This window comes from Oncorhynchus nerka, linkage group LG23 (genome assembly GCF_034236695.1).
Source record: "Oncorhynchus nerka isolate Pitt River linkage group LG23, Oner_Uvic_2.0, whole genome shotgun sequence".
NCBI lineage: Eukaryota > Metazoa > Chordata > Actinopteri > Salmoniformes > Salmonidae > Oncorhynchus > Oncorhynchus nerka.
Window position 1 is genome coordinate 27,764,047 of NC_088418.1, and position 143,317 is coordinate 27,907,363.

The following is a 143,317-nucleotide window of genomic DNA, read 5'->3' on the forward strand; positions in this document are numbered from 1 at the left end:
TTCATGGAGGACTTGAATTGTGAGAGTGTTTTATTTTTACCCAAAGATGCAAAGGAAATGTTGCAATCTATTTAACTGACACAAGAGACCAGCAAAATTGATACGGTAGTGAGGGCGGTATAGCAGGAACGGCAGCATCTAGTGGTCAAAACATGGTACTTTCACACTACTTTACAGTAAACAATGCAATTACTTCAATTCGTTTCTCTGAATAGGAGAAAAGACTATCACCAGATTCACAGGGAATACATTACATAACATGGAGAAGCAATACTCCAAACCACATCTTCATACTATTTGTCAAACATAGAGGTCTGATACTGGTTGTTGGGGTGGGATTGGCGTGGGGTGTGCTGGGTCCGGAGGTGTTTTTTGACAATTTCTTTGGATTCGTCATGCCTTACTTACTGGTAGGAAGAAGTTTAGTCCAAATTGGATGTCGGGTACTATATTTATTGAATATTATCGGAATCCTATCAATTAAAATGGCCAATTTGAGATGCAATCAATTAGCTTAAATTCTCAGAGATCAAATTATATTTAAATCCAAATTATGTTTCAGGAATGCTAATTGTATCTGTTACTAACTACAGAAACGTTCAGAACAATCTGAGATGGTGGGTGTCGAAATCCTGCCCCCTGTTCTTTTCGAGGTGGAACGACCCTCAGCCAATGTCACGTTCTGTCATCCCCCAGTGTAGAAGCTTTGCCTGCAGGCCCCAGAGCTGCAGTCAATGCCACTGTGTGCCTGGAGCTTCGATAAACCACTCTGTCCTCAATCCCTCTAGTGCAGCCACAGCTCTTGGCACCACTCTACACCACAACCTCAGTCACTGGAGGCCAAGGAGGAGGAGGACTCCTTTGCCCGTCAGCCATCATGCTGCCATACATAGCCCAGCTCAAAGCATGTTTACTAGAAGACTGAATGCATTAACTTATGACAGTAGCTAAATGAGTCAGAAGAAGTATGCGGTTCTTGGTTACTTTGAAAGTGAGCTAGGGATTAATTATGGATTTGATGTCCGTTCTTAAAAGTGCACTGCAATATTGACTGTTACGCCATCTAATTTCTTCCCACCGACCCCTCCTTTTTGTAGCAAACCATGTGGCGAGGCTGCGGTTTACTAAAAAGAAAAACAAAGAAATGAGGGACGTATGCCGTTAAACGAGAGGTCACAGTGAGAAGTGAGAGAGACAGAATGAGCGTGGCTGGGTTGACAGCCCGGTGATTGCATTTAGCGAGAAAACAGAAGGGTTTTCTTGGTCATCTTTAGTCGTGTGATCATTTCTATGAATAGCGCTGTCATCCTTCCATAGTACATCACAGCTCTTCTCTGTTGACGGTGTGAAAATAACTGGTGCGAAAATAACTGGTGCACACGACCACACACTCGTCAAGCTAATTCCCGCGGAGAGGACGCAAGAGGCACCGTCGGGAGTCATTTGCCAGTTAAGCTTTATGGCGCATAGTCGGCTAGAGAAGCAAGGGGAGGGAGGGTGGGGTGGGGTGGGTGGATGGAAAGGAGGTTGTGGGGAGGATAGAGGTATTTTCAGCTTCTGAGCACCATAAGGATATTATACTCAGTGAGCTACAGGCAAATACAGGCTTCCGGTTTTCCAGTTCCACACAGGGGCTGACGCTGCTTACTGCATTTGAGGCGACAGTTTTAAGCTTGATTGTACAGCTCTTCTAAGCGTTCTTGAGCTCAAAAGACCTCTAGCAAAAAAAAAACATTTTAAAACCACACCAGTTGTGTGTGTTTTTTTTTAAACACCAGCCTGCACTCTCACCCGAGGTATAAAAATTGAGAGACAGCAATCTGTACACCGGATGGCTCCACACAGAGATGGGACCAAGTCACAATTGATCAAGTCCTAGGCAAGTCTCAACTCTTAACCTTCAAATCTTGAGTCAAGTCCCAGGTCAAGTCCCACGTTCCAGAGCTCAAGTTAAGTCGCAAGTCCCTAATTTGGGGTTTTGAGTGATCAAGTCAATGGTGTTTTATACCACTTTCAATGTAATTCTTTAATTCAGGTTGTATTTGATGTTTTTCTTACACTAGGCCTACTAGTACAGTACATCTGTGAAGTACATAAGAAACTTCACAGATCATGAAATACATGGTTTTTGAATCATTACTAATGGAAAGGCAATCCAAATTATGATCTATAGCAAGTGTTGATAGTACAGCTACAGTTTGACTGACAAAATCTCCAGCAGGAATCAGGTGGTTGACTGAGAATAAACTTTCACGGGAACTCTTGCTCAGAGCGCATATTTTCAAGCATTGGAAAAATATAGGACAGTGCTCTATTTTCCCCTTGCCTTTCTGCACTTGCCGGCACAGTGGCGCTAGGCAGAACAGAATATATTCCCCCTTATATTCCCCCTTATAACCCAATGCAATTCTCCACTTTGAGCAACAAAACTGCTACAAATGTATGTTCACGATGTAATAACAGAATTTAACAGGAGAGGAAGGTGGTGCTGCTCTTTTGGGAGGGAGAAATCCATGTCGCCCGAGTCTCTTGAGTGTTAACTTGGACTTGGGCTTGGAAGTCACAAGTCACAGATGCTCAAGTTGAAGTCACGTGCCTCAAGTCCACATCTCTGGCACTACACTCAGGGGTGAAATTTCCCCTAGGTACAGATCTAGGATCAGCCCCCCCCAATCCTAACTTTAACCATTAGTGGAAAAATGCTAAACTAACCCAAGATCAGCGTCAAGGAGCAAAGTCATCTTACACTTTGGTAGTACAGCTACACTCTCAAGCGGCATAAAGGTGAAGTGTGACAAAGCACGAAATGGCGTGTATGACCCGAACACTCAAATGTCCCAGACACTGTGAACCCATTTTTTTCAGGTTGGGATTAGGGTTCAATTTAGGGTTAGTGCTAAGCCTAAAGACAGTAAAACACTTACCATCCAGCCATCATTGTGCCTTTGTGGGCATGACAGTACCTGCCAGGGATGTGAGAGGGCCTGCCCTAGAAATAGAATGACAAATTCTACTAATTCTATTTCTATAGGCCCTGCTATGCTGCAGCTATTATAGTCTGTGGGTGACTAATACGCTTGACATCAGGATTCATGAGGAAGATATTATCCTCAGATCTTTTTGATGTCAAGGTCATGGATACATTTGACCCTCAACTGTGTGTCTACTCACACACACTCACACACTCACACTCACACACACTCACACACTCACACTCACACACACACACTCACACACACACACACACACACACACACACACACACATTCTTTATTTCTCTCTCTCTCCCTCTGCCACTCTGTCTCTGTCTGTCTCCCACACTCTCCCTCTCTGCAGGGAGGGCTTCGGATCGATCGGCCTTTGATTAAGGAGATTGGCGATTAATAAAAGGGTTTTTCGAGTGGCGACTGACATTTCATCTCCAAAGGGACAGAGGGTGAGCAGTCCCCAGAGGATAACTTAGGCAAAAACACAAGACTGGAATGTAAATGGAATGGGTGTCCTTAAGTTCCCTTTTTAACATTCTGTCTCCTCTACAGGAATTCTGAGATCTCCCCTCTCTTTTCTTGCTCATTCCCTCTCCCTCTCCCTTTCTCTCTCCCTCTCTCTCTCTCTCTCTCTCTCTCTCTCTCTCTCTCTCTCTCTCTCTCTCTCTCTCTCTCTCTCTTTCTCTCTTTTTACAGTATGTATGCCTAACCTTTTAAATAAATGAAGAGAATCAAATGTCAAAGACAATTGACATCCTCCCCTCCCTCATCTTCTCTTTCCTCGCTTTTACGCACCCCTCCTCCTTTCACCCTCCCAAGCTGGTCTGACAGCGTTTTACAGACAGAAGTATTAGGAGTAAGGCATGTTACGCAGACGCAGAGAGGACGTATCACTGGTCGTTTTCTCTAGCAAAACATTTGTACATGGCTTGCCTTAATGAACATGACCCCTATACAGTCCACGAAATTTGAAGTAGTCGCAAACAGCTAGTACGGGTCCAATTACCTACCAATCCTGGTGCTGTGATGGCAGATGTCATGCCCTCTTCACTGCAGAGTCCAGGACACGGTAGCATTACAGCCTCACTTCCAAGCACTGAACTGCTAGGTTATTCAATCAAATATCAAAAACCCACCCAAACCTAGCGTCGAAGAAGAGAATGGCAGTGAGGTTTGTGTGTGTGTGTGTGTGTGTGTGTGTGTGTGTGTGTGTGTGTGTGCGCAAGCTATATTTAGACCCTAAGGGTGACGCTGCAGGGGGGGAGCTGAAAAATTTATATCTTCAGATCTGCAAATGCGGCATGACATGAGTTTGGCTGAGGGAGCTAAAATAACCTGTCTCCTGGATTTAAGATCCCTTTCTCTCTGCGACTTAATGGATTTGAACTCCATTAACTTTTATGGCCATTGTTGAATTTGCAGGCTTTTAGGGGAGAAAGAGAGGGAGGTTGTGTGTTTTCCTCAACATTCTACATCTTGACTCTACAGTGCCTAGTGGGAGTCTACATACCCCTTGCACAATCGTCACATTTTGCTCCCCTAGAATGTTATTTTTTTTCTCTTACAGATACTTGTTGGAAGTGCCTTTAGCAGCCATTACAGCTGTGAATCGTTGTGAATAAGATTCTACCAAATTTGCACAACTCTTAGGGCAACGTACACAGAGAATACCAAACATTAGGAACTTTCTAATATTGAATTGCACCCCCCCCCCCCCCCCCAAAAGGTGTCAAAAGTGTTCCACAGGGATGCTGGCCAATGCTGGCCAACCCCAGCAGTGTTGCAGTTCTTGATACAAACCGGTGCGCCTGGCACCTATTACCATACCCCATTCCCTAAGGCACTTAAATATTTTGTCTTGCCCATTCACCATCTGAATGGCACACATACGCAATCGATGTCTCAATTGTCCCAAGGCTTAAAAATTCTTCTTTAACCTGTCTCCTCTAGCTCAGTAAATTTGGCAAAGGAATCATTGATGGATAGCTATATTCAAACCTTGTCACTTGACTCCTCTTGGAAAGCCGTTCTTGTGTCTTTGGAATCAACATTTTGGTAATGGTCCTGCTGAAAAATGAAACTATCCCAGAGTTTTAGAAGAATGAAGCCAGTTTTTCTCAAACCTTTTACTGTGGCTTTGCTCCTTTCATATTTATTTTGATCCTGACAAATTCCGCAGTGCCGGTGACAAGCATACCCATAACATGATGCTGCCACCACAGTAAAACACACAGTATTACTTATTGGCGTAGTTGAAAACAGAATTGATCATTTGGAGTGAATTTTTTAACACAGGCTTACTTCTTTTCACTTTGTCACACAGGCCAGTAATGTGGAGTGAATGCAATGTTGTTGATCCTCTATATTTTCAAGTATTGCGGTGTCCGCATCATGTTATGTGTATACCTGTAACTGGCAGGGACTGGGGAGTTGGGGACTGGGGAGTTTGTCAGGATCAAAAGAAATATCAAAAGATCAAAGACCAGGTAAAAAGTTCAAGATAAACTCGCCGCAGTCTTCTGAAAATGTAACCACCCCCTTGGGCACACACTGGTTGAATCAACGTTGTTTCCATGTAAATTTCAATTAAATTACGTTGAACCAACGTGGAATAGACGTTGAATTGACATTTGTGCCCAGTAGGAAAATTACACAAAGGCACACCAGAATGGCTACCCAAAAGGTGTTGAGTGTTCCTAAATGGTCCAGAGACAAGGTTTGAATATTGCTGTCCATCAATGATTCCCAACCAAATGTACTGAGCTTGAGCAATTTGGACAAAAAACAATGTATATATGTCGCCATAACAGTTGTGCAAAGTTAGTAGAATCTAATTCACAAGGATTCACAGCTGTAATGGCTGCCCAAGCTGCTTCAGCCAAATATTAACTCTTGGGTGTGAAGACATACGTCATCAATGCATCTTCCTTCTTTTTCTCATTGTATTCATTTGGAACCTTTTCTATCCTTTTTCTTTCACGTTGAAAATGTGGAGTAGGTTGTGAAGAGCGGTACGAAGGAAATCCAATGTAATCCCTTTTCAAATTCAATTTTTAAGACAGCAAAATGTGAAGATTGTGCAAGGGGTGTGTAGACTTTCACTACCGCCCTAATTCTCTATAACGTGTGTTTATTTTGGCAGGCTAGGGAATAGGGTGCCAGAGCCTCATAAAGCCATGGCTGAAAGTAGTGCACTATAAAGGGAATAGGGTGCCGGAGTCTCATAAAGCCATAGCTGAAAGTAGTGCACTATAAATGGAATAGAGTGCCAGAGCCTTATAGAGCCCTAGCCAAATCATGTGACAAATTCCATTTTAATTTGTCACATGCTCCGAATACAACAGGTGTACTTACTTACAAGCCCTTAACCAACAATGCAGTTTTAAGTAAAACATTTACCAAATAAACAAACGTTTAAAAAAATTAACACAATAAAATAACAATAACAAGGCTATATACAGGGGTATATACAGGGGGTACCGGTACCGGGTGTCATTACTGCGGAGCGGGCCTTGCCAAAAGTCGTGCACTATCTAAGGAATAGGGTGACATTGCTGATGCAGGAGTGTCATTAATGCAGAGCAGTACAACTAACGGAGCAGATTCATTTCCAGGGACCGGAGCCTGGGGTAATTAAACAAGCATGACCGCCAGCTACTGCTAATTAGGCTGCTACCACCAGGGAGTGGTACTGTTTTGTATGTGTCTGTCTGTGTGTGTGTGTGTGTGTGTGTGTGTGTGTGTGTGTGCGCTCGGCATTTGTAATGCAGGGGGTGCGCTTGCCTTATCCAAATTTACAGCATTCCTCACCCCAGCTCAAATGTGTGCCAGGATGACCTTGATCCCTGATCTTCTGACTCCCTCTCGCTTGAACTCTTTGGTACATTCCAAGCAGTCAAGAGGCTAATTATGGTATCAGAGTTACATTATGGGCCAGGTTAAGATTTGATATGGGGGTAATTGGAAGAAAAGAGGAATTGAAAGTTGAATGACAGTGACCTTCATCCTCTCTGAATATTAAATGTTAATAATGTAGCCAAATCGAATGGGCAAGGAATGCATAAGTGGTTTTAGAATGGGTGGAGGTCACTACGTTCCACTGCAGTCAATGATGTATGTACAGTGGGGTCTGAAATTATTGACACCCTTGAAAAAGATGAGCAAAAATGACTGTATAAAATAAATAATTCAAATATGGAGCTATATTGTATGCTTAAACAATTGGGGAATTATATTATTTTAATACAGTCATTTTTTCTAATCTTTATCAAGTGTCAATAATTTCAGACCCCACTGTGCATACATCATTGACTGCAGTGATTTATCAAATAAATAATTCAAATACTGAGCTATATTGTATGCTAAAACAATTGGGGAATTCTATTATTTTCTACTCATACAATTGTTCAGAGAAAGAGATTTTGTTTAACAAGTAATACTTTTTTTCCTTAAAACGTTAGGGGTCGTTTATTACTGACAGCCCTATTTTCAATACCTTTCAATAACACCTTGCGAGGATAACTGCACTGAGCCTTTTTCTAGAAGGTTTTATGAGTTGCCATTGCAAAACGTTGTATTTGTGGCCAAAGCCACCACTGAGCTATATTTTCATGTCCTCCGACAAATGTAAACATCTGGATGTTGCTAAACGACATTGGCACTTGGATTGGAACTGGCTCTTTGGTCAGATGACATGAAGACATATAACACATGGGTAATACAGACAAGCACATCATACGAGGTACAGTTGCGGGTAAATATATTGGCAACCTGGCACTTTAGAGTGGAGTGCAAATGGAGCAGAATGTTCTCTTTTCGAAACTTGCTAAATGGCTCTTTTTTTTATTTATTTACCCAGTAGACACCTGCAACTTATCACAGGTGAGATAAATTATACAGTAAACGAGAATCACTTGCCTCAAACCAAATTAATGGCAATTTTGAATAATTTAGTCAAGGACAAAAATTGCAATTTCAGTTGTTTTTTTTTGGAGGGGGGCGGGGTCCTGTACAGTTGTAAATCAGACAAATACACATGTGAACACTAAAGAAGAAATAGTGGGTGCAAGGGTGCCAATATATTTGACCACAACTGTCGATACACTGTAACAGAAAACAGTCATTTGTATGGTAATTTTGGGGTAATATTATCAACAGTAAAATACTCTGAAACGTTGTACTGCTGCATACTGTAAATTATGGTGCATTATGGAAAAATGTTGTGGGTGGGGAAATAATTGCTCTATTTTTTAATGGTACTGTAACTCCACCCCACAGAATACAGTACCTACCATTTCTTAGGAGCGCAAAAAACCTTTTGACCACTAGTGAGTGCATGGTATTGTTGTTTTTGCCTCATTAACATATTTGGAGTCGTGAGCTGTGAGAGGCTATCTTTTGTTTAGAATGTTGTACCAATTAAACTCCTATTTGGTTATAGTGCCCCGTCAATTTAAAACGTATGGAGGACATATTGGAGTGGCATCAAGTCCTACACCTAAACATTTGACCATGTCCTTTTGGTCAGTTTTGCCCTGTAGTCGCTACCAGTTTGGAAACCTTTGTTCAGGCCTCTAGAAGTCCAAGAGATATAAAACACACAATATGAATTCATATGCTATAATGTGCAAACACTTTACCTAGCAGCCAACCTGCTTGCACCAATCCCTTGTAATTACAGTAAAATACTGTGAAATTCAAGCCCCTCTCCTCAATGAATTTCATTCATTCATTCATCCATTCATTCAATTCATTCCAATTACGGTAGCGTCGATTTTTTTTACAGTATTGTACTGTGTGTCATTACACACAGTTACCCCGGTACTTGGGAAAAATTGCCCCTTTTTTAAAACATTTGATGAAGTAGCAGAAAAAGTGTAAACTGTAGCCATTTAATTCTCTTCATGGTTTGTTTACATAAGCATGACCATCATCCACATACATCTTCTTCTTTTTTTACCCAACTTTGCTTTTTTTGCGTCAGCAATTGGACATTGGTCTTAGGGAGGCTAGTTACCCCACGTTACCCTAGTGATATCATATCATATAATAGCACTCACAGCTTCCAAGAAAAGAAACATTTTAATATTTATGGTCTGTTTACATACTGTATGCAGCCTCAATTCGTCGGGGCATGCAATCTACAAGGTGTCGAAAGCGTTCTACAGGGATGCTGGCCCATGTTGACTCCAATGTTTTCCACAGTTGTGTCAAGTTGGCTGGATATCCTTTGGGTGGTGGACCATTCTTGATACACACCGGAAACTGTTGTACGTGAAAAACCCAGCAGCGGTGCCGTTTTTGACACATTCAAACCGGTGTTCCTGAAACCTACTGCCATACCCCGTTCAAAGGCACTTAAATCTTATGTCTTGTCCATTCACCCTCGGAATGGCACACGTACACAATCCACGTCTCATGACTTAAAAATCCTTACTTAACCTGTCTCCTCCCCTTCATCTACACTGATTGAAGTGGATTTAACAAGTGACATCAATGGGATCATAGCTTTCACCTGGATGTACCTGGTCAGTCTATGTCCTGGAATGAGCAGATGTTCCTAATGTTTGTACACTCAGTTTATTATAGAGGCTATTTATACAGAAAATCGGTATAAAACCCGTATGAACTGTATTTATAATTATATGGCCATATTTTAAGTTGACAATGATTATATGACCAATTTCTGATATATCACCAGCCTTACTTGTATTTTCCTGCATAAGTAATCAGGATTATGCCTCCACTGCCTTTCATTCCAATTAGACTGGTTCAGATTTCTCCCTGACTAAAATGGCTGCCCTTTTCATCCCATTCTGGAACTTTGAGGGTTTCATCACATAGCCCCTCTAGTAATTGAACAGGATATCTACGGCTCCATCTGCATGCACTTTCTCTATGACCCAGTCACCACCTAATGGTGACACAACTTCTGCAAGGCCTGCATCAACAAATGTAACGGATGTGAAACCGCTAGCTTAGTTAGCGGTGCGCGCTAAATAGCGTTTCAATCGGTGACGTCACTTGCTCTGAGACCTTGAAGTAGTAGTTCCCCTTGCTCTGCAAGGGCCGTGGCTTTTGTGGAGCGATGGGTAACGATGCTTCGTGGGTGACTGTTGTTGATGTGTGCAGAGGGTCCCTGGTTCGCGCCCGGGTATGGGCGAGGGGACGGTCTAAAGTTATACTGTTACACAAACACTGGTAATAGTACTGACCAGTATCAGTGTCCACTCTGTCAGGAGAGATTTCACGGAAGACCCAAGCTATACATGTCAACACAGCATTCAAAGATGTTGTTGGTCAATTTAAAGCAAGACACCCAGCCCCTTTGTCTGTGTCTGACAGTGTCTGGTGGAGGACGGCCCTGATGATCTGCTTGGCCTTTGTGGTGTATATGATGTATCTGCAGACATGGGAGAGAAGATTCGGAGGGAACTGAATGGAGAAATTCAGCAGATGATCCAGGAGCGACTGGAGAAAGTCGGGTAGGTCAAACACACAGTGGAGCTCAGCGAGAGAGACGCAGCCAGACAGACAGCGAGGCATCAGTTTTAAAGTCAATCATTGAAGTGAAGCTAATGACTGAGAGAAGCCAGGCTGAGCTCATAGAGATATGGAGTTGAATCAGAGAGCAGCAGAGAGACTCACTGAAGTGCCCATTAGAGAGCTGGAGTAGGAAATAGCTGAGCTGCAGAGGAGAAACTCTGAGCCGGAGCTGCTACACACTGAGGACCACCTCCACCTCCTACAGAGTGAGTCTGCCATCCAAGGACTGCTCTGAGATCAGTGATCGGTTTGTGGGTGAGAGGAGTTCTGTCCGAGCTGATGGAGAAACTCAGTTCATTGACTGATGTTGAACTGAGGGGGATGCAGCAGTATGCAGTGGATGTGACTCTAGACCCTGATACTGCACATCCCTCTCTCGCCCCGTCTGAAGATAGGAAAGAAGTGAGATTTGGAGACACAAGACAGAATCTCCCTGATAACTCAGTTAGGTTTGATCCTGTGGTCTGTGTACTCAGGGAGATTCTACTATGAGATGTAGGTGTTGGGAAGACCAGAGTGGGAGTGGCCAGAGAGTCAATCAACAGGAAGGGACAGATTGACTTTGGGCTATAAGAATGGATACTGGATTATGCAGTTGAGGAATGATAATGAGTATAAAGCTTATGATGATCTCCTTTCCTCCTCTCTCTGAGTCAGAAGCCTCAGAAGGTGGGGGTGTTTGTGGATTATGAGGGGGCCAGGTCTCCTCCTGTGATGTGGAGGCCACGTCTCATATCTTCTCTTTCACTGACTGCAACTTCTCTGAGAACCTCTATCCGTACTTCAGTCCGTGCCTTTATGAGAATGGTAAAAACTCAGCCCCGTTGGTTATCACTCCTGTAAATCAAACAGACTGAGTTTTCACTTTTGTTGGCAAATGAAAGGGGCCATTCTATTTATATTTCCCATCCTCCTACTGTAAAGCAGACGACAAAAAGCCTACTACTTATTAAAACGACATACTATGTACTAAACATACTACTTAGAACAGGCTGTTTAGTAAAAATGTATGCCGTAAGCAACAAATATCAACATGCTGTACTAGCCTCACCCAGACTGAGAATGCGTCATCGATCGAATGCGCAATTACGTTGTTTCCAGCCATTTGTTAATTTTGGTACAGTGTGTCCCCTGATCTGCTTATCAGCCGACCCGGCTCTCAAATGAAATTTGTGCCCCCTCAGTTGTAGTTTTATGTCTCTATATAAAAATAGCCCCCCCCCCCCCAAACCTGCTAGGCTCACCCATACTGAGAATGCCTCCTCTAATGCACAATTCTTTCTTCATTTTGGTACAGCTCGTCCGCTTCCATTGTTCTCAATAACCTAACTGGTAAAAAACAAGGGTTATGAAAATGAAACAAACGTTGGTTCATTCCAGGTGGCACAGGTCACTTCCGAAGAGCAAGTTTGTATTTTGAATACCTTTGAGATTCGCTGCATCCCTTCCTTTTCCGCAGTGCAGAGACGACCCGTTGGTCATTCAAGGTGTCACAATGCAAAAAGGTCCCCCAGGGCTCAGCATGGAAAAGACTGGCTGTGTGTTGCGGTGAAATGTGTCATTTACGCCTTCCTGTGCCCCCTAATGCTAATATTTGTCTTTGATCAGGAACAGCACAAGAGTGGGGATAGAGGTGGGGGAGAGCAGCGTGGTATAACAAGATATTAGACCCAGAATTTGGGAGGAGATTAAATACAACATTTGGTGGATATTTTGACACTTTATTTAGACAAGGAGGAAATCAGAGGGGGTACAGGCAGATGGGAGAAATAGATTGAAGCCCAGTCTCTGGTGGGAAAAGAAGCATACATGTGCCTGGCAGCGTTACTGCTATCTAGACCACAGGATTTTGTTTTTCTTACTTCTAGTTATTTAAGCGGTAAATCCAACACAACACAGTGGTGTGTTGTGCTGTATTTGCCCCCAAACATATCACTTTATATTCAGGGCATAAAGTTCATTTCTTGGCCACATTTTTTGCCTTTGTTGCAAACAGGATACATGTTTTTGGCATATTTGTTTTCTCTATGGCTTCCTTCTTTTCACTCTGTCATTTTGGTTAGTATTGTGGAGTAACTACAATGTCGTTGATCCATCCTCGGTTTCCGCCTATCACAGCCATTAAACTCTGCAACTGCTCTAAAGTTTCCATTGGCTTCATGGCGAATTCCCTGAGCTCTTTCTTTCCTCTCCAGCAACTGAGTTAGGAAGGACGCCTGTATCTTTGTAATGACTGGGTGTATTGATACACCATCCAAACTGGAATGAATAACTTCACCATGCTCAAAGCCAAAGGGATATTCAATGTCTGCTTCTTTTTTATATACCCATCTACCAATAGGAGCCCTTCTTTGCGAGGCATTAGAAAACCTTCCTGGTCTTTGTGGTTGAATCCGTGTTTGAAATTCACTGCTCGGCTGAGGGACCTTAAAGATAATTGTATGTGTGGGGTACAGAGACGAGGTAGTCATTCAAAATCATATTAAAACACATTCAACTTACTATGTGACTATTTTTTTGACTCCTGAACATATTTAGGCTTGCATAGCAAAGGGGCTGAATATGTACTGACTCAAGACATTTCAGTTGTATTTTTAATCCATTTATTAAAATGTCTAAAAACATAATTACATTTTGACATTATTGGGTATTGTGTGTAGGTCAGTGACTCAAAACCTCAATCTAATTCATTTAAAATTCTGTCTGCAACACAACAAGATGTGGAAAAAGTCAAGGGGTGTGAATAGTGTCTGAATGTATTTGTCTTTCTCCGTAATCAAGAGCTATTTTATTTTCATCACTGATATTAATTTGTACTTGGCCAGTATTGTAATGAAGACGTTACTATTTAAAGTGTCTTATTGATTCAGCTTCCTCGTTTTGAAATGTAGATGATGTAAATTAAATCCTTTCTTCCTCGCAACATTGAGAGAGAGAGAGAGAGAGAGAGAGAGAGAGAGAGAGAGAGAGAGAGAGAGAGAGAGAGAGAAGAGAATGAGCCAGAAAATAATTCCTGTAGAGGAGACAGAATGTTAAAAAGGGGACTTTAAGGACACCCATTTCTCAATTTGGAGTCACAATTGACACTTACATCCCAGTCTTGTGTGTTTGCAATATATATTGGAGAGCAATATAAAGCCGCAGAGAGGTAAGTGCAGTACATCTAATAATATTGTAGCGACCCTGTAGGTCTATCGCATGGGGGGCTCATGGGGAAAGTTTTGGGGTAAGAGTTACCTTTCAGGTAGCTCTTATAGGCCACTAGTTTTGGGGGTTGAGGGGTAGCAGATGGAGAGCGAGTCAGACCGAGACTGAATGGGCAACGATAACCTCTCCTCTGAGTTCCAGCAAATTATTTGAGTGAGCCAGATGCTTTTATTGTTTTGGGCAGCCCTCCTAACCCTCAGTTAGCCTGTACTTCAAGGGCAATATAAACCCAGTTCGTATGTTTAACTTGAGCTACCATCTCCTAGTTGTTTTCGGTAGCTAGCTAACTAAGAAGTGGACCCGCTAATGTCACAATATGTTAAGGCCGCAAGGTCTCTTGGTTTGTTTTGTTTGACATTTGAACAACTGACTTTATCCTGACCCTGACATTTAGTGAGGACACCATCCGCTGACCCTTTCAGAAAGATGCTAGGAGAGCGTGGACTTGCTCATTCAAGACGTGCAGCAAAATGTATTTTTTATTTATCCCTTATTTTACCAGGTAAGTTGACTGAGAACACGTTCTCATTTACAGCGACAACCTGGGGAATAGTTACAGGGGAGACGAATAAGCCAATTGGAAGCAGGGGATGATTAGGTGGCCATGATGGTATGAGGGCCAGATTGGGAATTTAGCCAGGACACCTGGGTTAACACCCCTACTCTTACAATAAGTGCCATGGAAGCTTTAGTGACCACAGAGAGTCAGGACCCCAACGTTCAACGTCCCATCCGAAAGGCAGCACCATGTACAGGGCAATGTCCCCAATCAATGCCCTGGGGCATTTGGATATTTTTTAGACCAGAGCAAGGATTGCCTCCTCCTGACCCTCCAACACCACTTCCAGCGGCATCTGGTCTTCCATCCAGGACCAACCCTGCTTAGCTTCAGAGGCAAGCCAGCAGGGGGATGCGGGGTCGTAATGCTGCTGGCTCGATAAAAAGCTGTATTTGTCACCCATTTAATTTTCTCTGGTGGTGTTCCAGTTTAATTGCAGGTGTGTGTGTGTTTGTGTGTGTGTGTGTGTGTGTGTGTGTGTGTGTGTGTGTGTGTGTGTGTGTGTGTGTGTGTGTGTGCATGCGTGCGTGCAAATGTGTGTATATAATTATCAGCAGTTCATTACATCTAAGGTTTTCTGGTTGCACATTCTCTGGGACACATCCATAGCCAGTTAGTTCAAACACGTTCATAACATCAGAGCCTCCTCCTACCTTCGCTCTGCCTGTTAACAGTCAGTTTCTCCAGCACACTTTCATGTTGAGCGAATGAAAATTATCTGACACTGGAGAGTGATGCCACCTCAGAACAAAGAGACAATCTCTCGCTCATTTACACTACACTGGGAACGGAGAGAGAGAGAAATAGGAGATACTGACAGAGAGAGAGAGAGAGATGAATGAAGAGTGACAGGATATTTGACATAATATGATTAGTTCTCTTTCAGTTGTTCACTTCGGAAAGAATTCAGACCCCTTGAATTCTTCCACAAAAGGCCTGATTGGTGGAGTGCTGCAGAGATGGTTGTCCTTCTGGAAGGTTTTCCCATCTCCACAGAGGAACTCTGGAGCTCTGAGTGACCACCGGGTTCTTGGTCCACTCCCTGAGCAAGGCCCTTTCCCCCGATATCTCAGTTTGGCTGGGCGGCCAGCTTTAGGAAGAGTCTTGGTGGTTCCAAACTTCTTCCATTTAAGAATGATAGAGGTCACTGTGTTCTTGGGGACCTTCAAAGCTGTATAAATGTTTTGGTACCCTTCCCAGATCTGTGTCTCGACACAATTCTGTCTCAGAGCTTTAAAGACATTTTTGCTCTGACATGAAATGTCAACTGTGGGACCTTTTATTTTAGACAGGTGTGTGCCTTTCCAAATCATGTCCAATCAATTGAACTTACCACAGGTGGACTCCAATCAAGTTGTAGAAACATCTCAAGGATGATCAATGGAAACAGGATACACCTGAGCTCAATTTTGAGTCTCAGAGCAAAGGGTCTGAATTCTTATGTAAATAAAGTAATTCCGTTTTTTTCAAAATGTAACAACCTGTCATTATGGGGTATTGTGACTAAAATGTTTTATTTATTCAATTTTAGAATAAGGCTGTAACAAAATGGGGAAAAAGTCAAAGGGTCGTTATACTTTCCGAATGCAATGTACTGTAACGAGTCAACGGTCAATCGTATTCAACTGAAGAAAACTGAAATCACGGCCAATGGGTAAATGGATGCCGAGCCCTTCCCTGGGAAGCCCACTATTCCTAGCTATAATACCGGGGCTCGCATCCATTTCCTAAATTATTCGCTCTTCAGCTCGCCTGAAGGAAGAACCTGTCACTCAGTTTACAAAATGTTCAAGCACACGAATAGCATGAGATTCGGCTCCGACTTACAGTGCCTTCAGAAAGTATTCACACCCCTCAACTTTATCCAGATTTTGTTGTGTTACAGCCTGATTTTAAATTAGATTATATCTAAATTGTGTGCCACTCACAATACCACATAATGTCAAAGTGGAATTATGTTTTTAGAAATTTGTACCAATATTTTTGAGTCAATAGGTATTCAACCCCTTTGTTATGGAAAGCCTAAATAAGTTCAGGAGTAAAAGGTTGCTTATCAAGTCACTCTGTGTGCAATAATAGTGTTAAACATGATTATTTTCACATTACACCACCTGAGGGTGGTGGCACCTTAATTTGGGAGTATGGACTCGTGATAATGGTTGGAATGGAATAAGTGGAATGTTATCAAATACATCAAACACATGATTTCTGTCATGCCTGCTCCACACCAGGCTGCCCTTCATTACGCACACCTGTCACCATCATTACACCCAGCTGAGCAATATTGGACTTACCTGGACTCCATTACTTTGTTGATTTCCTCCTTTATTTCTGTCTGCTCCTCAGTTTGTTCCCTGTGTCAGCACTGATGTCGGTATTTGTCCCCTGTCCAGATGCTGTTCCTGTTCTGTTTCATGTCCGTGTTTCATTAAATGTTCCCTATGATCCCTACAGGTTTCTATGTATTTAATGCCATTCCATTCGCTCCGTTCCAGCCATTATTATGAGTCGCCCTCCCCTCAGCAGCCTTCACTGCTGTACAAGACACATGCAATTATCCGTAAGGTCCCTCAGTTGAGCAGTAAATTGCAAACATAGATTCAAACACAAAGACCAGGGAGGTTTTCCAATGCTTTGCAAATCAGGGCACCTATTGGTAGATAGGTAAAAATAAAAGAATCAGACATTGAATATCCCTTTGAGCATGGTGAAGTTATTAATTACACTTTGCATGGTGTATCAGTACACCTAATCACTACAAAGATACAGGCGTCCTTCCTAACTCAGTTGCCAATGGCAACTTTAAAACAGTTGTAGAGTTCCATGGCTGTGATAGGAGAAAACTGAGGATGGATCAACAATATTGTAGTTACTCCACAATACGAACGTAAATGACAGAGTGAATGAAAGGAAGCCTGTACCGAGTAAAATATTCCAAAACATGCATGCTATTTGTAAAAGGCAATACAGTAAAACTGTAAGAAAATGTGGCAAAGAAATTAACTTTATGTCCTGAATGCAAAGTGTTATGTTTGGGGCAAATCCAACACAACACAACACACCACTGATTACCATTCATGTTTTCAAGCATTGTAGTGGCTGCATCATGTTATGGGTATACTTGTCATCGGCAAGGACAAGGGAGTTTTTGGGGGAGATAAGATAAGAAAGAATAGAGCTAAGCACAGGCAAAATCCTGGTGGAAAACATGGTTAAGTCTGCTTTCTAACAGATGCTGGGAAACAAATTCACCTTTCAGAAGGACAGAAGCCAAATATACACTGGAGTTCCTTACCAAGACAACATTGAATGCTCATGAGTGGTGTAGTTAGATCTTCAATCCGATTTAAGTCAAAACTCTATGGCAAGACTTGAAAATGGCAGTCTAGCAATGATCAACAACACACTTGACAACTCTTGAAGAATAAAAATAATAATGATTTGCAAATATTGTACAATTGTACACCCCCAGGTGGTGAGGGTAGGTAACAACATCTCCACCCCGCTGATCCTCAACACTGGGGCCCCACAACGGTGCGTTCTGAGCCCTCTCCTGTACTCCCTGTTCACCCACAACTGCGTGGCCATGCACGCCTCCAACTCAATCATCAAGTTTGCGGACGACACTACAGTGGTAGGCTTGATTACCAACAACGACTAGACGGCCTACAGGGAGGAGGTGAGGGCCCATGGAGTGTGGTGTCAGGAAAATAACCTCACACTCAACGTCAACAAAACTAAGGAGATGATTTTGGACTTCAGGAAACAGCAGAGGGAGCACCCCCCTATCCACATCGATGGGACAGTAGTGGAGAGGGTAGTAAGTTTTAAGTTCCTCGGCATACACATCACAGACAAACTGAATTGGTCCACCCACACAGACAGCATCATGAAGAAGGCACAGCAGCGCCTCTTCAACCTCAGGAGGCTGAAGAAATGTGGCTTGTCACGAAAAGCACTCACAAACTTCTACAGATGCACAATCGAGAGCATCCTGTCGGGCTGTATCATCGCCTGGTACGGCAACTGCTCCGCCCACAACCGTAAGGCTCTCCAGAGGGTAGTGAGGTCTGCACATAGCATCACCTGGGGCAAACTACCTGCCCTCCAGGACACCTACACCACCCGATGTCACAGGAAGGCCATAAAGATCTTCAAGGACAACAACCACCGAGCCACTGCCTGTTCACCCCGCTATCATCCAGAAGGCGAGGTCAGTAGAGGTGCATCAAAGCAGGGACCGAGAGACTGAAAAACAGCTTCTATCTCAAGGCCATCAGACTGTTAAACAGCCACCACTAACATTGATTGGCTGCTGCCAACACACTGACTCAACTCCAGCCGGTTTAATAATGGGAATTGATGGAAAATGATGGAAAATATATCACTAGCCACTTTAAACAATGCTACTTAATATAATGTTTACATACCCTACATTATTAATCTCATATGTATATGTATATACTGTACTCTATATCAGCTACTGCATCTTTATGTAATACATGTATCACTAGCCACTTTAAACTATGCCACTTTGTTTACATACCCTACATTACTCATCTCATATGTATATACTGCACTCAATAGCATCTACTGCATCTTGCCTATGCCGTTCTGTACCATCACTCATTCATATATCTTTATGTACATATTATTTATCCCTTTACACTTGTGTGTATAAGGTAGTAGTTTTGGAATTGTTAGATTACTCGTTGGTTATTACTGCATTGTCGGAACTAGAAGCAACAAGCATTTCGCTACACTCGCATTAACATCTGCTAACCATGTGTATGTGACAAATACATTTGATTTGATTTGATTGATTTGATGTGCAAAGCTCTTAAAGACTTACCCAGAAAGACTCTCAGCTGTAATCGCTGCCAAAGGTGATTCTTACACGTTTTTACTCAGGGGTTTGAATACTTATGTAAATGAGATATTCTGTATTTCATTTTCAATAAATTTGCTAAAATTTCTAAAAACACTTTGTCATAATGGGGCAGTGTGTGTAGAAGGGTGAGAAAAATATCAATTTAATCCATTTTGAATTCAGGCTGTAACACAACAAAATGTGGAATAAGTCAAGGGATATGAATACCTTCTGAAGAAACTGTAGGTGTCTTTTAGTGGGGAGAAAGTACTCGTCCCACTAGATGCTGCAAGTTTGTGGTCTTGGTAACGTTTTTTGTGTTTGCTAAAAGCAAACTACTTTTTTTCTGCTTGTGTAGCTAATGCTTCCTTGCTTGGGTAGGATTTGTGTTTGCTAAAACCCACTACTTCCTGCTTTGCTTGTGTATTCAGTGCTTCCTTGCTTGAGTAAGATGACTAGTGGTAAAAGTCCGTTCAAAAGACTAACCAGCCAAGTTTGAACCTCCAACTGTGCCCTAGGGCATGTGGTTTCACAATGAAAATTAAAGATACTCACGAGTGCTGTCCTGTTTACCTGGGGTGGAAACACGCTCAGGAGGCTTTGTCTCGCACCAGTTCATGTGACTGTTGTCTCCGGCTGGGCTCAACTTCCATTGGGCGTTGGGCTGACTTTTGTGAGAAAAATTGTGTCTGCTTGCGAAGGGTCTTCAGGTGAATTGACCCCAGGAATTTAGTTGTCTGAGGCCGGTAGAGAGCTGCAGCGGTGGTCGGAGATGATAGGGGTGTCACCCCAGCCGAGTGAGGTTCATTCCAGTTTCTCTGGCAGTGTTCAGAGTCCAGATTCCGGGGATGATATACTATCCCTGGTTAGCTTTGGAGGTTTTCATAGTTTGAATCGGATGACATCAGTCCGGAGGAGCCTAAAGCCCCGGCTTTGGATTCAACGGGGGAGAGTGAACCATTTGGGGTTAATGCGCCTTTGATGGAGCTATGTCGTAGGGCAACAGGTCACGTGGGAGTGGATTGGTCATCTTCAGGTTTGGGAGGTATCCCTGCAGCGATGATGCGTCGCTTAATCCCTGTTTAAAGATTTAACCAATGTGCTAAAGGCGGCCTGGTATTCCCCTCATTCAACCAGGCTGCTGCTACCAGGTTATGGCGAGTTCATGAATGTAGAGTGTATGGAGGAGGTGGGGCTTGTTTGCACACCTCCGATGGATGAAATGTTTGTGCGTTAATTAGCTCCAGAGGTTAACAAGGGGGCTAATCCTAGCACAGTGCTTCTGAATAAACAGTGCCGGTTCTCATGGATCAGCTCAACAAAGTATATCAGGCTGAGGCGGATGTATTTGGATGAGTCAGTTTTGCCAACAAGGTTGTTTGGCTCGTCTATGCAGCCCTTACAGATCCGTTTCGAGGAGAATCAAAAATGAGAGGCAACTCTATGGGAAATCCTTTGCGGGGCTGCTGGGCAGTTCCCGACGAGTGAAGGAAAGGATCCAGGTCAGAGGCGTGTTGCCCCGAACCAGAAGGCGGCTTCGAGATCCGTCTTTGACTGTGTTAGTGCTTCTGGGCAGCGGCGGACGTTCTGGCACAGATGCCCTGCTGGGTCGAAGGAGAGCGGGGTGAAAGCTTCTGCGGCGTGGGGGAATGAGCAGACCTCGCGACCCTAGCTGGAGGCTGGGGGAGGGGGATTGTACTGTACTCAGGGCCATCCTCCCCAACCATTTACAGTGGCAACAGAGCTCCCAAGTGGCTCAGGCAATGGGGGCAAGTTCCTGGTTGCCGATGTCCCCGATCCCGGTGTGGGCCGGGTATCAGAACAGCGGTACCAGAAAAGCACATAGTTTCTATCCAAGGTTCCTTGGTATTCAGGGGTATTGAGAGTGCGGTATCGTCCGGTGTGGGCATAATAAACACAGTTTCTTCCCCACATTCAGACACACGGTTGTCAAGAGTGGTAGATATGCCACCCCCCCCCCCATCAGGAGATAATGTTTGGGAGACTGGCAGCGTACTTTGTCCAGTGGCAGTCATGCACAGTTTCACCATGGGTGATGAGGATGGGGATGAGGTGGTACGGCCTGCAGTTCACTGTGCTTCCTTCTCCTTTTCGGGGAGTCATTATGCCAATGGTCCCCGAGGTCCTAGCGCTGTCCCGAGAGAGGATATTTTCTCTCTCATTCAAAAGCAGGCTATTCGGGTGGTTCCTGTATCAGAAGTACAGAGCGGTTGGTACGGCTAGTACTTCTTATTTCCCAAGAGCGATGAAACTTGTGTGTTTTAAATACCATAGAGCTGAAGGATGCATATTTTCACATGGCTATACATCCACCCCACAGAACGTTTCTGAGGTTTAATTTTGAGGGTGCGACCTAAGAGTTTCTGGTCCTGCCTTTTGGGCTCCCCACATCTTTTCTATAGCTTGGGCACCGGTGCGGTGCCAGGGAATCAGAGTATCGGCCTATCTGGATGATTGGCTTGTCATAGCAGACACAATGGGGAACAGCTTGTTTCACATATTCAGTCTCTAGGGATCATAGTGAATCATAAGAAAAGTTGTTTGACTCTGGCTCAGCGCATTCAGTTTCTGGATCTTGTTCTGGACTCGGTTCTGAACCATGCGTTTTTGTCCCAACAGAGGGTCACATTCTGGCTCTGTCTGGAATGGTTCCTGTATGATAGCTCTGGTGTCTCTGGGACTTGTTAACGCATTTGTTTCAGCGCTGGGTGATTGCTAGGCGTCTGGAAGCATCTTGCCACTAACATAGGTTGCTCAATGTATCAAATCAAATCAAATCAAATTTGATTAGTCACATGCGCCGAATACAACCTTACAGTGAAATGTTTACTTACAAGCCCCTAACCAACAATGCAGTTAAAAAAATACTTATTAGAATAAGAAATAAAAGTAACAAGTAATTGAAGAGCAGCAGTAAAATAACAATAACGAGACAATATAAAGAGGAGTACAGGTACAGAGTCAATGTGCGGGGGCACTGGTTAGTTGAGGTGATATGTACATGTACGTAGGTAGAGTTATTAAAGTGACTATGCATAGATGATAACAACAGAAAGTAACAGCGGCGTAAAGGGGGGGGGGCAATGCAAATAGTCTGGGTAGCCATTTGATTAGGTGTCTTATGGCTTGGGGGTCCTTGTGCCTTGCGGCTGGAGGCAGAGCAGTTGCCATACCAGGCAGTGGTGCAGTTGTAGAACCTTCTGAGGATCTGAGGACCCATGCCAAATCTTTTCAGTCTCCTGAGGGGGAATTGGTTTTGTCGTGCCGTCTTAGCGACTGTCTTGGTGTGCTTGGACCATGTTAGTTTGTTGGTGATGTGGACACCAAGGAACTTGAATCTCTCAACTTGCTCCACTGCAGCCCTGTCAATGAGAATGTGGGCATGCTCGGCCCTCCTTTTCCTGTAGTCCACAATCATCTCATCTGTCTTGATCACGTTGAGGGAGAGGTTGCTGTCCTGGCACAACACGGCCAGGTCTCTGACGTCCTTCCTATAGGCTGTATCGTTAAATGTCGGTGATCAGGCCTACCACCACCGTTGTGTCATCGGCAAACTTTAATTAATGATGGTGTTGGAGTCGTGCCTGGTCGTGCAGTCATGAGTGAACAGGGAGCACAGGAGGGGACTGAGCACGCACCCCTGAGGGGCCAATGTTGAGGATCAGCGTGGCGGATGTGTTGTTACCTACCCTTACAAGACACATCCTTACTTGGATGGGGACCGCTGTGTGTGGGCTACTCGGAAAAAGGGTGCTGCATATAAATTACCTAGAGCTACTGACTGTTTTGCTGGCACTGAGATGTTTTCTTCCGATGTTGGAGGGCCATTATCTGTTGGTAAGCTCCAACAACAGGATGGCGGTGATATACATCAACAGGCGGGGGAACACGCTCTCTCTCTCTCCTAAACCTGTCCTGTTATCTGCTCGTATGGAGCAGTGAGCATTTCCTGTCGATCAGGGTGAAGTATCTTTCGGATCTCTCAATGTGGGTGCGTATGTACTTTCCAGGGGGGTCTTATCTCTATGGATTCGAGACTGCACCCCTCTGTGGTTGCCCAGATATGAGACCAGTTCGGCAGGGCCGACGTAGATCTTTACGTATCGCAAGAAGACGCAAATTGTCATCTGTTCTTAATGAGGGATCTGGCCGCTCTGTTGGGAACGGATGCTTTGGCGTATCAGTGGACTTGGACCATGCTTTATGCATTTCCTCCAGTGGATCTGATTCAGGCCACCGTCGAGAGGGTCAGTTGTTGATTCTAATGGCTCCCAGTTGGATGGAGACCCGTGGAGGGTTCCATGTCGTCGGGATCTATTGCCCCAGGTGTACGTGACAGTTTGTTACCCATGACCGCAGAAATGGGATCTGTGGGTTTGGCCACTGAAAGGCTGAATTTTGACAATTAGGGGTTTACCCTCGAATGTGATTACGACTACACAGTTGGCGCGTGCACCCTCTACGAGAGGGTTGTATACATATAAGTGGCATGCGTTTGAGGGTTGGTGTCAGATTAAAAGTGTTTTTCCATTTCAGAGCTCTTTGGTGGACATTTTGATGTCCCTGCCTTTTTTTCACATTGAAGGTTTATGTGACAGCCATCTCGGCGTGTCATGTAGAGATTGACAGCTCTACTCCGGGGTTTCATCCTCATTGTAGAATAATAGTGAAGACATCAAAGCTATGAAATAACACATATGGAATCATGTCGTAACCAAAAAAGTGTTCAACAAATCAACATAGATTTTTATATTTTAGATTCTTTAAAGTAGCCACCCTTTGCCTTGATGAAAGCTTTGCAGTCTCTTCTTCTTATTGGTGTCCTTTAGTAGTGTTTTTGCCATACCAGTCAGTGGTGCAGTTTGCAGCAATTCGACCATGAAGGCCTGATTCACGCAGTCTCCTCTGAACAGTTGATGGATGTTGAGTTGTGTCTATGACATGAACTCTGTGAAGCATTTATTTGGGCTGCAATCTGAGGTGCAGTTAACTCTAATGAACTTATCCTCTGCAGCAGAGTTAACTCTGGGTCTTCCTTTCCTGTAGCGGTCCTCATGAGAGCCAGTTACATCATATCGCTTGGTAGTTTTTGCGACTGCACTTGAAGAAACGTTCAAAGTTGTTGAAATTTTCCGCATTGACTGACCTTCATTGACTGGACTGTCATTTCCCTTTGCTTATTATAATATGGACTTGGTCTTTTACCAAATAGAGCTATCTTCTGTATATCAGCCTTACCTTGTCACAACACAACTGATTGTCTCAAACGCATTAAGAAGGAAAGAAATTCCGCAAATTAACTTCTAACAAGGCACACCTGTTAATTTAAATGCATTCCAGGTGACTACATCAGGAAGCTGGTTGAGAGAAGGCCAAGAGTTTGCAAAGCTGTCATCAAGGCATAGGGTGGCTACTTTGAAGAATCTCAAATCTCAAATATATTCCATGTGTGTTATTTCATAGTTTTGATGTCTTCACTATTACTCTACAATGTAGAAAATATTTTTTTTAAATAAAGAAAACCCCTGGAATAGGTGTGTCAAAACCTTTGACTGGTACTGGACATGTAGGTAGGGGTAAAGTGACTATGCATACATAATAAACATCGAGTAGGAGCAGCGTAAAAAAAGGGGGGAGGGGAAGGGGTCAATGCAAATAGTTTATAGCCATTTGATTAGCTGGTCAGCTGTTCAGCAGTCTTATTGTTTGGGGGTAGAAGCTGTTAAGAAGCATTTTGGACCTAGAAGAAGAAGAAGTCTTTTCGGGTAAGTTTTGGGGGAAAATATGGATTTTGTAACCCCTTTTTGGAGCTGGTGGAACCTGTGTGCGCTGGGGCTGCTGTATACCTCCTAGTTTGTTACTCTCTGAGCCGGCTTGGCACACGACTATATGTCCCCATAGTATGCTATACTGAGTCACTGACTGAAAGGGAACGTACAGTTATGAATATAAATACTGTTCCCAGAAAGAGGGAGGAAGGTATAACATATTTTGGCACCGCGCCATCAGGGGATTTGAGCTCGCTGAAGAGCGATACTGAATTGAGGTAATGGATGCGAGCCCGGTAATTATAGCCAGGGAGGCGGGGCTTCCGAGAGCAGGCTCGGCATCCATTGGCCTGTTGGGCATGAGTTCAGTTTTCTTCGGGTGAGTATGATTGGTAGTTGACTAACCATAGTATGTTAAACCTCGTTCCCTCCTTCAGGGAACAGTAGTTATAGTCAGAATTGTACATTTGTGAGTGTCCATCAAAATGGAATTTTAATACTGCGTTTTTTAGAATTGTTGCCATTTTAGTCTACAACAACAATTTTGAAGAATGACACTAACACGAAATTGTTTTAATTTATTAAATAAAAATTCAAGGAAGAGTCACCTGTTTATAATTATATATTTTACAGCACTATGATCTCCCCTGGCTCACATGCTCCCTGTGACGACAATGAAGTGTCTGTCTAATGTATTAACCAACAAAACATTCTCAAAAGACCTGACATTCTCACTCACACACACACACACACACACACACACACACACACACACACACACACACACACACACACACACACACACACACACACACACACACACACACACACACACACACACACACACACAGATCACTCCACTCTGCCAGCTCACTGTCATGCCTGCCAGCAGCTCCCCTTCAAAGCCAATTAGTTTAATTAGAACTAATTGTGTTATTTGGGCTCATTAAGGCGGAGCAAACTTCCTGAGCTCTGCCATGTCACCGTAGCCCTTTCCTGACCTAATTGTCCTCTACTGGCCTCATGGGTGGAATATTATCCATATTTATTCAACATTTCATAATTAATAAACATTATATTATTTTTTACGCTGAAAATACGGTGTTTCTGTGTCAAACGTTTTTGGTATATTGATGTAAACTCAAAATGGAATACATTTCAACTGCTTCATATACAGTATCTGACATAGCACAGGTGCCTTCTTTTTTTTAAATCCGATAACTGTGTGTGAGGTTTATACTTTTGCTTCGAGTTAGATTTCACACTCTATGTGACCCCGATTTAGCCCACAGCAGTAAAAGGTTAATCCTTTTAAATGTAACTACATGTAATCGAAAATGTAATCTATGTAATCACCACAAGTAATTATTTATCATGAGATAAAACATGAACTAGTAATGCTGCATGCTCCAAGAAAGGTTAATATCTCACCTTTCTGGTAAAAAAAAGTTATATATTGCTGAGGTGTTGTCACTTTTGAGGACACAAGTTCAAGTACACAGTACAAATGTTTTAAAAAATGAAATATTTGATATGATGTATTTCCTATTCAACAAAACTATGAATAAGGCTAGAAATTACATATTTTCTTTTAAATATAAAATAATCAAGTTCTGAAAGGACTACCTATAAGATTTCACCTTCCTTATAACTGTAACTGCTCTTTCCATGACATGGACTGACCAAGTGAATACAGGTGAAAGCTAGGATTCTTTATTGATGTCACTTGATAAATCCACTTCAATCAGTGTAGATGAAGGGGAGGAGTCAGGTTAAAGAAGGATTTTTAAGCCTTGACACAATTGACACATGGATTGTGTACGGTATGTGTGCCATTCAGAGGGTGGATGGGCAAGACAAAACATTTAAGTGCCTTTGAATAGGGTGTGGTAGTAGGTGCCAGGCGCACCGGTTTGTGTCAAGAACTGCAACGCTGCTGGGTTTTTCATGCTCAACAGATTTCCGTGTGTATCAAGAATGGTCCACCACCTGAAGGACATCCAGCCAACTTGACGTCACTGTGGGAAGCATTGGAGTAAACATGGGCCAGCGTCCCCGTGGAACTCTTTCGACACCTTGTAGAGACACCAAATTGAGGCTGTTCTGAGGGCAAAAGGGGCAGTGCAACTCAATATTAGGAAGGTGTTCCTAATGTTTGGTATACTCAGTGTACATATGTGTATATTCAGTGTGCATATTTTCTGAAGGCCTCTCTTGACCATCGCTGTGAATGTCTCAAAAAGCTCTAGCTTGGCTTCCTGAACTTGTTCGGAACTCGCCTTTCATCTCATTAATGTTGTCCATCTTTTAGATTACTGGCTATAAATTGATCTCTGAATGTGCTACAGCCACGAAACTACTCTCTCCTGCTGCGTTAAAATGTAAGGATTCCTAGGCAGAAAATTATATTAGTGGCTATAACTTTCTGCCAGGAGTTGATGGACAGTCAGAAGAGTGAATAAAATGGTAGGAGGAACATCCCAGCTTCAAGTGGTGTCAGATTTCACATCCTGCTTCACACAAGAAAATTAGGCATATTAGAATCAGGGCTATCGCTCGATGCAAGCCATTTCAATCTACGGTGTCCACAGATAGATTTATAAGCTAAAATGTTGGTACCAGAACCACGCAGGTCCCCTAAACAGGGGACTTTACATCAAAATGGTTTGAAGCTAAAGAGTCCCAGAGGAGTGTCACTGTCATCACGCCATTCTGTGGCCAATGACTTACACAGCCAGCCATAGGGTTGTCATACAACCACACAGCTCCAAGACCAAATCACTTGGCTCTGTCATAACCTCACATGGTCTCTCCTATCATTGCTATGCAGACGACACACAATTAATCTTCTCCTTTCCCCCTTCTGATGACCAGGTGGCGAATCGCATCTCTGCATGTCTGGCAGACATATCAGTGTGGATGACGGATCACCACCTCAAGCTGAACCTCGGCAAGACGGAGCTGCTCTTCCTCCCGGGGAAGGACTGCCCGTTCCATGATCTCGCCATCACGGTTGACAACTCCATTGTGTCCTCCTCCCAGAGCGCTAAGAACCTTGGCGTGATCCTGGACAACACCCTGTCGTTCTCAACTAACATCAAGGCGGTGGCCCGTTCTTGTAGGTTCATGCTCTACAACATCCGCAGAGTACGACCCTGCCTCACACAGGAAGCAGCGCAGGTCCTAATCCAGGCACTTGTCATCTCCCGTCTGGATTACTGCAACTCGCTGTTGGCTGGGCTCCTGCCTGTGCCATTAAACCCTACAACTCATCCAGAACGCCGCAGCCCGTCTGGTGTTCAACCTTCCCAAGTTCTCTCACGTCACCCCGCTCCTCCGCTCTCTCCACTGGCTTCCAGTTGAAGCTCGCATCCGCTAAAGACCATGGTGCTTGCCTACGGAGCTGTGAGTCAGTACCTCCAGGCTCTGATCAGGCCCTACACCCAAACAAGGGCACTGCGTTCATCCACCTCTGGCCTGCTCGCCTCCCTACCACTGAGGAAGTACAGTTCCCGCGCAGCCCAGTCAAAACTGTTCGCTGCTCTGGCCCCCAATGGTGGAACAAACTCCCTCACGACGCCAGGACAGCGGAGTCAATCACCACCTTCCGGAGACACCTGAAACCCCACCTCTTTCAGGAATACCTAGGATAGGATAAAGTAATCCTTCTCACCCCCCTTAAAAGATTTAGATGCACTATTGTAAAGTGGCTGTTCCACTGGATGTCTTAAGGTGAACGCACCAATTTGTAAGTCGCTCTGGATAAGAGCGTCTGCTAAATGACTTAAATGTAAATGTAAATGTAAATCTAAAATGACACCCTTTTCCCCCATACAGTAAGTGATTGAAGTGAGCCAGTCCTGACCTGTATGGAGAACCCGGCACCATCATTTTCTTATCGAATACTGGCTCTAATACAAACCTTTGCACAGACATATTAGTAACAGCCCTTTTTTCATTCCATTTCAAGCACTGCAATATGACCAGTGTTATGTGCTGTATCAAAACATCCAGCTCTCGCCATAAGGAGTGCACTATAGCACAGTATGTACAGTATGTCATTTGAGGTGCAGCCTAAGTGAGCCTCTGTAAACCAGAGGCCTTCATCATCACAAGGTCATCATTTCAGTTTATCTAATCAAATATTGCTGTACTTCCTGACTGCCAACCAATTGGGTCTAAGCTGCAGCTAGAGCCAACAAAGGCAGCTGGGCAGGAGAGTGTGATGGTTTTCTATCTATGGGAGTAAAAATACAAAATAAAACAGCTGTTGATTGATTTGACGGAACTTTATTGACATGTGTACAGGTCACAGTCCAGGTGGCCATGCAGGAAGGGAGACTGTGTGTGCCAATGCCAGGTGGATGGGGAGGGAAATGACCTTGGAGTACTGGTCCAGAGCCAGGCTTGGTTAGTCAGTCTCAAATAAACTGATCCAAGACCAGCCCTTAAAGGCTACTATACCCGTTATGCATCTAAAACCTTTATTACGCAGCTATTCTTTTAAAGCTACATGCTGTACGATTTCAAGTCACTCCAGTGGACATTTTGACTAATAAAATACACCCCTTGATTAGGAGAATATATATACCATACACATTACTCCATTGTCTTTGCTTTTGTAGTTATATAGGACTTTGTAAACAAATTACTGTATGTATAGCTTTAAATCATGTATGAAAAAGTACTGTTGCTCTCATGAAATGTCGTCCCTGGATCACTATAGAAATATCATATAATTAAAGTGCTATATGCGTGTGTAACTGTACTGGAATGCATTGTGATGATCCAATGCTTGGTGGACTCACTCCTTGATGAAGAAATCCAAGAGTGTGGCTTAATTGCAATATACACCTTATAACTGTTAGTAAAGATTGAGACTATACTGAGGGGTAATCAGATGTACAGTGTGACTAGAACGGGTAGAGTGCAAAGTCCTGTGGTTGTGTTGTGCTTTTAAGTCTTGATGCTGATATATTAGGTAGGTAATAACCATTACTGAAAACAGTGAACTCTTTGATAGCCGTATACCACATGGTTAAGGCCATGATAGCTGAATACATACAACAGTTTCCCCATAGTTCTATTTAAATGCAGTACCAGTCAAAAGTTTGGACACACCCACTGATTCAAGGGTTTCTCTTTACTTTTGCTATTTTCTACATTGTAGAATAATAGTGAAGGCATCAAAACTATGATATAACACATATGGAATCATGTAGTAACCAAAAAAAGTGTTAAACAAATCCAAATATATTTTAGATTCTTCAAAGTAGGCACCCTTTGCCTCGATGACAGCTTTGCACACTATTGGCAATCTCTCAACCAGCTTCATGAGGTAGTCACCTGGAATGCATTTCAATTAACAGGTCTGCCTTCTTAAAAGTTCATTTGTGGAATTTCTTTCCTTCTTACTACATTTGAGCCAATCAGTTATGTTGTGAACAAGGTAGGGATGGTATACAGAATATAGCCCTATTTGGTAAAAGACCAAGTCCATATTATGGCAAGAACAGCTCAAATAAACAAAGAGAAATGACAGTCCATCATTACTTTAAGACATGAAGGTCAGTCAATCCAGAACAGTTTCTTTAAGTGCAGTCGCAAAAAACATCAAGCGCTATGATGAAACTGGCTCTCATGAGGACCTCCTGCTGCAGAGGATACGTTTATTAGATTTACCAGCATCAGAAATTGCAGCCCAAATAAATGCATCACAGAGTTCAAGTAACAGACATCTCAACATCATCACTTCAGGGAAGACTGTGTGACTCAGGCCTTCATGGTCTTTTGTTGCAATTGCTGCAAAGAAACCACTACTAAAAGACACTGATAACAAGAATAGACACCAGCAATGGACATTAGACTGGTGGAAAACTGTCCTTTGGTCTGATGATTCCAAATTTGAGATTTTTGGTTCCAACCACAGTGTCTTTGTGAGACACAGAGTAGGTGAACGGATGATCTTCACATGTGTGGTTCCCACCGTGAAGTATGGAGGAGGAGGTGTGATGGTGTGGGGTGCTTTGCTGGTGACACTGTCAGTGATTTTTTTAGAATTTAAGGCACACTTAACCAGCATGGCTACCACAGTATTCTGCAGCGATATGCCATCCCATCTGGTTTGTGCTTAGTGAGACTATCACTTGTCATTCAACAGGACAATGACCAAAAACATACCTCCAGGCTGTAAAAATGTTGTTTACATTTTTTTATTTGAATTAATTATTTAACTAGGCAAGTCAGTTAAAAACAAATCCTTATTTACAATGACTGCCTACACCATCATTGTAAAAGTTATTTGACTAAGGGCTATTTGACCAAGAAGGAGAGTGATGCATCAGATGCCATGGCTTCCATAATCACCCGACCTCAACCCAATTGAGATGGATTGGACCGCAGAGAGAAGGAAAAGCAGCCAACAAGTGCTCAGCATATGTGGGAACTCCTTCAAGAATGTTGGAAAATCATTCCTCATGAAGCTGGTTGAGAGAATGCCAAGAGTGTGCAAAGCTGTCAAGGCAAAGGGTAGCTAATTTGAATAATCAAAAACCTAAAATATATTTTGATTTGTTTAACACTTTTTTGGTTACTACATGATTCCATTTAGTTTAGATGTTTTCACTGTTATTCTACAATGTAGAAAATAGTAAAAATAAAGAAAAACCCTTGAATGAGTAGGTGTGTCCAAACTTTTGACTGGTACTAAGTGGTTATTGCCAAGAAAGCTTCTGACTGCTACGGAGTGAATCCTAGAGTGAATAATTCAGCAAAGGAAGTAATGACATCCACAGGACGTTGTATCCAGTGTTTCATAGACATTTCACTCTCAATTCAGCAGGATACACAAAAACATCCTAGGCATTTGAGAGTGTTAGAATGGTATGTTTCAACACAAGATACAGAAGAAAAAAAACACAACATGGCATTACCAAAAGGGCTGAGGACATTGCGCACGTGAAAATAATTCTGTCGGGTGGTTGCATCCTAACACATTCCATGAGAATAATGTATTACTAACTTACTATAAAATGCTATGAAAATGGCTGACATCCAGAGGCCTGCGGAGGAGCCCATATAGAGGGAGGAATCTGACTTTTAAGTTAAGCTTTGTGTCTGAGTGTCTTATCATGCTACACTGTCTCAGTGCTGTGACCGCTGTGACCTCTGCTGCAGTCACAGACCTCTAAGCCTTCAGTGATCACAGAGAGGGAGAGAGTGCTAGACAGAGAGCATGTGTGACAGACAGAGAGGTGGGGGAAATAAATGGGGGAAGAGGGACAGAGGTCCCAAATAATCACGCATCGTTGGGAAGGACACCACAGCAGGATTAACATGTGTGTCTGTCTCCCCTCGCTCTCCTGGCTAAACCCTTCTTAATAGTAAAGATCATTGACGATAATGGATTTTATATTATTTAGCGCTTTTCCTGATGCTCGGAGCACTTTAAACCTCATCCAACACCTATAGGTATGTGTAGCACCCACCTGGATGATGCCACGGAAGCCATTTTGCACCAAAAAAACTGTTAGCCATTTAGCTAAACAAATTGTCAAATGGGATTGAGCAATGTAAAGAAAGAAGGGGGTTAGCAAAGATTAAATGCTAGGACCTGAACCTCCCAATGGTCAGGGAGTGAGTGAAGCATGCATCAATAAATTTGACTCAACAGTACACTTTCAATTACATTGTCCAAGCTACAATCCTCAAGTCAAGCATAGGGCCCTTGAGGCTCCCTTCTACCCCCACCACCTACCCACTTTGGTTTGCCCCAATGTGCTAAATATTCTGCGCCACAGGGAATGCGGCTATACCATATCTGGCTGGGAGGACAACCTCAAAGGAAAAGAGCTTTGTCGCAACAAGCTGCTACAATAAAATGCTACAGAACTTGGACTCACAAAAACGTCCAAATTTCACTTTCACATGAAATCCAAAAGGTCACACGACCACACGGCGAATAATTGCCAGTCTTCTCCACCTTGGCTCAAGCAGAAGCTGTGCTTGTGTAGATTGTGAGGTATCCATACATCTTTCAGACAACCACTGCCTGCTACAGTCACGCCACCCAAGCTCCAGGGCCATTGTTAGCATCAGTGTCTTTGTGCAGTGTGTGTGTGTGTGTGTGTGTGTGTGTGTGTGTGTGTGTGTGTGTGTGTGTGTGTGTGTGTGTGTGTGTGTGTGTGTGCGCGTGAACAGGTAAAAGAGTGTGAGGGTACACCACAGGTAAAGCAGCTAGCTCAACAGAAGCCCTCCCCCCTCCTTTCTCTCAAAATTATTCCACCACTCCAAGCAAAGCAGTGAAACCAATTCGATCCTGGCCAGTGTCCACCATATTTTCCCTCCCTCTCTATGTTTTCTGGTGTTGCTGGGAGGGTCCATTTCCACATCCAGGGGGTTGGCAATCAGTGAGGTGTTAGGGAAGCGCTCCTGATAGAGGGTGGTCTTCAGGGCAGAACGAGGGTCGGGACACAGAGAATTCCCTTCTTTGACGGAAGTCATATCTCCAGAAGGTACTTGGAAGGGACTAGACCTCTCTTCTTCCCACTGCTCAGCTTTAGGAAACCGTCCAACTCTTCGTTCTTCCCCACACAGATCTAGTTTGAGAAAAGAAAGGTGTGTGTTTAGTACAGGTGCGTGTGTGTGTGTGTGTGTGCGCGTGCGCGTGTTGTGTGCTTGTGGGTCAGCGTACCTGAGACTCTTTCACAGTCATCTGCCCTCTGTCACGGTCACCATGGAAACCACCCGTGACCTTCCACACACGCTCACCTGGGCGCACTCTCTGTACAAAGTTGGCGGGGAAGAAACCCAGCTTGTCTTTGCTTTTCCCCTGTGAACACACGGCAGAGCATAGTTAAGATAATTAATTACACTATGCTAGTATATTCTCAGGGATGTAGTGATAAAAAGGTGTGTAAACGCCGAATGCCAATAGACAAATGGCAAATTCATGTAGATACAGCACTTTTTTATTGTTTGAACAAATGGTGTGTCTGCATGCACGCTTGTGTGCCCACGTGTTTGCGTGTGACTGTGTGAGCTGGGCGATTGCCTTTCCATCTGGGCTCACCTTACCTCCATTAGGCCAAACCAAAAGGCAAAGCACATAAAACTTTCATTACATCCTGCTCCACTTACTGACTTACTAACTCTGCTAAACCAAAGTTGCCCAAAGATACTGATTTAAGGTCAGTTTTGATTTTCCCCATCTAATTGTTACAGGTATAATTGGGGGAAGTTAAGATGATCCTAGATCTGTGCTTATCGGCAACTTGTACCTAGATAAAGCCACTACTCTCTCTATTGTCTAAGAACACTTCATGGAGATGTACTGTATATTAGTGATGCACCGGTTGACCTCGCATGTTTAGGGTCAGGAAATGTTGTGTGGATGAAGGGAGTGTGGGTGGTGGGCGGGTTGAATATAGATTAAACAATGCATTAAAAATCCATAAATGTATAATTCCCGTGCAATTCATATCTATGGGCTACATTGAGGTTTTTCTTACATTATTTTTATCTGGCGTTAGTGCGTAGCCTTAGGGCCTAACTGTACAACCTGGACTCAGGGGTACGTTTTGTGTGTATTAATTTGTGGATGTCTATCATTTATTTCGTATGATATGTTACGAATTCCAATTTGTTGTGGCTAATGTTAGCTAGGTGGCTAACACTAATGTTAGCTAGGCGGCTAACGTTAGCTAGGCAAGGGGTTAGGGTTAGGGTTAAGGTTAGGTTTAGGGTAAGGGTAAGGGTTAGCTAATATGCTAAGTAGTTGCAAAGTAGCTAAAAAGTAGTATGTATTTGCAAAGTTGCTAATTAGCTATAATGCTAAAGTTGTCCAAGATAGACGTTTGTGTTATGTAACTGACCAACCGCCCTACTTTCAAGCCTTAAGTAACCTTCTGTCTTATCAAATGTAACATATCATACTAATTTGAGTGTCCCGGATATACATTTACTAAGTTACGTCTAGTCTATGAGACCAGGCTGAACTGTAGCACACCAAATACATGCCAATTGCCAAACGCTTTTGGGAACTTGAGTAGAAAAAGTTCATGACGATCCACAGAGGCAAAAAGGACAATGCCGGAGTTTAATTCAATAAGAGAAAAGCTGCAAAATGGGAAGTTACAAATAAATAGAAGGGAGGGCCAGAACAGTAGTCAAATGTTTGGGAAAGATTTTGTAAAGTGGTAAAAGAGGATGTTAGCAGTGTCGGCTATGTTATGTGTGATGATTTTGAGGCGCTATACAAATTCGACAGTCACAAGACGGGGACTTCAAAATGGCACGTCAAGGGAACTGTACAGTTTAGATGGGTTAAATGGAATAGCTAACTGAAATCTGGACACTGACTGTTGGTCTATAACCTCTCACATAGCCTAATATAATTTGAATTCCTGCAGAATAAAGCATTTCCTGCAGTAAAATTATACACCAAATGTACATTTTTACTCAGGAACAGGAGTGGAGAAATATGGATTTCTTTCTTTCAGCATCTTGAGAGAATGAATGCATGGTTAAGGAGTGTCTGTAAAGGTGGCGTTGCTATCTTGGTCACCATCATAAAAAATGATCGTATTCCAACCACATAGAATATATGCATCCAAGCCGAACTGAAATCTTATGAAAAACATGTTGGGTTATTTTATTTTTTTTAAACATTGACATTTCTTACAACCGGTCAAACTGATGTCATTTGAAAATGTTGCACGAAAAATCTTCCCTGTTTTTTTGTTGTTATTGTTTTCTCCCCGGTACATTAAATGTCTTTGCTGCGCGAACAAAGCAGAGATGAAAGAGGGAAATGAAAACAAACTTTACCCAATGTCAACTAGATTGAAACATTCATTCTATCGATTTATGAACAAGCGTTTATTTAGTCTTCTACAAAAGGTGCTATCTAGAACCAGCGCATTTTCTATATTTGTGGGTTAGGGTCGGGTGCAAGTCTCAGATTGTCACGTTATTACATACTGTATAATCAGGCGCTTGCAGATAGGTTATTAGCGAGTCTGGGCAGGTGCTGGTGAAGAAATAGCTGACCCGTGCATCACTACTGTATAAAGTACAGTAGATCCTGTTTGAATACTTGAATGCTTTCATGTCTTTTCTGATATTGACTTGAATGGAAGGGTGAAAGCTATGTAATGGAGCCCTTAGATATACAGTTGAAGTCGGAAGTTTACATACACTTAGGTTGTAGTAATTAAAACTCGTTTTTCAACCACTCCACAAATTTCTTGTTAACAAACTATAGTTTTGGCAAGTCGGTAAGGACATCTACTTTGTGCATGACACAAGTAATTCTTCCAACAATTGTTTTCACTTATAATTCACTGTATCAAAATTCCAGTGGGTCAGAAGGTGATAGTGCCTTTAAACAGCTTGGAAAATTCCAGAAAAGGATGTCATAGCTTTAGAAGCTTCTGATAGGCTAATTGACATCATTTGAGTCAATTGGAGGTGTACCTGTGGATGTATTTCAAGGCCTACCTTCAAACTCAGTGCCTCTTTGCTTGACATCATGGGAAAATCTAAAGAAATCAGCCAAGACCTCAGAAAATAAATTGTAGACCTCCACATGTCTGGTTCATCCTTGGGAGCAATTTCCAAATGCCTGAAGATACCACGTTCATCTGTACAAACAATAGTGCGCAAGTATAAACACCATGGGACCACGTAGCCGTCATACCGCTCAGGAAGGAGACGCGTTCTGTCTCCTAGAGATGAACGTACTTTGGTGCGAAAAGTGCAAATCAATCCCAGAACAACAGCAAAGGACCTCGTGAAGATGCTGGAGGAAACAGGTACAAAAGTATCTATATCCACAGTAAAACGAGTCCTATATCGACATAACCTGCCAGGCCGCTCACCAAGGAAGAAGCCACTGCTCCAAAACCGCCATAAAAAAGCCAGACTACGGTTTGCAACTGCACATGGGGACAAAGATCATACTTTTTGGAGTAATGTTTTCTGGTCTGATAAAAACAAAATAGAACTGTTTGGCCATAATGACAATCGTTATGTTTGGAGGAAAAAGGGGGAGGCTTGGAAGCTGAAGAACACCATCCCAACCGTGAGGCATGGGGATGGCAGCATCATGTTGTGGGGGTTCTTTGCTGCAGGAGGGACTGGTGCACTCCACTAAATAGATGGCATCATGAGAAAAGAAATTATGTGGATATATTGAAGCAACATCTCAAGACATCAGTCAGGATGTTAAAGATTGGTCACAAATGGGTCTTCCAAATGGACAATGACCCCAAGCATACTTTTTGCATACAAGTTGTGGCAAAATGGCTTAAGGACAACAAAGTCAAGGTATTGGAGTGGCCATCACAAAGCCCTGACCTCAATCCTATAGATAATTTGTGGGCAGAACTGAAAAAGAGTGTGCGAGCAAGGAGGCCTACAAACCTGACTCAGTTACACCAGCTCTATCAGGAGGAATGGGCCAAAATTCACCCAACTTATTGTGGGAAGCTTGTGGAAGGCTATCTGAAACGTTTGACCCAAGTTAAACAATTTAAAGGCAATGCTACCAAATACTAATTGAGTGTATGTAAACTTCTGAACCACTGGGAATGTGAAAAAATAAATAAAAGATTAAATAAATAATTCTCTCTACTAGTATCCTCTCTACGATACATTTCACATTCTTAAAATAAAGTGGTGATCCTAACTGACCAAAGACAGGGAATTTTTACGAAGGAAGGAAGGAAGGAAGGAAGGAAGGAAGGAAGGAAGGAAGGAAGGAAGGAAGGAAGGAAGGAAGGAAGGAAGGAAGGAAGGAAGGAAGGAAGGATAGAAAAAGTATTCTAACAAAACAAAAAAACATATTTTTCACCCACCTTCCACCAGTCCTCATTAGAGTCATCAGTTACTTGCACTCGATCGCCAGGTCTGAGAGGGAAACAACAGGTCCTGATTAAACACACAAACGCACACACACACACACACATTCCCGGCTGCCTGTCCTTCTCAGTCTGTGGCTCTAACAGCGTTGCCAGTTACGTCTCAGACCCCCAGTGAGAAGGCAGATGGTCTGAGAGATGTGTTGGCACTGCACACCTGTCCCTCCTCTTTCTCTCACCTGCCCACTGCGACAATACCCCCTCCCCGTACACACATACATTTCTCCCTCCATCCATTCTTCATCACTGCCCCTTTCTTTACCTCTAACTTTTAACCTTTCATGTGGTAATGCGAAGTCTGACTTTCTGTCTGAAGATGACCGAACACGTGTGCAGGCACACATGCACGCGCGCGCACACACACACACACACACACAAAAGTACTATGTATTTAACTCACTGTAATTCCAGATCATTCTTCTCCTGAGGGATGAACTTGTACAGAGCCACATAGGTGTGTACAGAGTGGACGTCGATGCGCTTTGGAGTCTGGACACACACGCACACACCAAATGAGTCTAATACACACCGTTTGTATTTAATTTGATCACTTTGGTACTGTTTTCACAAGTATGTGTGTGGTGAATTTTCAAAACTCCTACTACAAATTTCCAAACTAGTGGACATATTTCACCATTGATCCAAAATATACGTTTACTGTGAAATATAATGAGTACATTGGTTCACCAAAACACAAAATAATGATATCTTCTCAATTTAGTTATTTTAACAACCAGTTAATCCAATAGCAAAAAATGTAATATGCATGTTTAAAAATTGCCCATTGAACGTAGTATGCTTCAGTACTGTAAATTACAGTACATTACACTGTTTTCACATTAGGCAATACACTTGCACTACACATTCAAATTTACTGAACATAACATTTCTGTCATTTCTATCCCATGTGTGACCAAAGGTGTGATCATTGAAGACATCTTTCACAATGTGATCAAATTAAAGAAATTAAAGAGACAATGTTTAGCAGGCACTAGTTTGAGTCCAGTCTGTCTTGAGCATTTTGCCATAGGTTCTCATCGAAATCGCAGTAAATATCCTCATTGTTCATGCGCCTGGGGAAATCCAAGCTTGACATACTTCAGGTCTGGTTTGATGTCATTGCATGCCTCATCCATGGCCTGAAGGAGGGGGGTACACTCATTGGGATGCCAATCAATCGTAAATAGCATATATTACACTATTACGGTACTGTATTGGCCTATGCAATTTTAGTAAAACAGGGGTGAACAAAAAGTCACATGGAGGTTGATGGCAGAGTTTGAAAGAGGGATAGATAGAGGGAGGGTTTAAATGTAGAGGTGAAGTGGGATTCAAGGTTGAAAGGAAAGAGGAAACACTTGAGAAAGAGATATGCTGACTACGCACCTTCAGACTGACCCTGTCCTCTGAATCAGCTTCACTTTCAGGAGGATTGAGAGCTAGAGGGAGAGAGAGCAAGAGAGAGGGGGGGGGGATAGAGAGAGAACGAGAGAGAGAACGAGAGAGAGGGGATATATATATATATATATATATATGAGAGAGAGAGGGGAGAGAGAGAGAGGGGAGAGAGAGAGAGAACGAGAGAGAGAGAGAAAGAGAGAAAGAAGATAGATTGAGAGCAGGGAAAAGAGAGAGAGGAGAGAGAGAGAAAGAGAGTGGGAGCAGAAAGAGAGAGGGAGGGACAGTGAAAGAGAGAGAGGGAGCATACAGATTGAAAGAGAGTAGAGATACAGAAAGAGAGAGAATGAGGGAGGGGGTCTTGTCACTTTGCAGTATAGCACAAAGACAAGGTCAGTTAGTTAAAGCATACACAGTACTTTATATCATCGGATTTATTGAAGATGGAAAAACACTGGTGAATTCACTACACACACGCATGCATACACAAACACGCACACACACACACACAGTCATATTCTCACACACACGCACACACGCATGAACAGACAGACAGACAGACAGACAGACAGACAGACAGACAGACAGACAGACAGACAGACAGACAGACAGACAGACAGACAGACAGACAGACAGACAGATCACCTAGTTTTGTCAATGGAAGGCCTTCTCTGTGTAATGGTTGGGTATAATGATAGTCTATAATGAAAGATATTATTTCAGGAGAGGAGGACAATGGTTGACAGTCCAGGCTTGACTTTTTGCAAGTTCAACCAACTAGTCACGTTGATGCAACATTACATATATAACATTACATGAATTACATTTAAATGACATTGATAAAGGAGTTTGAAATAATGAGGAAATAGGTTGACTCAACCATTTAAAGCCCAGAGGGTTGGGGGTTTGGAGTGAGGGTGCTTTAGAGTGAAAGGATAGGGAGGGGCAATGTTTCCTCTAAGCAACGCGAGTGCACAGGCGCTGCTTCCCAGGGACTGCCGCGCACGGAAGAAATATCAAGTCACGCAGAGAAGCACGAAGTGCTAGAGTTTCCCCCGTGAGTTAACATTAGCAATGTTTGCCTTTACTATGGGAATTGTAATAGAATCAACGCAATATTAACTACTTTCAATTTTAACATACCAAAACAAAACAAATGATGCATGCATTAGTATGCAAAACTAACTATGCAAAATATTTTGCTGTAGGCAGAACACATCGGAATAGGATTCTATTGCCCGTACTCTAAACAGACTGGTGCGCCATAACCAATCAGAGCTGCAGTAGGCCTATATGCAAATGAACCCTTGCCATATATGGATTTGTGCAATTCCCTCTGAACTGGACTGTTTTACACCATGGGTGGTTGTGATTATTATGCGTTTCTTTAGAGATTAATGGCCTGACCACTGAGCAGCATTTAATGCAAACTCCCTCACGTGTGCACATTTGTTAATATTCTTTGCTGAAAAGTTTAGATGCACTACTGTTCCACTGGAGGTCAGCACCAATTTGTAATATAAGCTAACTGTAAAATGTAAATGTTAGTTAGCAATGTGGGAGTGATTGCTTCCTAAAAGAGTACAAAACGTGTATTTCTAGACATCTTTGAAAAGCGAGTCATACTAACTAAGTAGCCAATAGGTAGAGGGTAGCATAATTTGTCTGATTCTCTGTAATAATGGTATAGGAATAATAATACATTTTATTTTGTAAAGTGGTTTCTTGCATCAAACAACAAAACAAGTGTTCAGTCACCTCCTCGTCTGTAGGACAAGTGGATACACAGGTTAATGTCAAGCCCTGCGTGTTTCATGGCCTGCAGGCCTGCATCAAACACCACACATTGGCTGTTACTGTAGGCTGAATGATAGAAACCCTATTTCCATGTTAAAATGTTTTGTGATTCATTTTCTTCATAGTTTTTCATGGTAGGCCACTCTGGTAGGCCTACATTATGATCAAATAGCCACAGTCGTCTACTTAGCCACTGTTAAAACTGTAAATGAAAGCAGGTACAGCCTCAGTGTTCACAGAAAACGGGCGCCGGAAGTTGCACGGATATTTCACAAGGTTCAAGTTTGCACTCAGCAGACCTGAAATTTGCTCAGTGCTGAAAAATATTAGAGGAAACATTGGGGAGGGGTTAGGAATAATAGCAAAGATGGTGGATAAATAAAGATAGTTCACTCTGGCCGTTTACCATTGGATTAAAAAAAAAAAATCGAATCTACTTAACGGGGTGGCTCTCCCATAGATACAGTGCCTTGCGAAAGTATTCGGCCCCCTTGAACTTTGCGACCTTTTGCCACATTTCAGGCTTCAAACATAAAGATATAAAACTGTATTTTTTTGTGAAGAATCAACAATAAGTGGAACGACATTTATTGGATATTTCAAACTTTTTTAACAAATCAAAAACTGAAAAATTGGGCGTGCAAAATTATTCAGCCCCCTTAAGTTAATACTTTGTAGCGCCACCTTTTGCTGCGATTACAGCTGTAAGTCGCTTGGGGTATGTCTCTATCAGTTTTGCACATCGAGAGACTGAATTTTTTTCCCATTCCTCCTTGCAAAACAGCTCGAGCTCAGTGAGGTTGGATGGAGAGCATTTGTGAACAGCAGTTTTCAGTTCTTTCCACAGATTCTCGATTGGATTCAGGTCTGGACTTTGACTTGGCCATTCTAACACCTGGATATGTTTATTTTTGAACCATTCCATTGTAGATTTTGCTTTATGTTTTGGATCATTGTCTTGTTGGAAGACAAATCTCCGTCCCAGTCTCAGGTCTTTTGCAGACTCCATCAGGTTTTCTTCCAGAATGGTCCTGTATTTGGCTCCATCCATCTTCCCTGTCCCTGCTGAAGAAAAGCAGGCCCAAACCATGATGCTGCCACCACCATGTTTGACAGTGGGGATGGTGTATTCAGGGTGTGGGGCTGTGTTGCTTTTACGCCAAACATAACGTTTTGCATTGTTGCCAAAAAGTTCAATTTTGGTTTCATCTGGCTTGTGGCAAACTTTAAACGACACTTTTTATGGATATCTTTAAGAAATGGCTTTCTTCTTGCCACTCTTCCATAAAGGCCAGATTTGTGCAATATACGACTGATTGTTGTCCTATGGACAGAGTCTCCCACCTCAGCTGTAGATCTCTGCAGTTCATCCAGAGTGATCATGGGCCTCTTGGCTGCATCTCTGATCAGTCTTCTCCTTGTATGAGCTGAAAGTTTAGAGGGACGGCCAGGTCTTGGTAGATTTGCAGTGGTCTGATACTCCTTCCATTTCAATATTATCGCTTGCACAGTGCTCCTTGGGATGTTTAAAGCTTGGGAAATCTTTTTGTATCCAAATCCGGCTTTAAACTTCTTCACAACAGTATCTCGGACCTGCCTGGTGTGTTCCTTGTTCTTCACGATGCTCTCTGCGCTTTTAACGGACCTCTGAGACTATCACAGTGCAGGTGCATTTATACGGAGACTTGATTACACACAGGTGGATTGTATTTATCATCATTAGTCATTTAGGTCAACATTGGATCATTCAGAGATCCTCACTGAACTTCTGGAGAGAGTTTGCTGCACTGAAAGTAAAGGGGCTGAATAATTTTTGATTTGTTAAAAAAGTTTGAAATATCCAATAAATGTCGTTCCACTTCATGATTGTGTCCCACTTGTTGTTGATTCTTCACAAAAGAATACAGTTTTATATCTTTATGTTTGAAGCCTGAAATGTGGCAAAAGGTCGCAAAGTTCAAGGGGGCCGAATACTTTCGCAAGGCACTGTACCAATGATGGGTCTGGTCTGCTTAGTTCATTGAATGTATATGAACCAGAAAAAAAACAGAGAGTGGGATGTCTCACTTCCTCTTCCATCTCTGATAATAGGTTAGAAGTGAGAGGTTTAGTGGTGAGAGGTTGGGGTGAGATGTCAGGTAATAGGTTAGGGGTGAGTAAATTGTGGGGAATTTGATCCAACTCACTCTGAGGGACAAACTCCTCCTCAACGATTGGTTGCGTTTCCAGTCCCTCCCCTACTCTCTCCACCTAAAGAAGATAAGAACAAGGTGCCAAGTCAGAGAGGGAAGAAGACAGCGTGCAAAAGGAAAGAAGCTGGGAAAATACTGATCAGTTTGAACTGTTATTGTTAGCATTTGTATATTAAAACACATAGCTTTTTTATTAAGTATAGTGAGAAAAATGTCAAATAGACGATTTGTATCTATGAACTCAAGTGCATGTAAGCAGTGTACCTTATGAATGGGGGACTCAGTGATGCTTCCGAAGCTAGAGCGACTCATCTGTGCCAGCGACGTTCCATAACGCAGAGCCTCATACACAGGGTCAACTCCCCCTTTATCAGACTCTAGAAACACATACACACACACACACACACACACACACACACACAGAGAGAACAAAACTATGTGTCAGACTAAAGACCAGATCTTGGAATGAACTAAAGGTCTATATGTAGCATCAACGCTGATCCCTCAAGCAACATGCACGCGCACACACACACATACGCACTCACTCACCTTGCGATGGTGGAGCTTCCTTGACCACCCCTAACATATCATTAGTCAAGAGAGGGGAGCTGAAGTTCCGTTTAAAGGCCCCCGTCTAGCAGGCGAGAAGGAGAGAAGGAGAGTGGGATGAGAAGAGACAGAGAGGCGATGAATAACTGTCTCTATTTATTCATTTTGTTTAACCTTTATTTAACAAGGCAATTCAGTTAAGGACCATTTCTTTCCCTATCAGCTGAATGTGTTTTAAGCAGCGAAAGGCGGACAAACACAAATGTCAGGAACTTTCTCACCGTAAACGGATAGTCTTGTGGTTTACAAAGGAAGCTGAAAATGTATGTGTGCGTGCGCGCGCGTGCGTGTGTGTGAATGTTCGTGCGTGCATACGTGTGTGCAGAGCGGATGCTGACTGTGTATGATATTCCCTCTGCAGTCTGTGGCCCGGGGGTCACTGTAAATTGAACAAGGAGACAGGTGGAACTCGATTCTTAGCCTTCTGCATTTCCAGTGAATTGTACCTGCACTCTCTTATCATGTCTATCTGTACAGCATCGTTCACATCTCACACCCAATGTCAGCTAGACAAGCACAACAAAGACTCGGCATTGTCGTTTGACAGAAAACCAACATTCGCCACAGTAATTCCCAAGCTGTTGGGATTAAAATAGTCCACGGACGTGTAAGGCAATGAATCACGGATTCTGATTTAGAAATAGGAACGGAATAGAACTCAAAGGTCGATCTGAATCATTGAACGCTTTGTGTTTGACAGAGGGAGCAGTGTTGTGTCGTTGTTTTTCCCTGTACGATCCCGCCCCAGGTGCAGCATAGCTCTACTTTCATCTTTGCGGGGGCATCATGGCGTAAAATATATCCATATGTCAACAGCTGTCATCAGTGGCTGGATGAGAGCTTATACAGAAAGGGGAAGATAAGGTGTCAGGACCACGCTAATGTGATAAGTCACTTTACCCAAGACCCGAAAGACTTGTGTTAGCTTCCGAGGTAATGCCTTGGCTTCAGTTCAGTGGGCTAACACAGTCTTGTGATGAGAACCGATAACCGAAAGCATAACATAGGACCGGGCAGTGTCATCGACAAAATATTGTCAACCATACTCATAAAAGGTGAACCATGAACCGTCACGAGTAACCTCACCCAAGACGGGGAGACTCGCGTTGGCTCCAAGAGCTAATGCCTTGGTTTAGTTTGGCGTGCCGACGCGGTCTTGTGGCGATAACTGGTCGATCATTCTCGCTTCTTCCAAATATAACTTTTTGGAAACATAAATCCTAAGTTATTATATGAGCAGAGTATCCTCTCTGCATTTGATTAGATTAGTCTCATTATAACGGATATGTTATAACGGATGCGCCACTGTGAGATTTTGATAAATGAGACGAGAGGTTCCTATTGGCTGTCAAGATGGCCCCAAGGTGCTCAGCAGGACATGTGGGGAATTGGAGGGGTGACTTTCTACTTTCTCTGGAGTGATCTAAAGTCAATTTAACGCTTATTGCTTCTCTTATTGCTTATCTTGGGGCCCTCCTCGTCCCCGTCCAAATTACAGCTTCACCCCTGATAGGGTAAAACGATGATGAGAAAGAGAGGGAGAGAGAGAAAGAAAGAGAGAGAGAAAACAAGCGAACGAGCGAGAGAGAGAATGAGAAAGAACTAGAGAGAATAGATAACTAAACTAGTTGTGTTTACAAAACTCTTGCTCTTTAATCTTGGCCGACAACCTTTATTTTTGTATTATTTGGGGGTGAAGCTGAGAGGGGTGGAATTACGAACCAAACTTACCTAATCATCCCTTCTCCCCACCCCAATCGTGCCTTTATTATAATTATTGGTCTGGGCTGGGGATTGGGCTAGATTACTAATGCACCTTTGATGATATTCCCACTGGCTAGATTCAATGTGGCACCCAGATGTCCAACTGATTCAGATTTTTGGACACTTTTGGACAAACACACAATTGCCCCTCTTTTGACCTCAAACGAGACTGGTGCACCAATCCTGTATTGACACCATCACTCCTAACTCCTAGCCCCCACCTCCTATCTCCTAGGCATTGTGTTGATCAGAGAGGATAGGTGTAAGCAATATGGTGGACATTTTCATCTAGCCTATCTGAAGGCTAGGTGAATTACCAGTCTCACCATATATTCCCAATTCTCACATTGGTTTTCATAATGACTCTACAACAGAAGAACGCCGACAACGTCACTAAATTAAATGAATTAAAAGTTTAAAAATGAATTAAAATTAAAATCCCACTCCACAGGGGCCATATTTAATTTGCATACAAATTGACACCAACATTCATTACATACTGATCAGGGGTGGTTGGGGGGCAACACGAGTCTAAACTTATGTACAAGCTACTGTAGCATGTTGCTGCCGTCTCTCCTCCATTATGACTATGCAGCGGACACAACAAGTTTTGCTGCTGGCGGCCATGTTGCGTCCCGCGGGAACTGCGAGCACCTCAAACACACCGCATTTCACACTGAATTAGTACCAGCGCCTGGTGCAGGGAGATGTTGATTTTTCTGACTGACTTGAGGAAATCGGATCCATGCGAGAAGAGGGTGAGTGGGGGGGGGGCCTGGGGGATGGATGGGGGGGGGGGGGGGACAGAACAGCGCTATCTGCCTCAGCCCTCGCCTCGGCTTTTGTTCCACATATAGAAATTCAGAGTCATTGCGGATCATTTTATTATGGCTCTCACTCATCCTCTTCTTCTCTCTTTTCTTCAGCTGTTTCTCTTTGTCAGGTTGTCAATTATCTTTCTATTTCTATCCCCTCTTTTCCTTTTTTTTTTAGCTCCTCTAGTGGAAAAACGTTCATCCTCTTCTAACACGATTGGGACTTTGAGACTACATTCAGACCCCCGCAAGCCCCCCCCCCCCCAAGAAAATAATAATATTTAGACCGTAATTGTTGAGGATCGGAAAGCAGTAGATATCCAACTCTAGAACAGTCCACTACTTAGGTTGTAATGGTTGAGTACAAGACAGCTGTGGGGAAATCTGAATCTAGGGCAGTTGACTCACCTTTCCTGTGCAGGGCTGTTGGGACAGCTCAGAGGAGCACCAGAGGTGGGCGCCCAGCTTACAGGCTTTACAGCGCAGACCCTGCTTGGAGTTCCCTGCACAGATGGGAAGCCAGGTTACTACAGTACTGTACTTTCCTTTACTATTCTATACTGTACATACCACACACGACAGTAGCCTCAGCTCACACACTACAATCCATTCATCAATCAATCAACTAGGACTAGGTTATAAAATGTCAAAGTGAGACCCTTTTGATGAGAGATGTTATAGGCAACGTGTGTATGGACAGTGTGATTATTAGCCACATCTACTTCGAACTCATCCTCAATCAAAATCCTAACTTGCCATTTGGCCACAAGAGCTCAAATTTTCGTGGAAACATTGCACTGATCACATGGGATTGCTAGATTGTGTTGGATGTGCATACGGTCTCTCAGTAGTCAGTAGTCTGGCCAAAGAGAATAGCTTTTATGTGACATGATCCACCAGAAGATTATTTGCATTTCATGTCACTGCATTAAGGGAGTACTGGACCTGAATCGACCTACCCTGGATCACGTGTTTGCATTGCTGGCAGCAGGTGGGCCGACGGAAGACGTGCTCCTGGAAACAGTGGGTCTTCACTAGCCGGCCCTGGAGCTGGGCTTTGGAGGTCAGGGAGAGGGAGGGACTGAGGGAGGGCGAGCGGGACGAAAGCGAGGGGTTGGGGCTGAGCGAAGGGGAGAGGGAGGGTGAGCGCTCGCAGGTCAGGGGCGTCTCCCCGAAGGGTGGTGGCGAGGAGGTCAGCGGAGGCTCGTGGATGATCCCAGAGGGCAGGCGGACTTCCCCGTTGCTGGGGCGCTGGAAGAAGTTGTCCACGCTCTTGCTGCGCATCACTGACTTGAAGGACAAGGAGCGCTTTAGTCGCTGCAGCTGTGGAAAGAGAGGAATGGAGACATTAGGTCAGCATGGATAGACAAGGGCTGGGGAATGACAAAATCACAGACAGTGATCGTTCAGAATAGCAGGGTGCACTCATTAAGGGCTGAATCGTAACTTGAGATCCATGTATGCACCTAGCAACTCCAGAATTCGAACACAATTTGACAAAGCACTATAACTTCATTGTCTCCATGTAATGATAACGAAGGTGGTTCGGTGAACCCCTCTCGGGTAATGAGTAACCTTGCCACAGACCTGAAGAATTGTGTTAACTTCCCAAGCTAATGCATATGAGTTTATAGCGCAGCAGGCTAACGTAGTCTTGTGGCACGAGACCTGGGTTTGACCGCAGCCACTCACATCTACACAAGATCCCTGGTCATGACCTGTGTTCAACCCACTGGATCAAAGACATTCATTCCATCCATTCATTCATTTATTTATTCCTTCATTCAGTGACGATGAAAACAAAACGACCACAGAATTTGCTAACGGACTCTTAAAAAAAAACATTATCATTTTAGCAGCAGCTAGCAACAGCTCTTCTGACTTGAATATGGTGACAGGAGTGAGACAGAGGGAAGCGAGACAGAGACCCTGCAGTACCCTCTGACTGCCCTTGTCCTACAACACCACACTTGCCTTGTTTGGATCAGAATTATAGCAGATCCAGGGAACTCAAGTCAATACCCCTTAAAATTCAGATTTGATTAGTATATTGACCGGTCTGCTCCTCCGTACTGTGATGTATTGATGCACAACAAGGAACAAACACTGGGTTGATATTTCACTCCTCCGGCCGCCTCACTTTCAGTGGACTTGCCCAGGCATCTTGGCCGCAATATTACGATTCTGCTAATGACATAAGATTATGGGGAGTGGAAGGCAATGAGGTCCTATGGTATAATAATAAGCCACAGATTCCTACATCAATAGAATGGCCTACGGAATGAGAGAGCACACGTGCAGGCACACACACACTCACACACACTCACACACGTTTGTTTTACTACCATTGTGCGAACCAAACTATTGACTCCCATTCAAACTCCTATATTCCCTAACCCCTAATCCTAAATTTAACCCTGAGCCCTTAATTTAACCCTAACCTTAATCCTAACTTTAACCACAAACCCCTGACCCTAACTTCTAACCCATGGTACTCCCACCCCGTTCCTGGAGAGCTACCTTCCTGTAGGTTTTCCCTCCAAACTCAATTGTAACTAGCCTGATTCAGTTTATCCACCAGCTAATTATTAGAAGCGGGTGTGCTCGATTAGAGTTGGAGCGAAAACCTACAGGACGGTAGAGCTCCAGGAGCAGGGTTGTAGAACCCTGTCCTAACCATAACCCTGATCTTAAACCTAACCCCCAACTCTAATTCTAACCATAAACCTAATTGTAACCATAACCCTAAACCTAACCCTTAAGCCTAAAATAACCTTTTCCTTGTGGGTGCCGACGAAATGTCTCCAATTTTCCTGGTTTTTATATTTTTTATATACACTGCTCAAAAAAATAAAGGGAACACTTAAACAACACAATGTAATTCCAAGTCAATCACACTTCTGTGAAATTAAAATGTCCACTTAGGAAGCAACACTGATTGACAATACATTTCACATGCTGTTGTGCAAATGGAATAGACAACAGGTGGAAATTATAGGCAATTAGCAAGACACCCCCAATAAAGGAGTGGTTCTGCAGGTGGTAACCACAGACCACTTCTCAGTTCCTATGCTTCCTGGCTGATGATTTGGTCACTTTTGAATGCTGGCGGTGCTTTCACTCTAGTGGTAGCATGAGAGGGAGTCTACAACCCACACAAGTGGCTCAGGTAGTGCAGCTCATCCAGGATGGCGTTGTAGGGAGGTCATACAGGCACGTGGAGGCCACACACACTACTGAGCCTCATTTGGACTTGTTTTAAGGACATTACATCAAAGTTGGATCAGCCTGTAGTATGGTTTTCCATTTTAAATTTGAGTGTGACTCCAAATCCAGACCTCCATGGGTTGATAAGTTTGATTTCCATTGACAATTTTTGTGTGATTTTTGTTGTCAGCACATTCAAGTATGTAAAGAAAAAAGTATTTAATATGAATATTTCATTCATTCAGATCTAGGATGTGTTATTTTAGTGTTCCCTTTATTTTTTTGAGCAGTGTATATAGTAAAACCAAAAACACATTGAGGTGAAACTGTCGGGCATACCGCTATTCGCTGCCTATTTGACTGGTATGGCCGTTTTTTTATGATTTATTTTCCCGTGGCGTATAGTATAGTTGTGTGTTATGTCTACGCCTTACAGCTCGTGTCTGTGGTGTATAGCTGTTTGTTAAATGTTCTTCGGTTTCTTTTGTCTGCAGGTTACAGCTGGTTTTGTTTCTGTTTGCACCTGCACTGCAGTAGCCTAAAGATAAAAAAAAATATATGACACAACTGTGTGTGTGTATATATCATTATCAAGGCCTTGTATAAATTGGTGTGTGCGCATGCATGTATTCGTGTCTCCCTATGTGTGCATCACTGAGTGTTTGTAGCCTTCACATCGTTTCCCTCTGCACCTGCGGAAGCTTCTTGGAGCCTGCGCTCTCTCGGAGAAACGGTCATCAATAACGTTGAGTGGGTTCCTCTTTTCCTCCCTTAAGCCATGGCTCCACTGGCACCAATTATCTTGAGTGATGAAAAGAGCGCTCTCTCTGTTGACCCATTAGCGAGCACCTCTTGCACGTGCTTTTCTACCCCGAGCTGCATCCAGGCTCATTTTTAATGGGCTTTTATAGGGTTGACTGGTGGTTCATTCAAAATAGTCTAGTTGATTTTCTTTCTCGTTCCACCACACTGTTTACACATTTGACCTCATTTTTGTATTTAATGCATTTCATAATAGAAACACTTGAGTAAATGTGGGATTAAAAAGTATATTGGAAGCAGGTGCTTCCACACAGTTGAGGTTCCTGAGTTAATTAAGAAAATAGTTAAGGCCATTAGTTTGGCTACGATGGCTATGTCCACATAGGATGACAATGCCCGCATCCACAGGGCACGATTAGTCACCGAAATGGTTTGATGAGCTTGAAAACGATGTATTTCAAAGCTGGAGAGTAAACCCTGTAAGTTTCATCAAATTCTGTAGCGCATCAAATTAATTTCCTGACTTGCGACATAGAATTCTGTTCTGTCATCTACTTTACACAAAGAACCAGGAATTTCAGCCTATTTACAGTGCATTCGCAAAGTATTCAGACCCCTTGACTTTATCCACATTTTGTTACGTTACAGCCTTATTCTAAAATGTATTAAATAACATTTTTCTCAATCTAAACACAATACCCGATAATGCCAATGCAAAAATAGGTTTTTCGATTTTTTTGCAAATCTATAAAAATAAAAATAAATTCCTTATTTACATAAGTATACCTACTCTTTGCTATGAGACTCGAAATGGAGATCAGGTGCATCCTGTTTCCATTGATCATTTGGGGCGGCAGGGTAGCCAAGTGGTTAGTGTTGGACTAGTTCAAACCCCCGAGCTGACAAGGTACAAATCTGTCGTTCTGCCCCTGAACAGGCAGTTAACCCACTGTTCCTAGGCCGTCATTGAAAATAAGAATTTGTTCTTAACTGACTTGCCTAGGTAAAAAAATAAAAATAATCTGGAGTTGTTTCTACAACTTGATTGGAGTCCACCTGTGGTAAATTCAATTGATTGGACATGATTTGGAAAGGCACATACCTGTCTATATAAGCTCCCACAGTTGACAGTGCATGTCAGAACAAAAACCAAGCCATGTGGTCGAAAGGAATTGTTCTTGCAGCTCCGAGACAGGATTGTGTCGAGGCACAGATCTGGGGAAGGGTACAAAAACATTTCTGCAGCATTGAAGGTCCCCAAGAACACAGTGGCCTCTATCATTCTAAAATGTAAGAAGTTTGGAACCACCAAGACTCTTCCTAAAGCTAGCCGCCAGGCCAACTGAGCAATCGGGGCAGAAGGACCTTGGTCATGGAGGTAACCAAGAACCTGATGGTCACTCTGACAGAGCTCCAGAATTCCTCTGTGGAGATGGGAGAACCTTCCAGTAGGACAACCATCTCTGCAGCACTCCACCAATCCGGCCTTTATGGTAGAGTGGCCAGACGGAAGCCATTCCTCAGCCCGCTTGTGGAGTGCTCGGAGACCATGAGAAACAAGATTCTCTAGACTGATGAAACCAAGATTGAACTCTCGTCTGAATGTCAAGCGTCTGGAGGAAACCTGGCACCATCCCCACGGTGAAGCATGTTGGGGATGTTTTGCAGCGGCAGGGACTGGAAGACTAGTCAGGATTGAGGGAAAGATGAGCAAAGTACAGAACGATCCTTGAGGAAAACCTGCTCCAGAGCCCTCAGGACCTCAGACTGAGTTGAAGGTTCACCTTCCAACAGGACAACAACCCTAAGCACACAGCCAAGACAACACAGGAGTGGCTTCGAGACAAGTCTCTGAATGTCCTTGAGTGGCCCAGCCAGAGCCCGGACTTGAACCAGATCTATGGAGAGACCTGAAAATAGCTGTGCAGCGACGCTCCCCACCTGACAGAGCATCAGAGGATCTGCAGAGAAGAGAGAAACACCCCAAATACAGGTGTGCCAAGCTTGTAGTGTCATACCCAAGAAGACTCGAGGCTGTAATCACTGCCAAAGGTGCTTTTACAAAGTACTGAGTAAAGGGTCTGAATACTTATGTAAATGTTATATTTCAGTTCCAATTTTATTTTCCTTCTAAAAACCTGTTTTTGCTTTGTCATTATGGGGTATTGTGTGTAGATTGATGAGTGGGAAAAAACTATTTAATCCAATTTAGAAAAAGGCTGTAACATAACAAAATGTGGAAAATGTGAAGGGGTCTGAATACTTTCCGACGTTTAATGGCATGAGTCTTGTCCTGGAGGCAGAACTGAGCAGTTTCCCCTTAGGCCAGCTGCAAAGTTAAAATGGTCTATTATGGAAAAATGTATGGAAACAAAGATTAATTTAAGCTTAGAGTTAGGCATTAGGGTTATCAGTGTCGTTAGGGTTAGGGTTAGGTTTAGGTTTAAAATCTGGTTTTATTACTTTGTGGCTGACCACTCTGCAGAGCTGCCTCCAGAACAAGATTTGTGCGCTAATATGACTAGAATGGTGTTAACAGTAGCTATTACGGTGAAAAAGTGAAAAAAATACCATGATATTGTTTGAGGAGAGTGCACAACAAAACCCTTTTATCACGGCAACTGGTTGGATACATTCACATCGGAAGGTAAATAATGTACTTACATTCAGTAATCTTGCTCTGATTCGTCACACCTTCTCCTGCTCCTCCCCTCCGGCGTACGACGTCGCCAGAATACTAACCACCAGTTGGTATTATTCTTGTGTACCGGCGTATAGCCACATGGAATTGTCTCGTTTCTGGTTTTGTTGTTTTATTAAAACGTTGCACCTTCACCTGCTTCCCGACTCACAGCTCTGCTATTACCAATACCAACTCAAGCTATGGAAGCAGCAGGAAAGTCGGAAATCTCAGATGGTCGATGAACAAGGGTGTCTTCTACGTCAATACCGTGTCCAGCTGGCTCAACTGGGGACTTCCATGAAAGAGGTTCTCCGCAGTCTGCAGCGTCTCAAACACCCCCAAGAGACGTTGCAGCCAAGCATTTGAGGATACTCTAGAGCCAGTCTACCCAGCGAGCCAGCGCAACGGCCCATTCAGCAACACGCTCAGGTCAGCTATGCCCGTCTACCCCTCCCTGAGAAATACGACGGTACACGATCCAATTGCCGTGGCTTCCTCCTTCAAATTTCTCTATTTTTCACATCAGTTGGGACCCCCACTACCGAGAGGTCTAAGGTTGCCACGGTTCTTTCTCTGCTGACCTGGTGGGCATTGAAATGGGCTTTGGCCATCTTGGAGATAGGAGAGGAGGAGCTAGATTACTATGCGGGGTTCATGGCTCTGTTTAAATGCATTTTCGATCATCCCGCGGAGGGCAGAGAGGGAGGTGAGCGTCTGCTTCAGCTACAGCAGGGGAATCAGATGGCTGCTGAGCATGCGCTCACCTTCTGGACAATAGCAGCTTCCAGTGGATGAAATGAGCAGGGGGCACCCATAATCTCATCCTCCCGAGTCGTGGGTCCAGTGGTTTGAGACATAGATGTGGACATCTGCCAGGCTCTAGAGAGGGAGCCCACACCCTGGAATTGTCTTCCCAAGCGCATCTACATTCCCACAGGGATAAGGGATCGGCTGCTGACCTGGGCACACACAGCTGTCGTCGCAGGAAGTCCAGGTATTACTCGCACTCCCACTCCATCGCGGAGAAGTACTGGTGGCCCACCTTGGTGCAGGTGGGCCACCAACTCAGGGTCCCGTATGTGCTCAAACCAAGTCCCCACGGAATGCTCCAGCAGGGAAGCTCCTGCCGCTTCCCGTGCCTCAGCAACCTTGGTCACATCTATCCGTTGACTTTGTAACCGATCTTCCCTCCTCTGATGATTTTCCAAGTCATGTTGATTACTTGCTCTTCTGAGGTGCTCTTCCAGCAGGTCTTCCGGGCATTATGGCCTTCCGGAGGACATCGTCTCTGACCGTGGGACTTTTTGGAGAAGCTCAGGGTCACGGTCAGCCTCACTTCCGGGTATCGGCCTCAGTCCAATGGGCAGGTGAAGAGGATGAACCAGGAGCTGGGGAGGTTCCTGAGGAGTCCCTGTCAGGACCAGCAGCCACGGCTCCTGTGGTAGATGAGTGGTTCCGGCACGCGAAGGGGGTGTGGAGTGACGTGCATGTGAGACTCCAGTGTACTGTCCATCGTAAGAAGGAACAGGCAGACCGCCACCACAGTGAGACCCCTGTGTTCCATCCTGACGACCGCATCTGGCTCTCAACCGGGAAACTGCCACTCCGCCTGCCCTGCAACAAACTGAGCCCCCGGTTTGTGGGGCCGTTCAAGGTTCTCCGGAGGGTCAACGAGGTGACGTACAGGTTACAACTACCCAGTCACTATCGCATATCACCCTCTTTTCATGTCTCCCTTCTCAGGCCAGTGGTTCCTGGTCCCCTAGCTGATACTGTCCCCCACGACACACCTCCACGCCCTGGACATTGAGGGGGTCCAGCGTACGCAGTCAGATCTCTACTGGACTCCCGACGTCATGGGGGTCAGCTTCAGTATCTGGTGGACTTGTTCCGGTGGACATTCTGGACCCCAACATCATCTGTGACTTCCACCTTCGCCGCCCGGACCAACCCGCTCCGACCCGCTCTGACCCGCTCCGTGTCCTCGGGGTGTCGTCCTTCGGCTGGAGCCGTGCGTCAGAGAGGGGTCACATCTTCTCCTGCTCCTCCCCTCCGGCGTACAACGTCGCCAGAATAATAACCACCGGTCCTGGGATTCATCATTACGCACACCTGGCACTCATCATTACGCGCACCTGTTAATCATTATGATTCACACCTGGAATTCATTACCTTAATTTCCTCCGATTTATATGTCACTATCCTATGTTTTCTCAACAATTGGTATTATTCTTGTGTACTGGCGTATAGCCACATGGAATTGTCTCGTTTTTGGTTGTTGTTGTTTTATTAAACGTTGAACCTGATTCCTGACTCACAGCTCCAATATTACACTGAGGGTCCCAGACATAAAATGTTGCATAGTTTTGTTCGATAAAATACATTTATGTTCAAATGTAGGAGCTGGGGTCTACAGTTTGACCTCACTACTGTCTCTGACTCCACACCCACCCAGACCATCTAGATATGAGAAAGTTAGTGTATTAGCTAATGATCCATTATGTATGACATTCCTGGGAGTGTGTAAACTTAAATGTTGTATTACCATAGCATTTTCGTATGTTCTCTATAGTTTTGTACTTGAAAATGTATCAATTGACCAAGGGCGGCAAACTCCTGGCAGATTTGATACAAAATATTGTGCAGTAAGGTCATTCTTCACTGGATCAGTCTGAAACTTTCACACACTGCTGCCATCTGGTAGTCAAAATCTAAATTACACATAGACTACTACCTGAAAGCATGGCCTCTTGCAATTTCAAAGATGAGAAAAAAAATACCCATGGGTTTTGATTTGTATTATCTTTTACCAGATCTAATGTGTTATTCTCCTACATTAATTTCACATTCCCACAAACTTCAAAGGGTTTCCTTTCAAATGGTATCAAGAATATGCATATCCTTGCTTCAGGTCCTGAGCTACAGGCAGTTAGATTTGGGTACGTCATTTTAGGCAAACATTTTTTTTTAAATTGTACGATCTTTAAGAGTGTAGCAAGATCAAGGGTGCGGGGTTTCCACGTCACCAAGTTCAATAACAAAACAGGCACCAGTAGCACAAATGGAATGCAACGGGTTTTAGGGATTTTCGTACAGGGGGAAAGAAGGGGCAATTCACCAATCAATCACGACAGTCTACAAGCCTCTCTCTCTTTGTAGGTTCCATTTTCCAGGGGTAATCCCCACTCGGGTCCTCAGCCAATCCGGTCCATTACACAAGGGGGGTAATCCAACAATCCGGGCCACAACGGGCAATCACACAGATTTAGCTCTCGTTTCTCTCACTCTTCATACCTTTCTTGTCTCTCACCTCCTCTGCCCCTTCGTGCAGGCTGCTTCCTTCTTTATCCCCAAGCACTGGCTTAAAGACCCATAGCCTTTCCTCGTTGGGGCAGGAAGTCCATATAAGATTTAGGGGTGGAGCCAGCTACCTGCAAGATCTCTCTCCTCAATTACCACTCCCCTCACCTCTCCCTGCCGGCTGCCACAAGAGGCTATTTAAAAATGAATGGAAACAAAGATTAATTTAAGGTTAGGGTTAGGCATTAGGGTTATCAGTGTTGTTAAGGTCAGGGTTAGGTTTAAAATCTGTTTTTATTCCTTTTTGGCTGTGCCAGCTGGTGACCACTCTGCAGAGCTGCCTCCAAAACAAGATTCATGACAAAAAAATGCCAACCAGCATTTATATATTTGTACCTGTTTTTTTAAGTATTGTATGACATCACATGTTTTATGTATGTGTTTGCATATGTACAATCATGTTAATTAAACCTTCCCTTCATCCTCTCGTTATAGTAGCAAATCTGCATATTTCCGCAGGCCTATGTGAATAACTCCCATTATGCACCACTGACAGCACACCTAAGTACCTCAGTCGACACACTTGTGAGTGCATCCCACTGGGCTAATCACTATACAGTAGGTTTGCATTATTCAGCAATCTCAATTTATTTCCAGGCCTCTTAAGTTCGGGCTACATGGATCTCATATCAATATGCAAAGGCCAGGTTAAGTGCCTTGGCTTCTCTCATTGTCCCGAACTGCCGCAGTGGGTGCCAGCTGTGAACAGAAGGGCCCTGTGACAGGTTTGGGTCTCATGGGTGTTTTTCACACCTTACACCATTAGTCCTACCAAAGTGACTGCATGAAGTATCTGACTCATAACTGTTGTATTCGCCACTCACACTTCAGGGGCTGAAAGGTGTGCGTGTGGTGGTAGGTGTGTGTGTGTGTGTGTGTGTGTGTGTGTGTGTGTGTGTGTGTGTGTGTGTGTGTGTGTGTGTGTGTGTACACGGGGGAGTGACTGCATGTGTATAGTGTGAGACTGTGCGTGTATATGTGTGAACTTTTTCTGTGTGATTAGGTCTGTGTAAGTGTGAGACTGTTTGTGTGTGTGTATGTGTGTGTGTGTGTATTTGACTGTGTGTGTGGGTGTTTGTGAGTAGCCTATTTACATGCGAGGAGGGTAAATGGCGACTTCCCAAATGTGCTCCTCTGCTCCTTGTCTCTTACCATGTCTCCCTGAATTTGAAAGGAACAAATGCAGACCCTTGGGGGATGCCAGCCCTCTTCAATTGCTGCAGTCTCTCCCTCATGTGCTGTTGCATCAATTCATAGTTCCAAAAAACACAGACCACTCTCTCTCTGAACAACTGGCTACTCAATTAGCGGAAAAGAGAGAAAGAGGGAGCAATAGAGGAAGGACCGTGTGAGAGTGAGACGGGGAGGGAAAAAGAGAGAGAGAGAGAGACCCTTTCTTTTGAAATCCCAAACAATGCACAGAGCCTTTTTTCCTCCCTCTGACAGACGGATAGACAGATAGACAGATGGTAAAGACAGAGGCAGAGAAGACATTGTGGCCTTGTTCTTCTTCGGCTGTTTGAAGATGAGCAGTCTACAGAGGGTTGTTTGGCGGCGAGCTAAAAATAGAGTGTTGTGAGATGCATAGATAAATTAATGATTAGGGTTACGGAGGCGTTCACACGGCATGCCTCGGAAAAACGGTAAGGTATCGAGCACAAAAAACACTGCTGTTAGTCCTACAGTACATATTAGATTTCTTGTCGACTTCCTGTTTCTCACACTACTTAGTTCAACTGTTGTACCCCAAAATATGTTTTTTTTGCTCCTTTTTGCTCCCAAAATGTTTTTTTTTGCTCCTTTGTTTGTAAAGAAAACAATTGTAAACAAACATTGTATGGCCTCAAAACATGGTTAAACTATAATTTTGATAACATGGATGGTCAGTCAAGGGCTGCGTTCAGTACGAAAAAACGTACTGGAACGTTCAATTCAACAGAAACGGTGCTGTACTGAACGACCAGCTGAAAAACGGGGAGGGGTTGGGTTGTGGAACGCTGTCAGCATGGCCACTGCCCTTAAAATGCTTCGCTCATTGCTTCAAGCCACACCCCGCCACACCACCAAACGGATCAAACATACCTCGAAAGTCTGTTCCAGAGCGCACAAGAACATTTTGGGGAAACGTAGTTGAGTACAAACCGTTCTGCAGCGTAGCAAACATTCAATCGAACTGAATGCACCCCTTGTATCCATAGCTCTTTCCATGAATTTGAGAGTGGGTACATTTCTCTAGCCTCATCTCTCAGCTTTTTACCAAAACAGCTTGGTTTCTTGCAACTGAGTTGCTTCTTGATTGATTCCTGAAACAGCCCCAGCAACTAATAAGCTACTTATCTGCAACTTGGTTGCATGCAGTTGCAAAAATGTAAACTTTGTGCAATTAGTTGCAAGCTGGCCCTTGGATGTACACAGAGAGATAATATTAATCATATGCATGTCAATCTCTCCTGGCTCAAAGTGGAGGAGAGATCGACTTAATCACTACTTGTATTTATGAGCGATATTGACACGTTGAGTGGACCGAGCTGTCTATTTGAGCTGCTGGAGCACAGCTCGGACACCCATGCATACCCCACAAGACATGCCACAAGAGGTCTCTTCACAGTCCCCAAGTCCAGAACAGACTATGGGAGGCGCACAGTACTACATAGAGCCATGACTACATGGAACTCTATTCCACATCAAGTAACTGATGCAAGCAGTAAAATTTGCTTTAAAAAACATAAAAATACACCTTATGGAACAGCAGAGACTGTGAAGCAACACAAACATAGGCACAGACACATGCATACACAGACGATAACATACGCACTATACACACACGTACACATGGATTTTGTACTGTAGATATGTGGTAGTGGTGGAGTAGGGGCCTGAGGTCACAAAGCATGTTGTGAAATCAGTGAATGTATTGTAATGTTTTTAAAACTGTATAAACTGCCTTAAGTTGCTGGACCCCAGGAAGAGTAGCTGCTGGGGATCCTTAATAAATACAAATACAAAGCAACTGCCAATCAAAACAAATGCTGTTGTCACATGATCCATTCCAAGGTTCAGAACTCTGACCAACACAGCTGTCAGTGCTGCGGGAACCACAATGATTGATAGAATTGTTAATAGAATGGCTAGTAAAGGTTTATGTACATGGTTTGGCAGTCAATAAATGTAATGTTCAAAGTGAACCTAAACCTCTCACTGACCAGTTTCAACTTAAATTATTCACCATCAACTAGCTTAATTAGTTGCTATCTTGGATAGCTCATTGCTAGCTAGCTGTGTTGGTGTTTGCAATGTCATTTTGGCTAGCTAGCTAAATTGTACAGGCTGCATTGTGTTTATATCCATGCTGTTACAATAACCAAACGGTTGGAAAATTTGTGAAACCATTATGTAATGCAGCAGATGACATGGGGTATAGAATTCTCAAACAATATGACAGAAGCTGCTTCAATTTAATTGTCTGTTGCATGCAATTCTAATCGCGTTTGAGTTGCTTTATGTACCAGAAAGTTGCTCGAGATGATGTCACTTGGGGTGGCAGGGTAGTCTAGTGGTTAGGGCTTTAGACTCGTAACCGGAAGGTTACAAGTTCAAATCCCCGAGCTGACAAGGTACAAATCTGTTGTTCTGCCCCTGAACAGGTAGTTAACCCACTGTTCCTAGGCCGTCATTGAAAATAAGAATTTGTTCTTAACTGATTTGCCAAGTTAAATAAAGGTTGAATCAATAAAAACTTGCAACTAAAATGTTGCTTTGTGTAACTCCAGCCTTATTGTGCAAGCTGCAGATTGCCCCTTTAAGTACACTCAACTTATTACACTGAGTTGACTAAACATTTCATCCTAAAAGTACAGAGAACTAAGCCATAGATAGTCCTGTCAGCAAATGTAAAATATTTAAGTTAGGACGCTTGTCAGTATTTACAGTGAACCAGGAAACAAAAAACATGGCAAAGAAAGTGTTGTTTAGTAACACTGGAGCCATATCCGTATTTTAGGGGAGATAATTGTCAAATTATGTATCATGCATGTTTTATACAAGAGCTAAGGGGGAGGATATCATTGCGATATCATTGTGATAGAAGTGAAAGAAATCAATGGCCACCCACTGTCAGTTTAATCGGGTTCTCTCAGGCCTCACTTTTAGCTTTGTGCGTAAACTATCTGGCTTTTCTGGGGGCGGTAGGTATTTTTAGCCTTATTTAGCCTATTTTAGCCTAACTAGCCAACACTCCACGTGCTTGCGTGCTTTGGTCTGAGTGTATGTATGTGTGAAGAGGAGCTAGCTATATGTAGCATCTCCAAATCCTGCCTAAGCAGCTTTAGCAATTAGCATGAGGTGGTAGATGTCTGTACATGTCGTCATTGGGCTAGCATGGCTATTCATTGGGGCTGGGATTTGCCAGGGACCTCACGATACGATATTAGGTGCCGATACGATATGTACTGTGATTCTCGTGACTCTCACTATTCTATATATGTATTGCTATTTGATACTGTGATGTTATTTGCGATTCGATGTTCCAAACATATTGCTCACCATATGTCTGCTGCAGCGGGACAAGAGAGAACCACGAGAAAACTAGCTTTGATCAGTCAGGGATATAAAAGTGCTGAAAACAACATTCGCTCCCTGTCTAAAAAGAAGTTTAGGGAAAAATCTATGAAGGAAAAATACTGGCGTTTTGGTGCAGGTACAACCAGGTACAACCAACTAGTGCAAAAATAATATTGCGATAGTCAAACTCATACGATGCGAGATCTCATCAAAAAGATAGGTTTAGATATGTAGCTGTATCGATTCCTTACTGACTGTTAGCTGTCGCTAATGCACTGTCATTGAGAAGGTTGGCTAGCCTCACAGGCTATACTGTACATATCTATTTCAAACTGTACATTGCATTGACCTTATATTGTACCATTATGTGAAATGAGATTATTGTTATAAATCAAATCACATTTTATTTGTCACATGCGCTGAATACAGCAGTGAAATGCTTACTTTACAAGCCCTTAACCAACAATGCAGTTTTAAGAAAAATAACTTTAAAAAATAAAAAGTAACAAATAACTAAAGAACAGCAGTAAAATAACAATAGCGAGACTATATACAGGGGGGTACCAGTACAGAGTCAATGTGCGGGGGCACCGGTTAGTCGAGGTAATATGTACATGTAGGTAGAGTTATTAAAGTGACTATGTATAAATAATAACATAGAGGTTCAGCAGCGTAAAAGGGGGGCAGTGCATATTGTCTGGGTGGCCATTTGATTAGATGTTCAGGAGTCTTATGGCTGTTTTTTTTTTTTTTTTACCTTTATTTAACTAGGCAAGTAACTTAAGAACAAATTGTTATTTACAATGACGGCATACCGGTCGCATCTTGCACTGAGATGCAGTGCCTTAGACCGCTGCGCCACTCGGGAGCCCTGGGGGTAGAGGCTGTTTAGAAGCCTCTTGGACCTAGACTTGGCGCTCCGCTACCGCTTGCCGTGCGGTAGCAGAGAGAACAGTCTATGACTAGGGTGGCTGGAGGCCTTCCTCTGACACCGCCTGGTATAGAGGTCCTGGATGGCAGGAAGCTTGGCCACAGTGATGTACTGGGCCGTACACACTACCCTCTGTAGTGCCTTACGGTCGGAGGCCAAGCAGTTGCCGTACCAGGCAGTGATGCAACCCATCAGGATGCTCTCGATGGTGCAGCTGTAGAACCTTTTGAGGATCTGAGGATGCCAAATATTTTCTGAAGGGGAATAGGTTTTGTCGTGCCCTCTTCACGACTGCCTTGGTGTGGAAGAGAGGAGTGGAAGAGAGGAGTTGACGTATAAGGGCTTTACAGCATTTGTTTATAGAAGTTTGTCCTGTCATCATCAGAGAAAAAAAGATCAACACCAACCCTGATCTTATGGTTATATGTAAGCCAATCAAAACACAACACAGAGGCAATTTACGGCAGTCACACTGAGGCTTTGTGAGACTGATGGTTGGGTTAAGAAATATTTTGTATGGACAACCTGCCACTTTTACCTTGATCCAGGGCAAACTCTTTGCAATTACTATCCCATATCTCGGGAAGGCCTTGATTTCTTAAATATTCCAAATATCATCAGGGGTGTGAGTGTGTGCGTGTGTAATCCTAAATTACATATAGATTAATATATCAAGAATATAATTGCAACAGTAAAAGGTCATCACTGTCAGCACACTCTTGTTCTCTTGTTCTCCAACTGTGACTTTTCTGGGTCAGCACTTTGTGGAGCTCAATCAAGGGTATTAGAAGGATCATCATTCAGTGTAATAAATGATCAGTTCGTGGCCCTGGGTTGGTCTAGCTAATGGTTAGCGTTGCCTCCTCCTTCATCCTTCTGTATTCTCTTGTTGCTTTTCCATCTCTCTCTCTCTCTCTCTCTCCCTCTCTCTCTCTCTCTCTCTCTCTACATCTCTCCCTCTCCACCTATGCTTTCTCTCTCTCTCCGTCTCGCTTTCTCTTTTCCTTTCTCTCTCTAACCTTGCTTTCTCTCTCTCTCCATCTGTTCTCTGTACAGACATTTTTATTTAAAGGTCAGCAGGTCACTCAGTTTGGCAAGCTGTGTGTGTATGTAAACAAACACGGACGCACGCACTCTCACAAACACTTGCCCAAACCAAAGTTAGCACACATATATATACAGTCATGCTTACACACACACACACACACACACACACACACACACACACACACACACACACACACACACACACACCACACACACACACACACACACACACACACACATTTTCTATTATTGCTTCCTCCATAGTAGTATAATGTGCTGTGAATGATGTAACCTTTACACTGTGGTTTGTGGAGGCACAGTCAAGAAGCCAAAACACAGATGACATGTCTCTTTCGCTTCCTTGCTCTCTTCTTTCACTCTTGCTTGTGTCCCATCACTTCCATCTCTCTCTAGTCTTCACTCTCCTCTCTCTGTCCTATCTTTCTATTTTTGTCCCTCTTGCTTCCTTGCTATTTTCTCCATCACTCTATCCCCCCCGTCTTGGCACGGGCACTGTCCCTGGCACGCTACCCTGCCCGTAATCACACCTCTAACCTGCCAAGTGCTCAGCCAGCCATCACCACCCAATCAATGTCCATAGAGACAGAGGGGGGCGGAAACAGAGAGGAGGGTGGGGGGGGGGGGGGGCATTCAAAGGAGAGGGAACATCAAATGTGGAGAAGTGTATAGTGAAGGAGACAAGAATGAATCGAAGAGAAAACAAAATGTTCATACGAAAGCGAACAGAGGGAGAGAGGGAAACAAGATAACGATGCAAAGAGAGGGGTGCAACATTAAAGAGGCAGAGAAGGGAGAGACGGATGAAGAGTGCGTGCAGGATAGATATAGAGAGCACAGGAGGTTGCTGGCACCTTAATTGGGGAGGATGAGCTCGTGGTAATGGCTGGAGCGGAATAGGTAGAATGGTATCAAACACATGGTTTCTATGTGTTGATGCCATTCCATTTGCGCCGTTCCAGCCATTATTATGAGCAGTGCTCCCCTCCACTGATAGAGAGTGTTTCCCCCTCATAAATGTGCATTCCCACTATGCAGACACGGGTTGAATCAACGTAGTTTCAATGTCAGTTCAATGAAATTACGTTGAACCAACGTGGAATAGACATCTGTGCCCGGTACATTGTGTGTTAATTGAAGAACTGATGGGCCATGTGACGAGGCTCTGTACTCTTCTGCACTATCAGAGTTTTAATTCAACACTACCTCTTTATATCCAGTGTTCCCCCTATTGATTCATTTCCAAGAAGGGGCACAAAGACCCCCATAATCAACATCTAGGGGCTCTTTAACAATTTTTGGGGCAAATGAAACCAATCAATGCAAAAGTGATTGAGGCAGAGAGGGAAACGTAGTTCTATTTCAGAGCTGTAGGCAAAGGTGGCCCACCCCAGCTTCACAATGATAGGGGAATCACTGCTCCATACCCCTTTGATTAGAACTCAAACCCCTTGAGTGGAATTGTTATTTTAATTTGATTTATTTAACCAGGCAAGTCAGTTAAGAACAAATTCTTATTTTACAATGACAGCCTACCCCGGCCAAACTCGGATAATATTGGGGCCAATTGTGCACCGCCCTATGGGACTCCCGATCACGGCCGGTTGTGATACAGCCCGGGATCAAACCAGGGTCTGTAGTGGAGCCTCTGGCACTGAGATGCAGTGCCTTAGACTGCTGCGCCACTCGGGAGACTATCAACCTCACACATTAGTCTTACCTCCCCCTTATAAACCTCCCCCAGCAGGGAGGTAGAGGGGGTAAAAAGAGCCAAAATCATTTGTTTCAGAGAACATAGCTGTCACTGCACCCCAAAGGAGGAGAAGGTCACTTAGCAGAGCGCTGAGGCCAGCGGTCCCATTTAAGACAATGACAAATTCTCCCAGAGCCATTTGAAATTGGAGTGGAGAGGGACAGCGAGAGTGGAGAGAGGAGAGAGAGGGGGATAGAGAGAGAGAGAGAGACAATACGAGAAAGAGGGATGATATGCCACATGTCCTCCTGGCCGTTATACACTGAGACTCCTCTAACCGGTTGGAAATGGGCCTGTGGCTGCCAGCCGGGGCTTTGGCTTGGGGGGAAGTGAAACATGGGACACCCTTTGTTTCCCCCATGTCTTGTTGAGCCAGCGACCCACTGAGTTATGACCCAGCTGGTGGCCAGACAAAGAAAACATCTGTTACCTGATTGAGTCATAAATTCTCAGGTGACGGTCGAGGACTGAGTCCGCCCTCCCTGGTCGAAATGTACCGTAGCTCATCCCCTTTAACACTTGTCTGTGTGTGTATGCTAGGTGACTGGTGTGTGAGCGTTTCCATGATCAATCAAAAAAGGTACATTGAGCACAGAGATACTTTTGGTTGAAATAATTGGGGCCCATGGGAAAGGGGATGTCCAAAAAACATCTTTAACACTAACATTTTGTTAAACAAATACTTTTTGAGGGCAGTCTCAGTTTGCATATAGATCATTGACAACCTAATGTTGCGTGTGACCAGTTGGGTTCAAACCCGGGTTTCCTGCATGCCTGTGTTAGACGCTTAAGCTAAAGCCTAGGTAAGTATTCAAGTATAAAACAATGTTACTCATCACACAAGTGTGATTCAGCGAACCACCTCCATTCATACAACCTCTAGTACGTGGTGTGCCTGTCTAGAGTTCTGGAGAGTAATGGGAGCTGGAGCTCACGTGTGGCCAGGCACAAAGTTCCACCACTGGGATAAAAACAAACTCTCAGGGAACTACACCCAGACTGTCTCTGGAGCACTGTCCCTGTCAGTGCACATTCCATCACACACACACGCGCGCGTGCGTACGCACGCACGAACACACACGCACACACACGCACACACACGCACACACACGCGCGCACAAACACACACGCATGCATGCGCACACACACTCTCACAAGCATGCACGCATACACACATTCTAACACAACATACACACATACACTGGGTGTATAAAACATTAGGAACACCTTCCTAATATTGAGTTGCACACCCTTTTGCCCTCAGAACAGCCTAAATTCGTCAGGGCATGGACTCTACAAGGTGCTGAAAGTGTTCGACAGGGATTCTGGCCCATGTTGACTCCAATGCTTCCCACAGTTGTGTCAAGTTAAATCAAATCACATTTTATTTGTCAAATGCGTCGAATACAACAGGTAGACCTTACGGTGAAATGTTTACAAACCCTTAACCAACAATGCCGTTTTAAGAAAACAGAGTTAAGAAAACATTTACTAAGTAACACAGTAAAATAACAATAATGAGGCTATATACAGGGGGTACCAGTACCGAGTCAATGTGCGGGGGCACAGGTTAGTCGAGGTAATTTGGACATGTAGGTAGGGGTAAAGTAACTATGCAAAGATAATTAACAGTGAGTAGCAGCAGTGTAAAACAAAGGGGAAGGTGTCAATGCAAATAGTCTGGGTGGCCATTTGATTAATTGGGGGTAGAAGCTGTTAATGAGCTTTTTGGACCTAGACAATTTTTTGGGCCTTCCTCTGACATCGCCTAGTATATATACGTCCTGGATGGCAGGAAGCTTGGCCCCAGTTATGTACTGGGCCATACGCACTACCCTCTGTTGCGCCCATTGCGGTCGGATGCCGAGCAGTTGCCATACCAGGCGGTGATGCAACCGGCCAGGATGCTCTTGATAGTGCAGCTGGAGATCTTTTTGAGGATCTGGGGACCCATGCCAAATCTTTTCAGTTTCCTGGGGAGAAAAGGGGTTGTCGTGCCCTTTTCACGACTGTCTTGGTGTGTTTGGACAATGATAGTTTGTTGGTGATGTGGACACCAAGGAACTTGAAACTCTCGACCCGCTCCACTACTGCCCTGTCGATTGAAATCTTGCAGCGCACGCAAGGTCCCCCTGCTCAAGCCAGCGCATGTCTGGCCCATCTGAAGTTTGCCAATGACCATCTGGATGATCCAGAGGAGGAATGGGAAAAGGTCATGTGGTCTGATGAGACAAAAATAGAGCTTTTTGGTCTAAAATGTTTGGAGGAAGAAGAAGGATGAGTACAACCACAAGAACACCATCCCAACCGTGAAGCATGGAGGTGGAAACATCATTCTTTGGGGATGCTTTTCTGCAAAGGGGACAGGATGACTACACCGTATTGAGGGGAGGATGGATGGGGCCATGTATCGCAAGATCTTGGCCAACAACCTCCTTCCCTCAGTAAGAGCATTGAAGATGGGTCGTGGCTGGGTCTTCCAGCATGACAACGACCCGAAACACACAGCCAAGGCAACTAAGGAGTGGCTCCGTAAGAAGCATCTCAAGGTCCTGGAGTGGCCTAGTCAGTCTCCAGACCTGAACCCAATAGAACATCTTTGGAGGGAGCTGAAAGTCCGTATTGCCCAGCGACAGCCCCGAAACCTGAAGGACCTGGAGAAGGTCTGTATGGAGGATTGGGCCAAAATCCCTGCTGCAGTGTGTGCAAACCTGGTCAAGAACTACAGGAAACGTATGATCTCTGTAAATGCAAACAAAGGTTTCTGTCCCAAATGTTAAGTTCTGCTTTTCTGATGTATCAAATACTTATGTCATGCAATAAAATGCTAATTAATTACTTAAAAATCATACAATATGATTTTCTGGATTTTTGTTTTAGATTCCGTCTCTCACAGTGGAAGTGTACCTATGATAACAATTACAGACCTCTACATGTTTTGTAAGTAGGAAAACCTGCAAAATCGGCAGTGTATCAAATACTTGTTCTCCCCACTGTATGTATTCACCCCCTTTGCTATGAAGCCCCTAAAGAAGATCTGGTGCAACCAATTACCTTCAGAAGTCACATAATTAGTTAAATAAAGTCCATCTGTGTGCAATCTATGTGTCACATGATCTGCCACATGATCTCAGTATATATACACCTGTTCTGAAAGGTCTGCAACACCACTAAGCAAGAGGCAACACCAAGCAAGCAGCACCATGAAGACCAAAGAGCTCTCCAAACAGGTCAGGGACAAAGTTGTGGAGAAGTACAGATCAGGGTTGTGTTATAAAAAAATATTTCAGAAACTTTGAACATCCCACGGAGCACCATTACATCCATTATTACTTCTACACCTGCATTGCTTGCTGTTTGGGGTTTTAGGCTGGGTTTCTGTACAGCACTTTGAGATATCAGCTGATGTACGAAGGGCTATATAAATACATTTTATTTTATTATTAAAAAAGGCAAGGAATATGGCACCACAACAAACCTGCCAAGAGAGGGCCGCCCACCAAAACTCATGGACCAGGCAAGGAGGGCATTAATCAGAAAGGCAACAAAGAGAACAAAGATAACCCTGAAGGAGCTGTAAAGCTCCACAGTGGAGATGATAGTATCTGTCCATAGGACCACTTTAAGCACGCGCGCGTACGCACGCACAAACACACACGCACACACACGCACGCACATGCGCGCACAAACACACACGCATGCATGCGCACACACACTCTCACAAGCATGCACGCATACACACATTCTAACACAACATACACACATACACTGAGTGTATAAAACATTAGGAACACCTTCCTAATATTGAGTTGCACACCCTTTTGCCCTCAGAACAGCCTAAATTCGTCAGGGCATGGACTCTACAAGGTGCTGAAAGTGTTCGACAGGAATTCTGGCCCATGTTGACTCCAATGCTTCCCACAGTTGTGTCAAGTTGAATCAAATCACAGAGAGGGCCGCCCACCAAAACTCATGGACCAGGCAAGGAGGGCATTAATCAGAGAGGCAACAAAGAGAACAAAGATAACCCTGAAGGAGCTGTAAAAGCTCCACAGTGGAGATGATAGTATCTGTCCATAGGACCACTTTAAGCACGCGCGCGTACGCACGCACGAACACACACTTTAAGCCGTACACTCCACAGAGCTGGGCTTTACGGAAGAGCGTCCAGAAAAAAATCCATTGCTTAAAGAAAAAAATAAGCAAACATGTTTGGTGTTCGGCAAAAGGCATGTGGGAGACTTCCCAAACATATGGAAGAATGTACTCTGGTCAGATGAGACAAACATTTCGCTTTTAGGCCATCAAGGAAAACGCTATGTCTGGTGCAAACCCAACACATCTCATCACCCCAAGAACACCATCATTTTTCATTGGCAGGGACTGGGAAACTGGTCAGAATTGAGGGAATGATGGATGGCGCTAAATACAGGGAAATTCTTGAGGGAAACCTGTTTCAGTCTTCCAGAGATTTGAGACTGGGACGGAGGTTCACCTTCTAGCAGGACAATGACCCTAAGCATACTGCTATAGCAACACTCAAGTGGTTTAAGGGGAAACATTTAAATGTCTTGGAATGTCCTAGTCAAAGCCCAGACCTCAATCCAATTGAGAATGTGTGGTATGACTTAAAGATTGCTGTACACCAGCGGAACTCATCCAAAACTTGAAGAATGGGCAAAAATCCCAGTGACTCGATGTGCCAAGCTTATAGAGACCTACCCCAAGAGACTTGCAGCTGTAATTGCTGCAAAAGGTGACTCTACAAAGTATTGATTTTGAATAGTTGAATAGTTATGCACGCTCAAGTTGTAAGTTTTTTTTGGTCTTATTTCTTGTTTGTTTCACAAGAAAAAATATTTTGTTTCTTCAAAGTGGTAGGCATGTGTGTAAATCAAATTATACAACCCCCCAAAAATATATTTTAATTCCAGGTTGTAAGACAACTGTCACGTTCTGACCATCGTTCGTGTGTGTTTTCCTTGTTTTAGTGTTGGTCAGGACGTGAGCTGGGTGGGCATTCTATGTTGGATGTTTTGTTTGTCTATTTCTATGTCTGGCCTGATATGGTTCTCAATCAGAGGCAGGTGTTAGTCATTGTCTCTGATTGGGAACCATATTTAGGTAGCCTGGGTTTCACTGTGTGTTTGTGGGTGATTGTCCTTAGTGTTAGTTTGCACCAGTTTAGGCTGTTTCGGTTTTCACATTACGTTTATTGTTTTTGTAAAGTTCGTGTTTCTTTATTATTAAATAAACATGGATTGCAATAGCCACGCTGCATTTTGGTCCGATCCTTGCTACACCTCCTCGTCCGAGGAGGAGATAGAAGAAAGCCATTACAGAATCACCCACCACACCCGGACCAAGCAGCGTGGTAACAGGCAACAGCAGCAGCAGGAGCAGCGCGACAAGAATCTCTGGACTTGGGAGGAAATCCTCGACGGGAGAGGACCCTGGGCTAAACCAGGGGAGTGTAGCCGCCCCAAGGTGCAGCGAGAGAAGGACTGGACATGGGAGGACGAACTGGACGGTGAAGGACCCTGGGCTCAGCCTGGAGAATATCGCCGACCCAAGGAAGAACTGGAGGCGGCGAAAGCGGAGAGGCGCTGGTATGAGGAGGCAGCACGGCGACGCGGATGGAAGCCTGAGAGTCAGCCCCAAACATTTATTGGGGGGTGGCTCACAGGGAGTAGGGCTATACCAGGTAGGAGACCTGCGCAAACTCCCTGTGCTTACCGGGAGGCTAGAGAGACCGGGCAGGCACCGTGTTATGCAGTGGTGCGCACGGTGTCCCCAGTGCGGGTGCATAGCCCGGTGCGGTATATTCCAGCTCTGCGTATCGGCCGGGCTAGATTGAGCGTCGAGCCAAATGCCATGAAGCCGGCTCTACGCATCTGGTCCCCAGTGCGTCTCCTTGGGCCGGCTTACATGGCACCAGCCTTGCACTCGGTGTCTCCGGTTCGCCTGCATAGCCCAGTGCGGGCTATTCCACCTCGCCGCACTGACAGGGCGACCGAGAGTATTCAACCAGGTAAGGTTGGGCAGGCTCGGTGCTCAAGAGCTCCAGTGCGCCTGCACGGTCCGGTCTATCCAGTATCACCTCCACACCCCAGCCCTCCGGTAGCAGCTCCCCGCACCAGGCTTCCTGTGCGTGTTCTCGGTCCAGTACCACCAGCGCCAGCACCACGCATCAGGCCTACAGTGCACCTCGCCTCTCCAGCGCTGCCAGAGCCTTCCTCCTCTCCTGCGCTGTCGGAGTCTCCCGCCTGTTCAGCGCTGCCAGAGCCTTCCGCCTCTACAGCGTTGCCGGAGTCTCCAGCCTGCATGGAGCAGCCAGAGCTGTCAGTCTGCATGGAACAGCCAGAGCTGTCAGTCTGCATGGAGCAGCCGGAGCTGCCAGTCTGCAAGGAGCTGCCAGTCTGCAAGGAGCTGCCAGTGTGCAAGGAGCTGCCAGTCTGTATAGAGCTGCCAGTCTGCAAGGAGCTGCCAGTCTGCAAGGAGCCGCCAGAGCTGCCAGTCTGCAGGATGCCGCCAAAGCTGCCAGTCTGCAAGGAGCCGCCAGAGCTGCCAGTCTGCAAGGAGCCGCCAGAGCTGCCAGTCTGCAAGGAGCCGCCAGAGCTGCCAGTCAGCATGGAGCAGCCAGAGCCGCCAGTCAGCATGGAGCAGCCAGAGTCGCCAGTCAGCATGGAGCAGCCAGTCAGCATGGAGCAGCCAGACAGCATGGAGCAGCCAGAGCTGCCAGTCAGCATGGAGCAGCCAGTCAGCATGGAGCAGCCAGAGCAGCCAGTCAGCCAGACTCTTCCAGAACTGCCAGTCAGCCAGACTCTTCCAGATCTGCCAGTCAGCCAGACTCTTCCAGATCTGCCAGTCAGCCAGACTCTTCCAGATCTGCCAGTCAGTCAGACTTTTCTAGATCTGCCAGTCAACCAGACTCTTCCAGATCTGCCAGTCAACCAGACTCTTCCAGATCCGCCAGTCAACCAGACTCTTCCAGATCCGCCAGTCAGCCAGGATCTGCCAGAACCGCCAGCCAGCCAGGATCTGCTGGATCCAATTACCTGCCTGGGCTTCCTCTCAGTGCTGAGCTTCCTCTCAGTGCTGAGCTACCCCTCAGTCCCGAGCTACCTCTGTCCCGAGCTGCCCCTCTGTCCCGAGCTGCCCCTCTGTCCCGAGCTGCCCCTCTGTCCCGAGCTGTCATTAAGGAGGGTAACCTATCTAGGGACGCTAAGGAGGTGGACTAAGACTATTATGGAGTGGGGTCCACGTCCAGCGCCAGAGCCGCCACCGCGGACAGATGCCCACCCACACCCTCCCCTATAGGTTTAGGTTGTGCGTCCGGAGTCCGCACCTTGGAGGGGGGGTACTGTCACGTTCTGACCATCGTTCATGTGTGTTTTCCTTGTTTTAGTGTTGATCAGGACGTGAGCTGGGTGGGCATTCTATGTTGGATGTCTTGTTTGTCTATTTCTATGTCTGGCCTGATATGGTTCTCAATCAGAGGCAGGTGTTAGTCATTGTCTCTGATTGGGAACCATATTTAGGTAGCCTGGGTTTCACTATGTGTTTGTGGGTGATTGTCCTTAGTGTTAGTTTGCACCAGTTTAGGCTGTTTCGGTTTTCACATTACGTTTATTGTTTTTGTAAAGTTCGTGTTTCTTTATTATTAAATAAACATGGATTGCAATAGCCACGCTGCATTTTGGTCCGATCCTTGCTACACCTCCTCGTCTGAGGAGGAGGTAGAAGAAAGCCGTTACAACAATAAAATAGGAAACATATCAAGGGGGTGAATACTTTTGCAAGCCACTGTATGTACATGCATTCACTGTTGGGGAAGATGTCGTTGATGTACTTATTGATGAAGCCAGTGACTGGGGTGATATACTCCTCAATGCCATTGGATTAATCCCGAAACATATTCCAGTCCTGTAGTGTAGCATCCGCGTCATTTGACCACTTCCGGTATTGAGCTGGTACTTCCTGCTTTAGTCTTTGCTTGCAAGTAGGAATCAGGAGGATAGAATCATGGAGGGCGAGCTTTGTATGTGTCTCTGTGTGTGGAGTAAAGGTGGTCAAGAGTTTTTTTCTCTGGTTGCATTTGACATGCTGGTAGAAATTAGGTAAAACAGATTTAAGTTTGCCTGCATTAAAGTCCCCAGCCACTAGGAGCGCCGCTTCTGGATGAGCATTTCCATGTTTGCTATTGGCGGCCTTATATAACTCATTGAGTGTGGTCTTAGTGCCAGTGTCGGTTTGTGGTGGTAAATAGATGGCTAAGAAAAATATAGATGAAAACTCTCTCGGTAGATAGTACGGTTCTACAGCTCATCATGAGGTACTCTGCCTTAGGCAAGCAATACCTCGAGACTACCTTAATATTAGATATCGCGCACCAGCTGTTATTGACAAATAGATTTCCTTTGGGTGGTGGACCATTCTTCATACACAAGTGAAACTGTTGAGCATGAAAAACCCAGCAGCATTACAGTTCTTGACACACTCAAACCGGTATGCCTGGCACCAATTACCATACCCCGTTCAAAGGCACTTAAATATTTTGTCTTGCCTATACAACCTCTAAATGCCACACATACACAATCCATGTCTCAATTGTCTCAATGTTTAAAATCCTTCTTTAATCTGTCTTCTCCCCTTCGTCTACACTGCCGGAAGTGGATTTAACAAGTGACATCAATAAGGGATCATAGCTTTCACCTGGATTCAACTCATCAGTCTATGTCATGTTTTGTACACTCAGTGTACATACAGAAACAGACACAACACTCACACACACACATATAGACACACCACACAAATCCAGGTGCTGAGTAGAAGGTTGTCAGGGCTCTGCAATCAATGAAAGTTTTGGATAGTGTTTTTTTCTGTGGTGTGTGTGATACGTTATTTTTTGGGTTGGTAGCCTTGGCTTGTTTCAATAGAAGTACCAACGATTTTGTAAACAATCTTCATTTTAAGAGACAGTAGAAAATGTAGGCCTATTTTCAATTGCTTTTGTATCTTTCTTACTGGTTATCCACTTTTACATGTAGGCCTACCAATTGTATTATTCCCTATGTAGGCTACTTTTGTTTTTTTTATATTACACTGTTTCATATACAGTACACTCACCAGTCAGTTTATTAGGTACGCCATCCCGTTCATGAAAAAGAATCGCTCCTACAGACAGTGAGTCACGTGGCCATGGCTTGCTATATAAAGCAGGCAGACAGGCATTGAGGCATTCAGTTACTGTTCGATTGAATGTTAAAATGGGTAAAACAAGTGACCTAAGCGACTTTGAGCGTGGTGTGATCGTCGGCGCCAGGCGCGCCAGATCCAGTGTCTCAGAAACGGTCGCCATCCTGGTCTTTTCATGCACCACAGTGTCTAGGGTTTACTGCGAAAGGTGCGACAAACAAAAAACATCCAGTCAGCTGGAGTCCTGTGGGAGAAGACAGTTTGTTGATGAGATAGGTCGGAAGAAAATGCCAAGAATCATGCACGCTAACAGGCGGGCCACAAACACGCAAATCACGGCGCGGTACAACAGTGGTGTGCAGAATGACACAGCAGACGACCACATCGGGTTCCAGTCCTATCAACTAAAAACAAGAAGAAGCAGCTCTAGTGAGGGCGCGATCATCAACACTGGACAATTGAGGAGTGGAAAAACAATTGCTTGGTCCAACTATTGCGGTTGCGTCATGCTGATGGCAGTGTCAACGTTTGGCCTAAGCAGCATCCATGGACCCATCCTGCCTGGTGTGGGGAATGTATTCCCGGCACACGTTATGTCCCTTGATACCAATTGAGCAACGAACGTTTCCGACGCGTTTTATAATTCATGCCCCAAAGAATTCAGGCGCCAAAGAATTCAGAGAATTCAGGCCCCAAATAATTCAGGCAGTTCTGGAGGCAAAGGGGAGTACCTAATAACATTCTGTAATACGTTTTAAAAATCTCTATGCATTTTTGTATAAAAAACAATGCTGCTTTCTAAATAAAATGTATTATTATTACTTTTATGAATATTTGGATATTGTAGATTTCATCTGGTGACATGCAGGTTCATCCCTCCTTAAAGCTATAGTCTTCTCTCAAACAACTCACAGAGTTCCGACTTCAGTGTGTTCAACACAACTGGGAACTTGGAAAATAACAAGCTCCAACTGGTAAAAATGGTTTCGAACAGTCATCCAACTCGGAATTACAAGTCGGGAACTCGGACCTCTTTCTAGAGCCCCGCCTTTCCGACCTGAAGATCACTGATGTCATGATTTGACCTCGTTTTTCCCCGAGTTCCCAGTTGTCTTGAAAGCACCATGACACTGTCATTTAAGGCTAGCTGCTAGCTGTCACTTTCGATACATGCTGTCACTTTTGCCGCCTGTGGTGTCACATCCCAGTTTTTCTCAATCATGTTGGGTCTCAATAATAAATATAAATGCTTTGCATAAAAACGAAAAATGTCGTCTAAAAATGGTTAGGTATGGCTATAAGTCCTCATCATTTGATTCAGGCCATTAAACTGCATTGCATTTAAACTAATATCTGGCAACTAGAATCAACGTCTTTGCGTGCGCACCTGCAAGGCTTCAAAGTAAAGCCGAATGTCTTACCTTTGATTCGGGCTGAATAGGCACAGTGCTCCGGCAACGATGGAGGTCCCGGTGTTGCGGTTCATTCTCCTTCTCATTGTTTTCCGTCATCTTTTGGCAGACAAGCAGAAGCTATTACAGTATACTGCCAAAATTGGATACCGTGGTTAAATTTGCTCTAGTGAAATACAACAAACGTCTAACGCGACCGGTATTCGTGGGCTATGAACTTGAAAGCATACGTAGGCTATAAAGGCTCATGCTTTTCACTTTTTCACGAGTCAAATCGAAGTAATTTACTCGATAACATTCCAGTGAATAAGGTATCTTGACGCGCAAAGCCACTCCGTCGCAAAAACAATATCCACTCTCTTCCAAATAAAAAAATCCTCGTATCACGTTAGGCTACTTTAAAACAATTGTAAATATCCACTAGCCAAAGCGTATTATATAGCCTTATCTTTATCTATTGATGAGCGCTGTCCACTGCTTCGCTTAGCTTCTGCCACACGCGCCTTTACAAAACTTTGATTTAGTGACAAGGTTGGCTCAACCTGATTGGCCTAACCCCCTTACACTATGCAAATATTAGTGTAGTACCACGTCAGGACTGGATCAAAGTTGATGACGTTGGTAGACTTGGGCGGTGCTAGGACGCAGGTGTACGTCTCTGAAGATGTTGATGGCAATGCAACAGCTTGCTAACATGTCTATTAATAATGTTCTTTCGGTTTATGGTTATGACTGCTTTTATGTTGGATGATGTTATTTCAAAGTGGAGTTGTAGGAAGGCTAGGTGGAACGTTGTGTTTCAGCACCATATGCCCGGACAGGGTTTGACTCTTTCCTCGCGGTTCAGAACCATATTATAGCTGGACAGCGCCCCTTCCAAAGTAAATCATAAAGGCACCTAGTCTCATGTTTCAGCACCATAGGTTTGGACAGCGCTTGGTCCTTTCCCCATGTTTCAAAACCATACGTTTGACAGTACTCAGACCCTATGTTTCAGCAAAAATACTTTCTCATAGTCAACTTTACCAAGTCAATCTACTGTAATAATCACTGGTTTTGCAAAAAAAGCAGTACTTCTCACTTGCAAACGCAAGCATCCCCCTCTTTGAGTTTTTAAATATGCACCCACCCCATGACGCCGAGCTAAATATAGAAGCTATTGAATAGAACAAGGAGGATAGAGAGGCATATAATATTATTCACTTACAACACTGCAATGCTGAAAACGCAGATGGGACAGCCAATGGCTACATAACCACAACAATTACTCATTTATCTAAAACACAGACAGTAGCTGATCACTTTTATGATAACGTCCTTGAAGTTGTAATTGGCACTGCGGTTCATGCACATGTATTCATTACTCATTCCCATGGGTTCTTAGTCACGTCTTGCACATTCTGTTACAGGAATAAAGACAGTATCACAGGGAAAAATATTAGGCCATAACACGTGATCAGAGGTTGGTTGATTGTTTCGCCGGCTAGCTTGCATTTCCACATTACATTCCGGAGGCACATTGAGGCCTAGCTTTTGAGTGACATAGTATAACTTAATTGTGTGCGTGTGTGTCTGTGTGTGTTTGTGTGTGATACATAATACACATCAAGTGTATTAGCTACTCTGTAACCTGAGTTTCATACAGGGCATTTATGTTTGTCGGGATCATGTAGGTCTGCATCTCAAATGGCATGCATCTCAAATGGCACCCTATTCCCATAGGGCTCTAGTGAAAAGAAAGTCCACTAGGTAGGGAATAGTGTGCCATTTGGACCATCGACTGAAGTCAAATATACTAAGAGCTTTAAGCACTACTTAGGGTGTAAGTGGATTAGTGAGGGTGAGGAGTGACAGAGAGAGAGAACATGGCTGTTACATAAAAAGGACATATTTTATAAATTGTGTGTAAGAGCATTTTTAGTCCCATTTAGAGTATGTACTCATCTCTCATTGCGCATTTCTGTCTCATTCTCTCTCTCCCTCTCTCTCTCTCTCTCTCTCTCATTGACACCTCATCACACCATCCAGAGGAATCAGGTAGAATGGAGATGTGTGGCTCGTGCTGTTATCAGGCAGGGTGGGGGCGACAGCTAAAATTCGGACAAATGTCCACGTCTATTTCTCTCTCTTCTCCTTCCACTCCTGACAGTGCACGTGCGGCCCTCTCCTCTGTGTTCTTGTTTCCCGACTCTGCCTCCACAAACAGTCATCCCACAGTGTAAAGGTTACAACATTCGTAGCACACAGCAGGGAACAGAAGTAGCATTAGAGGCAAGCGTGTGTGTGTGTGTGTGTATGTGAGCTAGTGTGCATGCAAGCTAGAGTGTACCCGAGTATGTGTGTGTGCGTGTTGCTTTCTAAGATCCAGAAGCTCTTCCACAGTAGGTAGAGAGCAAGGGGATAAGTCTCCTGGCTCAGGAACATAAGCAGGCTGAATGTCTGCCCCCCCCCCCCCCCCCCAATTAGCATAACACCCAGTGTCACTCTCTCTTCTCTTCACCGTTCTTTCTTGCCACCTCTCCATTTCACTCTCTCCCTTGGTCTTCAACTTTTTCTTTACAGCCTTTTCTCTCTCCCTCTCTTTTCCTCTCTCTCTCTTTCTCTCTCTTTTCCTCTCTCTCTCTTATTCCCTTCTGCTGCTCTGTCGTTTCTACTGAGTGCCAAGTTTTTGTTTCTTAAATCTATTTTGGTACAAAAGAGCCGTCTTGCAATTGGAGGCCTGTGAGCAAATATTGCTTTCAGCCTTCTCGCTCTGCTGCTGGGGGGGGGGGGATGTCTGCTCTGGTGTCTTTTTAGACTCAGCTCCATGGCGTGTTATTTACAAGTGCTTCTGACGAGTGACCTCGTTTCACCGCTGTGTTCATTATTATCGCAAAACGGAAATAGAAGAAACTTTTCGGCGTAATTTTGAGGAGGACGCCGTGGGGTGTGTTATGATGTGCCACAATGCCAAGAAAGGCTGGGCGGTAGCAATCATCGTGTGAGCGGTTGCTCACATCATTAGATAGGATGTGCATGAGCCACATAAGTTACTTTAAATAGAATCCTCTGACTATATTTCGATGTGATAAAGCGCATTGATTCTTGAAGAATATACCTCCATGACAAGAAAAACTCACACGGTTTATGGGATCTCGTCCTCCTCTTCTCGGAGGACCAATGCGCAGCGTGGTAAGTGTCCATAATGTTTTTTAATCAAGACAATAGAACACTCGAACAAAACAACAGACGATGACGTGAATATACAAAACCGAAAACAGTACTGTGTGGACCAAACACTCACATGGAAAACAAACACCCACAACTCAAAAGTGAAACCAGGCTACCTAAGTACGATTGACAGCTGCCTCTGATTGAGAACTATTCAAGGCCGAACACAGAAATCCCAAATTATAGAAAAACAAACATAGACAACCCACCCAACTCACACCCTGACCATACTAAAACAAAGATATAATAACAGAACTAAGGTCAGAACGTGACAGTACCCCCCCCCCCCCCAAAGGTGCAGACTCCGGCAGCAAAACCTGAACCTATAGGGGAGGATCTGGGTGGGTGTCTGTCCGTGGTGACGGCTCTGGTACAGGACGTGGACCCCCACTTCACCATAGTCCTTGTCCGCCTCTTAGCCCACCTCCGCGGCCTCTTTAGAGCGGCGACCCTCACCGCCGACCTCAGACTGGGGACCCTAGCAATGGGTCCCGAATGGACGGGAGACTCCGGCAGTGCCGGACAGGCGGGAGCACCTGTAGGGAGGAGACAGAGAGACATTCTGGTGCGGGGGGCTGCCACCGGAGGGCTGGTGCGTGGAGGTGGCACCGGATAGACCGGACCGTGAAGGCGCACTGGAGCTCTTGAGCACCGAGCCTGCCCAACCTTACCTGGTTGAATGCTCCCCGTAGCCAAGCCAGTGCTGCAAGGTGGAATAGCCCGCACTGGACTGTGCTGGAGAACCGGGGACACCATGCGTAAGGCTGGTGCCATGTACACCATCCTGAGGAGACTCACTGGAGACCAGATGCGCTGAGCCGGCTTCATGGCACCTGGCTCGATGCCCACTCTAGCCCGGCCGATACGAGGTGCTGCAATGTACCGCACCGTGCTATGCACGCACACCGGGGACACTGTGCACTCCACCGCATAACACGGTGCCTGCCCGGTCCCTCTCGCTCGCCGGAAAGCATGGGAAGTTGGCGCAGGTCTCCTACCTGACTTTGCCACACTCCCCGTGTGCCCCCCCCAAGACATTTTTGGGGCTGCCTCTCGGGCTTCCAGCCGCGCTGCCCTGCTGCCTCCACATAACGCCGCCTCTCGACTTTCGCTGCCTCTAGCTCTGCCTTGGGGCAGCGATATTCTCCAGGCTGTGCCCAGGGTCCCTTGCCGTCCAGAATCTCCTCCCATGTCCAGGAGTCCTGATCTCGCTGCTGCTGCTGCTGCTGCCGCTGCCGTTACCACGCTGCTTGGTCCTTTGGTGTTGGGTGTTTCTGTAAGGGATCTCGTCCTCCTCTTCTGAGGAGGAGTAGCGAGAAGGATCGGAGGACCAATGCACAGAAATCCCAAATGATAGAAAAACGAACATAGACAACCCACCCAACTCACGCCCTGACCATAATAAAACAAAGATATAATAACAGAACTAAGGTTAGAACGTGACACACGGCTAGTCAGTATCTCTTTAGTTTATCAAGCTTACGTATCAGAGCTCTGCGGCCAGAGAATGATATGAGGCCGATATAAGGCCTTTAAAACCTATTAAATGTAACTAAATGTAATTGAAAATGTAATCTACATAATCCCCAAAAGTAATTATTTATCATGAGAGAGCCATAAACAATAACTCCAATAAAAAAATCTCAACTTTCTGGTCTTTAAAAAAAAAAGAAATTCTGAGGTGTAGTCATTTTTGAGGACACAAGCTCAGGTACACAGTACAAATATGATGAAAATATGAAATATGTTGTATGATCCCTTTCCTATTCAACAAAACTGTATGAATAAGGCTTGAAAGTACATATTTTCTTCTAAACATAGTATAATCTATTTATAAAATGAAAAAGCTATTAGAGTTCACCTTCCTTATTATAACTGTAAAATACATATCTGTGTATTTAGTGTGTATTTGCTCAAGGTCTCTCTTGATCAAAACGTCTGCCCCACAGCTGTGAACGTCTCACAGAGCTCTAGCCTTGCTTCCTGAACCCGTTAGAAACTCACCTTTCATCGGACATTAATCTTATCCGTCTATGACAAACAGAAAGTGTCAAATCTATTAATTATTTTGGATTGCTGGCTATAAATCGATCTCTGAACGCTCTGCAGCGACAAAACCACTATCTCCTGTTGTGTTACGATGAAAGGATTGCAGGCATATGCGTTGTTAGTGACTGTGATATAGGGAGTCGGAAGAGCGAATGAAATGGTAAGGAAGGACATCCCTGCTTCAAGTGGTGTACGATTTCACATCCTGCTTCACACAGGCACAAGAGACATACTCCTATGTCCGTGAGAATCAGGGCTCGTCAGGCAAGTCAGTTAAGAACAGATTCTTATTTTCAATGACGGCCTAGGAACAGTGGGTTAACTGCCTGTTCAGGGGCAGAACGACAGATTTGTACCTTGTCAGCTCGGGGGTTTGAACTTGCAACCTTCCGGTTACTAGTCCAACGCTCTAACGTATAGAAGCTATTGAATAGAACAAGGAGGACAGAGAGGCATATACTATTATTCACTCACAACACCGCAATGCTGAAAAATCAGATGGGACAGCCAATGGCTAACCACAACAATTACTCATTTTTCTAATTCACAGACAGTAGCTGATCACTTTTATGATAACGTCCTTGAAGTTGTAATTGGCACTGCGGTTCATGCACATGTATTCATTACTCATTCCCATGGGTTCTTAATCATGTCTTGCCCATTCTGTTACAGGAATAAAAACAGTCTCACAGGGAAAAATATTAAGCTTTAATACGTGATCAGAGGTTGGTTGATTGTTTTGCCGGCTAGCTTGCATTTCCACATTACATTCCAGAGGCACATTGAGGCCTAGCTTTTGAGTGACATAGTATACAGTGCCTTGCGAAAGTATTCGGCCCCCTTGAACTTTGCAACCTTTTGCCACATTTCAGGCTTCATACATAAAGATATAAAACTGTATTTGTTTGTGAAGAATCAAGAACAAGTGGGACACAATCATGAAGTGGAAAGACATTTATTGGATATTTCAAACTTTTTTAAGAAATCAAAAACTGGGCGTGCAAAATTATTCAGCCCCCTTAAGTTAATACTTTGTAGCGCCACCTTTTGCTGCGATTACAGCTGTAAGTCGCTTGGGGTATGTCTCTATCAGTTTTGCACATCGAGAGACTGAAATTTTTTCCCATTCCTCCTTGCAAAACAGCTCGAGCTCAGTGAGGTTGGATGGAGAGCATTTGTGAACAGCAGTTTTCAGTTCTTTCCACAGATTCTTGATTGGATTCAGGTCTGGACTTTGACTTGGCCATTCTAACACCTGGATATGTTTATTTTTGAACCATTCCATTGTAGATTTTGCTTTATGTTTTGGATCATTGTCTTGTTGGAAGACAAATCTCTGTCCCAGTCTCAGGTCTTTTGCAGACTCCATCAGGTTTTCTTCCAGAATGGTCCTGTATTTGGCTCCATCCATCTTCCCATCAATTTAACCATCTTCCCTGTCCCTGCTGGAGAAAAGCAGGGCCAAACCATGATGCTGCCACCACCATGTTTGACAGTGGGGATAGTGTGTTCAGGGTGATGAGCTGTGTTGCTTTTACACCAAACATAATGTTGAGCATTGTTGCCAAAAAGTTCAATTTTGGTTTCATCTGACCAGAGCACCTTCTTCCACATGTTTGGTGTGTCTCCCAGGTGGCTTGTGGCAAACTTTAAACGACACGTTTTATGGATATCTTTAAGAAATGGCTTTCTTCTTGCCACTCTTCCATAAAGGCCAGATTTGTGCAATAAATCAATGATTGTTGTCCTATGGACAGAGTCTCCCACCTCAGCTGTAGATCTCTGCAGTTCATCCAGAGGGCCTCTTGGCTGCATCTCTGATCAGTCTTCTACTTGTATGAGCTGAAAATTTAGAGGGACGGCCAGGTCTTGGTAGATTTTCAGTGGTCTGATACTCCTTCCATTTCAATATTATCGCTTGCACAGGGCTCCTTGGGATGTTTAAAGCTTGGGAAATCTTTTTGTATCCAAATCCGGCTTTAAACTTCTTCACAACAGTATCTCGGACCTGCCTGGTGTGTTCCTTGTTCTTCATGATGCTCTCTGCGCTTTTAACGGACCTCTGAGACTATCACAGTGCAGGTGCATTTATACGGAGACTTGATTACACACAGGTGGATTGTATTTATCATCATTAGTCATTTAGGTCAACATTGGATCATTCAGAGATCATCACTGAACTTCTGGAGAGAGTTTGCTGCACTGAAAGTAAAGGGGCTGAATAATTTTGCACGCCCAATTTTTCAGTTTTTGATTTGTTAAAAAAGTTTGAAATATCCAATAAATGTCGTTCCACTTCATGATTGTGTCCCACTTGTTGTTGATTCTTCACAAAATAATACAGTTTTATATCTTTATGTTTGAAGCCTGAAATGTGGCAAAAGGTCGCAAAGTTCAAGGGGGCCGAATACTTTCGCAAGGCACTGTAACTTAATTGTGTGCGTGTGTGTTATCCATTTCAATCTATGGCGTCCACATAATGATTTATAAGCAAAATAGTCGGTCGGAACCAGTACCAGAATCACACAGGTCCCCAAAAGAGGGGACTTTAAATATAAGAGGGATATAATTTCATTATTACCAATCACCTGCAACAAGCAACCTCAAATGTGTGATCACTTTTCCTATTTTGAATAATATACCTTATAATGCCTTATGAGCCACGTAAAACTGTCAGTCCTTACATCCACTGCTGTCTATATGTTTTTAACAGTGGTTACATTACCCCAGCCCTGTCCCTCAGCCTACCAAACAAAGATGCCGGGCCAGGCTGTGGAAATGACACATTGTGCCTTTAAGACATGTTTTCTAACATATGAAGAATACGAGCCTTCAGCTTGGCCATTGTTAGAGCTTTATTTGTATCCTCTGTTGTTATGAAAGTCCCCAATGACTTGCTCTATCTCGGTCAAAGATGAACCTACTAATACATCAAATAACACAAATCCCTGTATAATATAACACACTTCCATTGAGTGTGCAAAAGACCTGTGGGTTTGTGTGCAAAATATTTCTGTGTGTGTTCGGGCCTCTGTTGCCATGAAGTGTGTGTGTGTGTGTGTGTGTGTGCGCGTGTGTGTGCATGTGTGAGTATATTTGTGTGCAAAAGTGCTGTGTGTGTGTGTGTGTGTGATAAAGGCAGTGTGCTTGTTTGGACCTCTGTTCACTTAAAGTGTGTGTGCGTATGCACGCACGTACGGGTATGCGCTTCGAAAACAAAATCTTTACAACAGATGTTGAAAAATTCAAAACACCTAAAGGTCAATGGTACTATGCGTAGCTACTGCAGATTGACATGAGCAGTCACATATGTGGCACACAAAATGAACACGTAAAATGGCCTTTCTCATTTTAATCCCTACCATGCCCATGAATATTGATTGGATTACCGTGAATTTAGAATAATAAACGGGTCTTGATTAGAGAGTTTATACATTGTCATTTATACCCCTACACGCAGTACAATAAGTCTGGTATGACATATTTATGACTTAATATATTTATAAAAGTGTATGTACAAAGATATTTAGCCTGGACAATGAGTACATTAGCATTCCAGTGTCCATCTGTGCTGAGTGTGAATAAAAAATTAAGGAGTGGTATGATATCCTGGTAATAACCTCCCCTGGGAAAGAGAGAAAGAGAGAGAGAGAGATAGAGATCCCAATCCTCCATAAAAAATAAAAATAAACTATGACCAAAAAACAAGAATACTTTTTATTCAAAATTGAAAATTGGGGATTCGATTTCATTTATTGGATCAACGAATTAAAGAGTGTGTGAGTGTAATAGAGAGAGGACGGCCTTCAATGACAAAGCCAGTCAGAGTGCCAGGGAAACAGAGGAAGCCAGATAGCAGAGCCGGCACAGAAATATGTTTGCTCAACAAATCTGACAGCCAGAGGTCTATTCTTAGTTGCACGCGTCGATGTGGCTGCTCTCTGCTGGTTACGGATGTTAGTGGGAGAATAATATTGCTGTCTTGGGATTGGGACTCAGCGTTCTCCTCTAAAAATTGCTCTAGCTGTGCTGTAATGTATCATTATGGATACAAATAAAGTGCTTAAGTTTGTGTGTGTGTGTGTGTGTGTGTTTTTCTTACGTATTCTGCTCACTCTATGAAATGTCTGTCTGGCTTAGCTATTTGTCTTATCTTGGCAACAGCAACTCCTTCTCACCTCGTGTGAAATATTCAGAAACCCCATTTACACCTTAAGTGCTTTTGAAGCGAGGAAGAAACAAGGTGTGAAAATCTATTTTCTAAAACAAAATCGGGTCTGAAGTCCAGATATGCCCGCAGGGCTTAGGGTTCTGTGTCAGTGGGTGAGTTCTAGAACACTGTGTTTTGTGTGTGTGCGTCTGTGTGTGTGTGTGTGAGAGAGAGAGAGAGAGAGAGAGGAGGAGAGATGTGAGAGAGAGAGAGAGAGAGAGAGAGAGAGAGATGTGTGAGAGAGAGAGAGAGAGAGAGAGAGAGAGAGAGAGAGAGAGGATGTGTGTGAGAGAGAGAGAGAGAGAGAGAGAGAGAGAGAGAGAGGATGTGTGTGAGATAGAAAACCGTACCAGACGGAGTGACATTGACGGGGAGGAAGTGTTGGACATACCAAGAGGTTTTTACCCGTCAGTCGCTGACTCACCCTCCATCGGGATTATAAGGACAATAAAGCTCCATTTATCTTTAATGAGAGGTATAACTGGGGTCCGAGGCCGGGTTATCACTGTTGAAATAGCCTGAGTGCTGCAGCCCAGATGAGGCTGCTGATTGGAGAACGGCTCATAATAATGGCTGGAACGGAGCGAATGGAATGGCATTTAACCATGTGTTTGATAGCATTCCACTCATTCCCCTCCAGCCATTACCACAAGCCCGTCCTCCCCAATTAAGGTGCCACCAACCTCCTGTGGTGCTGCTACAATACATCCACTTCGGGCCAAATGTACTAATATACCAGGATTCTGGATGTGTTCAGACAATACAAAACTTTTGGTAAAATGTTTACAGTCTTTATTCATGTTTTAAAATGAGTTTATAGACTGTTAATCTTGATATTATACAGTATATAGTGAATGTATAAGTGATGCACAGTTATAAATAATTGGTTGATATCGTGTGATAATCTCGCTATTAGTCTATCATTAGAATAACAATACCTGAAATACCTAAAAATGATTTTAAAATGTGGACTTCTGGGCCTCCCGGGTGGCGCAGTGGTTAAGGGCGCTGTACTGCAGCGCCAGCTGTGCCACCAGAGACTCTGGGTTTGCGCCCAGGCTCTGTCGTAACCGGTCGCGACCGGGAGGTCCGTGGGGCGACGCACAATTGGCCTAGTGTTGTCCGGGTTAGGGAGGGCATGGCAGGTAGGGATGTCCTTGTCTCATCACGCACCAGCGACTCCTGTGGCAGGCTAACACTAACCAAGGTTGCCAGGTGCACGGTGTTTCCTCCGACACATTGGTGCGGCTGGCTTCCGGGTTGGATGCGCGCTGTGTTAAGAAGCAGTGCGGCTTGGTTGGGTTGTGTATCGGAGGACGCATGACTTTCAACCTTCGTCTCTCCCGAGCCCGTACGGGAGTTGTAGCGATGAGACAAGATAGTAGCTACTAAAAAACAATTGTATACCACGAAATTGGGGAGAAAAAGGGGTAAAAAAAAAAAGTGGACTTCTAGTTTCCCCTTGTCGTTACTATAAAGAGATCTGATTCCCCCTTGGTTTCTGATTGCTTAGGAAGAGTGCACTGTGGCCTGAATGCTTGGGAACTGTCCATGGTCCTAAGGTATAGGTGTAGGTAAAGGCCCGTTTTTCACAACATTTCACATTCAGGTCAAAATGATGATCCTGTCTTTTCTCTCAATTTCATTATTTTACAAGTGAACAGAATCTAACGAGTCAATTGCCCTTAGAGGTCAACGTAAATTCCATTACAAATTAAATACACAGAGACAATGAAAATTAATTCAAAAATGTATGTATTACGCTTTCATAAGCCATAAACCATAATAAAGTAAGTAGGTAAGTAGGTTGGTAGGTTGGTAAGTGTGTCGGTAGGCAGGGAGAAAGATAGATCAGCAGGTAGGTTGTTTAGGTACATTGCCTTGCAAAAGTATTCATCCCCCTTGGTGTTTTTCCTATTTTGTTGCATTACAACCTGCAATTTAAATAGATTTTTATTTGGATTGCATGTAATGTAATTTGGAGCTCTCCAAATAGGTCAGGGATAAAGTTGCGGAGAAGTACAGATTGGGGTTGGGTTATAAAAATAATTCATAAACTTTGAACATCCCACGGAGCACCATTAAATCCATTATAAAAAAATGGAAGAAATATGTCACCACAACAAATCTGCCAAGAGAGGGCCGCCCACCAAAACTCATGGACCAGGCAAGGAGGGAATTAATCAGAGAGGCAACATAGAGAACAAAGATAACCCTGAAGGAGCTGCAAACCTCCACAGCGGAAATTGGAGTATCTGTCCATAGGACCACTTTATGCCGTACACTCCACAGAGCTGGGCTTTACGGAAGAGTGGCAAGAAAAAAGCCAAAGCTTAAAGAAAAAAATAAGCAAACACGTTTGGTGTTTGCCAAAAGGCATGTGGGAGGCTCCCCAACATATGGAAGAAGGTACTCTGGTCAGATGAGACTAAATTGAGCTTTTTGGCCATCAAGGAAAATGCTATGTCTGGCGCAAACCCAACACCCCTCATCACCCTGAGAACACCATCCCCACAGTAAAGCATGCTGGTGGCAGTATCATGCTGTGGGGATGTTTTTCATCGGCAGGGACTGGGAAACTGGTCAGAATTGAAGAAATATGGCTGGCGCTAAATACAGGGAAACTCTTGAGGGAAACCTGTTTCAGTCTTCCAGAGATTTGAGACTGGGACGGAGGTTCACCTTCCAGCAGGACAATGACTCTAAGCATACTGCTAAAGCAACACTCAAGTGGTTTAAGGGGAAACATTTAAATGTATTGGAATGGCATAGTCAAAGCCCAGACCTCAATCCAATTGAGAATCTGTGGTATGACTTAAAGATTGCTGTACACCAGCGGAACCCATCCAACTTGAAGGAGCTGGAGCAGTTTTGCCTTGAAGAATGGGCAAAAATCCCAGTGGCTAGATATGCCAAGCTTATAGAGACTTACCCCAAGAGAATTGCAGCTGTAATTGCTGCAAAAGGTGGCTCTACCAAGTTTTGACTTTGTGGGGGTGAATAGTTATGCACGCTAAGTTTTCTGTTTTTTTGTCTTATTTCTTGCTTGTTTCACAATAGAAAATATTTTGCATCTTCAAAGTGGAAGATGTTAATTCCAGGTGGTAAGGCAACAAAATAGGAAAAATGCCAAGGGGATGAATACTTTCCCAAGCCACTGTAGGTATGTCAGTAGGTAGGTAGATGGGTAGGTTGGTCAGTCGGTCAGGTCAGTCGGTAGGCAGACAAGTGCTTGTGTGTGTGTCTTTGTGTGTATTTGTTTGTGTACTTAGTATCTTGGGTAGCTTTTCTTAGATGGATGATGGGTCAACAGGAGAAAGAAGTGTCATCTCAACCCGAATCCATCTGTGAATGAGACAGATATACAGATAGATATATTTATACTCTAGAACAGGGTTTCCCAAACTTGGTCCTGGGGCCCCCACTGAGTACACGTTTTGTTTTTTGCCCTAGCACTACACAGCTGATTCAAATCATCAAAGCTTGATGACAAGTTGATTATTTGAATCAACTGTGTAATGCTAGGGCAAAAACAAAAACGTGCACCCAGAAACGAATTTCGGAGACCCAGCTCTAGAAATATTATCTAAATTATACAAACCTAACTTACTTAAAATGGTACGTCACACTCAAGACCTGCCTGTGTCATTCCTATTCTTACTACTCTTCTTCTATGGGTTGAATCTGTTAACTCCGATACCCCCAAACTATGGAAAACCATAAAATATTTATTTGAGGTTTTTTTGCTTGGGATTTTCTATCTGCTCACCTTTTCTTGAAACTCTTGAAGCTTCCTGTCTCTCTTGTCCTCTCTTGTTGCCTGAATTTCAGTATGAGTGTCACTGCGTTTCATCTCATCTCCCTGAATATCCCTCTTCTCCTCCTCCTGTTCACCCTTTCCACCTTCTCCTCTGGTGCTTTTGCTACCATTTCTTTTCCTTTTTTTTCTCTCCTATCAATGCTCCCCTCTGCCTGCTCCTTCACCTCTGTGGGAGAATTAGAAGAGTTCACCAGTCAAATACTTTACATAATGTATTTGACCCAGGTCTGACCCTCATAAAGTCTCATCTACAGTGAATCTACGGTGAAACTCTTTATTCTATTCAATTAATCCCAGAGTCTCATCCTAAACCTCAACTTACCCTGTCCCTCTCCAAACCCAGCATTTCAGCTCCCGTTTCTTTGTAAATGGCTGTCATCCAGGATGGGAGAGATGGGGCAGGAGGATGGGTTGCAGCGTGTCACAGATAGAGATGGGAGGGAGAGTGGTATAGAAGGGGGGGAAATATGTTGACAGGTGTAGGGATGGACAGGGGGCAGGCAGTTGGGGAGGAGACGGAAGAGGAGGATGTGGTAGCAGAAGCATGGGATGAATGTCCGTCTCCCATCTCTCTGTGAGGCTCTCTAATTGGCCCTGGGCTCTGCAGGGTAGGAGAAACAGAGGAACAGGGTTAAGTTAGGCCACAGTGGTATGCAGATTCATCCAACAGACTGCATAGTTACAGTGCCTTCAGAAAGTAGTCATACACCTTGACATTTATTGTGTTACAGCTTAAATTCATAATGGATGAATGATTTACTTTTCTTCGCCCATCTACACACAATAGCCCATAATGACAAATTGAAAACATGTTTTTATTTTTGTATTAAGCTAATTAACTTAAAATGGAATACAGAAATATCTCATATGAATGAGTATTCATACCCCTGAGTCAATACGTGTTAGAATCATCGTTGGCAGCGATTAAAGCTGTGAGTCTTTCTGGGTAAGTCTGTAAGAGCTTTCCATCCATGGATTGGGCAATATTTGCCCATTATTCTTTTCAAAATTCTTCAAGCTCTGTCAAATTGGTTGTTGATCATTGCTAGACTAACAATTTTAAGGTCTTAGTGTAAGTCAAAACTGTAACTCGGCCACTCACTAACATTCACTGTCTTCTTCGTAAACAACTCCAGTGTATTTTTTAGCCTTGTGTTTTCAGTTATTGTCCTGCTGAAAGGGGAATTCATCTCCCAGTGTCTGAAGGAATGCAGACGGAACCAGATTTTCCTCTAGGATTATACCTGTGCTAAGGCCCATTTAATTTATTTTTTATTCTGAAAAACTTCCAGTCTTTAATGATTACAAGCAGCCATCACTATGCTTGAAAATATGGAGAGTGGTAATAAGTAACGTGTTGTATTGGATTTGCCCCAAAAATAACACTTTGTATTCAGGACAAAAAGATAATCGCTTTGCCACATTTCTTGCAGTATTTAGTGCCTTGTTGCAAACAGGATGCATGTTTTTGGAATATTTGTATTCTGTATGGCTTCCTTCTTACCACTCTGTCAATTAGGTTAGTATTGTGTAGTAACTACAATGTTGTTGATCCACCCTCAGTTTTCTCCTATTACTGCCATTTAATTTAGTAACTGTTTCAAAGTCAACATTGGCCTCATGGTGTTGATCCCTGAGCAGTTTCCTTCCTCTCCGGAAACTGAGTTAGGAAGGGCGCCTGTATCTTTGTAGTGACTGGGTGTAGTGAAACACCATCCAAAGTGTAATTAATAACTTCAACATGCTCAATGGGATGTCTTTTTTTTACCCATCTACCAATAGGTTCCCTTCTTTGAGAGCCATTGGTCTATGTGATTGAATTGAGGGACCTTACAGATATTTATACACTATATATACAAAGTATGTGGACACCCCTTGAAATTCGGCCATTTCAACCTCACCTGTTGCTGATAAAATCGACCACACAGCCATGCAATCTCTATAAACGAACATTGGCAGTAGAATGGCCTTACTGAAGAGCTCAGTGACTTTCAACATGGCACCATCATAGGATGCCACCTTTCCAACAAGTCAGTTTGTCAAATTTCTGTCCTGCGAGAACTGCCCGTCAACTGTAAGTGCTGTTATTTTGAAGTGGAGACATCTAGGAGCAACAACGGGTCAGTCATGAGGAGGCAGGCCACACAAGTCTACAGAATGGGACTGCCGAGTGCTGAGGGTGCCTAGCACGTAAAAATTGTCTGTCCTCGGTTGCAACACTCACTACCGAGTTCCAAATTGCCTCTGGGAGCAACATCGGCACAAGAAATGTCAGTCAGAATCTTCATCAAATGGTTTTCCATGGTCGAACAGCCGCAGATAAGCCTAAGTTCACCATTAGCAATGCCAAGTGTCGGCTGGAGTGGTGTAAAGCTTGCCGCCATTAGACTCTGGAGCAGTGGAAATGCGTTCTCTGGAGTGGTGAATCACACTTCACCATCTGGCAGTCCGATGGACGAATCTGGGTCCTAATAATTAGGCTTTCCCATAGAAAAACATTGGAAAGTCCAATGACCTCAACAAAAACATTTCCTGGATGGATTGTCCTCTGGGTTTCGCCTCCCGAATCAGTTCTGTTATACTCGCAGACATTATTTTAACAGTTCTAGAAACTTTAGAGTGTTTTCTATCCAATACTACCATGCATATGCATATCCTAGCATCTGGGCCTGAGTAACAGGCAGTTTACTTTGGGCATCTCAGTCATCCAAACCTCCGAATACTGCCCCCTAGCCTTAAAAAGTTATAAACCTCTTTGGGCTAGGCGTGCCTCAAGCGACCCACCTAGACAACATCCGGTGAAATTGCAGAGCGACAAATTCAAATTACATAAATTGTAATATTATTAAACATTCATGAAAATACAAGTGTCATACATCATTTAAAAGCTTAACTTCTTGTTAATCCAGCCGCATTGTCACATTTCAAAAAGGATTTACAGCGAAAGCACACCATGCGATTATCTGAGGACAGCGCCCCGCATACAAAAGCATTAAAAACATTTTCCAACCAAGCAGATGCATCGCGAAAGTCAGAAATAGCGATAAAATAAATCCCTTACCTTTGAAGATCTTCATCTGGTTGCAATCACAAGGGTCCCAGTTACATAACAAATTGTCCTTTTGTTCGTTAAAGTCCTTCTTTATATCCACAAAAAAAGTATGTTTATTTGGCGCACTTCATTCAATAATCCACCTGTTTCCCCTCGTTCAAAATGCATACAAAATGAATCCCAAACGTTACCAATAAAATTGGTCCAAACATGTCAAACAATGTTCCTAATCAATCCTCAGGTATCCTAATATATAAATAAACGATCAAATTTGAGACAGAAAATAGTATATTCAATACTGGAAATAAATAACGCTACAGCATTTCTAGATGATTCTGTACTTCCAACTTTGTGACAACAGTTTGGGGAAAGGCCCTTTCCTGACAATGCCCTCGTGCACAAAGCGAGGTCCATACAGAAATAGTTTGCCAAGATTGGTGTGGAAGAACTTGATTGGCCTGCACAGAGCCCTGACCTCAACTCCATCGAACACCTTTGGGATGAATTGGAACGCCAACTGCGAGACAGGCCTATTCGCCCAACGTCAGTACCCGACCTCACTAATGCTGTTGTGGTTGAATGGAAGCAAGTCCCTGCAGCAATGTTCCAACATCTAGTGGAAATCCTTCCCAAAAGAGTGGAGGCTGTTGTAGCAGCAAAGGGGGGACCAACTCCATATTAATGCCCATTATTTTGGAATGAGATGTTCGAGGAGCAGGTATACACAAACTTGTGGTCATGTAGTGTATGTGTGGGGTACAGAGATGAGGTAGTCTTGTTAAACACTATTAGTCCATGCAACTTATTCTGTAACTTATTAAGCACATTTTTACTCCTGAGCTTATTCAGGCTGTGTCATGCCCTGACCGTAGAGATATTTTTATTCTCTATGTTTGGTTGGTCAGGGTGTGACTCGGGTAGGAAACTCTATGTTCTGTGTTTCTATGTTTTGGCCGGGTATGGTTCTCAATCAGAGACAGCTGTCTATTGTTGTCTCTGATTGGGAATCATACTTAGGCAGCCTTTTTTGTTTTTGTATTTGTGGGTAGTTGTCTTTGTTAATGGCCTGTATAGCCCTAGTAAGCTTCACGTTAGTTTTTGTTGTTTCTTGTTTTGTTGGCGACATTTATAATAACGAAAAATTTACGCTAACCACGCTGCACCTTGGTCCGGTCATTTCCACGACGATGGCGATCGTGACAGAACTACCCACCACAAACGGACCAAGCGGCATGGCCGGGAGGAGCAGACAGAGTGGACATGGGAAGACATTCTGGAAGGAAGGGGATCCTGGACGTGGGAGAAGATCCTGGCTGGAATGGATCGCCTGCCGTGGGAGCAGGTGGAAGCAGCGAAGAGGGCGGATGCAGCTAGTCAAGGGGACCAGCGCTACATAGGGTCAAGGCTGGCAAGGAAGACCGGGAAGCACACGGGGAGGTTGGCGGAGCTAACTCCCCATGCTCACGGCAAGTAAAAGCGCACGGTGTCTCCAGTGCGTGTGCACAGCCCGGTGCGCTACATTCCAGCTCCCCGCATTGGACTGGCTAGAGTGGGCGTCCAGCCAGGACGGATGGTGCCGGCTCAGCGCACTGTGTCTCCGGTGCGTCTGCACAGCCCGGGCGAAAGTAACCATCCAGCCAGGACGGGTTGTGCCGGCACTACGCTTGAGACCTCCAGTGAGCCTCCACGGCCCAGTGCATCCGGTGCCTGCTCCACGCACCAGGCTTCCAGTGCATCTCCCCAGTCCGGTGAGACCTATTCCGGTTCCATGTACCAGGCCTCCAGTATGTCTCCCCAGTCTGGTAAGCCCTGTGGCAGCTCCACGCTCCAGGCTTCCCATACGTCTCCTCAGTCTGGTGAGACCGGTTCCGGCTCCACGTTCGAAGCCTCCAGTGATGATCCATGGCCCGAAGCCTCCAGTGATGATCCATGGCCCGGAGCCTGCAGTGAGGATCCGTGGCACGAAGCCTCCAGCATCGATGCTCAGTCCGGAGCCTCCAGCGAAGGTCCCCAGTCTGGAGCCTCCAGCGACGGTCCCCAGTTCAGAGGCTCCAGCGACGGTCCTCAGTCCGGGGCCTCCAACAAGGGTCCCCAGTCCGGGGCCTGCAGCGAGGGTCCCCAGTCCGGGGCCTGAGGAGAGGGTCCCCAGTCCAGGGCCTGCAGAGAGGGTCCCCAGTCCGGGGCCTCCAACTAGGGTCCCCAGTTCGGGGCCTGCAGCGAGGGTCCCCAGTCCGGGGTCGGCGGCGAGGGTCCCCGCACCAGAGGCGCCACCAAAGTGGGGGGAGCTAGAGGTGGAGGTAGATGCCCACCTGGACCCTCCCCTATAGTGTCAGGTTTGTGGCCGGAGTCCGCACCTTTAGGGGGGGGAGCACTGTCACGCCCTGACCGTAGAAATCTTTTTATTCTCTATGTTTGGTTGGTCAGGCACCTCAAGGCGAGTGCGAGGAGCAGGAACAGGACGGACTTGACTGGGGAGACGCACTTGAGGAAGAGTGCGAGGAGCAGGAACAGGACGCACCTGACTGGGAAAGCGCACTTGAGTAAGAGTGCTAGGAGCAGGCACAGGACGTACCGGGCTGTGGAGACGTACTGAAGACCTGGTGCGTATAGCCGGCATCATTTACATTTACATTTACATTTAAGTCATTTAGCAGACGCTCTTATCCAGAGCGACTTACAAATTGGTGCAGTGGAACAGTAGTGCATCTAAATCTTTTAAGGGGGGGGGTGAGAGGGATTACTTTATCCTATCCTAGGTATTCCTTAAAGAGGTGGGGTTTCAGGTGTCTCCGGAAGGTGGTGATTGACTCCGCTGTCCTGGCGTCGTGAGGGAGTTTGTTCCACCATTGGGGGGGCCAGAGCAGCGAACAGTTTTGACTGGGCTGAGCGGGAACTGTACTTCCTCAGTGGTAGGGAGGCGAGCAGGCCAGAGGTGGATGAACGCAGTGCCCTTGTTTGGGTGTAGGGCCTGATCAGAGCCTGGAGGTACTGAGGTGCCGTTCCCCTCACAGCTCCGTAGGCAAGCACCATGGTCTTGTAGCGGATGCGAGCTTCAACTGGAAGCCAGTGGAGAGAGCGGAGGAGCGGGGTGACGTGAGAGAACTTGGGAAGGTTGAAGGTACTGGAACTTTAACACAAAGGTAATGGAACTTTAACACACTTCACACGGCAAGTGCGAGGAGCTGACACAAGACGTACAGGTTTGTGAGGGTGCACTGGAGCCCTGGTGCGTATAGCCGGCTTCAATTGTTCCGGAACTTTAACCCACTTCTCAGGACTAGTACGGGGAGCTGGTGGCACCAAACTGACAACATGTTCCTTTATTCCAAATCGTTGCATCCTCCACCAACTCAACAACTCTCCCATTTCTCTCTCCTCCAAATTCTCTTTCTTCTCCCAGACTGGCTCTGGTTCACTCCTCGGCTCCGCCGACTGCGCCATGTCCCCCCAAATAAATTATTTGGGCTTCTGTGGCCTACCTCCCAGACTTCGTCGCTGTCCCTCCTTCGCTGCTTCCGCCTGCCTCCATGGCAGGCTCTTCTCTCCTTCTATAATGTCGTCCCAAGTCCAGGATGTTCTCTCCCTAATCTCCTCTGCAGACCAGGATGCCATTATCTCCCGGGCACGCTGCTTGGTTCGTTGTTGGTGGGATCTTCTGTCACGATCGTTATAATGATTGGACCAAGGCGCAGCGTGCGTAGGGTTTTACATATTTTAATAAAAATACAAATCAGACCAGGCCAACATAAACCATCAATCACCTAGATGACCCACCCTAGTCACTATCACGCCCCAACCAACAGAGAATAAACAGCTCTCTATGGTCAGGGTGTGACAGATTATTCCAAAAATAATGAGTATTTTCAACTGAGAAAACAAACCTTTAAATCTAAATCTAGTAGGCCAAGCATTAAATAGTAAAAATATTAGGCCAAGCATTAAATAGTAAAAATATAGTAGACCAAGCATTGAATAGTAAAATAAAAAGTAATGTATCTGTCAAGCCCTGATCTGTTTCACCTGTCTTTGTGATTGTCTCCACCCACCTCCAGGTGTCTCCTGTTTTCCCCTTTTGTCCCCGGTGTATTTATCCCTGTGTTTCCTGTCTCTCTGTGCCAGTTCGTTAACAAGTCAACCAGCGTTTCTCCTAGTTCCTATTTTTCCCAGTCTGTTTTTTTAACTAGCCCTCCTGGTTTTGACTCTTGCCTGTCCTGATGCCGAATCTGCCTGCCTGATCTCTCTGCCTGTTCTGACCTCGAGCCTGCCTAACCCCTTGTACTGCTTGGACTCGGACCTGTTCACTGAACCCTTGTCTGTCCTGAACTCGAGCCTGCCTATCCCCTGGTACCGTTTGGACTCTGCCCTGGTTCATGAACTCTCGCCTGTCCCCGACCTGCCTTTTGCCTACCCCTTATGGTATAATAAATATCGGCGCTCAACCATCTGCCTCCTGTGTTTGCATTTGGGTCTCGCCTTGTGCCCTTATAGTATCAGCTTTAAAGACAAAATGTTTCACTGCTAATAAATGTGATCCAATCAACAAAAGCATGCACTAATGAAATTAAAGCCCTATCATAACACCGATGATTAAATCCATTTTCACAGTGAAAACTTAGTAAACATTATTTTGGATTTCCAATTGGACATGTCTGGTTTTCTGGTTGAATCTACATCAGATATCTGTTTTGATCTCCTGTATGTATCTGGTGTGATTTTAAGCTGCCTATTAGAGAAAGATTATCTCCACACTCAGAGTAGTGGTAAGACTTTTCTCTTGTGTGAACTGTCTAACGAACTACACTACCGGTCAAAAGTTTTAGAACATCTACTCATTCATGTTTTCTTTTATTTTTACTATTTTCTACATTGAAAAAATAAAAATGAAGACATCAAAACGATGAAATAACACATGTGGAATCATGTAGTAACCAAACAGGTTATTTTCTATTTGAGATTCTTAAAATAGCCACCCTTTTCCTTGATGACAGCTTTGCACACTCTTGGCATTCTTTCAACCAGGTTGGCTATATGATCATACTGGTAATAGATCCATTGTTTTATTACGTGTGAGGCACAGCTGAGTGAGCATATGTTTAAACTATTTGCTTTTTCTTTTTCTTTTACTGGGCTGCTGTTGTCTGCATCTGATGTTCAGTCTCAGTGGAGGGAGAGAGCAGCAGAGTGAGGGTCCGCCTCTCAACATCCCTCCGCTCTCCCTTTCCTCCACTGACACTGACCAAAAAGGGACACCGTCTTCCAGCTGATGGGGAAACTCGAGTCGCACTGCATTATTTAATGCAAAAATTCTCATTCACAAATTCATGTTGTTACTCCTATGAACAGAGAAAGTGAAATATTCCTCTATTAAAAAATACCCAAGCTGCTAATAATAACAACGCAGGCCTATAAATACACATGCCTACTCATTAATTAATGCTGCACTGCTTGCTGTAGAGCTGAGTGGAAATAGGAAGAACGCACATTTCATGGCTTATAAAAGTGTTGAATACAAAGTGTTGACAGTGCGGAGTAAGAACTTAAAGATCAACTCACTGGGCTCCTGAGTGGCACAGCGGTCTAAGGCACTGCATCTCAGAGCAAGAGGAGATCCAATTTGTAAGTCGCTCTGGATAAGAGCGTCTGCTAAATGACTTAAATGTAAATGTAAGAGGTGTCATTACAGTCACTACAGTGCAAGAGGTGTTGACTGCTGTTGTTGTAAAGGGTCATGGGACCCCTACAGGACTCCAATTGCTTCCAATTACCCTAGGCCATGCCCCTTCCCTCCACACACCTGTTCCAACTCCCTAATCACCTCTGCCTTTTTCACCCCTTTCAGTTCCGTATTTAAGCAGCATGCTCCTTCCTACACTCTAGAATAGTTTGATTGGTGATGCCATGGGGTGGCGCTATATCCTTCCATTTTGCGTGATATGATTAAGTGTCTTATATTGTAGGAGAAATGTAAGTTAACCATGTATATTACCTTGCTTGAACTTATGTTGTATCCTTTATAGCTATGCTAATTACTTTTTATGTTTAGTCCTGACAGCCTCCTTAGTTTGTAGTTATACAGTGCCTTCAGAAAGTATTCACACCCCTTGACTTTTTCCACATTTTGCCTGGTTACAGCCCGAATTTAAAATGTATTCAATTGAGTGTGTCACTGGCCTACACACAGTACCCCATACTGTCATAGTGGAATTATGTTAGAAATGTCAACAAATTAATTAAAAATGACATGTCTTGAGTCAAGTATTCCACCCCTTTGTTATGGGAAGCCAAAATAAGTTCAGGAGTAGAAATATGCTTAAATTGCATGGACTCACTCTGTGCAAAAATAGTGTTTAACTTCTTATGGCTGCAGGGGCACGATTGAGTAGCTTGGATGAATAAGGTGCCCAGAGATGCCCAGAGTAAACAGCCTGCTCCTCAGTCCCAGTTGCTAATATATGCAAATTATTAGTACATTTGGATAGAAAACACTCTGAAGTTTCTAAAACTGTTTGAATGATGTCTGTGAGTATAACAGAACTCATATGGCAGGCAGAAACCTGAGAAAAAATCCAAACAGGAAGTGGGAAATCTGAGGTTTGTAGTTTTTGAATTCAGCCCTATCGAATACACAGTGGGATATTGGTTATGTTGCACTTCCTAGGGCTTCCACTAGATGTCAACCGTCTTTAGAAACTTGAATGAGGCTTCTACTGTGATGTGGGGCTGGATGAGAGCTCTTGGAGTCAGTGGTCTGGCAGAGAGCCAGGTCCATTTCACATGAGAGCAACCTGCGTTCCATGGCTTTTCTACAGACAATGGAATTCTCTGGTTGGAACGTTATTGAAGATTTATGATAAAACCATCCTAAAGATTGTTTCTATATTTAGTTTGAAATGTTTCTACGACCTGTAATATAACTTTTTGAACTTTTCGTCCGACGTTCGGCTGGACCTGCACGAGCGTTTGGATTTGTGTACTAAACGCCCTAACAATAAACATAACATAAATAATGGACATAGATAATGGACATTATCGAACAAATCAAACATTTATTGTGGAACTAGGATTCCTGGGAGTGCATTCTGATGAAGATCATCAAAGGTAAGGGAATATTTATAATGTTATTTCTGATTTCTGTTGACTCCAACATGGCGGATATTTTTTTTTTCTGAGCGCCGTTCTCAGATTATTGCATGGTTTGCTTTTTCCGTAAAGTTTTTTTGAAATCTGACAAAGCGGTTGCATTAAGGAGAGGTATATCTATAATTGCATGTGTAACACTTGTATTTTCATCAACATTTATTATGAGTATTTCTGTAAAATTGATGTGGCAATGCAAAATCACTGGATGTTTTGGAACTAGTGAATGTAACGCGCCAATGTAAACTCAGATTTTTTTATATAAATATGAACTTAATCAAACAAAACATACATGTATTGTGTAACATGAAGTCCTATGAGTGTCATCTGATGAAGATCATCAAAGGTTAGTGATTCATTTTGTCTCTATTTGTGCTTTTTGTGACTCCTATCTTTGGCTGGAAAAATGGCGGGGTTTTTCTGTGGCTTGGTGGTGACCTAACAATCGTTTGTGGTGCTTTCGCTGTAAAGCCTATTTGAAATCGGACACGGTGGCTGGATTAACAACAAGATTACATTTAAAACGGTATGAGATACATGTATGTTTGAGGAATTTTATTTATGAGATTTCTGTTGTTTTGAATTTAGCTCCCTGCACTTTCACTGACTGATGTCATATCGATCCCATTAACGGGATTGCAGCCCTCGTTGCTGTACCCCACACATGCAATTATCTGTAAGATCCCCTCATTTGAGTAGTGAATTTAAAGCACAGATTCAACCACAAAAGACTAGGGAGGTTTTCCAATGCCTCGCAAAAGGGCACCTATTGGGAGATGGGTAAAAAATGTAAAAAACAGACACTGAATATCCCTTTGAGCATGGTAAAGTTATGAATTACAATTTGGATGGTGTATCAATACACCCAGTCACTACAAAGATACAGGCATCCTTCCTAACTCAGTTGCCATAGAGGAAAGAAACAGCTCAGGTAATTCATGCTTGAAAACTCACAAATGTTGCTGAGTTAAAGCAGTTCTGAATGGAAGAGTGGGCGTGAGAGACTAATCAACAACTAAAGAAGCGTTTGGTTGGAGTCATTGCAACGAAAGGTGGCACAACCAGTTATTGAGTGTAAGGGGGCAATTACTTTTTCACACAGGGGCATTTGTTTATGAAATAAATTAAATAAGTATGTAACTGTTGTGTTATTTGTTCACTCAGGTTCCCAGTTCTGAAAATAAGCAAAAGTAGAGACAATTTGAAAGTGGGCAAATATACTGAACAAAAATATAAATGCAACATGCAACAATTTCAACATTTTTACTGAGTTACAGTTCATATAAATTAATCAGTCAATTGAAATAAATTCATTAGGCCCTAATCTATGCATTTCAAATGACTGGGCAAGGGCACATGTGGAGGTCCTAGGCTGGCGTGGTTACACATGGTCTGTGGTTGTGAGGCCGGTTGGACATACTGCCAAATTCTCTAAAACTACGTTGAGGCGGCCAATGGTAGAGAAATGAACATTACATTCTTTGGTAACAGCTCTGGTGGACATTCCCACAGTCACCATGCCAATTGCAGGCTCCCTCCAAACTTGAGACATCTTTGGCATTGTGTTGTGTGACAAAACTGCACATTTTAATGTGGCCTTTTAGTGTCCCTAGCACATGGTGCACCTGTGTAATGATCATGCTGTTTAATCGGCTTCTTGATATGCCACACCTGTCAGGTGGATGGATTATCTTGGCAAAGAATAAATGGTCACTAACAGGGATGTAAACAAATTTGTGTACAACATTTGAGAAAAAATACACTTTTTGTGCTGGGATCTTTTATTTCAGGTCATGAAACATGGGATCAACACTTTACATGTTGCATTTATATTTTTGTTGAGTATACTTTTTCACAGCACTATATATGGGATGGAAGTAACTAGATATGATTCTATTCCTAAATAGACCATCCGGGTCCTGCCATGAGCATGCCAAACCAAGGGCTGGAAACCCCAGAACCTGAAATGAACAAATGTATTTTAGGAACCGAAAACAAAAGTGATCTAAAGTTATACTGTTCCAGAACAAAACCGTTATTTTAGAAGCATGGGAACCAAAGCCCCCCCCCCCTCCCCCCTCTGAATCATAGGTTACAGTAAACCGTTTGATGACGTTACAAGCGTAATTCAGAAATTAGGGAGGGATATTTAATTAGAGAATAATAAAAACATTTCAATGCTAGTTAAGGAGTCTATAGCCTAATTATCAAGTTTCACATTGGTATTATTGACTACAAAAAGTTAAGACGTGTTTTCAATTCTAGTGCTGCGCTGCACACACACACACGTGTTAGCTAGCTAGGTAACGTCTGGTCTGGTCCGGTCCGACATGAAACCAACTCGGAAGTTCAGACATTCAAAATTCCTCCATAGAGCTGCTGCTCCGTAGGTAGGACTCTGTGGGCCTAATTCAGATAATGCATGTCATAAAATGCCCAGTGCTTCCTCAATCCTCAATAGCACTCTCACACTCAAAATTGCAGCTGCATCTCGAACCCTACACTGTGACTGGCAGCACAGTGTGTGTGTGTATGTCTTTCATTGTGATTAAACCAGGCTGTTACGGCAAAATACAATTTGCTCTTCACAACTTTGCTATAGGCCTAAAGATTAAATTGCTTACCCGCTCCACAGCAAGCTGCTCTATCCGCTCCACCTAATTTAACGTCGTATATGTAAAAACATACAGTATATATTTAAGAGGTTTATAAAGGAACAGAAAGGATTTATTTAAACCAGTACTTTTTGGGGGTTCGAACCGGTTCAGAACTTTATTTTCCTAGACAGAACAAAAAAGTATATAGCTTCGGTTAATTTAAGAAATAATAGATTGAACAATTATTTTGGTTCCAACCTCTATCCCACTGCTTTGTATGTATGAACTGTATGAGTACTTTTCAAACAATGGTTTCTGGAAATGCTGTGGTGCTTACAAACATAATGGGAAAGGTTTAGTAGAGGTAAACCCTTCCAGGAGACTTCACACCTCTTTCACTCTGAGCATTATTCCAATGACTGAAAATACTCATTAACACCTGAAACAAAATTAAATGGTCTATTGATTGTCCATTGGCTTTAGGCCAATTCTAGAAGTAGGCACTGTTAAGATCTATCTTAGCTTAGAAGGGCTCTGGAATGAAAAGTAAGTACAAGGGCATTAATAGTTCGAAGGCGTCTATTATGGATAAGTTTCTTATACCTGAGAATTAAATCTAATCAGCTAATCAGAAAAAGTCAAATAACATGTACAACATTCAAGACAAACATTGTTCAATACGGACACATTTTTTTCAATTGTATTGATCATAAGGCTTTATGGTGTAGGGCTTCAACCTATAAGCTTCTAATTGTATTTGATCATTATATTGGCAGTTTATTGTGTTCATTAACATGTCCTGCGTGCAAAATACACTTCTAATGGAGAACAATTTCATACTTTTATCAAATCACCTCAAAAGAGAGAGTGGGAAGGGGAGGATTGCACCAAACTACAGTTTGTACGCCAGATATGTGATAACTATGTTTCCATTGGTGGGTGTTACAGGTTAGCTTATACAAAACGCCACGCTTACGCAAAATGATTACTTACAAGCCCTTTTAACCAACAATGCAGTTGTTGTAAAGTAAAGAAAAAAATGTTAACTGAAGTAAAAAAAAATAAAGGGGTGGCAGGTAGCCTAGTGGTTAGAGCATTGGGCCAGTAACCGAAAGGTTGCTGGATAGAATCTCCGAGCTGACAAGGTAAAAATCGTTTTGCCCCTGAACAAGGCAGTTAACCCACTGTTCCCCGGTAGGCCGACATTGTAAATAAGAATTGCCTAGTAAAAAAAAGGTTACATTTTAAAAATATATACATTTAAACAATTTTAAAATAAGAAAAATAACAAATAATTAAGGACCAACAGCGAGGCTATCTATAGGGGGTACCGGTACAGAGTCAATGTGCGGGGGCACCGGTTAGTCGAGGTAATTGAGGTAATATGTACAGTTGAAGTCTTGAGGTTTACATACACCTTAGCCAAATACATTTAAAGTCTGTTTTTCACAATTCCTGACATTTAATCCTAGTAAAAAGTCCCTGTCTTAGGTCAGTTAGGATCACCACTTTATTTTAAGAATGTGAAATGTCAGAATAATAGTAGAGAGAATGATTTATTTCAGCGTTTCTTTCTTTCATCACATTCCCAGTGGGTCAGAAGGATACATACACTCAATTAGTATTTGGTAGCATTGCCTGTCACGACTTCCGCCGAAGTCGGCCCTTCTCCTTTTTCGGGTGGTGTTTGGCTGTCGACGTCACCGGCTTTCTAGTCACTACCGATCCATTCTTCTGTTTCGTTTTGTTTTGTCTGATTACACACACACACCTGTTTTACATTCCCTCATTACATTCCCTATTTAACCATCTGACATACATTTCTGTTCTGTCCGTGATTGTTCATGTCGTTAGTGGTTGTGTTTGTGTTAGAGTTGTGTTGTATGTTCCTATTTGGAATTTTGCTTTATTCTTCGAGTAAACTCAGTTGGATTACTCTATACCTGTGTCCTGCGCCTGACTCCGTTTTCATTCTGCACCCAATCGCTGACATTGTCTTTAAATTGTTTAACTTGAGTCAAATGTTTCGGGTAGCCTTTCACAAGTTTCCCACAATAAGTTGGGTGAATTTTGGCCCATTCCTCCTGACATAGCTGGTGAAACTGAGTCAGGTTTGTAGGCCTCCTTGCTCGCACACGCTTTTTCAGGTCTTCCCACAAATGTTCTATAGGATTGAGGTCAGGGCTTTGTGATGGCCACTCCAATACCTTGACTTTGTTGTCCTTAAGCCATTTGCCACAACTTTGGAAGTATGCTTGGGGTCATTGCCCAGTCGAAGACCCATTTGCGACCAAGCTTTAACTTTAACTGATGTCTTGAGATGTTGCTTCAATATATCCACATAATTTTCCTACCTCATGATGCCATCCATTTTGTGAAGTGCACCAGTCCCTCCTGCAGCGAAGCACCCCCACAACATGATGCTGCCACCCCGGTGCTTCACGGTTGGGATGGTGTTACTCGGCTTGCAAGCCTCCCCTTTTTCCTCCTAACATAACGATGGTCATTATGGCCAAACAGTTCTATTTTTGTTTCATCAGACAAAAGAACAATCTTTGTCCCCATGTGCAGTTGCAAACCGTAGTTTGGCTTTTTTATGGCGGTTTTGGAGCAGTGGCTTCCTCTTTGCTGAGCGGCCTGGCAGGTTATGGCGATATAGGACTTGTTTTATTGTGGATATAGATACTTTGTACCTGTTTCCTCCAGCATCTTCACACGGTCTGTGCTGTTGTTCTGGGATTGATTTGCACTTTTTGCACCAAAGTACGTTCATCTTTCGGAGACAGAACGTGTCTCCTTCCTGAGCGGTATGACGGCTGCGTGGTCCCATGGCGTTTATACTTGCGTACTATTGTTTGTACAGATGAACGTGGTACCTTCAGGCGTTTGGAAATTGCTCCCAAGGATGAACCAGACTTGTGGAGGTCTACCAGTTATTTTCTGAGGTCTTGGCTGATTTCTTTTGATTTTCCCATGATGTCAAGCAAAGAGGCACTGAGTTTGAAGGTAGGCCTTGAAATACATCCACAGGTATACCTCCAATTGACTCAAATGATGTCAATTAGCCTATGACATAATTTTCTGGAATTTTCCAAGCTGTTTAAAGGCACAGTCAACTTAGTGTATGTAAACTTCTGACTCATTGGAATTGTGATATAGTAAATTATAAGTGAAATAATCTGTCTGTAAACAATTGTTGGAAAAATTACTTGTGTCATGCACACAATAGATGTCCTAACCGACATGCCAAAACTATAGTTTGTTAACAAGAAATTTGTGGAGTGGTTGAAAAATGAGTTTTAATGACTCCAACCTAAGTGTATGTAAACTTACGACTTCAACTGTATATGTAGGTAGAGGTAAAGTGACTATGCATGGATAATAAACAGAGAGTAGCATCAGCGTACAAATGGGGGTGGGGGGGACTGAAAATAGTCCGGGAAGCCATTTGATTAGCTGTTCAGGAGTCTTATGGCTTGGGGGTAGAAGCTGTTAAGAAACCTTTTGGACCTAGACTTGGCGCTCCGGTACAGCTTGCCGTGCAGTAGCAGAGAGAACAGTTTATGACTAGGGTGGCTGGAGTCTTTGGCAATTTTTGGGGCCTTTCTCTGACAACGCCTGTTACAGAGGTCCTGCATGTCAGGAAGCTTGGCCCCAGTGATGTACTGGGCCGTACGCATTTCCCTCTGTAGTGCCTTGAGGTCAGAGGCCGAGCAGTTGCCTTAGCAGCTGTAGAACATTTTGAGGATCTGAGGACCCATGCCAAATCTTTTCAGTCTCCTGAGGGGGGAATAGGCGTTGTCATGCCGTCTTCACAACTGTCTTTGTGTGTTTGGACCAAAACAGTTTGTTGGGGATGTGGACACCAAGGAACTTGAAGCTCTCAACCTGCTCCACTACAGCCCCGTCAATGAGAATGGGGGCGTGCTCTGTTGTTATCCTGGCACCGCCCTGCCAGATCTGACCTCCTACCTATAGGCTGTATCGTCGGTGATCAGGCCTACCACTGTTGTGTCGTTGGTAAACTTAAAGATGGTGTTGGAGTCATGCTTGGTTATGCAGTCATAGATGAACAGGGAGTAGAGAAGGGGACTAAGCACACACACCTGAGGGGCCCCCGTGTTGAGGATCAGCGTGGCAGATATGTTGTTGCCTACACGTACCTCTTGGGGGCGGCCTGTCAGAAGTCCAGGATCCAGTTGCAGAGGGAGGTGTCTAGTCCCAGGGTCCTTGGTTTATTGATGAGCTTTGAGGGTGCTATGGTGTTGAACGCTGAGCTGTAGTCAATGAGTGGCATTCTCACATAGGTGTTCTTTTCTCCAGGTGGGAAAGGGCGGTGTGGAGTGCAATAGAGATTGCATCATCTGTGGATCTGTTGGGGCAGTATGCAAATTGGAGTGGGTCTAGGGTTTCTGGGATGATGGTGTTGATGTGAGCCATGACCAGCCTTTCAAAGCACTTCAAGGCTACCGATGTGAGTGCTACGGGGCAGTAGTCATTTAGGCAGGTTACCTTCGCTTTCTTGGGCACAGGGACTATGGTGCAGACGTGAGTACTACGGGTCGGTCGTCATTTACGCAGGTTACCTTGGTGTTCTTGGGCACAGGGACTATGGTAGCCTGCTTGAAACATGTTGGTATTACAGACTCGGTCAGGGAGATGTTGAAAATGTTAGCAAAGACACTTGCCAGTTGGTCAGAGTACACATCCTTGTGATCCGTCTGGCCTTGCAGCCTTGTGAATATTGACCTGTTTAAAGGTCTTACTTACATCAGCTATGGAGTGTGATCACACAGTCGTCCGGAACAGCTGATGCGCTTATGCATGCTTCAGTGTTGCTTGCCTCGAAGCGAGCATAGAAGTTATTGAGCTCATCTGGTAGGTTCATGTCACTGGGCAGCTCGCGGCTGTGCTTCCCTTTGTAGTCCATTGTAGTTTGCAAGCCCTCCCACATCTGATGAGCGTCGAAGCCAGTGTAGTATGATTCAATCTTAGTCCTGTATTGACACTTTGCCTGTTTGATGGTTTGTCGGAGGGCATAGCGGGATTTCTTATAAGTGTCTGGGTTAGGGTCCCGCTCCTTGAAAGCAGCAGCTCTACCCTTTAGCTTAGTACAGATGTTGCCTGTAATCCATGGCTTCTGGTTGGGATATGTACTGTCACTGTGGGGACGATGTCATCGATGTACTTATTGATGAAGCCAATCCGGGAACATATTCCAGTCTGTGCTAGCAAAACAGTCCTGTAGCTTAGCATTAGTTTTTGCTTGCAAGCCGGAATCAGGAGGATAGAGTTATGGTCAGATTTGCCAAATGGACGGCGAGGGAAAGCTTTGTATGCGTCTCTGTGTGTGCAGTAAAGGTGGTCTAGAGTTTTTTTCCTCTGGTTGCACATTTAACATGCTGGTAGAAACGGATTTAAGTTTCCCTGCATTAAAGACCCCGGCCACTAGGAGCGCCGCCTCTGGATGAGCATTTTCTTGTTTGCTTATGGCCTTATACCGCTCGTTGAGTGCTGTCTTAGTGCTAGCATTGGTTTGTGGTGGTAAATAGACAGCTACGAAAAATATAGATGAAAAATCTCTAGGTAAATAGTGTGGTCTACAGCTTATCATGAGATACTCTACCTCAGGCGAGCAAAATCTCCAGACTTCCTCAATATTAGAATTGGTACACCAGCTGTTATTTACAAATAGACCCTCTGTACCGCCACCCCTTGTCTTACCGGAGGCAGCTGTTCTGTCTTTTTGATGGACCGAAAAACCCCGCCAGCTGTACGTTATCCATGTTGTCGTTCATCCACGACTCAGTGGATGAACATAAGATATTACAGTTTTTAATGTCCCGTTGGTAGGATAGTCTTGTTCGGAGCCCATCCATTTTGTTACCCAATGATTGTACATTGGCTAATAGGACTGATGGGACACTAACCTGCTCTTGGCGATTCTGTCTTCATTCTCGATTCGGGGAAAAGTTATCTTAAAAATGTCCGTATCCAGTTGCAGGTGGTTCTGCAAAAAACAGAGAATGATATTAAATCCATGTTCTGTACCGCACAAGAAGGTTCCTCACCATTTTAGCTGCCGCACATCTAGCATTTCCCAGCATCTTTGCAGGAACAAGTCGTTTCTTTGCGATGTGGCCACACGCAGAATTAGATGACACCACGTCACACAGTGCGACCAAAACAAAGATCTACACACACGCAAGAGGCATTTCTCACACGGTACAAAATATGAATTCAATATCTTTGAGTTTTCTCTGCCAATAGGAACAATGTCCCAATCATTCTCATGGCCATCTCTCTCCCGCGTCACGTGTTGCCAAATTCTAATGTCCCACAGTGCTTTGTGTGCTTTGTGTGTGCCTGTGTAATGTCTGGACCACCTGCCTGGGAAAACCAATCTCCAAAGCAGGATGTGTGGTGATAATAATGACAATAAATGAGGAAAGCTCCCACTGAGAAAAGCTTTTGTCGTCTTCCTCTAATAGAAACTTTAAACAGCAGGGCTACTTTGGCAATGGATTTACATGGTTCATGGATGATCAATGCAACAAAGTAGGCTACAGAAGTAACACTTACCATTAATGGAGATTAGAATGTATTGTAGCTGACAGAAGTCATGGTGCAGTAGAAATAAGAGGCATGATTTGGAAGAACTAAAGTCTATATTTTTTCATGTATTGTCTTTATACCATGTTTCAGGTCATTTATTTGAGTGAATTTACATGTCAACTCTTTGTTTTGATCAAAATAAGCCCACAAGGACCTCTTTATATGCATGGTTTGATTGCCTGCGTATGGGACAAAGTTCAAGGGTCGGGATTAGTATAGTTCCGGTTGCAGGACCTAACATGAGCTCGAAGGCGTGTGCGAGGGCATGACTACCCTGAATCCTACTGTGGTCAATGTTAGGCTTAGGGATGGTCATTTAACAGTATTTATTCGAATAGTCTCTGTCCACCGGAAGCAATTTAATCTCCTGGCATTGCTCTGGGGGCCAACAACATGCTCATAACATGTTTGATAGTGAATTGATTTGAGCCATTCCTGCACAATGTCAAAGCGAGCCACCTTGCCTTCCTCGATTGGTTGTCACACTGCTTCGGGTTGTCATATCGGTTGTCATATCATCACAGATATACTTGCATAAAGTTCATATTTCAGAACTATATTGCCTCGTCCCACTCACTGGAATGAAATCGTCAACGCTGACATATGGCTCGCGTCGCCTCAAGTCGCTCTCCATCCATTGAAAATGAATGACTTCCTGTATTTCGGGAAAACTTCCATCTTAGAGGGCAATGCCCTGCAAAGTGAGGCCACAGGTGTACTGGAGTCAACAACTGGGGCAGTTGGATGGATACAGCTCTGTTATCACAGAGAAACACGAGTGTATCTAGAGTTCAGATGTGACTGCCAACCCTGCTGATCCGTGACTGTAAGCACAATTAATTCCTCGCCTGATCTCTCCAAGAAAGAAACAAAAGAGGTAAAAATAAATCCCTCAATCCTCTCCACGCTTTCATATAATACGATCTCTCGTTCTCTCATACACGTATTTAGTAGAGCAAGAGAGAATTGGATTGGGGGGGATAAGAAGCTGTAGACCAAGGAAGGGGAGATCAAACGTCACTGTCTCAGGCAATTTGGGTGTCAAAGGCCAAACTAGAGATTACAGGTGGATTTTATCAAGGTTCAATAAGAGATGATAGTGTTGAGATGATAGGCAACATTTTGACATATTACGTGAAAATTATGTAATTTTTTGGTGAAGGAGATGTTTTATAACCAGATTACAACCAGGTAAGAACGTCTTTTTTCAGGGCAACATCAAGACGTCATGGAGAATTCTGCCCCCCCCCCCCCATCCAATAATTCAAATAAGATTAAGTCTCGGCCTTCATGGAGTAAGTCACACACTTCAGGAAATAAGAGTGGCTGCCTCCTGGTAATGAATAAATTAATTCACTGGGATAAGTAGGTGCATCATACAATGCCCACATTCTCCCTCACAGTAGTAATCCCTATGACGTCTCTCAATAGATAATCCTTACCCAAAACGCTATCCGTATGGCATGATATTCCACATATTGCGCATTAAGGATCCATTAGGTAATGATGAAATAAACAGTCATCTATGGCATATGCCTTCCAAGAGTGATATAGTACATTATGCCATGTACACCCATCCAAATCACTCTATACAATTCTATACATTTACAGGGAGGCTATTTTAGTAGAATCGCACACTCATTACCCAGCCTCTCCTGTTTAGCAACAGACTTGTCTGCAAACACGTTCAGTCACACCCACTCAGCACAGGGCCCATAAAAGATGGCATCCTTAACAAAAGTGAAAATGACTGGCTGGCACCCCGAAAGTCTAATTTGGGTGACAAAACCTATCGCGGGGAGAGCTGGGAGGATGGCAGAGGAGCCCCCCCCCCCACTGACGATGCCATTCTGGTAAGTTATGATTCAGCCATCAGACTCTGCGCAAGCGGCTGCGGCTTTAATGCCTCCCTCCAGGATGGTTCTTGGAAAACATCATGAAAGGTAATAACCGTCATAAAGCAGCCGCTGACAGGCTAGAAACAGAACATCTGTCTGCCTGTCTGTCTGTCTGTCTGTCTGTCTGTGAGGGTGAGAAGTCTCTTTCTGATGTAGTTAATGAAGATGAGACTGAGAGGTTGAACCCAGGTCCCCCGCATGCCACACAACAGGACTGAAATCAATTGTTTAGGCATTTACTCCAGGAGCAAACGCAATATTCAAGTCATCGTTGGCCATAACGGTTAGGTTTAGGCCTGTGATTAGCGGGCAAAGCTGATCAGTTCGGTGTCACTGCAACCAGTTTGCAACCGTTTTTTGTTTTTACCACCGGGTGGTAGGGAGAGATGATCTGAAATAAGTAAAAGAGGGTAAAAAAAAAATGTATTCTTCATCTTTGAATCTCTGCCTGACCGTTCTGTCACTCTCTCCAGAGATTTGAGCTAAACACACACAACCAGACAAGAATTTAAATTGACAGGCACCAGGCCAAATTATTGCTCACCCAGCTTGGTGGATAAATTGATCAGTCACGGATGAGAAGCAGCGTGGACACACATTGGTCCACGTCACATGTTCCGTGACATTTGCTCATGCATGAATTGGTGAACAACTGGGTTTGGCCAATAAAATAAAACGCATCACAGCGGGCAAAACTGGATATAATCCCGTCAGGCTGACGTCTTCTGTGACATCATGGGTCAGGTTGTTCACTGGACATTATGAGCCAGAAAATATGTCTTTACCTGTAATCTGGTTACGTCAGTTCAACTAAACAACTAGTTCACAACCAGAAAAATACGCAATTTTTACGTGTCAAATTTCCTCAGCCTGAAGTGTCCCCACTTGCACCATCAAATAGCTAGCATTTCGGTGGTGCCGACTGGTTAGACACTTTGGGAGAGTGGTCAAGTGTGCTAGCAAGGCAAAAGTCCTGGGTTAGAGCCATGGTGTGAGCCAAATGAGGAGGAAGCGGAACTTGCTAAGCAAGCAGTGTGACGTCTGTTACACATGCATTCGAACCATTGCTATCCAGAAGAGTGAGACGTATTCTCTGGCTCTGCTTACTCAGGGGTAGTTAGTTTGAGTTCAGTTGCAGCTCCTTTACTTTTTTTTACTCCCGAGCCAACCCTCAAAAAGCCCTGGCGTGAGTTGCGGTCTGCGAGTTTAAATAAATTGCCTTTTGAGAAACACGACTACGTCGTAAAAAAAGATCTGCTCTTAAACGCTCAAAAAGACCATGCCAGGAGGCAGAAACGCAGGAGTGCTTTTTGAGCTTTAATAAACGAGTGGGCTTAAAATAAATTCTGTCTATGTGGACAGCAAGTTCAGTTCACTTCCAAACTTTACCTAGAGTGAGTCGATGACCCTTGGTTATTTTTAATGCAGGACTGTAAAAAGTGCTTCATAAAAGATGCAGGTAGACGCTCTGCCGCTGTGCGCGCTTTTTTTTTTACGTTGTTCCTGGACTGGTGTTAGTGTAACACTGGGCTCGCTTTTACGCAGTGTTACTGGACTGGGGTTATTGTAGCTCATACTGAAGAGAATGTGAAGATGGATGCCTATCAATGCATGTTTTTCATCATTCAAATACATATAGTAGGCCAGAATCACTCAATACGGCTATGAAACCACAATCAAATCAAGAGTTGGCTTTCTATTCCGCAACAAAGCCTCCATCACTCACGCTGCCAAGCTTACCCTAGTAAAACTGACTATCCTACCGATCCTCGACTTCGGCGATGTCATCTACAAAATGGCTTCCAACACTCTTCTCAGCAAACTGGATGCAGTTTATCACAGTGCCATCCGTTTTGTCACTAAAGCACCTTATACTACCCACCACTGCGACTTGTATGCTCTAGTCGGCTGGCCCTCGCTACATATTCGTCGCCAGACCCACTGGCTCCAAGTCATCTACAAGGCCATGCTAGGCAAAGCTCCGCCTTATCTCAGCTCACTGGTCACGATGGCAACACCCATCCGTAGCACGCGCTCCAGCAGGTGTATCTCATTGAGCATCCCCAAAGCCAACACCTCATTCGGCCGCCTTTCGTTCCAGTACTCTGCTGCCTGTGACTGGAACGATTTGCAAAAATCGCTGAAGTTGGAGACTTTTATCTCCCTCACCAACTTCAAACATCAGCTATCTGAGCAGCTAACCGATCGCTGCAGCTGTACATAATCTATTGGTAAATAGCCCACCCATTTTCACCTACCTCATCCCCACAGTTTTTATTTATTTACCTTTCTGCTCTTTTGCACACAAATATCTCTACCTGTACATGATCATCTGATCATTTATCACTCCAGTGTTAATCTGCAATATTGTAATTATTCGCCTACCTCCTCATGCCTTTTGCACACATTGTATATAGACTCCCCTTTTTTTTCTCTACTGTGTTATTGACTTGTTAATTGTTTACTCCATGTGTAACTCTGTGTTGTCTGTTCACTCTGCTATGCTTTATCTTGGCCAGGTCGCAGTTGCAAATGAGAACCTGTTCTCAACTAGCCTACCTGGTTAAATAAAGGTAAAAAAAATAAAAAAAATAAAAAAATTCAACCAGCAATGCTTGCATTTTATTCCCAACTTTGAACCTAACAGTATCTATTCCCCTGTTAATTGTTGTCTTGACTACACATCCAATGAATACAGAGGAGACAGGTTAGCATTCCGTTTACTCTCCCTTCTCCTTCCACACAGGTCCATGTCCATTCTTATAGGATACCAGGGATTGCAGATCAAGGTTGGACATGTGTTTGAGGGGTGGTGGAGTGTGACTGGTCCCTTATTTCCATATCCCAGGTAGGTAGCGCCCCCCTTTCCCATTTGCACATGTCATGACGTTGGCTAGGTTTATGACAGTCATAAATACCTCTTCCCCCCTTTTTCCTCTCTCTACCCTACTGATGTGACATTTGAAAACCCCTTGGTTAACATAGAACATCATCAGAAGGTGGGGGTAAATGAACTATATTCTGCTAATCCGACCAATTGAACATATGGGGTGGTACTTAATGAATATGATGTCAGTTCGGTTGTCATCTGAGACATTCTCATCAATGACAGGTGACATAAACTCTACAGTGGAAAGTCTGCACATTGTAGTTATCAGAGTCACATGGAATTGTTGTTCAATTTAAATGTTTGAATATAAAATTATTGGTGAAGAGATGAAATGTAATTTTAGCTTCCAAATGAGAGATTTGGGTTTTCATAGGGTTAGGGCTCTGCTCAATCAGTGGCCCGCCCCTCTGAAGAGACATGGTTATAAAACTTTTCAGACACACCCTTCTCGCTCCACTATATAAAGCCTTGAAGAAAATGTAACCTCCTTGGGTTGTGCCGTGGCGGAGATCTTTGTGGGCTATACTCGGCCTTGTCTCAGAATGGTAAGTTGGTGGTTGAAGATATCCCTCTAGTGGTGTGGGGGCTGTGCTTTGGCAAAGTGGGTGGGGTTACATCCTTCCTGTTTGGCCCTGTCCGGGGGTATCATCGGATGGGGCCACAGTGTCTCCTGACCCCTCCTGTCTCAGCCTCCAGTATTTCTGCTGCAGTAGTTTATGTGTCGGGGGGCTAGGGTCAGTCTGTTATATCTGGAGTACTTCTCCTGTCTTGTCCTGTGTGAATTTAAGTATGCTCTCTCTAATTATCTTGGAGGATCTGAGCCCTAGGACCATGCCTCAGGACTACCTGGCATGATGACTCCTTGCTGTCCCCAGGTCACCTGGCCGTGCTGCTGCTCCAGTTTCAACTGTTCTGCCTGCGGCTATGGAATCCTGACTTGTTCACTGGACGTGCTACCTGTCCCAGACCTGCTGTTTTCAACTCTCTAGAGACAGCAGGAGTGGTAGAGATACTCTTAATGATCGGCTATGAAAAGCCAACTGACATTTCCTCCTGAGGTGCTGACTTGCTGCACCCTCGACGACTACTGTGATTATTATTATTATTACCTTGCTGGTCATTTATGAACATTTGAACATCTTGGCCATGTTCTGTGATAATCTCCACCCGGCACAGCCAGAAGAGGACTAGCCACGCCTCATAGCCTGGTTCCTCTCTAGGTTTCTTCCTAGGTTTTGGCCTTTCTAGGGAATTTTTCCTAGCCACAGTGCTTCTACACCTGCATTGCTTGCTGTTTGGGGTTTTAGGCTGGGTTTCTGTACAGCACTTTGAGATATCAGCTGATGTACGAAGGGCTATATAAATAAATTTGATATCTGTTCCGCCCGCTAGGGACGTTTTCCTTTATGACGTAATTTGTAATCAAGGTATGATTCATTCTTTGTATATGTAATTCTGTGTGATTAGTTAGGTATTTAGTAAATAAATAATTAAACACAATTTTGTATTGCTGATTCAACTTGTTAGCCAGGGTTCGTGAAGATAACCAAGAATTTACAACTTTCAGATGAGACTGAATTAAGGTGACGATTAATATTGACAGCTAATTGATGTAAAATATTACTAGGTCTTTAAGAGTTTATTCGGAAGATAACAGCTCTATAAATATTATTTAGTGGTGCCCCGACTCTCTAGTTAATTACATTTACATGATTAGCTCAATCAGGTAATATTAATTATGGAGAAAGGATTTTATAGAACATCATGTCATATCACTTAATCCGGCATAGCCAAAGACACGACACACACATTCACCCAAGGTAGAGTCAACATACCAATTCTACACTACCCTGCATTCCCCCATGCCAGCTACTTTTTTAAATTGGCTACTTCACATTTTTTGTGAACACCGATTCCCACCATATACTTAATACTTATTTTCCACCATAATTTGCAAATAAATTCATTAAAAATCCTACAATGTGATTTCCTGGATTTTTTGTTTCTCATTTTGTCTGTCATAGTTGAAGTGTACCTATGATGAAAATGACAGGCCTCTCTCATCTTTTTAAGTGGGAGAACTTGCACAATTGGTGGCTGACTAAATACTTTTTTGCCCCACTGTATATATACAAAAATATGTGAACATCCCTTCAAATTAGTGGAATCGGCTATTTCAGTCACACCCATTGCTGACAGGTAAAACCGAGCACACATTCATGCCATCTCCATACAGAAACATTGGCAGTAGAATGGTCTTACTGAAGAGCTCAATGACTTTCAACGTGACACCTTCATAGGATGCCACCTTTCCAACAAGTCAGTTTGTCAAATTTCTGCCCTGCTAGAGCTTCTCCGGTCAACTGTAAATGCTGTTATTGTGAAGTGGAAACGTCGAGGAGCAACAACAGCTCAGCTGCGAATTGGTAGGCCACACAAGCTCCCTGAAGTGCATAGTGAAGGTAACCTCAGTTGCAACACTCACTACTGAGTTCCAAATAGCCAACGGAAGCAACGTCAGCACAAGAACTGTTCGTCGGGAGCTAAGATCACCATGCGCAATACCAAGGGTCGGCTCGAGTGATGTAAAGTTCGCCGCCATTGGACTCTGGAACAGTGGAAATGCATTCTCTGGAGTGATGAATCACACTTCACCATCAGAAAGTCCAACCGACAAATCTGAGTTCGGCGTGTGCCAGGAAAACGCAACCTGCCTGAATGCATAGTGCCAACTGTAAAGTTTGGTGTAGGAGGTCCACTGTCTCCCATCGGCAATATTTTGATTGGATGCTACGTTTCAAGAACCCTCCCCCACATGCCTGTTGGTGCTACTTGTTATATTTGTCACTGTTTTCAAACCAAGGACACATTTTGCAGAGTGTGGTTCCTGGAGGAAAATCTTAATTCTGTTTGTCAGAAGTGTGCTCTATACACAAAATCGACATACATCAACATATTTTGATGGGGTTTTAATCAGTTATTTCCCAGCCATCCTCACCATAGACTGTAAAAATAATCATCATGCACTGTTGCACCTATGACAGTAATCTAGTGTGCACAATTTGAGCTCCGCCCAAGCAAGGCATTTGATCGGTTTGACGTGTAGCAAGGCATCACTGATCCCCACACCGATTTAGCTATATTTCTGTCATGAACTTCCCCACGCTTACTCGTATTAGGGAAGTCTGGTCCTCGGCGAGGCTAGCTTAGAAGAAACAAATCCCCGGGGCCCTTAAGTAAAAAGACAGGTGCTGATGATAATACTGCCATCGTTGCTGAGACAGAGTCAGAGGACATGTATGTGTTGCCCATGTATCTGATGCTGTCTGGACAAAAAGAGTATGCCATGTCATACATTTTTTTGGGGCCAGACAGCATCAGATAAATGGGCTACATACACTGAGTGTACAAAACATTAAGAACGCCTTCTTAATATTGAGTTGACTCCCGATGCTTCCCACAGTTTTGTCAAGTTGACTGAATGTCCATCGGGTGGTGGACCATTCTTGATACGCGAGGTAAAATGTTGAGCGTAAAAAAAAACAGCAACGTTGCATTTATTGACACAAACCGGTGTGCCTGGCACCTAACTACCTTACCCCCGTTCAAAGTCACTTAAATATTTTGTCTTGCCCATTCACCCTCTTAATGGCACATACATCCATTTCTCAATTGTCTCAAGGCTTAAAAATCCTTCTTTAACCTGTCTCCTCCCCTTCACCTACACTGATTGAAGTGGATTTAACAAGTGACATCAATAAGACATTATTGCTTTCACCTGGATTCACCTGGTCAGTCCATGTCATGGAAAGAGCAGGTGTTCTTAATGTTTTGTACACTCAGTGTATAGTAAGACAGAGGGGCGCTGTTTCGCTCACTCGGATGCTTTGTTCGGTGAGATATTTTCAGCCAATTGCGAATTAAAGAAAATTTGGCGGGATGCTGGAATTATTTTGGATGAACGTGTGAAGGTAACCTACTTTTTGAAGTGATTTGTTTGGCAATCAGATGAAAACATCTGGACTAGTTGTGTTCATGGCACATTAAAAGGTAATTCATTTTTACAGATAAATTATGTCTTTACTATAAAACCCATGAAAAAATGTGTTTGCATGCGTTTGGGGCCTTCAAACCACTAAGTCTGCCCTCGGGCGGGTGGTTGAGAGAACTTGGATCGCGTTCATCAGGGCACACCATAGCAAAAAGTTTTGCAACAGTAAACTAGAACTCCCCATTTCACTCTGCTTCATACTTTATTCTTTAGTTTCCTGCCTTGAGAACATGACCCTTGTGTAGCTGCTAGTTCCTGGCTCCTTCGTGTTTTTTGCTTGCATTGTTCTCCACAATTGTAATAAAGTACATAATACATTTTATTCGTAACTGACTATATGCAGGTTGTTCTGGGGCACTCATTCAAACAAGACCACAGTGTTGCCAGGTTCATGATTCTCACGTACATTAGGGATGCTCTTTCTTTGGGCAGCTGGCAGACTATTATTCTTTATGGTGTTTGAAAATACAATTTGAGAAATTGGCGAGTGGAAATAATTAATTGTATGCAGAGCAAGTGTTGGCAACAAAGTAGATTATTATTCCAATAGCTTTAGGGTTACCTTAGGGTAGGTTTAGATTAACAATTAGGGGAGGCTAAGTGTGTATTTTAGAGTTATTCCATCTGCACTGCAATGTCATTTCCCCCTTCTCGTCATTAGACAGTTTATGGGATTGAAATTGCATAGTTTGGCCATTCCCATTCCAATGATATTCAATGACAATGTCTTGGAGAGGAGAAGCTTCGGGGTATGTCAGTTTTAATATTGTTAACAACTGATAAAACACAAACATTCTGAGTAAACCCGCAGTGTGGTTTTCGTTTAGCTGCAATCGAGTTGGGGCCTTCCGTCCTCCCCCACCCTTCCGATAGATTATCAGAAGGACATGACGCCCCCACAGCCAAGTTTGGACACACCTACTCATTCAAGGGGTTTTCTTTATTGTTACTATTTTCTACATTGTAGAATAATAGTGAAGATGTCAAAACTATGAAATAACACATATGGAAACATGTAGTAACCAAAAAAAAGAGCTACGCAAATCAAAATAGATTTTAGATTCTTCAAAGTAGCCACCCTTTGCCATGTTGACAGCTGCTTTTCCTTAATTTTGCGGTCCAACTCATCCCAAAACATCTCAATTGGTTTGAGGTCAGGTGATTATGGAGGCCAGCGGTTGGATCCAAAAATCTCAGACCAAACAACTGATTTTCACCGGTACAATGTCCAGTGCTCGTGTTTCTTGGCCCAATCAATTCGACCATGAAGGCCTGATTCATGCAGTCTCCTCTGAACAGTTGATGTTGAGATGTGTCTGTTACTTGAACTATGAGAAGCATTTATTTGGGCTGCAATTTCTGAGGCTGGTACCTCTGATGAACTTATCTTCTGCAGCAGAGGTAACTCTGGGTCTTCCTTTCCTGTGGCGGTCCTCATGAGAGCCAGTTTCATCTTATCGCTTGATGGTTTTTGCAACTGTACTTGAAGAAACTTTCAAAGTTCTTGAAATGTTCCACATTGACTGACCTTCATGTCTTATAGTAATGATGGACTGTTGCCTCTCTTTGCTTATTTGAGCTGTTCTTGCCATAATATGGACATGGTTTTTTAGCAAATAGAGCTGTCTTCTGTATACCACTCCTACCTTGTCACAACAGGACTGATTGGCTCAAACACCTTAAGAAGGAAATAAATTCCACAAATGAACTTTTAACTAGGCACGCCTGTTAATTGAAATGCATTCCAGGTGACTACCTCATGAAGCTAGTTGAGAAAATGTCAAGAGTGTGAAAATGTGTCATCAAGGCAAAGGGTGGCTACTTTGAAGAATCTCAAATATGAAATATTTGGTTACTACACGATTCCATATGTGTTATTTCATAGTTTTGATGTCTTCGCTATTATTTTACGTTGTAGATTTATTTATTTTTTTAAAGGTAAACCCTGGAATGAGTAGGTGTGTCCAAACTTTTGACTGGTACTGTATATGTCACAGGCATATGTCACGGGTGCATACTGTATACTTTTGATGGTCTCGAAGTACTCGAGAGCACATCATAAATCGATCAACTCCAAGAAATTGGTGTACGATACACTACATGGACAGACTAAATGTGCATGCAGTGCTTTCTGACTGACAACCATACTGTAATTGAACTAATAATTTGCTTGCACACAACTCAGATTCAGTGCAACATTCCAAGGTATGTTGGTAAGGACTGGCTTTAAACCATTGGGAGAGAACAGTAGAATGAAAATGTTGGCGCCACAATGACCACATCCTTTGTCTGGCCTGTTGTAAATGGTAAGAGTACGCTCTCTTGTGTACTAAGCATGTATTGCAATGAAAAGCAAACAAGTGAACATGGCCTACAGTCCACAAATAGGTCAAGGGAAAGGAAAAGGGGTTACCTAGTCAGTTGTACAACTGAATGCATTCAACCTAAATGTGTCTTCCGCATTTAAAACAACCCGTCTGAATCAGAGAGGTGCAGGGGGCTGCCTTAATCCTGAGTGGCGCAGTGGTCTAAGGCACTGCATCTCAGTGCTAGAGGCGTCACTACAGACCCTGGTTCGATCCCACAGGATCCCACCCGGGAGTCCCACAGGGCGGCCCACAATTGTCTCAGCGTCATCCGGGTTAGTGGAGGGTTTTGCCGGGGTAGGCTGTAATTGTAAATAAGAATTTGTTCATGACTTGCCTAGTTAAATAAAAATAAAATAGAATGACATCCATGTCTTAGGTGCCCGGGGAACAGTCAGTTAACTGCCTTGCTCAGGAGCAGAACGACAGATTTTTACCTTGTCAGCTCAGGGATTCGATCCAGCAACCTTTTGGTTACTGGCCCAACTCTCCTACCCACCATTTTACAAATAACTTTAAGAGCATTGTTTTAACCGTCATATAGGCAATATGAAGTCCACAAACCCCGAACAAGCCTCAATCCCGTTTATTGAGTATTGAACTGTAATACAAAAGGGATAAACCAAACAATACACATTGGTTTAATTGTCTGGTCTCTGAGATGCTTACCTTTGCAATGCAGAGTACATGCCAACAACTGGAATTATATGAACACATACCAGGCCAAATATAGAGACACATATGGCCCTGACACAGACATAACTTCATCAGGAAGCAAAAGGTGCTGGTGAGGCCAGGTCAGGACCTAGGCTATAGAGAACCAGGTCCTCATCTCACGACAGGATAGGGACCAGCTCACAAGGTGCCTTCAGATGGAGATGGGGACAGGGCCAGAGGGAGAAAGGAGACCTCCTGGGAAGGGAGGGAGGGAGAAGGCCCATCATTGGTTCATATGTCCTATCACATCTAATAACAAATGTTCAGTAATGAGAGCTCTTCTCTTCTACACTGTGATGGTCCAAGACTCCTCGCCTCTCTTTTGAAATAATTTCAGGCATGGCTGCGGACACGACTACTTCTTCTGTTTGTTTTTTTTAACCATGTAAGTTCTTATTTAGCCTAGATTTACAGGCTTCCTCCAGAGACTTGGAAGGATGCCATCGGAAGACTATGTCTTCGTAAATAACCGGTCATTTCTGAATCGTCAAATAAAAGTCTATCCATAAGTACTGGGCTCTGTAGGGCACTCATCCAGGTGCATCCTCAGCAACCCTCGCCTTTGGCGACCCATGAGTTTCTGCTGGCCAGGTTTCGGACGTGTACAGAAGGGCCAGAACCCGTAAAGATACACCTCGGCAAACAGTTCCTGCTCACCTTCAGGCCCTTGGCATCCCAAAATGTTGGCAACCTCTGCAGGTATTCCGGGTTTCAGGGACACAGGCCGGACTAGGTCGTGGTTCTCCTGGAGAGTGTAAACGGAAAGCACAGAGATGGCATGCTGCGCTGGTAGGAGAATGCGGGGAGGAGGAGCATCGCCGTACACGTTTAAGAGATTCCACGAAAGGGAGCAGAAGACCCATCAGTGAGGCAAACCTATCAGAATGGTGACCAAGTTTCAGACCACTCAACACAGAGGAACCTACAAGGATGCTGGGATTGGCAGTCACAAGGTTGGTCTTGTTGCCAAAATATCTCTCATAGCCTTTGTTCAAAGGGGGAGAGAGAGAGGGGGGAGAGAGACTGGGGTGGGGAGAGATGGGGAAGAGATAGAGAGGGTGGGGTAGAGAGAAGAGGGAGAGATGAGGAAGAGAGAGGAGATATTGAAAGAGGGGGTGAGAGAGAGAGTGGGCCCACCATGTAATTTCAACATGAACAATTGGGAAATATTTGGTTGAGAGGAAGTCTTCAGACGTGCCCCCAACATCAGTCAAATGGTGGTGAGATCTGATCGTCCAACAGTGCCACGTAGTACTTTTCTAGACAATGTGCCGGACGGCAACTTCACGAACAAACGCACAATGTTCAATCACCTTATTACAGGCAAGGCCATTTACGATTAAGGGCATCATTACATGTTCCACAAAAAAATGTGATATACCCGATCAAGTGTATTTGTGGTCGATGCTATTGTAGGAAAAATGAAACAAGCTCTGAAAACAAGGACAGCAGAACACAGGAGTAATATCAGGACCCTTGACCAGAGAAACCCTGTGCCTGCGCATTTCATGGAGGCTCGTCACAACATTAGCTCTTTGAAACACATTGGCATTGAACATGTTAAGACTCCTAGGAGGGGCAGAGATACTGATAAACTATTATTGAGAAGAGAATTGTGTTAGATTCACCGTTTGTGTACCATGTCTCATAGAGGTATGAACCAAGAGTTTGACATCAGACCATTTCTTACAGAAATATGTCACTTTGATTTGTGTTGCCTTCCAGGTCACCTACTTGGTCATTTTAGTTTTAGTTCCTTCTCCACTGTTCCTTCTCACTTCATTTGACCTGACCTTGGGCCGAATTCCTCGCTCCTCCCTAGTCCATGGCTGTCCTACCTTATCAGTGACTGAAACCAGACTGTTGCCTTTTGCCTAACCTCCTTAAGAGCCATGCTATTTAACAATAACATGTTTGACAGAATGTAACATTTCTGCACTCCTTCTTGTCTCAGTCAGTAATTTTCCATACACCTCGTTATTATCCACCCTCCATTGACCCCAACATATACAGTAGCAGTCAAAAGTTTGGACACACCTACTCATTCAAGGGTTTTTCTTTAGTTTTACCATTTTCTACATTGTAGAATAATAGTGAAGACATCAAAACTATGAAATAACACATATGGAATCATGAGGTAACCAAAAAAAATCTAAATATTTTTTATATTTGAGATTCTTCAAAGTACCCAATGTATGCCTTGATGACAGCTCTGCACACTCTTGGCATTCTCTCAACCAGCTTCACCTGTAATGCTTTCCCAACTAGAGGTTGACCGATTAATCGGAATGGATGATTAATTAGGGACGATTTCAAGTTTTCATAACATTTTTTTGTTGTAATTATTATTTTTTATAGATTTTTTATACCTTTATTTAACTAGGCAAGTCAGTTAAGAACACATTCTTATTTTCAATGACGGCCTAGGAACGGTGGGTTAACTGCTTTGTTCAGGAGCAGAACGACAGATTTTCACCTTGTCAGCTCGGGGGATTCAATCTTGCAACCTTACAGTTAACTAGTCCAATGCAATAATGACCTGCCTCTCTCTCGTTGCACTCCACAAGGAGACTGCCTGTTACGCAAATGCAGTAAGCCAAGGTAAGTTGCTAGCTAGCATTAAACTTATCTTATAAAAAACAATCAATCATAATCACTAGTTAACTACACATGGTTGATATTACTAGATATTATCTAGCATGTCCTGCATTGCATATAATCTGACTGAGCATACAAGCAAGTATCTAAGTATCTGACTGAGCGGTGGTAGGCAGAAGCAGGCGCATAAACATTCATTCAAACAGCACTTTCGTACGTTTTGCCAGCAGCTCTTCGTTGTGCGTCAAGCATTGCGCTGTTTATGACATTCAAGCCTATCAATGATGAGGCTGGTGTAATGGCTGGAAGTGAAATGGCTGGCTAGTTAGCGCGCGCTAATAGCGTTTCAAATGTCTCCCATTCTCTGCATGGGTAACGCTGCTTCGATGGTGGCTGTTGTCGTTGTGTTGCTGGTTCGAGCCCAGGGAGGAGCGAGGAGAGGGACGGAGGTTAATGAATAAGAACATCTAATAGTCAAAGGTTAATGAAATAAAAAATGGTATAGAGGGAAATAGTCCTATAATTCCTATAATAACTACAATCTAAAACTTCTTACATGGGAATATTGAAGGCTCATGTTAAAAGGAACCACCAGCTTTCATATGTTCTCATGTTCTGAGCAAGGAACTGAAACGTTAGCTTTCTTACATAGCACATATTGCACTTTTACTTTCGTCTCCAACACTTTGTTTTTGCATTATTTAAACCAAATTGAACTTGTTTCATTATTTACTTGAGGCTAAATTTATTTTATTGATGTATTATATTAAGTTAAAATAAGTGTTCATTCAGTATTGTTGTAATTGTCATTATTACAAATACATTTTGTTTTAAATCGGCCGATTAATCGGTATCGGCTTTTTTGGTCCTCCAATAATCGGTATCTGCGTTGAAAAATCATAATTGGTCGACCTCTATTCCCAATAGTCTTGAAGGAGTTCCCACATATGCTGAGCACTTGTTGGATGCTTTTCCTTCACTCTGCGGTCCAACTCATCCCAAACCATCTCAATTGGGTTGAGGTTGGGTGATTGTAGAGTCCAGGTCATGTGATGCAGCACTCCATCACTCACCTACTTTGTCAAATAGCCCTTACACAACCTGGAGGTGTGTTTCGGGTCATTGTCCTGTTGAAAAACAAATGATAGTCCCACTAAGCGCAAACCAGATGGGATGGCGTATCGCTGCAGAATGCTGTGGTAGCCATGCTGGTTAAGTATGCCTTGAATTCACAGTGTCACCAGCAAAGCACCCCCACACCATCTATTAATATTCATTATTTGTTTCTAAACCGGTATCTCTTTGTTCTCAGTTTTTTTTATAACATTCATTTTTATTTTATTTAACTTGACAAGTCCGTTACAATGCCGGCCAACCAAAAGGCAAAAGGCCTCCTGCGGGGACGGGGATTATTTTTTATTTTATTAAATAAATACAATATAAATATAGGACAAAACACACATCACAACAAGAGAGACACAACACTACATAAAGAGAGACCTAAGACAACAACATAACAAGGCAGCAACACAGCATGGTAGCAACACAACATGACATCAACATGGTAGCAACACAACAACATGGTACAAAGATTATTGAGCAAAGTCAACAGCACAAAGGTCAAGAAGGTAGAGACAACAATACATCATACAAAGCAGCCACAACTGTCAGTAAGAGTGTCCATGATCGAGTCTTCGAATGAAGAGATTGAGATAAAACCGTCCCGTTTGAGTGTTTGTTGCAGCTCGTTCCAGTCGCTAGCTGCAGCGGACTGAAAAGACGAGCGATCCAGGGATGTGTGTGCTTTGAGGACCTTTAACAGAACGTGACTGGCAGAGTGGGTGTTGTATGTGGATGTACGTCATCACTGCGAAACATTTTGCATTGCGTAGCTTCAAAGATGTTGGTTTCTTTTGAGCTCATCTGTTTGAGGGCGCTGTTCACGTCAGTGAATGGGAGAACACTGCAGGTGCAGCCCTTTCCGAATCTGACCGCAAAGACATGTACAGCGGTGGGCAATGGAGGGTTTCTAACCAACAGCAGCAGTGATCTGGAAATGTAATTGATATTCTATATTCCCCGTGAAGTAGCCACCTGCGGGTACAAACCACTTTCACATATTGGACACAAAACACTCTGTAATTATAACTAAGCATGTGCTGACAAATCATAAGCCATGCTAGGCCCTACATTCATTCATTAATTACACGCATAAATCATGTGTACATATAAACACAAATCTCCTTATGATTCATACCAGTTTGTTGGTTACCTGGACAAACATGTTGAACAGTTTGGAGGTGAACAGGAGATGTTTCTTGTCGCAGTCATAAGTGACGTTTGACCACAACGGGATGTTGGCTTGGGTCACAACAGCCCTGGAGCGCCCGTGACATGTCTTGGCCAACTGAGACCTGGGAAGTTAGCCATAACGCACTAATAGTTGCCTAATTGATGTCGTATCAACCGGGGGGTGCATGTGTTAACTCAATTTCCCAAAGTTACTGATGTTTCTCTCATGTCTCTCCCAGGGTTTCCCTACCTGCTCCTGGTTACTGTATTTGACGCTTGCAGTTCTTTGTCAGGATATAAGGTCAATGTCCTTTTGTTTCCATGAATCCTTTCACACCTGGGTATAAAGATAAGTCTATCCTTGCATTCGGTACAGTCAATCACTACGGTTCTCGGCCATTAGCTTCGCCCACGACCGCCTTGTGAACTACAATCCCGACGCAGTGTTTTAACGTTTCGAAAGGTCAATAATCATCGCTCGCGATACAGCTTTCAATACGTATGACCCTTATCTTGCATCAGCGAGAAAGAATCCTTCCAATAAAAAATATACACTTACTGTAGCAATCTTGCACATTATCTACACAGCTATGGGTGCCTCCATCCAACGTGTGCTTTCACACAGGTATTTGGAGCATTCTAGACAGATAATCAATTTAACAGTTTTTACAATTATTATTATTGTTTCTCACTGATATGACAGATAAGATCATTATGCTTCCAAAATCGTACAGCAAGCGATGCATGTTAATGTTCGGTCTGAGGGTCGGGAATCTTAACAAAACTCCCCCTTCGGAAAGTATTCAGACCCCTTGACCTTTTCCACATTTTGTTAGGTTACAGCCTTATTCTAAAATTGGTTGAATTGTTTTCCCCCTCATCAATCTACACACAATACCCAATAACGACAAAGCAATACGTTTTTATTTTTTTGCTAATTTATCAAATAAAATAAATAGGAAATCACATTTACATAAGTATTCAGACCCTTTAATCAGTACTTTGTTGAAGCACCTTTGGCAGCGATTACAGCCTCGATTCTTCTTGGGTATGACCCTACAAGCTTAGCACACCTGTTTTGGGGGAGTTTCTCTCATTCTTCTCTGCAGATACTCTTATGCTCTGTCAAGTTGGATGGGGAGCGTTGCTGCACAGCTATTTTCAGGTCTCTCCAGAGATGTTCGATCGGGTTCAAGCCCAGTCATGGGAAAGCCATAAATTAGGGCCTAATGAATTGATTTCAATTGACTGATTTCCTGATGTGAACTGTAACTCAGTAAAATTGTTGCATGTTGCGTTTTATATTTTTGTTCTATGACAGCTATGAGTCTTTCTGGATAAGTCTTAAAGAGCTTTGCACACCTGAATTGTACAATATTTGCACATTATTCTATTTAAAATTCTTTAAAGTTAATTGATCATTGCTAGACAGCCATTTTCAAGTCTTGCCATAGAATGTCAAGCAGATTTAAGTCAAAGCTGTAACTAATCCACTCAATAACAGTCAATGTTGTCTTGGTTAGCAACTCCAGTGTATATTTAGCCTTGTGTTTTGGGTTATTGTCCTGCTGAACAATTACAAGCATTCCCATAACATAATGCAGCCACCAGGATCCTTGGAAATATGGAGTTGTACTCAGTAATATGGTGTATTGAATTTGCCCCAATCATAACACTTTGTATTCAAGGCAAGAAGTAAATTCAGTAAATTACAGTATTACTTTTGTACCTTGTTGCAAACAGGATGCATGTTTTGGAATATTTTTTATTCTGTGCAGGCATCCTTCTCTGCCACTATTTTAAAGTCACCATAGGCCTCATGGTGAAATCCCTGACCGGTTTCCTTCCTCTCTGGCAACGGAGTTAGGAAGGATGCCTGTATCTTTGTAGTGACTAGGTGCATTAATAATGTCAACATGCTCAAAGGGATATTCAATGTCTTTTTTTTTTATATACATCTACCAATAGGTGCCCATTTTGCAAAACATTGGAAAACCTCCCAGGTCTTTGTGGTTGAATCGGTGTTTGAAATTCATAGTTTGACTGAGAGACCTTACAGATAATTGTATGTGTGGGGTACAAAGATGAAGTAGTCATTCAAAAATCATGTTAAACACTATCATTGTAGAGTGAGTCCATGCAACTTATGTGACTTAATTTATCTAACTTATTTAGGCTTGCCATAACAAAGGGGTTGAGCACTTAAACGAAAAGCTGAAACATCGGAGTCTATCAATGTACAAATTCCTAAAAACAGTCTCTGGCCTACACAAAATACCACAGTAGAACTATCTCAATGTAATAAATGTTTATTTAATTCAACCTGTAAGACAACAAAAAGTGGGAAAAGTAAAGGGTTGTGAGAATACATTCTGAAGGCACTGAACAAGTTGTGGTATTTTTTCAATTGGTATTGGTGGCAATAGAAAAAAACTTCAGAACATAGTATAACGTCACAGACGGAGACTGAACCTTGACTGTTTTGGGTCCATTTAAAAAAAAATAAACATTGAAAAGGGGGAAGGGGGGTGGATGGGCGACTCATTTCTTGGTCGTCTCCTCCTCCTTTGACAAAGTCTTGATGAACTCTTCCTTCTTGGCCGCTATGCGCTCCTCTCTGCGCTTGCGGGCCTCCTTTGTCTTCGAGCGACGAGCCTCGGCCTGGTCACTGGTGTGCGAGAAACAGATGAGAGGTTACAGAACGCAAATGATAGATTCTAAAGGACTCCTATTCAATTAATACAGGGCTAGGTTTAAATCTGGGTTAGTTAGTCAAGAACTAAACATTTGATTTCATTGATAAACCTCATCTGAAGTGTAAATTAACCATAGTCCAGGAATTATGAGAGCCATATTATCATTTGTTTTGGCTAGGTAACAAGCAGAGGTTGATGGGAGTTGTAGTGTCGACTTACGACAGGAGCTTCTTGCGAGCCTTGTCTGCCTTCAGCTTGTGAATGTGTTCCATTAGGATGCGCTTGTTCTTGAAGACATTACCCTTCACCTTCAAGTAGAGACTGTGGTACCTGGAGAGAAAAAGTGTACTGGGAGTTGAGGACAAGCCAATGTTCCCACTCATATCACAAACATTCCAGACACATTCTGTGCATAATACAAAATCAGTATGTCCTATTGAGATGGTTCATTAGACGTTCAACACTTCACCAGGGTTACACAATGTTCCCAAGGACAAAACTACAGTTCACCGATTACAAGTATCATTCTCAAGAACAGATAATGGACTTCACTACAATCTTGACTTTAAGATGCTTTTGTGGTTTGAATACTAATTTCAGGGTCATTGTTGTATTTTGCACCACATTTCATTACAAAGCGATACATTTGTTGAAAAACTATAACATTTCACAGTCTTTTCCAGGATAACATTCTTCCTCAATTGCAACCAGATGACTCAGACATCTAAGTGTAGACTAACATGTGCCTGTCGATTTTCTTGGACTCCCTGTAACGCCGCAGTAGGCGCCGCAGGATCCTCATGCGTCGCATCCACGAGAGCTTCTCTGGCATACGGGCGTTGGCTGTACCCTTCCTCTTACCTGGGCAGGGGGAGAATCATCATCATATAGTAACACAGCCCAGCAATAGGTCAACACCCTGAACAGGTCATTTGTTAATTAAAACCTCGTCATCATTGGATTTATAGATTTCTGATTCCCTCCCCTTTTTTTAGCACTGGTGATATATGAAAATAATATACAAAGAGGTCTACAGGACCCAGACATTTTCTATCAACTGTCCAGATATTTCAATAAGTACATTTGTTTTAGCTAGCCCGGTGCACCAATTGGGTTGAGATTGAACATTACAACCAATGGAATGATCTTGAATGTGCAAACTCACCCCCCTGGCGAGCTAAAACAAATGCAACTTCTCAATTCAAATGAGGGAGAGAAGGGGACAGGGAGCCACTTTGAACAATGTTATCACGGCCATGATGTTGGCTATATGATGGGATGACCGTGTTGAGAACCTCTCTGTACCCACCTATGCCCGTGTGGCGTCCCTTGCGGCGTGCCAGCGTGTTCTTGCGGCAGCGGGCACGGGAATGCACCGTCACAGGCTTCCTGATGATCAGACCATCCTTCACCAGCTTGCGAATTTGCTGGCCTGCAGGGGTAGACAAGTTGATTAACTTGTATGTGGTCATCCTTGTCCCATGGTCTATTTCGGTATATGCATCTTACAAGAACACAACTATTGGTACCTTGGAACATTTCCCTGCTGCACAACACATGAACTTTCCAGAATGTCAAAGACAGACACGGGCAGTTTTTTTGAGAGCCCCAATGCTTGTTTTAAATGTTAACATGCATCGCTTGCCGTACGGTTTTGGAAACATAAGGAACTAATCTTTCATATCAGCGAGAAATCATTTTCTGAAAACAAAAGGTTGAATTACTACACACTTGTGTGGCTAGGGTTCTGTGAGGGTTGAAAATATGCTTGGTCTATCATGAGGGTGTCTGTGTGAGTTAAAAGTAACATAAGTGGAAAATGGCTAACCTTGGGTGTAGGCAGTTAATGAGTTGCGGGGGACACATACAGAACGTAGTGTAGAGAACAAACTGTATTTTGTTAGATAACAGGAGCCAGGTGTGTGATAACTGTATTGAGAGTATGAGCGCATAGATATTCTACACAGCTACAACGCCTGACCGCTGAAGCGCCTAGGGGATGGGACCAGTTAGTGCGCCAACAATCAACGATAGGCTGAGTGAGTTTAAACCACGCCCAGTCTCTACTCTGACAAGCCGGCTCGGAAGCAGGAACTACTTCTGTCAGAGTATATTATAATAACTTTGTCAGGAACAAGTCAGTTCTCTGTACTGCCCTGTGTGGTATTACAGCGGACCAGTATATCCGAAAATTGCATTTACCACTTATTGCTTAGCTAATAAAAAGTACATAGTATACAATCGGTGGCTCAGTGTCATACTTGTTCTGATACCAGATTCGAATTGACGCAACCCTTAACAGTTCCCACACGGCCATATTTCCATGTTACAGCACTTGTTTACAGAAAAATGACTGAAGACATAGTCGACTGTCTGTGCTAACTAGCTACTTAACCTCTGAACAACTGTGTGTAAACAGAAGATGGACGGCAGAAATGTGTTGTCACTGAAAAATACTATTGGCTGCAACTGTGTTAAAACAGTGTACAGTAAGTGTATATTTTGCATTTGTGAAATAATTTAGATGTGATATGATAGTAGAGGGTTTTATGTTTCTAGAGCAGTGCGTCAAACGCGATTAGATTTTTTTTTTTTGCTGCCAGGTCCAATTCACCTCTAAACAGGCTTCTTTGGTACATTATTGGGCTAGTCTCCCTAGCATGGAGGTGTAAAGAGGAGTGTCTTACGGGAGTTAGCGTTGGCAATCTCATTGGTTTCATTGGGGTCCAGCCATACCTTCTTCTTGCCACAGCGCAAGACGCTGGACGCCAATCGCTTCTGAAGCCTGAGCATGCTGGGTAAAGCAAAAAAAAACGTGATTACCATCCAAATGAATAGCCTTCAATTGCAGACATAAATAAGCGTTACACTACTAACTAATAGCAATGGGTAGTTTGCAACACAGCCAGGCTTCATACCCTGATGTATTTGCTGGTTTTACAGTACAATAACAACAAACAGATTCAGAGTGGTTGGGTTAAATCGGGAATACCCATTTTGGTTGAACGCATTCAATTGTGCAACTCCCTTTCCTTAACCAGCTAGCTGGCTTTGTAGTCTGGTCTCATAGACCTGTTGTAACATAGTAAATGTAAACCCGGGAAACTCAAATGAATATGATGTTATGTTTGGTATGGTTACATAAGACAGATTACTTAATTTAATGCAAAAACCAATCGAGGCTGGTTGATCAGGTGGATGGTTGGACATATATGGCGAACTTATAGTATGTTCGAATCTCATCATGGACAACTTTAGAATTTGAGAAACTACTTTTTAACTACTTACAAAGTTAGCAAACCCTAGCCTAGTTAACATTAGCTATCACAAATTGTAATTCGTAACACATCGCATGCATTGTCATTCTTAAAATAACACACTAATTGTAATTATTAATAGATCACCCAGAATGGATGGACATCCACAAATATTTAATGCATACCACATGAAAACATTTAACAAATTAGTATTTTGGCTTTACATACAGAATACAAAATGCTCTGAGACCAGGTTGGGCTTTGTACAACCATAAGATCACACTCTGCTTCTCTTTTAATGTGACTACTGACATGGTGGAGAGTGCAGGGAGCTATTGGGCAAATTGCTAATGTCAGTTAGCTAGTTAGCCAACCACAAGTATAAGAGCCACAAATGAAGCATGCTGATCGCTACCTAGAGATAAAGTTAGTAACCGGCTGTCTATCAAGTTAATAGTAGTTAACACTACTATTGCATTAGCTACCAACTTTGCATAGCTAGGTTCGAGTACGAGACATGTCTCGACATGTTATCTTAGATTACATTTCCGACCGTGTACAAGCCAGCGTACAGCAACATCAACTGTTTTAGCTAGCTATCATGTGATTAGTTCAATGCATTTGTGCCACATTCATTGCCTTCATGTTACCCCAAAACAGAAATACACAGGTAATTTAAACGAGTAAAGTCATGACATAGACCCTTCATGACAAGACCCTTACCTCATGACTGCGACCCTTAGAGAGAAAGGAATGACGTGTGAAGTATGGGGGCCCTACCATTATAACAGAGATAAGATTGTTATCCATTATCGAGATGTGCACGGGGCTTAAACTTAATTCGTGTTAATTAAGCAATTAATATGCGTCTGGTAGAATTTAAAGGAGTGTTTCTACATGGTTAAACATTTTAAATCCTGTGTTACGATTATACAATAATATGATTAAGTACAGTCTCACTATCCTTTGTCACAGTGGTACATTCCAAATAATACAAATTGCATTATGGGATAATCGTACTAGAGGGAACACACCACCAGATGGCACTGTTTATCTAATGATTGGTTCAGCGTCAACATTCCAATATCTCTTGTGCCATTCTCTTTTATGTACTATCTCAGTTACAAACTGTACGTTTTCCAGTAAATTCAACTAATTAAATAAACCCTTACATTTTAAAGAATGTGACACAAGCACAAAAAGTTGTTATTTTGGATGATAATGATGGTCGAGTTTGTTTTGCATGGCCCTGTGCCCCAGGTGGGTTGAAATTTCACTTGCTAATGTAATGGTCTAAAATTAGCATACTTCGACCATCTCGTCGCCATGGAAAATTATACGATGGGTGGGTTAAAATCGCATTCCAGCCGGTGTCTATTGCACAAGTTCCACCGGCTAAATCTATGACATTAAAATGACTATTTACTCTGTTCCATCTGACTGACCAATCCACTGTCTCATCAGCCCAGCCTGGCATTTTATAAACTGTAAAAAGCATCTAAACATTATCTCACATTACTTTTAGACAAACATTTAGTTTTCAACAGCACAGATTTCTGTATTTTTCTCCGACATTTGCAACATTGTTTCAATATTCAAGTTCGATTTTTATTTATTATTTTCTATTTTTTATTTCACCTTTATTTAACCAGGTAGGCTAGTTGAGAACAAGTTCTCATTTACAACTGTGACCTGGCCAAGATAAAGCATAGCAGTGTGAACAGACAACACAGAGTTAAACAATTAACAAGTCAATAACACAGTAGAAAAAAAGAGAGTCTATATACATTGTGTGCAAAAGGCATGAAGAGGTAGGCAAATAATTACAATTTTGCAGATTAACACTGGAGTGATAAATTATCAGATGGTCATGTACAGGTAGAGATACTGGTGTGCAAAAGAGCAGAAAGTAAATAAATATAAACAGTATGGGGATGAGATAGGTAAATTGGGTGGGCTATTTACCGATAGACTATGTACAGCTGCAGCGATCAGTTAGCTGCTCAGATAGCAGATGTTTGAAGTTGGTGAGGGAGATAAAAGTCTCCAACTTCAGAGATTTTTGCAATTCGTTCCAGTCACAGGCAGCAGAGAACTGGAACGAAAGGTGGCCAAATGAGGTGTTGGCTTTAGGGATGATCAGTGAGATACACCTGCTGGAGCGCGTGCTACGGGTGGGTGTTGCCATCGTGACCAGTGAACTGAGATAAGGCGGAGCTTTACCTAGCATGGACTTGAAGATGACCTGGAGCCAGTGGGTCTGACGATGAATATGTAGCGAGGGCCAGCCGACTAGAGCATACAGGTTGCAGTGGTGGGTGGTATAAGGTGCTTTAGTAACAAAACGGATGGCACTGTGATAAACTGCATCCAGTTTGCTGAGTAGAGTATTGGAAGCTATTTTGTAGATGACATCGCCGAAGTCGAGGATCGGTAGGATAGTCAGTTTTACTAGGGTAAGTTTGGCGACGTGAGTGAAGGAGGCTTTGTTGCGGAATAGAAAGCCGACTCTAGATTTGATTTTGGATTGGAGTTGTTTGATATGAGTCTGGAAGGAGAGTTTACAGTCTAGCCAGACACCTAGGTACTTATAGATGTCCACATATTCTAGGTCGGAACCATCCAGGGTGGTGATGCTAGTCGGGCGTGCGGGTGCAGGCAGCGAACGGTTGAAAAGCATGCATTTGGTTTTACTAGCGTTTAAGAGCAGTTGGAGGCCACGGAAGGAGTGTTGTATGGCATTGAAGCTCGTTTGGAGGTTAGATAGCACAGTGTCCAAGGAAGGGCAGAATGGTGTCGTCTGCGTAGAGGTGGATCAGGGAATCGCCCGCAGCAAGAGCAACATCATTGATATATACAGAGAAAAGAGTCGGCCCGATAATTTAACCCTGTGGCACCCCCATAGAGACTGCCAGAGGACCGGACAACATGCCCTCCGATTTGACACACTGAACTCTGTCTGCAAAGTAGTTGGTGAACCAGGCAAGGCAGTCATTAGAAAAACCGAGGCTACTGAGTAGATCTCCAGCTGCCCCATTTTAAGGAACGTATCGGGAGTCGGGATGAGACAGACAAGCAGGCAGTGTTTCTCAGCCAGTCGAAACCATGAATCAGTTGGCATCATTTTTATGGATATATACAAAGAAATGTCAATTGAAAAAAGGTAAAACGAAATGAAGTGCAAATAGTTTACAGTCTTTCCAGCTTCAGTTTGAAGTGATTGTGTTGGTTGTGTTGTTGGCTACCTCCTCTGAACCACATTGTCCTGGCAAGAGAGCACATTTTCTATGCCGGGAGAAATCGTGCCTAATTGGATCATTGTTATGGATGTATCCAATAAATGTCACTAGAAAGCAGCTTAAACAAATGCAAATGCTGCTACTTTGCTGTTATTCTGGCTGCACGTTGTTGACGTGACTGTAAGTTAGCCATAGTTGGCTAGCTAGCAAGCAAGGGATAAGAACGTTGCCAGCCAGTATGGCAATGGAACATTTAGAACAAATGATTGGGTCACGTCAATAGATACAGAACAAAAAGACTTAACAACTGGTTCGCGTCTCTAACAACCAAACCGATAGAACGAACGACCAGCCGGCTTGGGTAGCAACCCTAGATTTGAGTTGGGACTATATCTTGTGGATGGATAAAATAGTTAGAATAAATTAATAAAAATAATGTTTTTACTGAAAATATGTCAATCATTATTTGAATATGTTGGTAACCTCAAAGCCGGTGTTTGGGGGATATATTGGCACAGTTTGCCGGCCCTCGACTTTATCCTCCAAACACCGGCTTCGAGGGCATTATCCAATGATGCTGTAGACGGGTTGGCCAACAACATCACGAAAAGTATGCACATCGATGAAGCAGAAGGCCTTGTTGTTTTATGATTTTGAACGGTCAGATTGCTAACAAGAATTAGCAATAATTTGCCATGTGGGCAATTGTAGGTTTTATTGTATATTGTTATTGACACCATGTCTTGTTTTGAGGTGTTTCACTCCTGTCATGTCTATGCTAATTTAGCAACAAAAAAATATTAACAAGCTAACCTACAACTGTAAAGATGTATTTGAGAGAGAAGTGCTCACTGTGCAAACGTATTTATGTTTTCAATAAACATTTGGATACAATATATAATTTACATGTTGTCAACAATCTAAGGCAACCCCATCTTCTTTGCCCCTTAGTTGTGCACACATCGGTTTTGTTCAGTGTTGGAAAAAGTACACAACATTCATCCTTGAGTAAAAGTGAAGATATGAATAGAAAATGATTCAAGTGAAAGTCATCCAGTAAGATATTACTTGAGTAAAAGTCTAAAAGCACTTGGTTTTAAATATACAGTTGAAGTCTGAAGTTTACATACACTTAGGTTGGAGTCATTAAAACTCATTTTTCAACCACTCCACAAATTGCTTGTTAACAAACTATAGTTTTGGCAAGTCGGTTAGGACATATACCTTGTGCATGACACAAGTAATTTTCCCAACAATTGTTCACAGACAGATTATTTCACTTATAATTCGCTGTATCACAATTCCAGTGGGTCAGAAGTTGACATACACCAAGTTGACTGTGCCTTTAAACAGCTTGGAAAATTCCATAAAATGATGTCATGGCTTTAGAAGCTTCTGATAGGCTAATTGACATCATTTGAGTCAATTGAGTCAATTGGAGGTGTACCTGTGGATTTATTTTAAGGCCTACCTTCAAACTCAGTGCCTCTTTGCTTAACGTCATGGGAAAATCTAAAGAAATCACCCAAGACCTCAAAAACTAATGTGTAGACCTCCACAAGTCTGGTTCATCCTTGGGAGCAATTTCCAAACGCCTGAAGGTACCACGTTCAACTGTACAAACAATAGTACGCAAGTATAAACACCATGGGACCACGCAGCCGTCATACCGCTCAGGAAGGAGACGCGTTCTGTCTCCTAGAGATGAATGCACTTTGGTGCGAAAAGTCCAACTCAATCCCAGAACAGCACAGACATTGTGAAGATGCTGGAGGAAACAGGTACAAAAGTATCTATATCCACAGTAAAACGAGTCCTATATCGACATAACCTGAAAGGCCGCTCAGCAAGGAAGAAGCCACTGCTCCAAAACAGCCATAAAAAAAGACTACGGTTTGCAACTGAACGTGGGACAAAGATCGTACTTTTTGGAGAAATGTCCTCTGGTCTGATGAAACAAAAATATAACTGTTTGGCCATAATGACCATTGTTATGTTTGGAGGAAAAAGGGGGACGCTTGCAAGCCGAAGAACACCATCCCAACCGTGAAGCACGGGGGTGGCAGCATCATGTTGTGGGGTGCTTTGCTGCAGGAGCGATTGGTGCACTTTACAAAATAGATGGCATCATGAGGTAGGAAAATTACGTGGATATATTAAAGCAACATCTCAAGACATCAGTCAGGAAGTTAAAGCTTGGTCGCAAATTGGTCTTCCAAATGGACAATGATGAGCAAGGAGGCCTACAAACCGGACTCAGTTACATCAGCTCTGTCAGGAGGACTGGGCCAAAATTCACCCAACTTTTTGTGGGAAGCTTATGGAAGGCTACCAGACAGGTTTGTCCCAAGTTAAATCATTTAAAGGCAATGCTACCAAATACTAATTGAGTGTATGTAAACTTCTGACCCACTGGGAATGTGATGAAAGAAATAAAATATTAAATAAATCATTCTCTCTACTATTATTCTGACATTTCACATTCTTAAAATAAAGTGGTGATCCTAACTCACCTAAGACAGGGAATTTTTACTAGGATTAAATGTCAGGAATTGTGAAAAACTGTGTTTAAATGTATTTGGCTAAGGTGTATGTAAACTTCTGACTTCAACTGTACATAAGTATCAAAAGTACATGTAATTGCTAAAATACAACTCAAGTATCAAAAGTAAAAATATAAATAATTTCACATTCCTTATATTAAGCAATCTGTATTTTTGTTACGGATAGCAAGCGGCACACTCCAACACTCAGACATAATTTACAAACATTTGTGTTTAGTGAGTCCTCCAGATCAAAAGCAGTAGGGATGACCAGGAACGTTCTCTTGATAAGTCTGTGAACTGGACCATTTTCCTGTCCTGCTAAGCATTCGAAATGTAAAGAGTACTTTTGGGTGTCAGGGAAAAATGCATGGAGTAAAAAGTACATTATTTTCTTTAGGAATGTATTGATGTAAAAGTTGTCAAAAATATGAATAAAGTAGAGCTACTTTAAAGTATTTTTACTTAGGTACTTTACAGCACTGGTTTTGTTGCTAAACAACCAACCCGTCTATGCTATCACATCCGCAGCATCATACGCATGGCATGCTGCTGCTACCTCTCTCACTCCGACTGTACCATGACCAAATTCATAATTGACCATGACTCATGACAGTCTACTCAGGTGCTGTTCTGGTCAATGATGTATACAAACACTAGATTGGTTATGCTACTGTATGTATTGACCAATGTGAGGCTTTGAAACCACTGTCCGCCATATTGGTACGACTCACACGGAGCAGTCCTGCATAGGAATTAATGACATTCTGCAGTATTTCAATGTAATGTTTCAAGGACAAAATGACATGTATTTAAATATTTCTTCTACTTCTGTTAAAGTTCTACTTTAAGGAGCATTTTCATATATATCTATTTTTATATATGTATATATATATATTTTTTCACATAATGTAGGTTAGTTTAAAAGTATGCTTTAAGGTGTTTGTAATAGAATATACTTGACAAAAATGAATGAAGACATTAACAAGTGCATTTCTAAAACTTTCAAAACCTTATTTACGAATGCCAAGAGTGTGCAAAGCTGTCATCATTGGAAAGGGTGGCCACTGATTTGTTTAACACTTTTTTTGGTTACTATATGATTCAAAATGTGTTATTTCATAGTTTTGATGTCTTCAGTATTATTCTACAATGTAGAAAATATTTTTAAAAATAAAGAAAAACCCTTGAATGAGTAGGTGTGTCCAAACTTTTGACAGGTGCTGTAAGTCATGTCAAAATGGGTACAATTAGGAAATTAGCTTTAAAAGCTGAAAAAATAGTCAGCTAGAGTCACCAGGAGTGGTATGGTGATGATTTATTGTGTCAGAAGAACAAAAGGAACGTGTATTGTAGCTTGGAAAGGGATGGGAGCATGAAGTGAAAAGCTTTGAGCAGGGCAGCGGTAAAAGGTGTCATCTTTTGGCGTCTCGTGGAAATTGAGGCTCAATGTCTTATACACCACATACGAGGAGTAGTAGAGGCACTTCGCCTGAACCATATGGATGGAGGAGGAAGGAAAACTTATCAGTGTTATTACTTTCTGATGAAGAGTTTCTCCCACACATGAATAGCTGGGACATATGAGATACGCGGTGAGAGCTTTTCTGAACAGGCCGTTGCGATGTCCTAATTGTAAGTAAGTTTGGCGGTGCGTCAGACTGAAATAAATACTGCATATTGCTGGATGCAGTGCCGCAATTGTGGTGGGAGCCACATTCCCGAGTTCAATTAGTGCCGTGTAAGAGTGAAGGATGTCGAAGTAGGAAGAATCTAGGCTGTCCAGCAGGTCTCCTGTGCAAAGGCATTGGAAATTGCTGAAGGAGCAAGTTGAAATGAGGAAGAAATGTCAATAGATGTTTTGCAGCCTGCGGAGAATTTTGTTTCTCAATTGAGGGATCCTGAAACTCTGATAGAAAAAAAAAAGGTGGATTTTGTTATGTTAATTATGCAGCCGATAAATTGCACAGGAAAAACCAACAAGAAATCAAAGTAGTTAGACATCATTGTGAATGCGACAAAAAGGTTTTGGGATCTACAGGACATTGCAGGTAATACTGTCTGAAGACGTTCCCATCTTGCAGGCCCCAGAGCTTGTGTAGGGTTTTGAGTAGACATTTGAATCTGACTGAAGGAGAAAGGCGAGCAGTTTTTATTCAATTTTTTTTAAACAGTTTTCAGTTTTTGCCCCGCCTAGTTTTTAGCGGCAATGCACCTTTTTGATTGTAGTACGCCATAAAACCTAAGAGAAGAAGAAGAAAGGCGAGCATCTTTGCTAGCTTGGAAGCCAAACATTGTGCCAGGAAAGAAAGAGAGTTTCAAAACTGATGGCACATCAAGTGGAGATGCGAGTGAGAAGAAATGGATTACAGTAGCGAACAAAAATGAGACGAGAAGTAAAGACTAGTAAATCTAGTTCTGACTTTTTTTGTTGGAGTGAGGGTTTTGGAACAATGGAGTTACCTGGGAGATTAGTTTTGAGTCATATTTTGGGGTTACGTAATATAGCCTGTAAGACTTTGTGCCCAAACCTATGCAGTTAGACGGGAGGAGTATCGTATGCCAGCTGAGGTTAAATGCTGAAATTGTGGTGGTGAAACATGTGCCCGAAGTCCTGAACTGCCCTGTTAGGGTGAAGGAGACAAAGGTGGCAAGAATAAGGCCTGTCCAGTGTGTCTCCTATCTGGAGGAGTTGAGAAGAGGGAAAAGAAGGAAGTGACGTTGAAAAAACAGTGGTAGTTGGATTTGACAGACAGGTAAATGTTCCTTGCCAACAGGAAGGATCCTGACATGTTGCATGTTAAAAATGTGTACTTTGTAACATTTATTGCAATGGTTATAAACTGCACAGCGCAAAGAGAGAGAAAATATGCAGTTAGTTGGGCCAACAGGATTGAGGGTATTTCATGTAATTTTGTATTATCAGGGAACAATCTTCTCAAACTAAGGCAATTTGATATGTTATTAATTTCATAATAAATCAAATCAAACTTTATTTGTCACATGCGCCAAATACAAAAAGTGTAGACTTTGCCGTGAAATGCTTACTTACAAGCCTTTAACCAACAGTTCAATTGAAGAAGAAGAAAATAGTACAACACATACTAAGGTTTTCAAAAATAGGAATGGGAATGTCTATGGGCCTACATTGGGGGGTTCAAAGGTCATACATGTATGCATTTGGGGTTATATTGAGCCAGAATGGACAGTATTAGGATGTGTTCTATTATCACATGGTACCCTAGTTTAGTGTTTCCCAAACTGTTGGGCACGAGTGAAGTCCAGATCAAATGTTCAGATCAACTTTCCCATGTCAGCTAACAATTTTTAGCTAGGTTTTTTAGCCCATATATTTTGTTGTAATGTTTGAGTCACTCAAATATCACAAGAATAAACATTAGACATGGCAAAATGCATAAAATTGCAAGAAAATTTGCATTAAAACTGCACAATTCTGGGAATTCCTGCTCTAGATGATGACTACACCAAATTTCACACAGAACAAGGAGACCCATTGGGGAAGTTCTTAATAAGTAATAATAGATTTTTTGTCAATAATCAGTATCATAAGCCTACTGTTTTTCAAAATGTCTGCCATTCATTTCATTGGGGAGGAACTGCATTGATTTTGCATGGCCCTAACTGAGTTTATGTTTGGTGTAAAAGACCAATAATGTCTTAAAATGTGTTACAATGAAGATAAACCTAAATGATGACCAAAGTATGTCAGAATGTATTCACACCTATTGTAACAGCTTTCTTCCTGGGAAGGAGAGGAGGACCAAAATGCAGCGTAGTTAAAGTTCATGGTTCTTTAATAAGAGAAACTAAACATGAACCGAATACAAAACAATAAACGTGGCAAAACCAAAACAGCCCTAACTGGTGCAGAAAACACAAAGACAGGAAACAACCACCCACAAATCCAACACAAAACAGGCTACCTAAATATGGTTCCCAATCAGAGACTAACACCTGCCTCTGATTGAGAACCATATCAGGCCAAACATAGAAATAGACAAACTAGACACACAACATAGAATGCCCACCCAGCTCATGTCCTGACCAACACTAAAACAAGGAAAACACACAAGAACTATGGTCAGAACGTGACACCTATTGATTTTTCTATTGTGTTACAAGGTGGGATTAAAATGGATTTAATTGTAAAAAATGATCTCAAACACAACCAAAACAAATAGAAAATGCATCCAACTAATTTGTAGAGTTACAACGCTGATGTCGTCATTGCGTGCTATGAATAGGGGACCAAATACTTAACTTTTGACTACTTTAATACACATACGACACCATTCTGTATACTTCTGGCCCTTCTTTGGACACTGTGTTAACTAACCTCCAGATGAGTTTCAATGCCATACAACTCTCCTTCCGTGGCCTCCAACTGCTCTTAAATGCAAGTAAAACTAAATGCATGCTCTTCAACCGATCACTGCCCGCACCTGCCTGCCCGTCCAGCATCACTACTCTGGACGGTTCTGACTTAGAATACGTGGACAACTACAAATACCTAGGTGTCTGGCTAGACTGTAAACTCTCCTTCCAGACTCACATTAAGCATCTCCAATCCAAAATTAAATCGAGAATCGACTTCTTATTTCGCAACAAAGCATCCTTCACTCATGCTGCCAAACATACCCTCGTAAAACTGACCATCCTACCGATCCACGACTTCGGCAATGTCATTTATAAAATAGCCTCCAACACTCTACTCAACAAATTGGATGCAGTCTATCACAGTGCCATCCGTTTTGTCATCAAAGCCCCATACACTACCCACCACTGCGACCTGTAAGCTCTTGTTGGCTGGCCTTTGCTTCATACTCGTCGCCAAACCCACTGGCTCCAGGTCATCTACAAGTCTCTGCTAGGTAAAGCACCACCTTATCTCAGCTCACTGGTCACCATAGCAACACCCACTCGTAGCATGCGCTCCAGCAGGTATATCTCACTGGTCACCCCCAAAGCCAATTCCTCCTTTGGCCGCCTTTCTTTACAGTTCTCTGCTGCCAATGACTGGAACGAACTACAAAAACCACTGAAGCTGGAGACTCATATCTCCCTCGCTAGCTTTAAGGACCAGCTGTCAGAGCAGCTCACAGATCACTGCACCTGTACATAGCCCATCTGCATTTATTTATTTGTCTTGCTCCTTTGCACCCCAGTATCTCTACTTGCACATTCATCTTCTGCACATCAACCATTCCAGTGTTTAATTGTTATATTGTAATTTACTTCGCCACCATGGCATATTTATTGCCTTACCTCCCTTATCGTACCTCATTTGCACTCACTGTATATAGACTTTTTGTTTTCTGTATTATTTACTGTATGTTTTGTTTATTCCATGTGTAACTCTGTGTTGTTGTATGTGTCGAACTGCTATGCTTTATATTGGCCAGGTCGCAGTTGTAAATGAGAACTTGTTCTCAACTAGCCTACCTGGTTAAATAAAGGTGAAATAAAAAAATTAAAAATATATATATAAGTGAATTTATCCCAATACTTTTGGTCCCCTAAAATGGGGGGACTATATACAAAAAGTGCTGTAGATTTCTAAACGGTTCACCAGATATGGATGAAAATACTCTCAAATGAAAGCTGAAATTCAGCACTTTAACCGCATAGTCATTGTATCATTTCAAATCCAAATTGTTGAAGTACAGAGCCAAAACAACAACAAAATTGTCACTGTCCCAATACTTTTGGGGCTCACTGTAACATGTAAGGTTAGAGAGCATAATATTAAGATCATGATGGTCAGGGGCATAATAGATTACAATCACCAATGTTCCTTTTTAGAGATCATTTGTGTTTACCTAAATTTTTCTGGGGAGAACTCAACAAATGACAAGAGCACACCTTTCATTTCAGCATGATGAGTATTGCTATACAACAGACTATTACAGGTGGCAACTACTTTAGAAAACCAAGATACTACTGTATTTGCATCTCATGGACTATTATTTGCCAGTATGACCAATTTCCATAAAACAAATATGTAGTTCTGCTATTTGTAACACTGTTGTTTCAATGATGAGTCAGTCTAGGTAAATCATTAGATCTGATGGCAAACATTTACCAAATCCCATGGTTTTGAGGACGAGATCCACTCAATAGAATGTTCCATTGTTGTTTGATACAATCATTTTAAATGAGGATGTGAACGTTCCAACTTTTCTCCTTTATCCATAGAGATCCTAATAAATTACTATTAAGTATAGAAAGCTTCCGTAGAGGCTATCATATATCAATTTGATCAGGGGTTTGTAGGGAACAATTTAGCACCGTTAAAAACCTTTGCCACACCAAAGGGAACATTTTCAAACTCTCGCGGGAGCCATCTTTCCTGCAATTGATTTATTTTTCTTGTTGTTCACCCGGTACAGTAGGTGGCGGCAATACACCAGGATGAAATGGATTTCTAACTAACCTCATTTGTTCAATAGATTGTAGCACAGAAAGAACAATGAGCTAGATATTTCACCGGATGTAAAAATGTGAAGCAACCGGTTCCCGTTTCCACTCACTACCAAATATGGTGATGAGCGGAAGCCCAGTGGCCAGCAGTGGGAGAAGATGGGGCGAGATGGATTTTGTCTGCCATTCTGCATATTTTCTCATATATTAAACATTTGATCTCCTTACAGTTTTCTGATTCCGAAACTAGAATTTG

The 143,317-nt window shown here is 43.3% G+C and overlaps 2 protein-coding genes and 1 long non-coding RNA gene across 5 annotated transcripts; all 3 read right to left on the reverse strand.

Moving 5' to 3' along the window:
* Positions 1-29,246: 29,246 nt before the first annotated feature.
* Positions 29,247-75,871, reverse strand: LOC115106639 (SH3 and cysteine-rich domain-containing protein 2-like). 2 transcript variants are annotated; one of them, XM_029629560.2, is made up of 11 exons: positions 75,393-75,871; positions 47,412-47,775; positions 46,861-46,955; positions 43,814-43,898; positions 43,529-43,641; positions 43,259-43,322; positions 39,264-39,316; positions 38,278-38,366; positions 37,815-37,866; positions 33,650-33,787; positions 29,247-33,554 (listed from the first exon to the last, which is right to left on the reverse strand). In XM_029629560.2, the coding sequence occupies exons 1-11, from the start codon at positions 75,480-75,482 to the stop codon at positions 33,456-33,458; spliced, it is 1,242 nt and encodes a 413-aa protein (XP_029485420.1). In that variant the 5' UTR covers positions 75,483-75,871; the 3' UTR covers positions 29,247-33,455. The 2 variants fall into 2 exon arrangements, with proteins under 2 accessions (XP_029485420.1, XP_029485421.1); XM_029629561.2 differs by lacking the exon at positions 75,393-75,871 and adding an exon at positions 56,223-56,443.
* A 10,719-nt stretch (positions 75,872-86,590) lies between these two features.
* Positions 86,591-111,950, reverse strand: LOC115106204 (uncharacterized). 2 transcript variants are annotated; one of them, XR_003859998.2, is made up of 4 exons: positions 111,712-111,950; positions 107,389-107,468; positions 88,995-89,273; positions 86,591-88,197 (listed from the first exon to the last, which is right to left on the reverse strand). It is a non-coding gene; the product is annotated as an uncharacterized LOC115106204 (long non-coding RNA). The 2 variants fall into 2 exon arrangements; XR_003859999.2 differs by lacking the exon at positions 111,712-111,950 and adding an exon at positions 110,516-110,961.
* A 15,228-nt stretch (positions 111,951-127,178) lies between these two features.
* Positions 127,179-131,634, reverse strand: LOC115106641 (large ribosomal subunit protein eL19). The gene is made up of 6 exons (XM_029629562.2): positions 131,562-131,634; positions 130,269-130,375; positions 128,891-129,013; positions 128,322-128,442; positions 127,801-127,911; positions 127,179-127,553 (listed from the first exon to the last, which is right to left on the reverse strand). Exons 1-6 carry the CDS (start codon positions 131,564-131,566, stop codon positions 127,427-127,429), a joined length of 594 nt encoding a protein of 197 aa, XP_029485422.1. The 5' UTR covers positions 131,567-131,634; the 3' UTR covers positions 127,179-127,426.
* Between the last annotated feature and the right edge of the window lie 11,683 nt (positions 131,635-143,317).

Excerpts from the sequence above, each read along its gene's own strand:
- LOC115106641 (XM_029629562.2), bottom strand. Across the intron at positions 129,014-130,268 it reads GATTGCCAACGCTAACTCCC|GCCAGCAAATTCGCAAGCTG; the intron begins GTAAGACACTCC and ends CTACCCCTGCAG. Across the intron at positions 128,443-128,890 it reads GGGACGCCACACGGGCATAG|GTAAGAGGAAGGGTACAGCC; the intron begins GTGGGTACAGAG and ends CCCCCTGCCCAG.
- LOC115106639 (XM_029629560.2), bottom strand. The coding sequence starts at position 75,482 with ATGACGGAAAACAATGAGAAGGAGAATGAACCGCAACACCGGGACCTC. Across the intron at positions 47,776-75,392 it reads CTATTCAGCCCGAATCAAAG|CTGCAGCGACTAAAGCGCTC; the intron begins GTAAGACATTCG and ends CTCTTTCCACAG. Across the intron at positions 39,317-43,258 it reads GGAGGAGTTTGTCCCTCAGA|CTCTCAATCCTCCTGAAAGT; the intron begins GTGAGTTGGATC and ends CTCTCCCTCTAG.